General features: G+C 39.6%; 1 protein-coding gene and 1 long non-coding RNA gene across 6 annotated transcripts; one reads left to right on the top strand and one right to left on the bottom strand.

Moving 5' to 3' along the window:
- Positions 1-35,023: 35,023 nt before the first annotated feature.
- On the bottom strand, positions 35,024-92,513 carry ACTR3 (actin related protein 3). Of its 3 annotated transcripts, none has more exons than XR_004350728.1 (12): positions 92,080-92,303; positions 71,032-71,087; positions 67,459-67,583; positions 62,406-62,516; positions 58,939-59,034; positions 57,396-57,503; positions 54,262-54,405; positions 51,834-52,007; positions 41,991-42,087; positions 41,663-41,788; positions 38,141-38,224; positions 35,024-36,254 (listed from the first exon to the last, which is right to left on the bottom strand). XR_004350728.1 is itself a non-coding variant. In XM_032637513.1 (12 exons), exons 1-12 carry the CDS (start codon positions 92,121-92,123, stop codon positions 36,159-36,161), a joined length of 1,257 nt encoding a protein of 418 aa, XP_032493404.1. In that variant the 5' UTR covers positions 92,124-92,513; the 3' UTR covers positions 35,024-36,158. The 3 variants fall into 3 exon arrangements, 2 of the variants coding, with proteins under 2 accessions (XP_032493404.1, XP_032493403.1); XM_032637513.1 differs by having other exon boundaries at positions 41,995-42,087; positions 92,080-92,513; XM_032637512.1 differs by lacking the exon at positions 92,080-92,303 and adding an exon at positions 91,609-91,866 and having other exon boundaries at positions 41,995-42,087.
- Positions 92,470-138,943, top strand: LOC116756679. Of its 3 annotated transcripts, XR_004350730.1 has the most exons (5): positions 92,497-92,604; positions 113,044-113,115; positions 121,791-122,070; positions 138,025-138,081; positions 138,884-138,943. It is a non-coding gene; the product is annotated as an uncharacterized LOC116756679 (long non-coding RNA). The 3 variants fall into 3 exon arrangements; XR_004350729.1 differs by lacking the exon at positions 113,044-113,115 and having other exon boundaries at positions 92,470-92,604; XR_004350731.1 differs by lacking the exons at positions 92,497-92,604; positions 113,044-113,115 and adding an exon at positions 119,094-119,249.
- Positions 138,944-144,179: the final 5,236 nt, after the last annotated feature.

Below are 144,179 nucleotides of genomic sequence, written 5' to 3'. Positions count from 1 at the left end.
ATATTTTCAAATCATATATCTGATAAGGGACTTGTATCTAGAATATATAAAGAACTTTTACTTATAAAGAATTCAACAGTAAAAAGACAAAAACTCAGTTTACAAATAGGCAAAGGCTCTGAATAAGCGTTTTCCCAAGGCAGATATACAAACGGCCCGTAAGAACTTGCAAAGATACGTGGCATCACTAGTCATCAGAGAAATGCAAATCAAAACCCCAATAAGATACCTATTCACACCCATAGGATGACTATAATCAAATGTCATATAACAACAAGTGTTGGTTAGGAAGTGGAGAAAATGGGACCTTCATACAAAGCTGGTGGGAATTTAAAATGGTGCGGCCACTTTGGTAAACAATCTGGCAATTCCTCAAATAATCAAATATAGAGTTACAGTATAAGCCACCAACTCTACTCCTAGGTATATACCCACGAGAAGTTAAAACGTACGTCCACATGAAAACTTATACATGAATGTTTATAGCAACATTATAATAGGCAAAGTTAGAAACAACCCAAACATCCATCAAACGACGAACGGATTAACAAAACGTGGTTTAGCCACACAATGGAATATTATTCAGCCATAAAAGGGAATGAAGTGCTGATGAATTCCACAACATGAACAAACCTCAAAAACATTACGCTAGGGCTTCCCTGGTGGCGCAGTGGTTGAGAGTCCGCCTGCCAATGCAGGGGACACGGGTTCGTGCCCCAGTCAGGGAAGATCCCACATGCCGCAGAGCGGCTGGGCCCGTGCGCCATGGCCGCTGAGCCTGCGCGTCCGGAGCCTGTGCTCCGCAACGGGAGAGGCCACAACAGTGAGAGGCCCGCGTACCAAAAAAAAAAAAAAAAAAAAAAAAAAAAAAAACATTACGCTAAGGGAAAGAAGGGAGTCACAAAAGACCACAAATGCCATTATTTCATTCATATGAAATGTCCAGGATAGGGAAGTCTACAGAGTCAGAAAGCAGATAGGTGGTTGCTTATGGTTGGGAGCTTGGCAATGGGGGGATAGAAGGGTGATAGCCAAAGAGTCTGGGGTTACTTTTTGAGGAGATGAAAATGCTTAAAACTTACTATGGTGATGGTTGTACATATCTGTGAATACACTAAAAAAGGTTGAATCGTACATTTTAAATGACAGTATTGCATATGAATTATATTTAATAAAGCTGCTTAAAAATATTTGAGCCACTGGCTGTTGGGGTCTATTTGTTACAACAGTTCAGCCTATCCTAACTAACACAACCCATAATCTCACAATCCATTCATATGCTTATTTTGATATATATCCTCTATATTTTGTTTTGCATAAATATAATTTTTTAAAAAACAACATTCTTTAATGTGCATTTTCACTTAATTATAACTATTGTTCTGTGTCAATAAATACGCTTTTTTTCATTTTATTTACTAGTGAGCATTTCATTTCATTTTCTGTTTTCTTATAGTTTTAAACCTTGAGTTGACCAACAGTTGAGCTTTGTTTTTCTTTCAATTTTAATTTTACCATAGCATATCATTTTTTAACTTTTTTTCTTTTTGTTGTTGTCATGTTTTACAATCAGAAAGATTTCCTTAACTTTAATACCAAGGCTCTCTAGCATATTTTTAAATTAATTTTTACTGGAGTATAGTTGATTTACAATGTCGTGCTAGTTTCTGCTTACAGCTAAGTCAATCAGTTATACATATACATATGTCCACTCTTTTTTAGATTCTTTTCCCACATAGGCCATTACAGAGTATTGAGAAGAGTTCCCTGTGCTATACAGCAGGTTCTTACTAGTTATCTACTTTATATATTGTAGTATGTTTATGTAAATTTCCAACCTTCTATCTTTTCTCTCTAAATGTTCCTTTTTATAGTACCCTATTCTTTTCCATGAACATAAAATCTTCTCTTATGCCTCTGAAGATATTAATTACAGGGTTCTTTTTTAGTGTTGGTCTGACCTCCACATTGTCTGCTTTCTCTGGTTTCTTTTCTCCTTCCCTCCTGCCCCACAGTTTGTTCACTTTCTTCTCTGTCTTTCATCGTAGAGGGTTATTTTAAATATATGTTTTTCACTGGCTTTTTGTTCTTGTTTAAAAGTGAGGCACTCATGACTGGAAACTATTTGTGTGTGGGTGCAGTTTGCTAACTGGTGAGCACACTGTACAGTCAGAGAGTGGGGACCAGACTCCTTTGTTGTGGCTCCTCAAATGTCAGTGTCAGGAGTTCTTTTATCTCACCCTAGTCGGTGTCTCCAGGCAGAAGTCTAGTGCAGGCTAGACACCTCCTAGCCTGCACTCTTAGGTATGGCTGCCCGCATTCTGGTTGCTGGGAAAGGCAAGGGGGCTAGAGGTAACCCCGCTCAGTATGTAGAGTGTCCCTTGACCCCCTTTTTATCTCCTTGCCTTACTTCTATCCTTAGCTGTGTGGTCATCTGCAAGCCCAGAGCTGCTCCATTTCAGTCTCTTCCCAGGGCACCTTTGTCTGTTCAACCCACTCCAATCAGTTCTCCATCCTGATCCCTGCCATGAAGCTTCTCTTGTCCAGGTCCTCGATGGCCTCCATCTTGCTAAATTCAAAGGATGTTTTTCTGTCCTCATCTTACTCATCCTCTCAGAAGAATTCAACACAGTTTAGTATTCACTCTCCCTAGGAATCCCTTGTTTATTCCATGACAAGAGATCTCTCTACTCCCTTCGTTTCGACAGAATTCCCTTCTCTGATTCACTTCCTACAATCTTTTACACATGTAAAACAGACATGCCACTCTCCTGCCTAAGCACAGTGAAGCATCTCATCATGCTTTGAAAGCATCCAGTTTCCTTAACATGACCCCAAAGTCTCCATGTCATCTCTCTCCACCTGCCCCTTCAGCTCATCTCTGACCACCCTCTGTCCACTGACTCTGCCCCAGCCAACCTGGCCCTCTTTCTGTGACTGAAACACACCCAAATTGGTCCCCTGAGGGAGTTTTGCACTTCTGTTCTTCTTCATTAAAACACCTTGCTGTCAGATCTTCCCAAAGCCGGCCCCTTCTCCTTATCCAACCTTCAACCCAAACATCACCTGTTCACCCAACCCAATGACGTGTTCCCACCACCATGACCTCTGCTACACTTACTGCATCAGTCAGTTCTATTGTCACCATGACATTTAAAACTGTGTGATATGCAATGAGGAGAGGGATGGCTGGAGGGACAAATTAGGAGCATGGGATTAACAGATACAATCTACTATACAAAAAAGGGTTTACTGTAGAGCACAGGGAATTAATTATACCCCATAGCTTATAATAACTTTTAATGGAATATAATCTGCAAAAAAGTTGAATCATTATGCTATACACCTGAAACTAACACAATACTGTAAACCAACTATACTTCAATAAAATAAAATTATGTGATGTTATCTTGATTACTTCTTATACACTTTCTGTCTGAATCCCCTACAAGAATGGAAGCTCCACGTGGACACAAGTGTTGCCTGTTTTGCCCGCGAGTGCCATCAAGCGGCGCCCGGCACATGGTGGATCCTTGATAAGTGTTCACTGCGTGAACACATGAAGTGGTTACACGTGTGGTGAGCTCTCTGTGGGAAATCACTGTAATACGGCACAAGAAGGATCCATTTTCAGCTCAGTCTGCCACCTACATGGAACACTTCCCAACAGAACAGATTTAAAATGCTCCTTGACCACCATGGTCCCCAAAACTACTTATCACCACACAGAGCACAGAACTACCCAGAAAGGCAGAGGACACACCTCACAGAGCCACTTCTCATCAGTAGAAAAGCAGGCACCTAGCAAGCAGTAAAAATCTTCCACAGAAATTAGTTAAGAAAAATTCAATGCCTTGAGACAGAACTTTGGACAAATACACAAGTAAATTACTAAGAATTTAGCACAAATCACTGCAGTATGTGGATAAGCAGAGAAGTATCCAAAATAGTCTAAAAGAGACTGCTCTCTTGTTCCCACTGCTTATGGGCTCTAGCTACTTCCTTGGTGTGAAAGAACTAAAAGTTGGCATCAGAATTTGCTGTAAATCTTTTAGATTACATTTATATAAATGTGCATGGTAAACTGTATATGGGTCTCCCAAAAAAATGGTGAGGAATTAGTCACGCTCAACCAATTCTGACTTAAAGAATATTTCTTGATATTTCATACATGTAGCATACAAACGTGTGGACACTCCTGTACTTTCTTTAAAGTGTGAACACTTTTTGACCCTAAAATTCTACTTTAAGGGAGTTAACCAAAGGAACTAATTAAGAATGTGAATTAATTTGGGGCTATAAGGACAGTCATTACAATATCATTTATAATAGCAACCTAAATGTCCAACAGTACGAGATAGGTTAGAGCCATCTAAAAAATTATTCCGTGCAGAAATATTTATTGGCCTCGAATGAGTTCACTAGGTTGTAAAAAGCAGGTCACAAAATAATATGATCCCATTGTATTTATACGATACATATATATACACATATATATACATCTACTTATACATGGAGAGAGAAAGGAAGAATATAAATACCAAAATGAAATTTTAAAAGCAGTTTCTCGGGCTTCCCTGGTGGCGCAGTGGTTGGGACGGCTGTGCCTGCGTGTCCGGGGCCTGTGCTCCACGGCGGGAGAGGCCACAGCAGTGAGACGCCCGCGTACCGCAAAAAAAAAAAAAAAAAAAGCAGTTTCTCTAGATAATAATAATATGGAAGATTTTTTAATATTTGTTTCGTTTTTTTATCCTAATCTAAATTTTCTGTTTTTCATATAACGAATAGCTGCTACCATTGCAATATGAAAGAAAAGAACCATAGAATTTTAATCAAAACTTTGTCAGTGATCAGAATGGGCACAATCAAGTAGTGGTTCTTAATCAGTTTATCCCACCTGAAAGAGCCACCCATAATGCACACATGGACGACAACACAAGCCTTTAAGCCTAAAATCAACTGATAGAGCCCAGGAGACACCTCCGATTTGGATCTCTCTAGACACAGCTGGAGGACCATTTCTTCCTTCCTAAATCTGTCTAATCCTTTAACCTCCATGAAGCTACTACCCCAAGCTTCTCCCTTTAGCTCTCTCATCAGCGTTTTTATTCTTCTTCTTTGGCTCCTTGTCTTAGCCTGGGCTGTCATAATAAAACTCCAGACTGGGTGGCTTACACAGCAGAAGTTTATTTCTCACAGTTCTGGAGGTGGGATGTCCAAGAAAGATGCAGGCGGATTCAGCGCCTGGTGAAAGTGCTCTTCCTGGCTTGCAGACGGTGCCTTCTCTGCATGTCTTCCATGGCCTTTTCTTGGTGCGTGCGCTCGGGGGCCGGGGGGAGAGCTCTGTCTCTTCGTACAAGGCCACTTAACGCCATCATGAGGAGCCCACCCTCGTGGCCTCATCTAACAACAATTGATTCCCAAAGGCCCCATCTTTAAATACCAGCACAGTGAGAGTTAGGCTTTCAACACACGAATTTGGGGGGCGGGGGGGACACAAACATTCAGTCCATAACACTCCTCTTCTCATTAAATACGAATGTTTTCCAGGCTCTGTCCTGATGCCCTACACATTCGCCATCATTCACATGCCTCGGTGGTTTCCACCCCGTCTTTTTTTTAAATCTCAAATATGACCCAAACTCCGACCCCAGACCCAAATCTTCCCTGAGTCCCACAAACGGCTCAAACTCAAATGCCCTGAAGTTTCTACCCTTCTCCAATCTCACTTTAGGATAAAGAAAAACAAAACACATAGGAAAAGGGGGAAATTGCTCAATCCAGGATCTTAAGACCCAGAATTCAGCCCTTAGCATGAGGGTGTGACTGGCCTCGTGTGGAACGAGCAGTGGTCCCAGGTGCTGATGTGGCAGGGCCATGAAACCCCCGGCCCTTGGCCTCTCTGAGCTGGCAGACATCTCACTAAGTGGACTGCCAAAACAGGCAAACTACGGGACACCTCTAGAAACAAGGGGAGCCGTGAGAGACCTTCCTTCGTCCTCATGTCACAAATGGCATATCACCTGCCTTCTTGAGGTTTCACGAGCAAATCAAAGTAAAAGCAACCTTGGAACAAGTTAACATCGTCCTTCTCACCAGACGTGGCCTAATTCACATTAGCCCTGGAGATTTCTAGAACATACGCCAAATTTCCTTTTTCCACTCCTCTTAGCAGCCCATGCTCTAGCCATTTCTCTCCCAGGTTAGGGCTCAGCTTCTAGGTTTCTCCATCACTCAAATCGGAACGGTCTTTGCAACATGCAGATCTAGTGCATTTCACCCACTGAAAATCCTGGGATGGCTTCCCCTTATCCCCTGGCATAGGATCCTCTAGGACCTGGCTCCTGCCTGCTGCCCACACCTCCACGCTTCAGTCTCGATCACTCTCGCTGCACTTGCTGTTTCTGAGCAAGCCATGTTCTGTCACCTCCACTCCCTTGCACACGCGTTTACTCACACCTTGCTTCCTGTTCCCAACCTCCCAGCTCCTCTCCTACCTGAGAACTTCCCTGGGAACCCTCCCCTGCGCAACCCGCCAAGATTTCCGGGCTCCTTTCTACTTGCTCCCCGTTGTACCTCGGAGAGCCTCAGGGTAGCCAGACCCTGCCGTATTTTGTACTAAATGCTGACCTCTCTCGCCACTGTATTGCGAGCACCCAGAAAATAGTCATGGGGTCTTTTCGCCTTTCTTCTCACATGTGATTTTGGGCTTAGACATAAATGATCAAGAAATATCTTTGAATGAGCTGATGAATAAAAGAATGAGCAAACCAAAGAATGACTAAATGGCACCAATGACCACTAAGATTAAAATACCCTTCAGAAGTGCTGAGGAATCCTTGTGGCCTTGGATATGGAACATTGGAACTGAGGGAATAAAAAGACTACAGGAGTTATTTGTGTTACATGGGCGTCAGGAGAGTCAGGGTAATCTGATGTTGGAAAGATGTGAGATGTTGGCCTGAAGAGCTTTGCAAGATTCTCTACAATTTGATTTGGTGATTTTTCCACAGCCGTGAGAAGGAGACACTGCAGCTCAGACCCACTGTTTTTTTATAAAATAAACTTCAAAAGATAACCCAGGGAAAACAAATCCCACTGAAAGCAACATTCTGTTAATCAGAGACTCTGAGATGTGACCTGCCCAGGCAAGCTCTTCTGCCGATTTATATTTCCTCTTTAATCTATCCCTGGATGCTACAGTTTTCAACTCGCAGAGATTTAAGAGGCACTTTGATTAACGGACTTGATTACTGTCCGCTCATGTTCAACCAAGGTGTTCTCCTCTGTGTTTCACATTTCACGCCCCCAGAGCACCATTCCCCACCCCCAGAGCACCATTCCCCACCCCCAGAGCACCATTCCCCACCCCCATAGCACCACTCCCCACCCCCATAGCACCATTCCCCACCCCCACAGCACCACTCCCCACCCCCATAGCACCACTCCCCACCCCCATAGCACCATTCCCCTTTTATTACAGAAACTGAAGAATGTGATGGCCTGCCAGACAGCACAGTAATTTATGAAAAATATATTTTTAAAAGGAGAGTGTATTAAAGCTTGAAAAGAACTCTGAGCCTGTTGCTATTTTAATTTTAAATAGTCTATGCAAATAATTAAATGTCAGGTCATACTGACGCCATCAGATTTAGGAGAGTATATGGTATACAACCCCAGAGTCCTAGGAAATATTAAATCAGATTTACCAGGGCACTGCTTCATATCTTGTTTTTCACATGAAACAACAGTATGGATTGGGTTAAAAAGGAGCCAACTTCCAAAAACCTCTACCTGCTATAAATGTTTCCATATTTACCACCATTCTTTAAAAAGAGATTAAAAGAAACAGAGATGAATTCCAAATATATTTAAGCACTAACTCTCTCTTTGGTCTTTTATTTTTCTCAAATCTCTCCTTCCTCACACTAGCCAATTTCAGATACTGACTTCCAGGAGGGGATGGATGAGAAAAGCCAGTACTCAGTGATAAGGTAATGAATGCTGCTTACCCTACTTTAGGACAGTTTAATTTGGATATTTACCTGAACTTTGCTCATGGCTTTACACACCTGGGTCTCAATCAGTCACAGCAATGTGCACTGTGTACTGTGTACTATGTAGTGTGTCTCTGGTGCAGCTATTCTAGATCAGCAGGAAAGTTGGAAATCCCTTCAAAATGTCATTGAAGGGCTTCCCTGGTGGCACAGTGGTTAAGAATCTGCCTGCCAATGCAGGGGACATGGCTTCGAGCACTGGTCCGGGAAGATCCCACATGCCACGGAGCAACAAAGCCCGTGCACCACAACTACTGAGCCTGCACTCTAGAGCCCACGAGCCACAACTACTGAACCCGGATGCCACAACTACTGAAGCCTGCCTGCCTAGAGCCCATGCTCCACGACAAGAGAAGCCACTGCAATGAGAAACCCGTGCACCGCAACGAAGAGTAGCCCCCGGCAACTCGCGGCAACTAGAGAAAGCCCGCGTGCAGCAACGAAGACCCAACACAGCCATGAATAAATTAAAAAAAAAAAAAACTCTCTAAAATAAATGACATTGAAAAAACACAACGGTCAGTGAATATTTATTGTGTGAGGAATTGTGCTACGTCATAGATTCTCCATGATGAATATGACACTATTATACTTTTGAGAAAAGGGGATAACAGCAGAAAATGTGCCTTCTCCTTTTAAATTCTTAATTAGTGATTAAGATAAATTCCTATTTCCAGAGTACCTAATAACTGGTCATCAGGAGATGGACTAGAATCAAGCTGAATGTCAGAAGGAAACCAGTTTGTTTGTTTTTTTTTAAATTTATTTATTTATTTATTTTTGGCTGTGCTGAGTCTTCATTTCTACGCGAGGGCTTTCTCTAGTTGCAGCAAGCGACGGCCCGGGCCTCTCACTATCGCGGCCTCTCTTGTTGCGGAGCACAGGCTCCAGACATGCAGGCACAGTAGTTGTGGCTCACGGGCCTAGTTGCTCCGTGCACATGGGATCTTCCCAGACCCGGGCTCAAACCTGTGTCCCGTGCATTGGCAGGCAGATTCTCAACCACTGTGCCACCAGGGAAGCCCAGGAAACCAGTTTTGCATCCAGAATTGGTTGGCTATTAACAATCAATCCTGTGATGACAAAAGCTTACCACTGACATCCACCGCCCGTGGCAGACATCACTAATCAATTACGGCACTTGGCCATCCCTTCCACAGATATTTACTGGGTGTTTCCTACATGTCAGCACTCTAACTGGCACAGCAGACACTGCAGTGAACAAGGTAAACATAGTCCCTGCCCTACTGGAGCTTATATTCTACTGGGAGAAGAAGGCAATACACAAGAAAGGGTATTTCAGATAATGAGAGGTGAGAGGAAGACAATTAAGCAAGGAAAGGAGATGGAGTGGCTGAGAAGAGGAAGGAGGAAAGGTACTTTAGCTAGGGTGGTCAAGTCCTCTTGGTAGAGGTCACATTTGGGGAGAAACTTGACCAGTGACAGAGGGCCAGCCTGACTGACTCCTCAACACAGGTCTCCTGGCAGCCATTACCAGTCAACTGCCAATTGGCTGTGCTAGGGATGAACCCTATACAAGGCACGCTGTGGAATGTAGAAAAGTCCAAGGTAAAAACCATTCAGTGGAGCTGGGGGAACACATTTAATTACATCCAACAGCACAAGATTCTGAAATACAGAGTGGAAGGAAGACTTGGAAAACTTGGATTCTCGTCTTCCTTTCAACCTTTTCGATTCTCAGTTTCTTCATGAGTAAAATAAGAGGGCTGAACCCGATGGTCTATAAAATTCCTTTTAGACCCTATGGTCAATAATTATAACTAAAAAGCAAAGTAGGGTTTTAGACAATTAGAGAGATTAGCTAGATTAAGGAGAAAAGTCTTTTGTAAATGGGATCATTTGAACAGTCAGAGGGAAAAAAAAAAAATGTAGCCACAGCTTCTTGGAGTCTTCTTGGTAATCTCAGAAAGAGCCACAATCAGCCCCTGGTTTTGCAAACAGCTTCAACTGCCACAAGGCAAAGCAGTGTCCACCTTAATCTCTAGATGAAAACTAATTGGTGTGGTCTTCTCAGCCATACACATATTCAAAATCACCATCATCCCAGTCATCTGGTCATCTCGAACACAAAGGGCTACACAAAGGCAAATCACCTTGTTGTGGAATACAGAGGAAAGAGTTACTAGAGATTCATCTAGAAGGATCCACCTTTTACTGCTGCCTGCCCACAGGAGAGCCAGAGCTTTCAGAAGTGACACACAAGAGAATTACACGTTTGCATGGTAATGATGGGTCTGGATCAAGACTCGTATATTTGTTTCTAAAATTCCTGATCTTCCTTCACAATAGCATTAAAAATAGACCTCAAGTGCATGACAATGTCTCCCTTTTTACAGGCAGGAGTTCAAGTTTGGGTCATCAGCCATGACACAAATATTTGTATGTTACAGTGATACTGTGTTTTTAGATGATAAATGATTGAAATTCACTTTGCGGGTACAAAGCGCTTCATAAATACTTAATCTCCAGAGACACTTCAACTTAGAGTGCCTGACTCCACTTGGACTTCCTGTCCAAGTCACACAGGATCCCTCTCTATTTGTACACAGTTTGTGTCCCCAGCTGCTGATGGATGCTGACTTGGATATGGCCACCCTGGCAGACCGAGACATCCAGAACAAGCCAGGGATGGTCTTTTGAGCGACTTACGATCCACAAACAGCCCCACCAATTCACTGTTCCTCTACTTTTCCATGCTCTGGAGCAAAGATGAAACTGTCTCTGTGACCCATCCTGGACCACAGGGATGGATGGTTTCATGGGAGGATGTTCTCTCCAGAGAAGAGCTCACGCTACCACTCCAGCACTTTGGACCCATGAACTGTTCATGGAGCTAAACAGCCAGGAGCTAAACAGAATGACCACAGGCTCATGTTCCCTGGGAACATACAAGAAAGGGCAGTGCAGATACCGTCTCCTCCATTGTCCCCCCTAAAGCAACAGTTCTGAAGACACTCACTCAACCCAGCTTTGGTCTACACTCCAGAGACCCTTTAGGGCCAGATTGGAGTGTTCCCAGCCAGAGATTCATGGTTAGTAATAAAGCACAGTAGTGATATTATCTTCTTACTGGTCCTGAATCTTCTCATTTGTAAAATGAAGGTTTGCATCTGTCTTTTAAGGCTTTCACATTGTGGAAAATAATTGGTGGATAAGCCTAAGTTCAAATCCCATCTCCGGCACTTACTGCTTGTGTGACCTGGTTTTGATTTACTTGTCTGTGTAATAAAATAATATTTGCTTCATAAGCTAATGGTAAGAAACAAATTAATTAAGCATATGAGTGCACTTGTTAAACCACAGTGAGCTGTTTCACACGATATATACAGTGAGGGTCCTCTTCCATCACCATCCAGCACAGTTCCCTCCCCACGGAGATGCTCACTCAACACTGGACGGATTACTTGTTGGATTTAAGCTGACAACAAACTTGTACCTGCGGTGTAGCCCAAACTCTGCTCGAAACAAGAGTTTATCTGGAGCATCTCTGTTGAAGATGGAGACCCCAGGCTAACCACACCTCCTCACTGGTGAAATCTGGTTATAGCATCCAGGTATGCAGTATGAAGGATCTGGGTGAAGAGAAAAGGAAATCAGGCACCTAGGAGTGAGTGTTAAGTGTACATTATCTGTTTCACTATCTTAGTGGCTTTAAGACAATTGCCATATTATATCTTGTGATTTTATGGGTCAGGAATTCAGGCCAAGTTTAGCTGGGGGATGTTTCAGTTCCACGTGGCATCAACTGAGATCAGGCTGTGATACTTAGACGGTGTGATATTTAGGCTGAACTGGAGGATCCAAAACAGCTTCACTCATAGTTAGGGGGCCTTGGTGTGAATGGCTGAAAGGCTGGGCTCAGCTGGACTGTCAACTGGAGCAGCTACACGTAACTATGCCAACATGGTGGCCTCAAGGTAGTCAGACTTCTTACAAAGTAAGCTGGGGCTTTGAGGTAGTGTTCCATGAGACCAAGGTGGGAACTTCAAGGCTTCTTTTAACCAAGCCCTGGAAGTTATACAGTGTCACTTAGGCCACATTCTATTGGTCTAGTGGTTCTGTTGGACCACTAAGGTTGCTCCACATTCAAGGGGATGAATAGCAAAGAATCTGCAGCCATCTTTAATCTACTCAATACCTGAACCTCAGTTCTGCTTTCTAGAATGAGCTGTGGGTACCACCCTTTCCATCCTCTCATCCTTCCCAATGTCCTGCCAACGTTTTCCTCATGTAATAAGGAAGCCAAGACTGAGATATCACCAGGGCAACAGAAGAACCTCAACAGGTAACCCCCAAGTGGAGTTGCCAGATAAAATACAGGATGTACAGTTAAATTTGAATTTCAAATAATTAAAATAATAACTTTTAGTATGTATTTTTGGAGACATACTAACCAAAAAAAGATTGGTCATTTGAAATTCAAATTTACCTGGGTATTTTTCTTTGTTAATTCAGGTAACCCTACCCCCAAGTGACCTACATGGGCCATGTAGAATTAGGAAGAAAAAAACTTAATTTAAGCCATAGAGACTTGGGGATTTTTTGTTACAGCCAAACGGCCTAAATTGACTTAATTTCTCATTTTTGATGACAAAATATTTTGATTAGGCTAAGTGCAGTTCTAATATTTGAAAGGAAGTCGGCAGTTCCTCTGCATAACAAAAGAGAAAATTGAAAGCTCTGGGATGTCATTTGAGAAGCAGAGATGGAGAGAAAACTGATAAAACACAGCCTCAGCCATCAAGAAATCTCCTGTCTACTTGAAAAATAAAATAAGAGAAAATGATGGTAGAGAGTAGTCCTGAGGGCACAGGAGTCACTGTGGGTTTGGAGGAGGCATGGAAGGACTTCGTGGGAAAGGTAGGCTTGCCTGACCTGGGGATGGCCTGAGAAGTAGGATTTAGACACCGAGGAGGTGGGAGCAGGAATGTCCTGTGGGAAACAGCACGGCCACTTTTGTCTGTGTTGTTTCTTTCCAGCTTCTTCAGCACCTGTGGGCCTAGGCTTCCGGGCAGAGATGGAGATAAAGCACCAGGTGGCCAATGGGCCCAGTTCACAGGACTGCTCGGATGCTGACAGATCGATTGCATGCCACCACAGAGGTGTCTGTGACTACCCTGGGCCTCTGGACCCAGAGATGAAGTAAAACCACCTTGCTGGGGAGTTGATGTTTCAACACACAAATCCAAACATTTTCGCTAACTTTTGTCTGAAACGTCAGTGTCATAGGAAATCTCCTTGATAGTAGGGGCCTGGCTCTCTTCATCTTCATGTGGCCCTAGCCTACATAGCCCCACCCTTAGTGCATGGTGGGTAAAATAAGTATAAGAACGCAATCAACAGGACACGGCCCTAAATATATTGTGAGAGCCCTTTAGCTGCTACAGCTACTCCTTTTGGCCACCAGGTGGAGGCATGGTGTCTTGAACTACAAACTGGTTGGGTTTCAGAACCGGGGTGGATGTGATTCTCAAAAAATAGTTGGTGCCAGGATGCCAGCCTCTGCCAACAGTTTCCTGGGCCCACAGCAAAGGGAGACAGAGAGAGGTAATCATTTTTTTCCCTATAAAACTATTTATCCAATTTAAAGGAATACGCTTTGTTCTGAGATTGTCTTTCCCAGTACATGTTTTATCATTAAAACCTTTCTTTTATGAAATGATGGCAACTATATGTGGCAGAGGGCTATGTTTTATTGTTAACATTCCTATTTAATCCAATAAATAATGGCAACTTTCTGGTGTTCACAAATGATTTTAGAAAATTACTTTTTGGGTTTCTGAAATCAAAAGTCAGAGATCCATTCGTGTAGAATCAGACAGGGCCCAGGACAAAAAAGGAGGTAGAAATAAAGCTCACCTTTGGGTCCCCAGCCTTCTTTCCCACCACCCATTGCTGCTTCCTTCCTGCCCAGCAGGCCCTGGTCAGTGGGTCAGCTCAGGGCCCTCCTCTCTCTCCCTGCCCAACCTCCACCTCCTAGTTGAAACCCATTCTCAGGAAAGAATCTGCCATCAGCAGCTCAGTGAACATTTAAATCACTCCTTTTCTCGCCCAGAAAAACTGGCCTTCTGATCTGATTCCGGAACGCAGATGAGTGCAGCCAGTTCAAGGATTTCAGGCATCAGCAGAGGAAGCTGTGAGATGAAACCCTGTCAGTGAGGTGCTGAAAAAGGGGCTTGACGATCCCAATCTTCTTTATCAGGGAGGCCAGAAGGGCTACCCCCAGAGCAAGGGGACCAGGTTCTCAGAAGGTTCCAAATGCTCATTCTTCCTTCACCTTTCTGGAAAGTCACAGGTCAAACCCGTAAGTGCCTACGATATTCTGTTCCTGATAACAGAGAGCCTTCCATCCACAGGATCAGCGCAGCCAGGGCAAGAGGTGACTTCCCAAATCATAAAAGACTGCTTCGGTCTCACGCCAAGAGGTACTGGCCACAGTGCACGTGGAATACGGTACTGCACTACTTTTAGCAATGATTGCATCCAACAAATCCACAGGTCTGCACTGAGACCTGCCATGGGCACCATAGGCACACAAAGGAATATGAAACGCAGGGAGGCTGCCTGCAAAGATGCTCCAAAACGATTGCCAGAATTGAAAAGAGATGACAGCTGGTTTGGGAGACTTGGAAAAGCTTCATGATCTGGGCCTGGAATAAAGGGTAGGGTTTTGACAGGAAACAAGAAAGGAAGGACCTATTCAACAAAGATACAGCCTGATCCGAGGGCTCGAGCAGAAAGTACGGGGTTGTGTGTAGGGCACAGGGCCCGGTTCAGTTTGGTCAAAATATCAGGCAAGTAGCAGGAAAACAGGGGAATGATAAGGAAAGGCAGGAAGGCTCGGCAGGCAGGCAGAGGTGGGCCTGAACCCCAGGGCCACAACAGACCCCTTGGCAGTCTCAGTTGATGCTCTAAGCTCAGCTCCTTGACTATCAAATGTGGATAATGGGCCTTACTTTTCAGAGATTTAAATAAGAGAATGGGTGTGCAATCGGTATTACATTCTAGTTTACAAATCCAAGCAGTAAAAAAAATATATAAAAGTTTTAAAGTAAGTTTTACTTTTTTCTTATTCAATTTCTGTTCCAAGCCTCATTCTCCGTGATGTGGGAAACATCATGTCCTATAGTTCAGGACTCTGGCTGCAAACGTTCTGGGCCAAGTCGGGCCCACCCAGGCCTCAGTGCTGGCATGTACAGGGGCCTCTCTCACTCCACCTGCCCCTCACGTGTGACCCACGCTGACTGCTCGTCCACCATCCTCACTCCTGGCAGGATGAGTTTGCTGGGGCTGCCGAAACAGAGAACCCCAACCTGGGTGGCTTTACATAACGGAAATTTATCCTCTCCCAGTTCTGGAAGCTGGAAATCTGAAATCGAGGTGTCCGCAGAGCCATGCTCCTTCCAAAGGCTCTAGGAAGGAATCCTTCCCTGCTTCTTCCTCGCTTCTGGTGGTCGCTGGCAATTCTTGGTGTTCCCTGGCTTGTGGCTGCATCCCTCCATGTCTGCCTCCATCTTTGTGTGGCTGTCTTCTCTCTGCGTGTGCAGCTCTTGTCCAAATGTTCCTCTACTTCTAAGGACAGTAAACTATTGGATTAGGGCCCACCCTAATCCAGTATGACCTCGTCCTAACTTGAGGATATCAGCAAGACCCCACTGCCAAATCAGGTCACATTCTGAGGTTCCAGGTGGATGTGAATTTGGAAGAGACACTATGTAATTCAGTGCACTCTCTGAGAGGTGCCCTCCAGCCCACGGATTTCCCCTGCTGGTTCTATGCCTCTCGAAGGCACCTGGGTCTTTCTGGCCCTCTGCTATGGGGCGAGGGGACAGCCCTCTCTGCTCTGAGACCCTCCCACCCCCCAGGGGCTCAGGTCCTCACCCCGAGGTCCCATAAGCCCAGCCCTTCCCTGGGAACATGGCTGAAGGTGGATGAGAGCAACGCGGCCTCCCTGGGCTCAGACCCACCAGCACCCCATCTCTTTTCACCCCCAACAGTGCCTTCTCTCTCCCCAACCTGAGATCATTGTGTCTATTTACTACCTATGCTCCCAAGTCTATCGGGGAAGGCCTACACTTTTTTTTTTTTTTTTTAACAGTTAAGGATGCTTTCATATTTTGTAGTGACATCAATTTTTCAATAGAAAATATTTGGCCAAGTGTGACATAGACAACATACATTTGAGCTTGGGTGAGTTTCTAGAGGTGATTTAAATGGTATGTGATAAAGTTATTTTTACCCTAGCTCCTCGGTTCTTTTTTTTTTTTTTTTTTTTAGGCCTAAACTTCTGAAACTCAAAAGCCAAGAAAAGAACTCTTTTCTGCAGAGCTTTGCACTTCCTGACATGCATCTCACTGGCTAAACGGGGCAAAGGGGGTCTGCTAAGAAAACACCAGCAGTAAAGTGACTCATAATTTGAAAATACTATCCCACTGCCCCACTCAGCCGCCCAGCTCACTGAACGTGTGTGAACGTCTAGTGTTGTCCCCGGGGTGTACATTTCTGTCACCCAGGATGACCGGCCATCTGGATTTGCTTTGCTCTCAGTGCTAAAAGCAGGAAAGTACCAGGCAAACCAGAACACGATCGTCACCCTGCAGTAAACGTCATGACCTTCCCCAGTCCAGGGATGCTAAACAACCCTGCAGGTGGGGATTACAGCTCAGGTCTTAGAATCCAAAGTGTTGACCAAGAAGTCTCTCTAACAAAGGCTTTTTTTTTTTTTTTAAACTAAAAACCAGGGCTACTGGTTATAATGTCAGAGAAACGCCAGCAGCGAGGTGTTTAGCAACTGGTGGGATACCACAGAGGCATCACCGAGGGAGGATTCGGATAGCCAGGTCTTTTTGGGGGAGCTCACCCCGCAGCCCTCCCCTCACACGTGGCCTTCTCTATGACTCTGGTCCACACTCGGCAAGGCGCTGCCCCACCACAAAAAGGACACTCGACTTCTCTTCCATATTCTCGGAAATAAAAATATTGTAGGCTAGCCTACCCCACTCCCCCGGGGATTCATTCTTTCCGGCTTTCTGCGTTTTGACTGCAGCCTGGCAGGCGTCTGATTTCTGCAGCTCGTCTGCGGGGCGGAAAAGCAACGTGAAGTTCCACAGCCTGAAACCGAATTTCTGGTAGGAAGGTACCATCTGGTGGATATTGCGGAAACTGCTCACGTCCCGTGCTTGAAAAGGAGCACCTGAGAGCAGCTCGCCGGACAGAATGCACATGGAAATAGTACTCCGAGACTGAGCGAGAGCTCAACATCCAGATACAGGCTCTTTCCCTTAAATATTGGACTCCACATACAGCTATTCTCAGAACCAGTCAGAAGCATCTAACAGAGTCTGTTTCCTGGCCTCCTTTGTCCTGTTTACAAGGACAGCCGTCCCCTTACCTGCGGTTTGGCTCTCTGCGGTTTCGGTTACCCACGGTCAACCACGGTCTGAAAATATTAATTAGCGAATTCCAGAAAAAAACAGAGCGCGCCATTCTGAGCAGCACGATGAAATCTCGCGCGGTTTGAAATCCCGCCCGGATGTGAATCAGCGCTTTGTTGGGCGCAGCCGCCTATTGGTCACTTAGGAGCCGACCGGTGTCTGATCAACAGCTGGGATGCCTCCGGCCTTGTGTTCGTCACCCTTATTTTACTGAATAATGACCCCAATGCACAAGAGCGCTGGTGCTGGCAATTCGGATGCCAACCAAAGAAAGTGCTCCCTTTAAGTGAAAAGGGAAAAGCTCTGGATGTAATGAGAAGAGAGAAAAAAAAAAATCATATGCTGGGGTTGCTAAGATCTACAGTAAGAACAAATCTATCCGTGACATTGTGAAGAAGGAAAAAGGAGTCCCTGCTAATTTTGCTGGCGCACCTCAAACTGCAGAAGTTACTTACGACCACAGCACGTGGTAAGTGCTTAGTTAAGACAGAAAAGGCATTCAATTTGTACAATAAGGTACCTTGAGAGAGACCCATTCACGTGACTTCTATTACAGTATATTGTTATTTTATTTATTTATTTATTTGGCTGCATTGGGTCTTCGTTGCTGCACACGGGCTTTCTCTAGTTGCAGCAACCAGGGGCTACTCTTCCGTTGCGGTGCGCGGGCTTCTCATTGCAGTGGCTTCACTTCTTGCGGAGCACGGGCTCTAGGCGCGCGGGCTTCAGTAGTTGCGGCACACAGGCTCAGTAGTTGTGGCTCGCGGGCTGTAGAGCGCAGGTTCAGTAGTTGTGGCTCATGGGCTTAGTTGCTCCACGGCGTGTGGGATCTTCCCGGACCAGGGCTTGAACCCGTGTCCCCTGCACTGGCAGGCAGATTCTTAACCACTGCGCCACCAGCGAAGTCCTATTTCAGTATATTGTTATGATTGTTCTATTTTATTATTAGTTATTGTTCATCTTTTACTGTGTCTAATTTATAAACTAAACTTTATCACAGGTATGTATGTATAGGAAAAACATAGTACATGTAGGATTTGGTACTATTCATGGTTTCAGGCATCCACTGGGGGTCTCAGAACATATCCCCTGTGGATAAGGGGGGGATGACTGTAAATCAAATAGCTATTCAGTGTCTATTCTGTTCCTCTAAAGTATAATTCTGCTTCTCTTTATCATGGACATTCATCTCTGAGAATTGTATCTTGAGAAATCTAGTCATCCCTCATTCTAAAGCCTGTTGGCTTGTCGAGTCCAACTCTCCATGGACAGATTCACACATGTGGTTAATCCTTCTGTGGAGGGGTCCTCTCCCCAGCTTACCACGGTCCCTTCCTCTGAGACTCTGTGCCCCTAATGAAGATGGGGGTCCCAGCATGCTTGTCCACCAGTCCCCAGCCGCAGTTGGTTGAGCTGGGATGGCCATCTCACTCAAGCTGGGCAGCCAGATTCTTGCCTTCCTGGCATTTGGGATTTGGAATCGGTATTCAGAAACCATGAACTGTTGCAGCTAGATCTGCAGTGAGGTGGACTCTGGTACTGAGGGGCGACTGCTGCTACCACGTACATAGGAAAGCAACCAAGGCTGGCCGGCCAGGAGCAGACCCCAGACTGGAGAACAGCCAGCTGCAGAGACCCTCCTGTCTGTGCTCTGGAGCATTCCGTGTCCCGGGTTGCACGCTGGCCCTCGGACTTCATGAGCCTTGCTGTGTCTACCAGGGAATTCCCCTTTTTCTACTGGAGCAGATTCTGTGGTTACTTATAATTAAGACACACAAACACACACACACACACACATACACAAACACACACACACATACACAAACAGACACACACACATACACAGACACACACATGCACGCACACACACAGACACACACAGACACACAGACATACACAGACACAGACACATACACAGACACACACAGACACATACACAAACACACACATACACACACACGCACGCACAGACACACACACAGACACATACACACGCGTGTGTACACACACACAAATACACACACACACTCTCTTTCTCTCTCTGTCTCTCTGAAGATCTGTCAGTAGATCCTGAAGCCCGAGCTGCCAGACCTCTGAGGTTACAAACCTGGGGGAGTCGGAGGAGTTCACAGAAATAAAAAATCACTTCTAATGGAAAAAATTCTGAGGGACTCCACGCTCTATTTAACACCTGTGATCCACAACGAGATAAACCATCCTGCTCGGGCCTGTCTGAAGGTTCTAGCAAGGGAGGTGGCTACACCTCTGCCCGCCCGAGGAACAGGTTTTCTCCGATCATCGTCCAGGGTGCAGACAGTTTCGGGGAGGAAGTGCCTGGTGACGGAGGAAGGAGACACCCACTCCCCAACACAGCAGTCACGCTGCAGTGGGTGGCAGACGGGTCAGCCAGAGGCTTCCCTGATGGCCCTTGGGTTCCCCGGGAAGCGACCCTGCAGTTTGGTGGGCAGGCGGCGGAAGTAGAAAGAGGCAGGATGAAGAACTGAGCTGCGATGCGGCCAAAGACCAGCCTCCGCCGTCCCCACGGGGAGCTCTGCAGTGCAGACGGCCTGTTGGGGTTGCCCACATTGGGCAAAGACGTCCCAGCCTTTATACCCACATATCCATCGGTCACTGGGTGTGGGTCACCTAGCAAAGGCAAGCCCTGGGGCAGGGAGGCCCTCTACTGCTGTAGGCTGTCTGCTACAGGCCTCCCAGCAAGGGGGCAGCAAGTCCTTCCCTGAGGGCATCCCCAATCCCTGACAACTAGCTGGGCTCCTAACGTGGTGTTTATTCCCTTGTTAAGGTCTCATTCCTGCTAGGAGACAGCATCTTTCTCGTTCTATTCTTTCTTACCCTCACGTAATGATAAACTGACACAGGCGCTTACCCAAAGTACATTAAACCATCCCCAAAAGACCAGGACCTGTATGTAAGAAATATGGGGGAAACCACCAACATTTGTTCCATTTTTACTTTTGCCCCTTTGCCCCTTCTCTTTACTATTTCTCCCCTTTTTTGGTTTTCTTCCTTCTCTCCAATCCCTCCTTCTACAGGTCAGAGTTTTGTTTTCTAAGAGGATAGACAACAGGCTGATTTGTACTAGGGGGTGAGTGATGGCTAACTGATCGTTCCCGTCCAATGCAATCTTCTCTATTCCTGCTGTGGTCCAGATGTTCATTTCACCTGTACCTAGACAATCTTTTACTTGGTCTCCCTTCTCCATTTCTTCCCTAGTCCACCTCGACCACTGAAGCCACACGAATCAACTTTAAATATCACTTTTGTCACGTCACTCCCTTGCTCAGTGCCTCTTCAGCACCCTACGTGCTCAGTCCAAGGGGCACTGGACCAGAATTCAGAGGCCTGAGGGGCTGCGTAGCTCAGAAATGAAGCACACACGCTCTGGAGCCCAACTGCCTATAGGGTGAATCTCAGTTCCAACACTTTCTGGCTCCATGGCTTTGGGCAGGCTACTTGGACTCTTCTGCCTCTGTTTTTCCATCTGTGAAATGGAGGTGAAAGCAACATAACCAGCTGTGAGTATTCGATTAGATAATACACCGAAAGCATTTGGAATAGTGGCTGGTACACAGTAAGTGCTCTGTAATGTCAGCTATTAGTAGCACTGTTAGTACTATTATTACCACTCTCATTCATAATACAGTATTATTAGTACTATTATTTATGGTATTATTCTACTAGTAGTAGTACTATTAGTCACTGAGTACCAAATAACTGAGTGACCTTGACCTTGAACAAACCACTTTATCCTACTGAAGAGGGGCTTCGGTTTCCCCACCCTTAAATTGAGGGGATTGCCAAGTGTCCCTTCCAGCCCCAGAATTTTGTTTCTCTCCTCCTCTTCATGTCATTCAAGACCTACCCTGTCCACAAGCCTTCGTTCCTCCTTCTGCCCAGCCTAGAATTGTCCCTGCGCCCCTCCCTGTGCTCTCAGACTTACTAGATAGAGGACGGAGTTTGGCCTCTGTGATCTCTGTGTTTGCCTGTAGCATCTGGAGCAGTTCCTTCTTCATAGGTGTTCAGGAAGTGTTCATTGGCCAGACTGATGCCGAGCGCCCAATGTCTTTGGCCACTTTCCAGCTATGTGTCTTCCCTGCCTCTCCCCCTCTGGAATCACTCCCCCAGCAGAGGCACTGGAAACGCTCTGACTTTTTTCAGTTGCGAGTTTAATCTGCCACCATCCTTCACAAGGCAAGTTCCCAGGGGCCTGGAGCACATCTTGCTGGGGCTCCGCGTGCGGGCGCATTCACCCCCAGACAGAGGGAGTTCACATACAAAAAAACGACTGGGACCACGGTGGGAGGGAGGAGGGAGGTGGAAGCCGCTGGAGACACACTGTTACAGCCTCCGGTTTCTGAGCTCTCCCCACTCTGTGGGCACTGATAGAATTTTAGGAGCTGTCGTCTAAACATTCAGAAAAACTAGTGTCCTTGAGTACAGACATCTTCCAGAAAGATGGCCTCCTAGATACATAGTTTATTCTTCCGTAGGTTAACGCCTGCGGCACCCACCACAAGTAGTTTAAGGTTAGGCACCGGTAACAGAAGGAATTGACAAGAAGTTGTAAGATCCACATGTGTGGGTAAGGGAGGTGGGAAATGCCATTTTTTTCCAGAAGCACCAATGATAAAATCTGTACTATCAGATAAGGAAGCCACCACAATGTGAATGAGTGGAGCAGCCTTGGACCGCTAGCCTCTGCCGAGAAGGTCAAAAGTACACTTACAGGGCTTCCCTGGTGGCGCAGTGGTTGGGAGTCCGCCTGCCGATGCAGGGGACGCGGGTTCGTGCCCCGGTCCGGGAGGATCCCGCATGCCGCGGAGCGGCTGGGTCCGTGAGCCATGGCCGCTGAGCCCGCGCGTCCGGAGCCTGTGCTCCGCAACGGGAGAGGCCGCAGCAGTGAGAGGCCCGCGTAGCACAAAAAAAAAAAAAAATCATTAGGTCTGTCTCAGGACCCTCTCCTACACTACAGCACCTGGCAACCTGCTGCAATTCCCATTTCTCTTCTGAGGTTGATCCCTCAAAAGCCACCAGTGATCTTCCAGTTGGGAAATGTAATGACCTTTTCTTCAGCCTCCGTCTTGGTCAACTCTACAGCTTTTGGCATTCCTGCCAGCGATTTCCTTAATGTCCTCTGCCTCCTGATGCCCAAGACACTGCACTCTCCGCGACTCTCATGCTAATACCGTGACCACCACTCCTTCCTCCTCTGACTCCTCTTCCTCCTCGAGCCCCCTGCGTGGCATTCTCCAAAGCCCTGTCCTTGCCTTTGTCTCTCTCCTTTAACTTTCCTTTTTCAAGGTTTCAGCATTCACCTCTTTGTCCATAACTCTTGATCTTCATCTTCGGTTCTGAAGGTGCTACTGACCTAGAGGTCTCTGTTTCCACCTGCCTCATGGACATTTCCGTTGTTCCCCTCCGTACACCCCTCACAATCGACAGGTACCAAAGTGAACTCATCACTTTCCAGCCTAAACCTGCTCTATTCCTGTTTCTGCTGTCAGCACCAACATCCCTCCTCACCCCTGACCCAGGCCCAGCACGGTCTTTCCTCCACCTCTGCCTGGGTCTCAGGATTCACTGAACTCCATCGACAGCCGCTCTGAACCAGCTTTCTCATACCCACTCTCTTGACCCTGTTCGCACACTCCACGCTAACTCAGGCCTGCATTTTCTCTCTTCTGGAGAATTAAGTGGTGGGCTAACTTCCTGAGATTAATTTGTGTGTTTTCATGTTGTCATTTCCCTCCTCCATTCCATGAAGACAGCTGAACACTTGGTGCATCCTGGCCTCTCATAAAATCCTTTCTGGCTTTTATTGGAGAAAGCGCACTTAATGCCTTTGAGGGCAACAAGGGGACAAAGGAGATGCTTTTAAGGAAAGAGGAGGAGAGACAGGAAAAGACTTACGAAATGAAAGAAGTGGAATACTATGCAACAATATAAAGGTAGTACTAAGCACCAAAAATGAATATTGATATACACAACCGTGTGGAGGAGTCTCATATATACAATGTTGAGTGAAAGCCGAAGGATTCTATTTATAGTAAATTCTAGAACATGTGCACTAATTGATAGGGACAGCACTCAGTAGAGTGGCTGCCTTGGGGTAGGGGGGAGGATTGAGAGGAAGGGGGCAAAAGGGAGCTTTCTTGAGTGAGAGGAATGTTCTGGATCTTGGTTGGGCTGTGGTTATATGGCTATTCCATTTATCCAAACACATCCAATTCTACACGTGAAGTCTACAAATTCCACTGATTGCAAAGTTTAATAAGATGTCAGAGGGCGCAGTGGTTAAGAATCCGTCTGCCAATGCAGGGGACACGGGTTCGAGCCCTGGTCTGGGAAGATCCCACGTGCTGCGGAGCAAGTGAGCCCATGCGCCACAACTACTGAGCCCACGTACCACAACTACTGAAGCCCACGCACCTAAAACCCGTGCTCCACAACAAGAGAAGCCACCGCAATGAAGCCCACGCACCATAACAAAGAGTAGCCCCCGCTCGCCGCAACTAGAGAAAGCCCACGCGCAGCAATGAAGAGCCGGTGCAGCCAAAAATAAATAAATAAAATTTAAAAAGAGGTCAGAGGTTGGGAAAGGGTGATGGGAGGAGTTACCCGAATACTTCTGATGGTAGCACCCTGAAGAGGAAACACCACTCAGAGGAGAGGGCTGTGTGGTCTTCAGGGAACCTGGACCTTGGACTCCAAGGATCCTAGACTTAGGAAAGCTTCCCATACCCTACACCACAGGAGGCCACTCAACTTTACAGATGTCAGTGCAGCCATGATGGAGTGGAGCGTAGGGGTCCTTCCCAAGCCTCTCAGGAACCTCATTAAGTTTCAAGATTTGAGAGCGTCCTTGGGAAGGCAGGAGTGCCAAACAATGATAGAGACTGAATTTCCTATTATCCCTATCAGAAAACTCAACCTGAAAGAAAGAAAGAAATGGGTGTTTCGTGTACACTAGACTTGATGGACTGAAAGTCATACCTCCTACAAAGGGAAAGACCTCTGATTTTTCTCTCAATCAATTCTTCCCATCCACCCTGATAAATTAATCTTCCTAAATCACAGTTGGGGGTCATTTTCTGGCTGAAGTCTTCAATGACTCCATATTCCTTAGAGAAAACAAAAGTCTATATCCGTTGGCCTCCTGAAATTCAAGGGCCTCTTCAATCTGTCTGCCTTCCCAAACTCATTAGCCACAACTACTCCTCCGTCAGGAGAGAGTGAAAGGGATGCTATGTAAGAGGAGACTAAAACACCGGTCAGAGGAGCTAAGTTGTCCTGTTGCTATGACGTCACACTCTTCAAGACCATAGTTGCTCCACACACCATTTGGCCAATATTCAGAGAAAGTGAACACATGTTAATACTTACCTAACCCAAATATAATCACAAGTGTAAATCTCTCAAACACTGGGATCTGTTCCAGCCACATTTTTCATAATAGCCACACACAGTAAACGTTTATGCACATGTGAGTTTGGGGAATGCGTGAGACAAGCCCAGGCTTAGGGATGAATCCCTGCTCTGCTCTGAGGGGAGCTGTGTATCCCACAATCCAACACGTGCACACACACCCATTCCAAGCAGCCGATTTATCTCAGTAAGATACACTCTTCCGCTTGCTCTCACTCAGCCAGACACTGAAATCCACTCAGTTTAGCATGGGCATATGTTGTAATTCTGACCGTGGAGACGTAAGGAGAACTCTTCTGGGAGGCGTGTAGGAAATTGCCCGTTTTCTTAAAAAAGATCATCCAGGAAGAGAAGTCTCTTCTGCTGCTGGACGTGATTATGTCCGGACAGGAGACCTGAAAAAGCAACCATTCACTGTCAACCATGGGAAGAGACAGCCCAAACACAGAGCCTCCCGTGCTGAGACTGGCACGGCAGAAAGATAGAGAAAACAGGGTCCCTGATGAGGTCAGTGGATTATCAGATTAATCAGTCCTGCAGTGACCTACCTATAGACTGCTTCAATACAAGATTACATTCTTACTTATTTAGTTAATCCATTTGTGTTGGATTTTTCTGTTACATGTATCCAAATGGATTCTGCCTTGGTCAAGTCTTTCATCCGTACTCAGCTTCATTTTTCTCCTCTGTAAATGGACCTAGTGATGCCCAATTCATGGGATTAAGTGTGAAGTATCGAAAACACTGCCTAGCACAGAGTAGGTGTTCAATAGATAGTAGTTTTTTGTTTTGTATTTTTTTTTTTTAAATTTGGCCACACTGCACAGCTTGCTGGATCTTCGTTCCCCAACCAGGGATTGAACCTGTGCCCTCAGCAGTGAAAGCACAGAGTCCTAACCACTGGACTGCCAGGGAATTATAGTAGTTATATTACTGGTAGTAATATATATAACTGGTAGTTATATTTTTAACTAGTTATCGTTTTCCAGGTAGCAAAAAATATAAACACTCTTCTTTCAACTACTTAATATTTATTGAACAGAATTGAATCTTTCTGTGGAAAAATTATCAAAACCAAGGCTTGGGATCATGACTGGGAATGTTCATTATCTTTCACATACACGGTGCATTCAGGCCTTGCTGACGTGTGTCGATTCTTCCTGCCAAATCTCAGAAGATGAGCTCAAGACAGGTCAGAGTATCTCCGGCAACACATGTGGTCCTGAAAATGAAACCCACTCCTGGAGTGATACTGGGGACGGCAGGACTGGGGACTCAGTGTAGAGAGAGAGCCAGCCAGGAAGAACAGCATCCTGGAGATGTTTGGTTCAGCATCTCAGCATCATTTGGTTCAGCATTATGGGAAACTCCATCAGGAGCCGCAGAAGACAGTGGTCTGTAAAGCACTGGTTGTCAGCCTGGTGGGGACAAAGACGGGATAAAGACAGCTGGAGACGGGGAGTGGGTTACCACCTCAGTTTTCTTCTTGAGAACGTGGCTTCTCTCTCTCCTTCACAAAGAGAAAAGGACGTGTTCAGTTTGTCCCCAGACTCTCACCCAGGCTGGGGGACCGGCTCTAAGAGAATGTTTCCTGATGTCTGGAGATGTCTGCTTTGGCAACGTGGAAGGTGCATGGACGTCTTAGCGTCAAGTTGCTGGGGCAACCCTGGCCAGTCTGAGCTGAGGTAAAGGACAGGGGTTTTGAAATGACTTGAGACTGCAATTTTAATAACACAACCAGACCACAAAACAGCGGATCCTGAGGAACATAACAGCACACATTGCGACTGACTCTCCCCCAGCTTCCTTCACGCGCGTTCTGTGGAGAAAAATAAAACCGTTCCAGTGTTCATCACTGAAGTGATCGGGCTTAAACCATTTAGTACATCCAGAGGAATGTAAGGACAGGAACACAGGTAAGTCCCTTGTCACTAGCTCAGAATCGAATATACTGACATTCATTAGGGAGCAAACACTGGAACAGAGAGCTTTCAGGACCGCGTGTCAGGCAAACACGAACTAAGGGGCACAAGCATGAGGAAGGAGCATGGATTATGCAGCGTGTGGGCTTTTACCAAATCCTTCCTGGTTACTCAAAAGGCATTCTCTGTTACTTCCTATTTCTGCTGGTTTTATGAATCCCTGCATACCTAAGTTTCAAGGAAAAGCATTACTTTAGGCATAAGATGATCAGCGACACCGATCCCCCAGCAGCCCCTGAGAGCCAGAGACTTTTGCTTCTCCACCATCGTCTACAGAAAGGGCAAGGCCCGCCTGGAAGGCAGTTTGGTGAATTGAGACTGTTTTGCTGCTGCTGTGTTGAGATCTATTAACGTCATCAGTGGTTTTCCTGAGCTGTTTTTAATTAATGGTTTATTTCAACCAAAGTGGTGGATGAACAAAAGTAAATACGCAAAGGTTTGAAAACAAATCAGGTTGGAGTGAGGAATTGTGCATTTACTTCTGCACATTTTCAGCTACCAATGACATGCTGTATTTCCTTAGAGTGCAATCTGACAGTTTATCACCTCTGAGTTCCTGTCAATCTATTTTATCTCTAGTGATACTACTAACTGGGGGCTTATTTGCACTTACTGCACATTATGACAAATACATCTATCCACTGACATTTAGGTGACTGCAGACAGATGGAGCTATAAAAAGCTTCAACTGCACCGCGCCTCATTGCCTGGGTAACTTGCACTTTATGAAGCAGAGGGAGAATTGTGAGGAAGAGGATACCACAGTCTGTTAGGTTTCAAACTTGGAGAAAGTCTCAAAGAGATAGCTAAGATGTGAAGCTTCTTTGTGGAAAGTGTTTATCGAACATCTACTGTATGCACAATGCTGGTCAAGACACTGAGAAAAAAAAAATCAGATGGAATTTTAAGCACAGACGCCAGCCTCCAGGAAGAGATATTACTTTGTGGAAGAAAAATTATCTACACACAACACCATTAAAAGTGAAAAAACAGGATACATGGATATATGCAACATATGTATTATGTAAATACATTACACATAGATTTAATGCTACATTGAGAATTGTCAAAGTGGACATCTGTCCTAGCCCAATCAGCCTAAGGCTTCCAGAAGCAAACCAACAGTCTGACAAAGTCAATAGTCTGACAATATCCATTGCTATGAAAGTACCTGCACATGTACTGCACGTGGAGGAAATGCGGAAATTACCAATTTGGGCGGAAGGGTGAAATTTAAATAAATCAACATTGTGATAGGCTCAGAGCAAGGCAGGGCGCTGTGTAAAGGCCTGAACATCAGGTTTGAACAACAAATTGGACCTAGGGTTCTGTATCCTTGGAAACAAAAGTTGATATGTTCAGTGCTGTGTTGCCAAACCCTTGTTTGAAGCTCTGTCCCTCACTTGCAAGCCAAGGCAACTTTTGTATCAAAGTGAATTACATAAAAGGGGGATATTTCATCTTACTGATATAATTTCAAATAGCAAAATTTCTGATAGTCTATGATATTTAGAAAACAAAGTTTCTCAGTGAGTAAAAAAGCAGCAGTCACTTGAAGAGAGTTGTTATGACACATCATGGCTGCAGCATGTCCATGGGACAAATACTGTTTCCCGTTAACTCTGCAGCTGGCTTTATCTGTGCCTCATGAAGGGCAATGCATATTTATATTTTGTCAGTCTGAGCTAATTTTTGCTTTCTCGGCCCCCACTACAACCTTAAACACACACTGTGCTGCATTTCATTAGTAATGTTCAGGGCTGTCTCCAAGTTAAGCTGTAACTGCGAAGTGCCCTGTATCCCCACCAAGGTCCTAGCACAGTGCCTCCTACGTGATGGAGGCTCAAAAATCTTCTTTGAACTGAATTTGATTATCAAGAAATAGCGGGGCTTCCCTGGTGGCGCAATGGTTGAGAGTCCGCCTGCCGATGCAGGGGACGCGGGTTCGTGCCCCGGTCTGGGAAGATCCCACGTGCCGCGGAGCGGCTGGGCCCGTGAGCCATGGCCGCTGAGCCTGCGCGTCTGGAGCCTGTGCTCCGCAACGGGAGAGGCCACAACAGTGAGAGGCCCGCATACCGTAAAAAAAAAAAAAAAAAAAAAAAAAATTTGAGATTTTCTGTGGGAAATAACCAATTTAAATTATAGAACAGAAGAGGGTATATATATCCTGAATAAATATACTCTGGAATATAAAACCGAAAACACAATCCTCTCCGAAGCCAAAGCTCAAGGATCTCAGGATCAGGACACCTATGGTTAATTCTGTGCTAAAATACAAAGAGACAACTGGCCAAACCAATCCACCCTGTCACCTAAGGTTCAGTTTGATATGTAAAACACACCACTCAAGGAGCTCTTGATCACATGTTGCAAAATGGACGTAGTTCTGAACTTTTTTCTGGGTAAGAAACCTTCATTTACCCTTTATATATTAACCTTAGACACATGTGGAACTTAAGTTGATGGGTGTTGCAAACCTGCATGAATTAAAGACAATTATCAAATCATGTCTTTGTAACTTGAGATGAAACTGACCTTAGATTTCTTTGTTGATTTTGCAATTAACTTGGCACCTTTCCAATGATCTACATCACTAAAGAGAAAATGTACAAGGCCTACCCTTAAAGTCTCAGAAAAGAACACCATTTCTGTTTTGCTATAATGCTCCTGCATCTTGAACAGTATTTAGCATAGGGAATGTTAACAAACCGATACTGCAGAATAAATCACACTGTGCATTACTGAAACACCCTATGGAACATTTCGTTTTTACTTAAGTCAAAGGTATATTGCGGAGGATGGCATCCTTTAGATGGGAAAGTGAAATGTGTTGTTCCTATAACCCAGATCCAAATTGTTCTTGATAGCAGCAAATCTAATTGAAATATATTCATTTATGAATGGAGAAGAGAGAGACACCTAGTGGATGGATTGAAAGACTAAACTCAAAAGCCACCCCACTCCTTCCATCTCTTGTTAAATTCTGAAAAAGTCATTTGTCTTCTTTGTGAAATAGGTCAAAAGCAAGTTAGTTACTTCAATTTCAAGAATACTAAAATGCTAACGATTGAACAGTCTTCTACTTGGGGTTTAAGAAGCCGTATTTTTCTCCTTGTGGGGGTGGGGGGATGGGGGGGGAAGAGTACTTAAAATCATTTAATGCATCCTTCCAGTGCCCTAAGGAATAATGTCCAGAGTTACAACTTCCATTTTATAAAGGTGAAGAAAGAGAAATAGGAAAAGACAGTACTGCTCAGATCATATAAACGTACTTCTTTTGAGATGTATCAGTGGCAGGTGAATTCAGACATAAAACTCAAATGTAATCCAAACGTGAGCTCATTAGCAGATCCTTGATCTTGAAGTTATTAAAATATACATACATATTAAGGGTTGAACCACTTTTTCAATGGCCTATCTTGCAAGGGATGTAGTTAAAGACAGCTATAAATGGATGTGTAAATAGAATTTTAATTTATGCCACATATGTGACCTATTTTTAAAACAGACATCAGGGCTTCCCTGGTGGCGCAGTGGTTGAGAGTCCGCCTGCCGGTGCAGGGGACGCGGGTTCGTGCTCCGGTCCGGGAGGATCCCGCATGCTGCGGAGTGGCTGGGCCCGTGAGCCGTGGCCGCTGAGCCTGCGTGTCCGGATAGCCTGTGCTCCGCAACGGTAGAGGCCACAGCAGTGAGAGGCCCGCATACCGCAAAAAGGAAACAAAAACAAAACACTGTAATAAAACAGACATCACCCTGCCTGCATCATAAGTATTCTTTTTAATTACTGAATCAAAACAGTGGCAGGATCAAAAATACCATTTCCACAAGTCCTTTTTGATCCAGATCATTCTTCAAGAAATATTTGAGGACTTCCCACATGCCAAGAATTGTATTTCATAACAATATCACAAACTTCACTTTTACTTGTAGCCTAAAAACGCTTTCCCAGTTTTTAAAACCAGTTGAGGTACTTTCTAATTCGCAAAAATCCAGTTACATCACTGACAAATTTAAATTTGAGCATCAGTGAGAGCGGAAATATGGTACATAAATTTAGCAAGAATTTAGAGGCACATGGCCAAAATGTGTAAGAGCTCAAATATGCCACTTGGCCTAGATCAGGAGAGTTTAAGGTTCCAATGGTTGTTCTGTATATGAAGTGTCCTTTACTTTCTTTTTAAACATCATTGCCTCATAACGTCCAATTCAGCCTCGAATAGACTTGCTGAGTGTTAGGCTCTTGCTATTCATTCAGCCCTTCAGCCTGGTAACTATGGGCATCATGCATAACTTGGTAGACACATATTTAGGTCATTTGATACCTCCCTCTCGTCAGCAGCATCTAGCACAATAATGCTGGTATAAGCTCTCCCAACAGGATGGGTCTGAGAGGCGAAGCAAGCCGCCAAATAAATTCTGAAAAACAAAAATTAATAAACCATATGCTGTTCAGTATAAACAAAACATAAAAACAATCATCACCAACGAGTCCTATTCAGCCACTAAGTACTTAAGCGGCCTCACATAGTGTGTTCCCTCATCTGTAAAATGTGAGTTGAACTAGACCAAACTCTGAAAATTCCACAGTGTTACTGATTGTCAGTTGTGTGCATGTGTGATCTCAACCTTAAAGGCATCAATTTCAAGTGTCTCAATGTCTGAGGGTGGCAAACATCTTCCCATCTTATGCCGCACTCTTCAAACCTGTCCACATTCATAACATGCTGACCCTCCCCAGCTACTAACTGTCATAAGCTCAGGACATACTGTTTTACTCATCTTCATGCAGTGCTTGAACCATAGTACGTAGTCAAGAAACGCCTCTGGGATTAGAAGCCCCAGACTTGATGCACTATATAGGTAGTATAAATGAGTTGCAGTGTTTGAATAAAACTGAAACTATTTTGACTTAGCATCTTAGTTTTAATGTAATATATAAAGGTCACCAAAAGTGAAGAAACACTGGAAAACAGTAAAGAATAATTACTTGCTAAATCAAAATGACAGAAAAATACCTTTCTTCTTCCTAATTTTTAATTTCCTTATTTTCTTCCTTATTTTCTTCTTGGGGTTTTTTTTCCCCCCAAGATGCCATTTTTTTCTAAATCACTCATTCTATTTTTCTTTTTTTTTCTGTTCCTGTGACCACTGGAGCAATGTTAATGCAATTCTGAATTCCAGTAGGTGTTATTTCAACTCCAGGTCCCAAATGCATCAATTAAACTGGGTTATAGCATGGAGAATACCAAAGACAACCACAGATTTTAACTTGTTTTTGTTAAGATTTTATCAGGACCAAGCAGGTTATAACTAAAGTTCCGGTATGCTGAAAAACAAGTTATGTGGAAGAGGGATGAACATGTTACAGTATTAAGGAGTTATTAACAATGAGTAACAGAAATCCGTTTCCACTGAAGTCTAAAAACTTTCCATACTCACAAGCAGAATCTAGACATTCTTGCTTAAGGTCAATTTAGGTGTGGTATAGACCTAATTACAAAAATAAATTACTTATTTTCAGAACTTGCTGTGAAAGTTCTTTATAATTTCTTGCTAACAACTCTGTCCTTGGTCAACTATACAGACTAAGTGGTATTACATGGAAATATGTTCTAAAGCACAGGATTCCAATATGAATGGGAGAATGTTTCACCCCTAGAGTTTGCACATATTTTGGTTTGTGAGTATGTTAGCTAATATATTTAGTGCCCATTTAACCTAAGCTGGGATTCTGGGTGCTAACAGTTAAAAGATGAGACTGCATAGGGCTATCCAAGGTACTCAAGTCTATTGATGATGAATTACAAAACAACAGGGAGTACAGGGTCACAGGAGTCAGAGCTGGGCTGGCAAGAAAATCAGAAATACACTGGACTTTATTACTGACAGATCAGTCCAGCATTTAAAGAAACAACAGCACTCTCTACAATGATACAAATAAGCTTTTTACATGACAAATAATGTCCTCAATATTGTTACAAGTACTCTGGTACCGCCTTTAGGGTTATCTGAAAGAATAAAGTTTCTATTTATATAGATATGTTCTCTAGGACTTCTCTAGAAATTAAGTAAAGAATAAAGAACATAATAGCCTATTATCCCTATAGTTCATTTTATTATTTCTGAAGATATTTCTAGAAACTGCAGGAACAATTTATTTCCATCTCTTAAAGTAGCTTTGAAAACAAACCAAAGAATTGTATTGAAGGACCCGAATGAAGAGGGCGATAACTTGCAGTCTACACCATTTACTAATGTTTAAGGGTGAAGCCGCACTCACTAAAGAGTAGGCATCAAGTTAGATAGCCACCATCTATTTTACTTCTGTCCATTAATATTTCCCAATTGATCAAAGCCCTGCCTATTAGAAAGGAGACCTTCGATGACATCTTTACTACCACACATGAATTAATTGAAAAGGCTAGGTTATATTCTCACAACTCATAAAAACTGCACTGTTAAATCCAGATAACACTACTACATTTATATTATAAATTGAATTAAGGTCCAGAAAGTTCAAACAATATGTCCATGATTATACAAATATATTTTTCATGTTTTAACAATAACAACAAAAAAAGTTGGAGGAATTGTATTATCAATTTGTAGAACCAGAATAAAAATTTCCACCTCCGGCCTCAGTCTAGTGTTCTTCCAATGTAGCACGCTCATGCAGTCTGACATCAAATCAGTGTTACAGATTTTAATTCACTTGGCCAACCTCTACACGTATATAACCAAAGGTGCTATATATAGAAGAAATGATATATAATGACAGGAGAGATGTAAAGAAATAAATAGCACTGTTTCTATCATATTATACATCAGGAAACATACAGGAAAAGTTTAGAGTCTTGTTTCCCCAAATAAGTTTAAGCTTAAAGCAAAATTTCTGATCTTCACATTTTCATATCAAATAGTTAAGAACATCTTTATTAAAGTATGCATGAGACTGTAATCTGCAGCTTTGTAAACATGTCTTTCAAGCTTGCTTATTTACTATTCAACCATCCTAGATGGAAAAGACATTTATGACAATACTAATAATACTTCGTTGGGCCAGGAGGATGAATTCTTCAATGCTTATCAATTTAGTTCTGTATCAAAGGATCTTTGAGGGCTTCCCTGGTGGCGCAGTGGTTGAGAGTCCGACTGCCGATGCAGGGGACACGGGTTCGTGCCCCGGTCTGGGAAGATCCCACACGCTGCGGAGCGGCTAGGCCCGTGAGCCATGGCCGCTGAGCCTGCGCGTCCAGAGCCTGTGCTCCGCAACGGGAGAGGCCACAACAGTGAGAGGCCCGCGTACCGCAAAAAAAAAAAAAAAAAAAAAATCTTTGGAAAAGCAAAGTGCAAAACAGCATATATAGTAAGCTCCTATTTGTGTTAAATAAGGGAGCTATAGTCATTTCTATATGCACAGAAAATTACAAGGACACGTAAGACATTCTAACAGTGTAATGATGAGAAAATGAGACAGGCTAGTGTAGGAAAGAAATCTACTTTCACTATGTACTCTTTGGTACTGTTTGAACAGTTTTTTTTTACAACATTCATGAAATACTTTTTCAAGTAAAAGAAGACCTGTGACCCTGATACTATCACCACTACAAGACACACAGTATGTTCTTGACTCCCCCACTCAAAGGGTTAAGAGTCACATAAATGATTAATATAATTTTAAATGTCCAGATTCACTCTAAATAAAAACTAATGTTTACTCCCCAATTCTATCTTTATATTAAAAACAAACAACAAAAACAATTAAATTGTTCAACTTTTGGACAGAGGTATATATATATATATATATATATATATATATATATATATATTAACCCTGTGTGTTATTTTCACGGATAATGAAGTTCAAGTGTTCACTGGTATTACTGCTTAAGTTCTAAAAGCCTATAAAACATCTCCCATTTTAGTCTTCTATAAATAACATAAAATTTCAAGTTCATAAGAAATTTTCTACCATATACATTATAGAGATTTCAATGAATCCTATCTCAACAGAAATAAAAAAGTATGTAAATATATAAACACAAAGTAGAATGACACTGCTTCTAAAAAATAAACAGAAAAGGTAATTCAGTTTTAATTTATTTTCATCACTTGTTCTTCATGATCCAGATATTTTAAAATGCAATGAAAATTAACTTTCCATGATATGTCAGGGACTGGCACTAAAAAAACTTTCAGACTGCAAATGAGTTATACAAATGAAAATATCAAATGGAGATCCAGTTATCAAAATGAAAGCACTCAACATATTAAAAGTTCACAATTATTTGTTTAGAGCACATAAAAAAGTCAGCTTGCTAACCAACTGTTGTGATGTTTTCAAGAACTACTGAAGAGGTTTGAAGAAAATAGATTTATTAGTTAACTTATAAAGAGATTAAAGAGCTTGAAACAAGTATTAAAAAGAAATTTGTGCCTTTATTAGAATGGTGTTAGGCTTTAAATATACCAATTTGGGTAATCAAATTATTCATTTTTTAATAAGAAATGACACTGCAGAACTGCAATACTGGTCCAACAGTCTTGTCTTTACTTTTCCTTTAAAGCGAGAAACAGAATGCGAGTAATCAGAAAGCACTAGCAGGCATCAGTTAATCCAAGATACTAGCTTCTTAGTTCCAAAAGCACTTGCAAAGAAAACCACTGGGGGGCATAGGGTACGGAAGCACTTCCTAATAACTGGAATCCCATGAGTGTGTGTGTATGCCAAGTCTCACAGGCTATTTTTTGTATTTATCCTTTACTTGGTCATTTTTTTTCCCTCAAATACTAGTTTTTCTTTGACTTTTTTTCCTCAAAGTATAAAAAGTATGAAATATAAACAAGCTCTTGCATTGCACACTTCAGAGTGTACAATTCAAGCATTATAGAGCTATCTACATACCGATAAATCCCATCAAATCTTGGATAATTCAATAATATACAAAATAGCAGGGCACAGAAAGAACTAAAACCCACTTCTTTTTGTTACACGTTAAGATTCAAATATTCAATCTAAAGAAAAACACTTAATCATTTTGGCTCTCCTCTACATTCGCATGTTGATATACTTATTAAAATATTCCTGTATAATTATGTTTGGTCTTATTATTTCAAGTCAGGTTTACAACCTCAAAACCAGCCATCCAGACAAAACAGGTAATCAGAAAGATTATTTCTTCCCCACCTCCCTAACCCCAATAACTATGAAGCCAATTTTACGACATGACTCCAAACACTGGATTGTGACGACAAATGCTAGGTCCAATTTCTTCATAATCCTTTTTGGTGTGGCATACTTGGTAGAACTCAGGCTGCAAATAAAAGCATATATTTTTGTAAAGGTCAAAAATTTACCACTTTTCCACATGCTTTAAAATAGATTTGTTAAATCTAAAATGTTTATTATTAGTCCATTCATGGTACTTGAACAAAGCTTAGAAATTCTAGCAACCATGACTCAAAATCAGCTTTAAGTCTATAACCAAAACTGAAAAGGAGCATTTAACTCGAGTCCCTCCATCCCCCTCCTCAACACCTGTTTCTCCTGGGATTTTGAAATTCTGAGGAATGGAAGGTTGAATCACAAATGCTCAGACCATTCTGTTGAGGCTTTCCCCACACTGTACACTGAATCAAGAAAAGCAGCAGCATTAATCTAAATTACAGATAAACTACTCCTAGTCATGCTACAAAAACTTCTAGATTAACCTGTTTTCCTCACTCATGGTCTGGTATGGACAGACTGTTCCATGCTCTGTTATCTCATTTCTCAAAGGGCAAAGTTTTTTTTTTCTTTTTTATATCTTTATTGGAGTATAACTGATTTACAATGCTGTGTTAGTTGCTGCTGTATAACAAAGTGAATCAGCTATACATATACATATATCCCCATATCCCCTTCCTCTTGAGCCTCCCTCCCACCCTCCCTATCCCATCACTCTAGGTGGTCACAAAGCATTGAACTGCTCCCTGTGCTATGCAGCAGCTTCGCACTAGCTATCTATTTTAATTTGGTAGTGCGTATGTCAATGCTACTCTCTCACTTCATCCCACCTTCCCCTTCCCCCTCTGTGTCCTCAAGTCTCTTCTCTACTTTTGCATCTTTATTCCTGCTTTGCCACTAGGTTCATCAGTACCATTTTTTTTAGATTCCATATATGTGCGTTAGCATCTGGTATTTGTTTTTCTCTTTTCTGACTTATTTCGCTCTGTGTGACAGACTCTAGGTCCATCCACCTCATTACAAATAACTCAGTTTTGTTCCTTTTTATGGCTGAGTAATATTCCATGGTATATATGGTGCCACATCTTCTTTATCCATTCATCTTTCAGTGGACATTTAGGTTGCTTCCATGACCTGGCCATTGTAAATAGTGCTGCAATGAACACTGTGGTACATGTGTCCTTTTGAATTATGGTTTTCTCAGGGTATATGCCCAGTAGTGGGATTGCTGGGTCACATGGTAGTTCTATTTTTAGTTTTTTAAGGAACCTCCATACTGTTCTCCATAGTGGCTGTATCAATTTACATTCCCACCAACAGTGCAGGAGGGTTCTCAAAGGGCAAAATTACACACTCAACTAGCTTATACGGCACAACTGAAGACAATTCAAATTAAGGAAGAAAATAACTTTTACCTCTTATTTTTAAATGGTTTTCAATCCAAGGTTGTATAGTTTTCAATAATTCAGATAAAAGTTCTTACATTTTATTTAATACTCTGTGCACTACAGGATAAAGCACCATTATTTAGTAGGCTAACAATGTTAAAATATCTTTTAAAGGGGTTTTAAGATGTTTTGGTTTGGGGAGAGGGATCTTAGTAATTCCCTTTATTCAGTTTAGAACATCGTACTTCCTGTGTGATGAAACGTAACTCTTAATGCTTTTAAATATTTGCACAGAAAAAACAATGACCTTCTGATATCTGTATTACCACAGGGTTAAAAAATTTTTCCCTACAGATAAATTTTAAAACTTTAAAGGTTCACTCTAAAAAAACAAACAAAAAGAAAATAAATCCAAATGAATTCCACTTTTTAAAATACTGTGTACATTTCTATTTAATAACTTCCCTGAAAAATATTATATAAAAATTTAAGAAATTCCTCTTGTTCTTTTAAATTGTATAAGTACTGATAAATTCTTCTATCTTAAAAAAAAATCAAATTTTAAAGTAAGCTTCATCTCACTTACTGTGGAAGCCAGCATGGATCCTCCAAACCAAACTGCATATCGCTGCATGTGGTGTGTAATGACTTGTACATCAATAGGTTTTGGCTATAAGAGACATAGTAAGATCAGTTCAATGGTAAATTCATACAACAACTTCTGTATCATTTAACCTTAGATGTACATACTCAAGAATAAGTAAATAAAACTTTAAAAGATGTGGGGGGAGGGGTACACATGGCAAAACAGAATACAACAAAAACAAATTAAGCTAATTTTATTATTTTTTTAGAAACATAACCACACTGAAGTGAGGGAAAGGAACTAACCCAGGTAACCTGTGAACACAGTATTATGGCTATGTCCTCAGGCTTAAGATAAAAACTAAGCAAACACTGAACTCCAGTTAGTGGGTCTATTTCTCACAGTGGTATGGATTAATAATTCTGAAACTATTATATATGTATTCCAGGTTGAGCACAAACAAATGTATTATAGAAAACAGAAGCCAGGTTTCTCACTGTCTGGGAAGAACATTACAAATATGGGAAGGTAGAAGGCTAGAATGAACCTTATGGTGTTCTGGAACTTGCATTATCAGTATGAATCCATAGTTTTTAATTTATATAAATAGAGCCAACTAGATATAGATGGATACTCACACGTATCCTAGCTCTGACTGCCAAAAAGGCCTAGAAGCAGTGACCCCTCAGTAGCAATGAATATACCTAGTGTCCAATTCTTGGTTGTTTTTTTTTTTTTAATTGAAGTATAGTTGATTTACAATATTGTGTTAGTTTCAGGTGTACAGCAAAGTGATTCATATATATTTTTTTCAGATTATTTTACATCAGAGGTTATTATAAGATATTGAATATAGTTCCCCATGCTATACAGTAAATCTTTTTGCTTATCTATTTTATGTATAGCATAAAACTTTGTTTCTTAATAGCATTCTCCACTAAAAGGAACAAGGGTGTATTGAAACAAAATGGCTGATTACAAGACTGGAGAAGAGAAAGTACAAGATGAACCTGCAATATGTTGCTGTTCCAGAAAATAAGGAAGTGCCTGAAGAATACTGGGGCCACAACAAAAGGAATAAAAACCACCTTTGAATGATTCCTACTGGCCAAATCTGAGAAAATTTGGGCATCAAAATTAATAATAGTATAATGATATGTTGATATTATATCACAATGATATTAATGATATAGCATATAGAATAACTGAGAAATCAGGAGTTCACAGATATAACTTAATGAATGAATGAATGAGGTAGAAGGAAATACTCTTCCTTACAGTAAAGTGAGACTATAAAACATAGAAGAAATGACAGAATTTGCAAAATACCATTTGGCTGCTACCACAGTAATAACTATTTTAGCAAAGAAAAATGGATATTAAAACCAGTGGGTGAGAGTTGGATGAAAATCAGGATAGTTACATAGTCTGAAAGTATCTCCCCCTAAGATTCTTATTAAATATAAAGGAAAAAATAACTTTATAATAGAGGAACCGGACAGACACTTAACCAGGTGATCGAAGTTAGCATATGGGACAAATCATATCATGTGTCTAGTGATACAATGCACTAAAAAGGATACAACATCCCTTCTGTGGTATTACTGCCAAAAATGCAAAATCTGAACCTAATCATAACAAAACATCAGACAACCCCAAACTGAGAAAGATTCTGCAAAATAAGTTGCTTGTACTCTTCAAAAATATTAAGGTTATAAAAGATAAAAAACATGAGTACTTTTTCCAGATTAAAGGGAAATGATACCTAATTCAAACATGTGATCCTGGATTGAATCTTAGACCAGGAAAAAATAAAATAAATGTATTTTTTCCCTTTTTCTATAAAGAACAATAATAGGAGAAATTTGAATCAGGTCTATAACTAGATAAAATATTGTGTATCAAGGTTAATTCTGTTGATAACTGTAATGGTCTATTTTTAGGAAATACACAATAGAATATTTAGGGGTAATAGGCCATCATATCTGCAACTCATTCTCAAATAGTTCAGAAAAAGGTATATGTGTGTATTTGCATATAGACATATATTTATAAAAACAGAATAATAAAACTAGTATAAAATGCTAAAATTTGGGGAATCTAGGAGAGCAATGTATAGGAATCTTCTAGATTTTGCCAAGTTTTTTAAAGCATGAAATTATGTCAAAATAAAAAATTTTAAAGCTTACATGTCATAAAAAGATCTGGTTTTTTTTGTTTAAAAAAAAAAGCTGTTTGGCTGCCATTTAAAATTGGATTGACAAGAAATAAAGCCAGATTTAAATACAAATACATAAAGATGTTATGAAGATCTATAAAAATGACTACTGAGTAAAATAAAAGGGAAGGAGGCAGAGTACTCTAGTATACAGGTTTTTCCTGCCTCTCCCATTGCAGAGCACAGGCTCCGGATGTGCAGGCTCAGCGGCCATGGCTCACGGGCCCAGCCGCTCCATGGCATGTGGGATCCTCCTGGACCGGGGCATGAACCCATGTCCCCTGCATCGGCAGGCGGACTCTCAACCACTGCGCCACCAGGGAAGCCCTCTCATTTCTTATTTAGAAATATACAAGCTTAAAAATATTTTAAACATTTTTACTTTACTGAAATATTGTTTTCAAAAACAGCATTTCTTTTGTCATTTCATGTATCCGTAATGAGTCATTTTTACAAACTAAACAAGTACTTTTTACTGTACTCTAAGGGATAAGTTTAAGATAATCAAAATTTAGGGGCTGAAAACAGCTGTCATGCAGTTTCTCAACAAGCAGCAATACAAGAGTGTTGTAGTTTACGTTTAAGTAATTTTGAGTGACTGCGGTAGTCTCAGATGAAGCCCTCATTCTTGGTAGTTTTCCAAGTTGAATAAAATGTGTTTTACTTAGCAACATGTCCTCTGAATCAATGTTTTGCTTCAATATCCCACATTTAACGAAAATGAAACAAAATTTACTGAAATTCTGTCTTATAAATACATAAAGCAGTCATCTGAGAATTTAAGGCTAATTCTGACCTTTTGCCAGCAAGCCCAAAATTACAGGACACGTAACAGAAAGGTTGTTTTGCTGAACCACCAATTTGATTTCACACTAATGAGGCTGTATGGGAGAGGCTAGAGTCTGTGCAAGCAGGCTTGACCACATAACCGCCTCTCTCTCTCAACTCTGCTTTGCTGTCCCGCTGTAAAAGGTATTTAAAATTTTGTGGACCCATAAAGAATATTATTGCTGGAATATGCAAGGAATCTACTATATATAAATTATCTGTTTGAGACAGATATCAAAAAAATCTCTCTCGTGGCTATAACCAAGAAGATTTTCCAGAAATGTAGGTAATATCCTAGAGGAATGGAATGACCGAGAATATCATGAATATGAATCTATAAAATTAACCACTTTCCATTAGAATACCTCAGGTTCCTCTTATCTTTCTTAATAAAAGAAAGTTGGCAGACATTTTGCATTCCCAATATAATAATCAAGGCACCCTCAACCCTCCCACCAATAACTGAGAAAACCAACCTTCAATCTACCACCACTCAATTCCTCACTTAATTTCAGCCTGGCATCTACGGTTCTTTTCAAATCTCTTTGCAAGCGACGTCCGAAGTCCCTGAACATGGTTGAACCTCCAGAGAGGACAATATTCTGTATTAGTGGACAAAATAAATAAATAAATACAACTTTTATGTAAGAGAAAGAAGAAAAAATTTTAAAGATACAAGAAACGGTACTAAAATCCTATTATACCCCTTTGAAGAGAGGTGTTTTTAAATTTACATTCACCAAGAGAGAAAACAAAGAAGTTTTTAAAAAGTATGACCTAGAATAACAATTTTGCTGTAAATACTGACCTTGTAGAGAGGACGTCTGACATCAATAGGACAATTCTGAATTACTTCATCTACAACTTCTGAGATAGGCTGAGTAAAGTCTGGATTAGCAAACTGAAAAGTAAATTGGACATATGACAGAGATTAGACCACTACTGACTTAAATATCACAATAAAAAATTAAGAAAGCTTTCAGTTCAAAAATAAAAGGACTTCTAAAAACCATAAATTCTGGTCTCTGATTCAAATTAAAGACACTGAAGTCAGAGATTTCAGAAGAAATCAAATTAAAATAATGATCATATATACCATTTCATAACCACCAGAATAGCAAACATGTAAAGCCAAACATACTATGAGCTGGCAAAAATCTGTGCAACACTTTACAATGCTGATGAGAATACACGTTGATATAAACACTCTGGAGAACAATTTGGCAACGTCTAATAAAATTTAAAATGTACCACTACTAACTCCACTTCTTATAACAAACCCCAAAGAAACTCCCACACATGGGCTATTACATAAAGGCATAAAATTATAGCAGCTTTGCTTTTAAGAGTAAAAACAACCCAGAAGTCCACCAGCAGGGTATGAAATAAATAAAATGCTGTGCCGTCAATCCTCATTATTCATGGATTTGGTTATCTGCAAATTTGCCTACTCGCTAAAGTTATTTGCAACCCTGAAATCTGTATCTGCGGTGCTTTCACATGGACATGCGCATGTGCAGAGCTGCGAAAACTGGAGCTGACATTCACATTCACAGCTCAGGTGGAACCAGGCAACGCTCTGCCTTCTTGTTTCAGCTTTTATACTACAAATAAGTCTCCTTTTCATGATCTCTTAGTGCCACAGTTTTCCCATTTTTGTCGGTGATTTTGCTGTTTAAAAATGACCCCCAAGGATAGTGTGAAGTACTGTCTGCTGCTCCTAAAGCACAAGAAGGCTGTGATGTGCCTTATGGAGAAAATACAGTGTTAGATAAGTTTCATTTAGGCACGAATTATATAGTGCTGTTGACCCTGAGCTCAATGTTAATAAATCAATAATATCTATTTTAAAATGTGTCTTTAAACAGAAACACACATAAAACAAGGTTACGTGTTTCAGTGACAAAAATGTTGTAGCCTGAGCCTCACAGGACCCTAACTCTGCATTTCCCTTAGGAGCAGTGGCTCAGCATTCACTAATTCAGTGTTTACAGCAACTTTATATAACATCTACTGTGAATAACAAGAATGAACTGTATTATTCACAGGATGATATACTCATAGTCAAAATAAACAATTTCCAAATAGTGACACGCATTTTTTAAAACTTGAATGATTCCATATATGCAAATTTTTTAAAATATATTTTCTTATGGATGCATGTACATTTAAAAACATAGACTGGAAACACACTAAATTCATGACTGTGATTACCTCAGGAGGAAGAAAGGATGAAAAGGAAGTAGAGAAAGGAAAGGGTCTGAGGAAGGTATTCTTTCTGTAGTTAATTTCACTTAAAAAATATATGAAAAATGTTAAAATATTAGTTATGTGTTTATTTGGGGTGGTTAAGTACATGTGCGTTATACATTTTTCAGAATATTTTTTTTAACAGACTGATTAGATGGGTAGGCTTGAGATGGAAAGTTGTTTGACAATTTAAACTATTACAGAAATGGAATGAGGTTAAAGATAATAAATAATTTTAAATTTAATTTTTATATATAACAAAGAGGTCTGATACAAGGAGAAACAATATTAGGGAAAGCTTCCTTTTTACCCATCATTTATTTTTATATGCATGCCTATAGCCCTCCTACATCAGGCTGTATATTTCCTGAGAGGAACCACAAAAAAGAAAAACATGAAGAAGTTTTCAAATGCTGGATCTCAGAATTTAACTTGTATTCCGAAACAAAGATCTCATTTTACCAAAAATTTTCAAAAATATGTGTAAGTTGCCATGTCGTTAAAATTGGAAAGGAAATGCTAGAAGGGATTTTTCCTAGATTAAAATAAAAGGTCAGAATCTAGCTCTAATTTGTCAAAAATAAATAGGCGTACTTTATTAAAATGAACACAATTTAAAATATTGTCTAGAAAATGAGCTGCCAACAACCTCTCTTGGCCTCTCAGTTTTAGAATTAGGTTGTCTTAATGGGAGAGACAACATTCCTTTGTTCATTAAACTGATTCCATAACTTGACTGATAAAATTATCAGGCATGTGTCAGGTTTTTACAAATTTTTAAATTAGTTTTAAGTTATTTAGAAGGTAGGCAAGCAATGGAGAGATTTAATGTTACCTGAGTAATGAAGCATAATGACAGAAAATATTTTTACATAAAGTAAAATACCACTAACAACTGACCTCTACTACCACAGTAAGAGAAAAGAAACTGGAGTCAAAATCTGATTTTCTGAAACATGCTGATGAGTGTTTATAACCCCTAACAGGGTTATACAGTGGGTATAAAAATGTGGCTCATACTGAGTCTCAAGAACCCAACCTACAGATTAGGGAATGTTTTATCTGTCAGAGGTGGTCTGTATTGTATTCTGTGGAAAAATGGGAAAATATAGCTCAACTTGGCTGCCTTCCTATGCCATTTATAGGCAAGCTCAGGTTACAGGCAGGGACTGGCTTAGCTGATGGTTAACTGGAATGAGCAGAACTGGAATCCTGAAAATGTTATCTTATCAACTTATTGATATAAAACTTTCAAATTCTCTTCGTGGTTCGTTGTTAGCCATTTCTTCAGTATTTACCTAAAACAATAATGTATACACACACATGCACATGAGATTAACCTTCCTGTAATTATTTTTCTACCTTTAAGACAGTTTGTCTGCTATACCACGAGCAAGCAAAAGGCAGGGATAGGGTCATTCATTCCTGTGCTATGTACCTGTATGTCCTCCTCACAGTAATTTTTAATCAGGAATATACAAAAGAAAATATTTATAAACCTTTAAGTATTCACATACCCTGGGATCTACCCACAGAATTCCTGATTTAGGAAGAAATGGAGTCTGAATTGAAAATATCCTTTGAAAAAGCTCACGGACTACTGTGCTACAGAACCCCAGGTGAGAACAAGTAGAATAATATACAGTAGAGAAGCAAGCAATGAATATTTCTTAAATAAATTTAGGAAAAAAGAATAAATTAACAATAAAGTGTTGGAGATTTATTCGATACTTTAATACTAATAGGCTCAACTTAGGGTCCCTATTAATATCTTTAGGACTTTTCTTTCACTTGCAGCAAAAGGATTAGTCCTGCTTAACTGCTCCTTGATCAGGTCTTAGTATTACTGCAAGTAGCTATCAAGGAAGAAATATCTTTTTTCTCTTCTGAAAAATTTATAGGGAATGTAGCCAACTAAAGCACAGCAGCCCAAAGAGGTTTGTCAAAAAAATTTTAATTTCCTTTTTAAAAAAAAATGAAGTGCTAAACCCATTCCTTCTAAAAACAGTTCTTTCTACTATTTATGATAAATTTAGCAGTTCAATAATAAATATCCCCTTATTCTTTCACACATTTTATCTTCAGTGTTCAATCAAGCTCAAATGCCCACACTTTCATCTAACCAAAACCAAACCAAACCAAAAACTGAGCAAATCCTTCAAATGACAGAAATATCTAAAATTACAGAAGAATCTTAAAATTAACTTGGGAAGTGACACAGTTCATACGATACAAAAAACAGGTCTGTTCTTGGAAAACGTGGTGAACTGAACACACACATATCTAATCTTGCTCTCTATTAAAAGCACCAATACAGAGAATTTTTTAAGGCATAATCCCCAAAGTATGGAGAGAACAGAACAGGAAGAAACAGCAACAATATTTGGTAAAACAGAATCTGAAAAGCAGATGGGTAAGACCATGCACTCCCCCTAAAACACTTAATAAGTCATCAGTAGGAAAAGCCACGAATCAAGCTGTATCACAAATCCCCCAAAGAACTAGCTGTACCTGCCAGCGCTGAAATTAAGTTAGAAGGAGGGCAGGGAGGAAGGCTGGCAGAAAGCCTCTCTGAGGAGCAGTTTAAGCCCCAGATCCCCTCCAAAGAAGTCTATCAAATGCCTCCTCATCATCCAAGGAGAAAACTGGTTAGCCTACACTCTCAACGGAATAAAGCAGAGTGCCAGGACTCTTTACACACAACTGAAATGAATGAAAGCAGCAGGATTTTAAGTGAAGGTATTCATGCAGCCTACTGCTAACACATAAATACCAACCCTCTTCCTCAGTTTGGCTGCCAACCTTTACTCTCTAGGCAGGAGTCTTCTCTGGGAACTGGATTACCCGAAATGATCTGAAGAAACACACATAGGGCTATCCTCCAAAGAAAAAGCCATAGTCAACAAGTCCTACTCACAAAGCTTAGATTTCCAACAGGCTGAGCATCCCCCTCCTAAATGAGTGATCCCCTAGAGTCTCTAGCATGTAAAATATAGGTACCAAAACAAAGAGAAAGGCAACTTGGAAGAAAGCAGAAAGAAGAAAACTTAAAAAAAAACAACAAAAAACCAACCTCTGACTAGTATCCTCAGAGAGCCAAAAGATATGCAACCATGAAACAAGTACATGGTAGCATAAAAAAGGAGTATCAAAAGCAGAGGTAGGGGAAGTTCTTGAAAATTAAGTATGTTACCAGAAATAAAAAATTCAATAGAGGGTTCAGAAGGCAAAGTTGGAGAAATCATCTAGAGATCAGAACAAAAGCGCAAAGAGAAGAGAAAAATATCACAGCAGAATGCTAAGGAACAAAGCAAAGATCTACAAGTATCTATCTGGAGAGGAAAAGAAACGGTCCTATACAAGGTTTAGAAATCAGAGCAGTTTTTCACTTCAAGTTATAATGGAAAGCAACCAAGCAGTAGCTTCAAAATGCTGAAGGAAAATAATTTCCAATCTAGAATTCTACACCCAAACTACCAAACAAGTGTGAAGATAAAATGAATACATTTTCAGACATGCAACGTCTTAAAGTTTTCACTTCCCATGTACCCTTTTTATCAGGGACTCTACTGGCAGATGATCTCCACCAAAGTAAAGAAGTAGACAGTAAGAAAGGGAAAGACACAGGACAGAGGAAAGAGGGATCTAACTCTAACACAAGAGAGAGGCAAAGGGAATCCCCAGAATGATGGTGAACTCTCTATCAGGTGCAGAAGGAAACAAGTTCAGATTGGGACATATCAGATGCTCTGGAAAATTAAACTGATGAAAAAACCTTATGCATCTGAGTATGCTGAAAAGACAGATTCAAAGTGAATTAATGACAATTATTTTAAAACTAAGTGGACAACTTATTAATGACTCTGTGGGAAAACAAAATACTAGACAGGAAAATATTTCATGGTAAACTACGTGGCTCACATCTAAATAAAATTTGTGTTCACCAACATATAGGCACTGGATTTTTACCTAACTGAAGTTACAATCTAACTATTGGGACAAAAGATTATGAAAAGGTACTGTTTGTGGTGGAGACAAAGGGAGAAAAGAAAAGGCAATCCTCCTCTTCCATAGCTAGAAGTTGACAGAAAAATATCTAAAACTGAAAAAACTTGAAATTGCAATATAACCAAAGCTATTTGCAGCTATGGATGCAATCACCAAAAGAATCAACTAATAAGAGTATACCTCTAGAAAAAAAATGGGGAAATATATACAGGGCACTCCTACTTTTTGCTAGAATTTAAACAACTAGGACTTTTAAACAATGTGCATATACATAACTAATTTTTTTTTAACTTTAAAAAAGAGAAAAGAAAACAGATTTCTCATAGAAGAAATTTCAAAGAGAAAAAAGCTATGGAGACGAAAAGATGTTTCAAAGTTTTAAAAAACAATGAAGAAAACTTCATATATCAAACAATAAAGATTACTTAAATTAATAAAAAAAATTATATATGAAACCTTAAACAGCAAGATATATTTTCACCCAGACAACTATCCCTTTTCTAAGCAATATGACAACCAAAACATTTTATTTACATATCTAATGTTTCAAGGTTTTTAAGACAGTCAAGATGTTAGCTAAAGATATCTGTAAAGAGTATTTCACTCAAACGCTTCTTCTTTTGAAACCCAGGGTATCTCCTATCTTCCATGCTATTATCTATCTTGTGGATCCCATTCATCTAAGACTCTGGTTCAGAATCTTCCATAATACTCTAATTCCTGTCCTCAACTTAGGGTTTTAACATCTCTCTCCAACATTTCAACTTCAAAACAACTGATGTTCCTTAACTCAAGTGATCTTAAATCCACTTCTACTTCAGCCACTCACATATACATGGCCCCACTGGAAAATCTGCCCTGATTTCCAGCTACATGTGGTTCTCTCTCCATCCTCTGGAATCCCCAATACAATGACAGAGGGAAAGTACAAGGAAACTTAAATGCTCAAGGATGAAAAAAGGAGATAAGGAAAGAATAAAATAATCCAACCCTGTTTGGAAGACAGAAAAGGGACTTTACATCCTAAGTGTTTCCAGAGCACCCTGTAGCACCTTCAAAATTGCCAGAAATTGAAGGTATAAGAAACTACATAAGGAAAGAAATTATTATAGAGAACCAACAAGGGCCTACTATATAGCACAGGGAACTACTCAATATTTTGTAATAACCTATAAGGGAAAAGAATCTGAAAAAAAGAATATATATATACATATATATATATATACATATATATATATAAAAATAACTGAATCACCGTGCTGTACACTTGAAACTAACACGATATTGTAAATCAACTATACTTCAATTAAAATAAAATACTAGGTGGAAAATAAAGAAAGAAATTGTTAAAATTCTCTACGTGGAATAGTGACACCCTCAGGTTCCTTTCCAGACCTGGTATACCCAGGTAGTTAACTACAATGTCCATGAATAAATGAAAGAAAGAATATACGAACAAACAAAATGACACAAATGAAGAAATGAGGCAAAAATTTAGGAAAAACTAAATTTTAAGAGAAAAAAAATCACATTACATTACTACCTCAAAAACAAACAACATTCACGGGTATGATATTATAAATACTGTCATACTATTGATTTAACATAACAGCCAATAACATGATAGACAGGCTAAGAGAAAAGAGGCTCCAGAAACAAAATCAACTAAAAGGAGGTGAGTAGATAAACTACTTACATTGATGTATCAAGAAACAGCAGTATAAGCACTGTATTTTGAAATCTGGAAGTAATTACCAAGAGTAATGGCTACGTAAGAGCTAGTGGCTGCTCTGCACATCACTGTCAGTGTTATCTGACTTTTAAAACCATGCGCACATAGCCTTTTTAATTTAAAGAACTGCAAAGCAAATGTGCTGTCTAAAATCTGAAAACTCCTGTACACTTGTCTGACAACAGTGCCCTATCCTTCTGGCGCTCACTCTTTTGCTCCCCGTTTCCAACTATATGCCAATTCATCATGACCTCCAACCCTTGCCGGTATCCCTCACTATCTCTAAGTAATTCAGCCTTCCGGATTCCCTCTCTTCTCTGAGCTGCACCACTTTAACCTCTGGCCTTGGCAAAGCCCTTTGCTCCTCTCCCAAAACTGCCTGGTGGGGTGGGGCAGGGGGCGGGGACGACACCATTCTATGACTACAAGCTCTGAGTATCTAATTTCAGTGGTGCCCCACGACTAGAAATACAGTCACCTTCTCAATTCTCCTCAAGAGTGATTCCAAGTCACTGTTCTCTCCCAGCCCTCAACCTTCTGTCTGATCCCTTCTCCAACACAAGAGCTTGATTCCAGTTCATGAAAAATAATTAAAGCTATGAACTATGATGATAAACTTCTTCAGCTATCTGCCTGCTCCTCTAACCCTTTCCAGCTCCACATTTTCCTGCACCCACACTTAACCCCTTACCTGTCCCTGGAGTAACCCCTCTTAAAAATAAAACTAACCTCAGCCTTCTTACAACTGACTTCTTACCAGTTCCCTGTAGCCACTAAGCTTTTCCTTTATAGCCGCCTCTCACGATGCCCACAACTGACAATTCCCAGACCTTTACCTCTCACTGATGCGACACACTGCCTCTATCACACCATTCCATTGAAATTGCTCCTCTAGGATCACCACTAATCTGGATGCTAAAAACCCATGGGTATTTCTCAAATTTCCTCTATCACCTCACTGTACCAACTGGCACTATTTAACCTCCTCCCTCCCTGAAACATTCACTTCTCTCAATGTCAGCACCACAGTCCCTTGGCTTGTCTCCTTCCTTTCTGTATGTTTCAGTATCCTCTGCAGGCTCCTCTTACTCTGCCTGTCTATGAAGTGCCAGTGTGCACTAAGGCCCCATCCTTCCCACTCCACATTCTCTGCCTGGCCAGTCTCCTCCTTTGCACCATATATGGTGATGACTTGACATCTATCCTCACACCAGGACACACGCCCCAGCTGAAAACCCTTAGAACCCAAGTGTTCATTTTCAAACTTTTTTAAAGATGCATAGTAAACTCACCTCATTCTACCTTATCTATCTCATCCTTCCATTTTCCTAACTTCAGTGATGGCAAAACATTGAGTTGCTCAAATTACAAACCTGGGAATCATCACAGATTCTTCATATTCTTACTCCCCTCACATCCAAGCAATCGGTAAATCATGTCGATTCTATTCTTATTCTCACCTCCTTTCTCATTCTCATTGACCTACTGACTTTTTTTCATCTGGGAAACTGCAATAAACTCACCTGTTTCCAACACAATTCATTCTGTTCCTATCTATCCAACCCAGTGCAACCGGAGTGACCTTTCCCATACCATATATAAATCTGTGTCATTTCCATGCTGAACATTTCTGCACAAGCACAGAATCCAGTAAACTCCTTTGCATAGCATTTTAGTTTCTCATTAACACCTATCTGGATCCATCTCCTACCACTCTCTTCCTTTGTACTTTATTATCTAGCTCTCTTACACCCCAGACCTCTACCCAGCTTTTATATATATATATAGTTCTCTGCCAGAAATGTACTCCCCTAACATACCTGCCTGAGAAATACCCATTCATCCTTTCTCAGTTCAACTGTTATCTCCTCTAAGAAGTTTCCCTGATTCTCCCAAGCAGACTTAGATGCTTTCTTCCCATGCCCTCACCAGATACATGCATTCATTAAGCAACTACACCATTTTTTAGATATTCATCTCTCATTCTTTCAGCTTGATTAGAGCAAGATAAATAATTTTTCATCTTAAATACACAATGCTTAAACTGAGATCATGAAAACTGTATTCACTTACCACTTGCTGACTGAGTAAACAATATTAAACAAACTATTCTTACTGCTGAATAAGCAGAATAGGCATTTAATGTTACTAATTCTAATACAAAAAGTTCTTTTACTAACTTACTATAAGAATTTTTCATTATTACAAGCTCATATTTCATTAATTTAATATAGCCTGTATGTTGCTAACACTTCATAAAGAGAGAAGACTATTTTGCTAATAGTTAAATATTTTGTTATGATAGTCAATTGAGGGTTCTTGGTATAATGGTTATTTTATATGGGAGGAGGAGGAGAGAGTTCTAGAACACCTCCTAAAATATTTTATTTAAATGACCATGAATTTAAGGGCTCCCCACCCTCCATGACCCCAAGTAAGTCACAAATATTAGATAAAAGTTTCATTTTTCTAAATGTATGAAATATAGTAACTGTTTACCCAGTTTTAACACAAAGGCAATTTTTTTCTTGAAAAATATGACTCACTATAGTATTTTAGTATACAAAAGAAAGTTCCTGAGATTAACTCCTCTGATATAGTTGACTGATATTTTCTGCTGAATATTTCAAAACAATTCCATCTAAAAAAAAACTTACCTCTGGATGAAAAAATATTTCAGGTCCCAAGAATCTCTCATAACCAACATCAATGGAAAATTCTTTCTTTGAGATAGCATTGATTCCAGTATACTGTTTAATCCACTTTGATCCATCTGTATCATACTTGTTAAATTCTTTTACTAAATCTGGGCAGACATAACTATAGCGCTCCTAGAAAAAGAAATGAGTAATTTTTTCCTCTTGCTTTAGGAAAAGCAAAACAGAATGGCATATTTTCAGTAAACTAAAATCAAATGAAAAAACATCTTCAGAAAATAAAATTAGCAAATTTAGCTGAAGAAAATTTTATGTTAGGATGTTATCGTATGTGTAGTAAAAATAAACAGCTCATCTCCTATACATAACTGAAGGTTTCACAAATGAAGAGAATAAGACTTAAACTAAAGAGCCAGTTTCTAATATTTCAGTGCTATTTCATGAAAGTACTCATTAATGTCATCCAAATTTTTATGCTGTTTCAATAATTAAAGGAGTTCATATTTTAGAAAAAAGAAAACATAAAATACACAAAGAACTGGAGAATAAATAGTTGATATAACCACACAAATTAATATAGTAAGAGGTACAAGTTATTAGGTATAAAATAAGCTTCAAGGATATATTGTACGACATGGGGAATACAGTCAATATTTTAAATGAAATACAACCTTTAAAAATTGTGAATCACTGTACTGTACACCTATAACATATAATATTATACAGCAACTAAACTTCAGTTTAAAAAAATTTTTTTTTTTTTTTTTTTTACATATATAGATCTTTAATACCTATCTGGAACAAAAGATTATGGGCTAAGTGAGCATAAGAAAAAAAACTGAAAATATAAACTATTCTTTTTTACTATATCACCTGCAAGGCGGAATCACTGCATATTTGGATATACATCCTCAGTAAAAGTTTTCATCAAAAATGCAGTTCAAACATGTTATAACTTTCTATCTGCAATTTGTGGACTCCTGATTGCCAGTCTATTTCTTTTTTTTTTTTTTTGAAGGAAAACACACATTTCACATATTTGTATACATCAATGATTCTATCCAAGATAGGTACAAATATTATTACTGATAATCAACACACATAATGGGAAAGAATACTGGAAAACAGAAGATAATTTGAGTATGTCATATTAGGTCTTCTTTCTCCAAATCTTGGAAGTAGGAATTACATGGAAATGATGATCCTTAAAAGACATTAAGACTGAGCACTAGTATGCTCTAGAACAAATCCTTGGTGTTTTTGTTAATTTTTAAACTCCAGAGATTTCCCAAAGATGTTGAAACAGTAGTGTTCATATTAATTTTTTACATATTTAATTTTGATGCCACCTACCTGAGGTGACTTTTTGCAACCATTTACAAATTCCTTTACTACCTAGGAAGTAGTGAATTCATTTTCATTCCTATCCTTTGATAAGCAAGGAAAACACTATAATCATGCAAAGACCGTCAAATATATGGAGTTATTTTTACCTGGGAAGTTTTGCTTTGACATATTTAAAACATATGTGAGACCCAATGAAATTTTTTAGGTATGCTGACAAATGATAAATTTAAAAAGCTATGTTAAATATTTTGGTATTTTGCACGGAGCCCTGGTGTAGCATACAAATTATTAAAATACCTTACACAGCCTTCACAATTTTCTTCTATGGGCCATATCACTTGAGCCAACCATTGCCTCTATTCTACAGCCAAATGAATCAATGACATCAAAAATTTTGTTGTAACAGAAAACTGCTAGAATTAAAAATAAAGAAGTCAGCAAAAATTGAGATGTGAGGACTCTGAACTAATTACAGGCATACCCCGTTTTACTGTGCTTCACCAATAATGTGTTTTTTACAAACTGAAATTTTCTGGTATCTCTGCATTATCAGATGACGGTTAGCATCTTTTAGCAACAAGTATTTTTTAATTAAGGTATGTACATTTTTTTATAGACATGATGCTATTGCCACTTAATAGACTACAGTATAGTGTAAATATAACTTTTAAATGCACTGGGAAACCAAAAACTTTGTGTGACTCGCTTTACTGCGATATTCGCTTTATTGCAGAGGTCTGGAACAGAACCCACAGTACCTCTAAGGCATGCTACGTTTATTTTTACTAAAGAGAATAATCACAAAAATGTATGTTGAAGTCAGTTGGTATAAATGTTCTTGTATGTTAGTCCTCTCAAATGTGAAATGTGGTGAGAGCAAGCAAAGGGTTGATAATCTCCCAAAATTTCCTACAAGAAATACAGAGAAAAATACATGTAATTAATAAGAGTAGTGGTTTGTAACTGGTTAACGAAAGTTTTTTTTAAACTACTGTTCTTGACTTAAGAATTTTTCATGTTCATATTATAACGTGATTTTAATTTTTAAGTAAATTATATTCTTAACTTTTTTTTTTTTTACCTTTACTGCCTTAGCAGTTTCCAAGGATTGCTCTGGAGGAATTCCTACTTCTCGGTCTCTCAGCAATTGCTGAATAAAATATGTTATATCTCGTCCTGCGATTGGAATGTGCTTAATACAGCTGCCAATCACATACCCTTCAGCCTAGATGAAAAAGAAAGTGTCAAATTTACTTTCAACGTTTTCAAAAATCAGTATCACCTAAATTAATCATTAAAGACCAATTTCTCAGATTACTGTATTTGTATCCTTAAGTATTGCTTTAACCCAGGAGAATTCTTCTAGTCTTTATTCCTCAACTGTATTCCTCACAGTTAACTTAGCAGAGAATTTATAATACTGTACAGATATTATGAACAAGAATGAACAAAACTTATGAACAAAGCTTAGATTTATTCTCCTACTGATAAGAGTTTACAACCAAGACTGAAATGACTCAACAACAAAGAAATAGTGAGTTTCAGAAGTATTAAAGATTTTAGATAACAGACTTCAAATAGGGTATTAGTTTTAAATCTTCTACAATTTCAGCAAAAAAATTTAGATTGCATTGTAAGAAATTTTATCATTAACCCACAAGCTGGCTATCATTTTCCTAATGAAGTAGGTACCAACTTCACAAGCCTGAGGCAGTCCATGTACCATCATAATTCCAAATAATTTAATTCTGCAGAATGAATTCATAAACTTACTAATACAACTCAGAAGTACAAAAATAATGTAGCAAAATTAAATTTCATTAACAACATAACATTCTTGTTTATGAAATGGTAAAATATTATTTGTAGTTAGACTGTAATAAATTAGAGATGTTTAATATGAGCCCTAGAGCAAAAACCACCAAAAAATAAATGACAATAACAAAGAAATATATAGCATAGCTAATAAGTCAATAAAAAAAGATAAACTGAAATTATAAAAAACAGTCCATTAATTCAAAAGAAGGCAGGAAAATCACAGGAATACCCAATTCTTAATATTCTTATTAAAACTCTTTCTTTTCCAAGTTGGTAACTCCTTTTTGCAAATTACCTATTCTAATATTAATTATCAAGATAATAACATTACTGCTTAATTGTGTAGACGTTAAGAAAAGACTGTGGTCAGGAAGAACAAGTTCAGATCCCAGCCCCATGACCTATGATTTGGTGATCTTAAGCAACTCAGTTATTTGCATTTTATAAATGAGTAAACTGAAGTCCTCAAAGGATACTATAATCTACAGCATAGATCTTGAGGCTTAAATGAGAATTTTAAATGAACATTTTAAGAATCTTTATGTATCCCTAAACAACATACATATATGCATTATTTAATCCTCAAAACAGTTTTATGACATAGGTCACTATTATTGTCCCATTTTGGAAAAAAACGGGAAAAGAATATGTAGCACTAAGAAAGAAAAATATGCCAACTAAATTATAAAAAGCCATCAAAATGTTGGACACATCCTAATTTCCAAGATATTAAAATATCCCCCAATGGCAATAAAATAAAATGTAGAATATCCATACAATGAAGTATTATTTGGCAATAATAAGAAATGAAGTACTATACATGCTACAACATGGATAAATCTTGAAACACTGGGCTATGTGAAAGAGGACAGTCACAAAAGAGTGACTCTAGGACTTCCCTGGTGGTGCAGTCGTTAGGAATCCACCTGCCAATGCAGGGGACATGGGTTTGAGCCCTGGTCTGGGAAGATCCCACATGCTGCGGAGCAACTAAGCCAGGGTGCCACAACTACTGAGCCTGCGCTCTAGAGCCCGTGAGCCACAACTACTGAAGCCCACGCACCTAGAGCCGGTGCTCCACAACAAGAGAAGACACGTCAACGGGAAGCCCATGCACCGCAACAAAGAGTAGCCCCCGCTCGCCGCAACTAGAGAAAGCCCGAACACAGCAACGAGGACCCAACACAGACAAAAATAAAAACAAACAAACAAACAAAAATAAAAACCTGGTGACAGATGTTTTAAAAAGAAGAAAAAAAGAGTGACTTCATTTATATAAAATATCCAGAACAGGCAAATCTACAGAGACATAAAGTAGACTAGTGGTTGCCAGGGGCTAAAGTTCCGGGGGGACAGTGAATGCTAAAGGATATAGGGTTTCTTTTTAGAGTGATAAAAATGTTTTTAAATTGACTCTGTTAATGGATGCACTTTATGAATATACAATGAAACACTGAATAGTACACTCTAAATGAGCAAATTGTATGGTGTGTGAATTATATCACAAGGAAGTTTTTATTTTTTTAAAGAAGGGCAATTATTACTATTATGACATCAGAAGAATAAATTATGACATCTAATCCAAAAGTAGTCACTTGGAGGATGTAATCTTCAACAGAGGTTGCCTGATGCATTAAAAAGAGGAATAAGAATAATGAAAAAATAAAGTTCTAAATAATTTCATTCCTTACATGTTATTCAATATAACATAAAAATTACTTTATAAGATAAACCTTTCTACATATACGTACCCAATAATAATCAGAATGAATTCAAGTAGTCATTTTGATCTATTAGACACAATAAAAAACCTAATTTGTCATTAAAAATTGGAAGCAGAAAGGCTTTGGCAGAAAAATGCTATCTCTCACAAATAATCCAATCTGATGCATTTTTCTTAACATGCTTGATTAAATCCAAACCATGAAGCACAATCACAACTTGAGCTTTTTAATTCAAAAACGTAATTCCCCAGAAGTCATTAATGGTCATGTACTTTCGACTAACTGCTATTTAGTAGATAACCTATGACCAGTACAAAATCTGTTAATTAAGGATAAGAAAAACTATCAACTGGCTAACATACAGACACATCCAAACTGGAAAACTGAGTTCCACATTTAAGACAAGAAAGGCCTATTTCCATTCCAGATACTCTAATTCATCATTTCCTAATTATGAATTAGAAACTATTTCTAATAATTTTGTAATTATTTTTAACAACCTAGAGCAAAAAAAAATCTGGAATTTGTTTACAAAGTTCTAATAATAATTTGAGCAAAACACAGCTATAGCTGAACAATGGTCAATAAAGTTTTTAAAAGGTGGCAATAATTCATATAATTTACTTCCAGGTGTTATCTGATATCCTGTTCAGTAATTTTAAACTATCCTTACCACAGGGATGACATGAGTGACACCATCTCCACTGTCTATTACCGTACCGGTCAACGTCCGTTCTCCTACTTGTCTGGAGGTCCACGATGCAGCTAAGGCAAGAACAGCCTTGAACAAAAAGAAATATGATAGGCAAAAAAATAAAAACAAAGAGTTATTAGAAAAAAATTTTTTACTGGAGTACTTTATGCAATTTTAAATGTAGTATCTTTGGAAAGAGAATACACAAAATTAATTTATATTATACAATAAAATTGTTCACAACCTACATATTATTAAGACAACTTACAGGCTTACAGTAGTCTTTAGGGGCATGTTTACAAATATTTTAGTGGGGGCCGTTTTCCTCTTATACTCCCCCAAAATGTGGAAGACTAACATGAGATAGTACGGTACTAACATATGGAAGACTAACATGAGATAATACAGTACAGGGCTTAAAACTACGTTTATATGGCCTAGCCTGTAACATACCACAAAGTAAGGTAGAGAAGCACGCAACTACCAATCATCAGTTATTCAGTACATAGATGGCTATACTGAGTATCACTCATAAGATTAGCTCCAAATTTTCTAAGTGCAACATGCATTTAGGAATATGTAACAAGCTATTTAACCAGAAAAGGCCACTGCACACTTCCAAATACTATGATATAATGAGGAAAGCAAAGTTGATGAAATAATGTATTTCTATAAAAAATCTTGGCATAGGCAATAAAGTATAATTTTTTCTATTAAAAGTTTGCAAATTAAGAAATTAATGAAGCTAGTTCATTTTTTTTAAAATTACCTAAATTTCATACAAATCCAAGCCTCGAACAAGATAAATAACTAATTAATTAAAATCAGAACTAAGCTGGCTTTATTTTACCTACTTGCAATATAATAGCTGAAAGGGACCTAGAAAGGTAACTAGGCCATCCTCCTATTTTAACACAGGATCACACCATAATAACTGTGGGCTAACAAAACTACACAGTAATTTATATACTTTTTAAGCATTTGTGATATGCCAGGTATCACATTTGCTACCACGTTAAAAAACAAGTAAGAAGTAAGCTCTGATCCTAAGGGATGGGAGAGAAGCTGTTCCATACAGATATATACACAAATTAAATGCAATAAAATATTATGGGGATTTGTGATATACAGGATACAGAGGGGCACAAAGGAGGCAGTGGTCAAATATATGTAATGGTAAGTCATTCAAAACAGACTACAAAAAAAGGACACAGTGAATGTTACAAGGGTAAAAGTGTACAGAAAATTCTTGACAGAGTGAATTCTCAATAACTATCAGTTCCCTTACTTCTGTTCTATAAAAGGTCTTGATTTATCCAAAAACCATTAACTTACTTCCTTTAACATCTCCCTTTTACTAACTAAATAGCTCCATTCCTCTAATACAATTTCTAAATTATCAGTTCAGGAGAGAACTATGATACGCTTTGAGGTTAAGAAAAATATACATATATTTTAAGAGTGAATTAAACCAGATTAAAATTTAAGAGTCAACCTTATTTTGACTTATAAACTTGCTTACCTGTACAGCAATGTACAAGCCTGGAACATTGAAGGACTCAAACATTATTTCAGCAGTATATTCCCTGTTTTCTGGAGTATTCAGTGGAGGTTCAGTCTATTAAATTGAATAAGATTTTAAGTATGCAAGATAAAATTATTTTGATAAATTCATAGATAATTTTTATGTGAGAAATAATGTATTTTAAACATTGTATTTAAAAGTCATTAAACTCAGAGGTACAAAAAAAAAGACACACAGACCAAAAAAAACCAGTAGAGAACTCAAACAGATCTGTATGTTTATATAACTGCTAGAGTATAAAACAGAAATGTTTACACAGTTTAAGATGTTTCTTCAGTTTAAGTTATGTGACTGCATACATCATGTCACTTAGAAACCTGCGGGTTAAGTCTGGGCCAGAACACATCCCAATGAGGCAAGAAAGGACCTAAGGAACAGCCCTCAAAATCCTAGACTTCATGTTTCACTTATGCCTCAGGAATACCTAAATCATTTTATATTACCAAAGCCTGAAACTACATAAGACATCATTCTTATTAATCTGATTTGACTATCCAATCCTTTTTGTTATCTCAAATATTTTAACTTGAAGGGCAAAAGTTTAAACTTAAGAAATACAGAAGAATTATCTTTTTGACCTTGAGGTAAGGAATGATTGCTTAAATTTAATGAACATAAATTGCAAAAGGAAAGACAGATAAAACTTAAATTCATTACAAATAGAATCATTTTTTTTAACTTTAAAAGACACTATAAAATTTTTTTTAGAAAATTAACGAGGATTAGACTTTTTCCATATGTAAAACCTTTAACTTCTAAACTACTTGATGTGTTTAAACTTACTTAGGAGGGTTTTGGACTATGTTCAAGAGTTTGAAGATAATTCAGTAAGAGTTACATATAAAATTAAGCAAACTAAAAACCAAGGCAGTTAAATTATAAACTCCAAGAAAAGCAGAAATTCTATACAAAATAAAATAAAATATAATCAGAAGACCTCACAAGGAAAATATACAAATAGCTAATAAGCACATGAAAAAGTACTCAACAACATCAGTCATCAGAAAAATGCAAATTAAAACCAAAATGAGAAAGTTTACCCACCCAATCAGAATGGCTAAAATTAAAAAGACACACATCAAATGCTGGATCTGGATACGTAACCAGATCACTAACACATAGTTGGTGGGTATGCAAAAAGCTACAATCCCTTGGAAAAAGTTCTGTAAGTTTCTTATAAAATCAATCATGCATCTATCCTGTGACACAGCAATTCCATATCTAGGTATTTACACAAGAAAAATAAAAACATGTCCACAAAAAGACTTGTTTAAGAATGTTCACAGTACCCCAAAAATATTCACAGTAGTCAAAAACTTGGAACAGCTCAGGTGATTATCAACAGGAAAATGGACAGGGAGGCATACAATGGAATACAACCCAACAACAAAAAGCAACAAATTACTTGTATGTGCAACAACATGGATGAATCTTAAGATTATGATGAATGAAGTCTTACCAAAGAGCACAACTTGTACAATTCCATTTACATGAAACTCAAATATAAGCAAAACATGTATGTACTGGAAAAAATCTGAATAAGGGTTGCCTCCAGGGCATGGGGGCAGGGATTAACTAGAAAAGGGCATGAGATAACTTTCCAGGTTAACAGTAAAGCTCTGTTATCTTGATAAGGGTTTAGGTTACACAGATGTATAAATCTGTCAAACCCAGGGGATGGGCAAACTACATCATGCATCCTGAAGGCCAAATCTAGTCCACCACTTCTTTCTGTAAACAGAATTTTATTGGAACACAGCCATAGCCACTCATTTAAGTATTGCCTATGGCTGCTTCCTACTACAACAGCAGAGCTAATTAAGCAGCTGCAAAAGAGACCACATGGTCCACAAAGCCAAAAATATTTGCTAACTAGCTTTAAAGAAAGTCTGCCAATGCCCAGTCAAACCCATAAAATGGCAGGGTTAAGATGTGTGATTTTACAGAATGTAAGTTTTATATAAAAGAAAAAATGTAAACAATAATAAACTCTAGTTGATGATAATGTATGCTAAAGTACTTAGGGGTGAAATGACTCCATCTGCAACTCATTTTGAAGTGATTAAAAAAATAAGATGGAGTGATAGAAGGATAACCTAATAGACAGATGTCCTAAAACAATTATAGTAAAATTAATAGCTGAGTCTAGGTTGTGGGTATATTGGGCATTCACTGCAAGGTTCTTTTCAATTTTATGTTCATGGTCCAACCATAAACAGTATTCACAATCACAATAAAATATAAAATATTAAAAATATTAAAATATTAATTTAACCCAAAATTAAACTATGTCACAGAAAGAGGGAGAAGGTAAGGATTTTGTGTTAAGGAGGGGATCAAAGGAAAAGAACGAAATACTCATCTTACCTAGCAGGAAGTTAACAGACTGTCTAATATTTAAAAAAAAAATACGGGCTTCCCTGCTAGCACAGTGGTTAAGAATCTACCTGCCAATGCAGGGGAAATGGCTTCGAACCCTGGTCTGGGATGATCCCCCATGCTGCAGAGCAACTAAGCCCGTGCGCCACAACTACTGACCCTGAGCTCTAGAGACCGCAAGCCACAACTACTGAGCCCACGTGCCACAACTACTGAAGCCCGCGTACCTAGAGCCCATGCTCCGCAACAAGAGACGCCACGACAATGAGAAGCCCAACGAAGACCCAACGCAGCAAAACAAATTAACATAAATAAATAAACAAACAAAAATACAAGAAATACATGATATAACTATCAAGAAAAACTCTTTAAAAATTTAAAGTGTCTGGGGGGGGAATCAAGCGTTCAAGGGTAGGGAGAGGTGAGGAAGGAAAATTTTAATTTAAATCTGATATTATAGCACTTAATTTTTTAACATTATGAACATGCATTGCTTTGGTTAAAAAAAAAAAAAGAAGAAAGAAAAACGTTTAAAAATTAAATTATATTGTAGTTTGTTACAAAGAATTACAAATGAAATAATAATGAGACCAGTTATTTTTTTAAAAAAGAAAGTGCCATGTTTCCAACTTTTTCCCCTGAAACTTACTGTTAAAGATACTAAAGATGATACAGCTTTATAACAAAGTCTTTAGATACATGACAATTTAATAAACAAGAACGTATGTCCTATGAGTACAGATGCGATGAAAACATTCTCAGTAAATTTCTTCAAAAATTTCCTCACAGGGCTTCCCTGGTGGCGCAGTGGTTGAGAGTCCGCCTGCCGATGCAGGGGACACGGGTTCGTGCCCTGGTCTGGAAGGATCCCACGTGTCACGAAGCAGCTGAGCCAGTGAGCCATGGCCGTTGAGCCTGCGCGCCCGGAGCCTGTGCTCCGCAACGGGAGAGGCCACAGCAGTGAGAGGCCCACGTACCACACACAAAAAAAAAATTTCCTCACAGAATTTAAAATTTGTACTTACCAAAAGAAAATAATGGTCTTCAGGTTCCGCCCTTAAATATTTAAAGATCACTTGCTCCATAAACCTTTCCATCAAGTCCCAATCTTCAACTATACCATGGCGGATTGGCCACTATTAAAACAAAAAATAAAACAGGAATTAAATCTTTACTAATATCAGAAAAAATCAAAAATAAAACAGATCATTAGCGAGTATTAGATGAGGATAGCATTTCTTAGGTGTGCTAATGACACGCAGATCATTAGAAGATGCATACTTAACTATTTAGAGATAAAAGAAATTATTTCTACAACATATTTTCAGATGTTTCAATTAAAAAACACAATGCAAATATATTAAAATGTTAAAAACTGCTCAATCTAGATGGAAGGTCATTGTACGGTCTTTCTAGATTGCTAAAAGTTTTGTAATAATGGAAATGTAACCTATTAAAATTTAGCCTGTGAAAATTACAGGTTATGACAATTTGCTTAATCTTTATTAGCTCTTTCACAAGTATTTGTTGTGTGCCTAATATATAAAACACAGTTGGTAAGTATAGAGCAAGAATAACCATAAATCAAGCAAGCAAAATTTTATAAGACAAGTCATATGTATTTGTTATGGAACCATGGTTCCAAAACTGAGCCCCAGGGTACTACAGCAAATTCTCAAAGACACTGCAAATATTTTACATTTTCCAAGGAAATCTGGTGATACTCAGAATCAGTTTGGCACTGCATACCTACTATTTTAAAGTAGTTCAGTTTCAACATCAGATCACACTAGATTCCCTTCAAGTAATATCACTTCTTTGAAAAGCTGGGTTGCCAGCAGTTGCTATGATGAAAACTAAATACCTCCCCAAAAAACCATGTACAATAAGAAATGAGGATGGTGATGTGCAATCTGATTCCAGGTGTAAGAAACTGTGAAGTGCCCGACAGGCACATGCATCCTACTGGTAATTGTGATTATTTAACAATTAAAAATATGTTTTTTTTTTTTCAAGTGGCTACTAAGTTGCTACTTAACAAACAGAACTGTTAGTAATTTCTTTCTAAGTGATGCTGTAAAAAATTTTACTGAGACACTAAGGGCACTGAGAAAGTTTGTGAATCTCTGCAATAAAATAGTTTCACAGCACATGTAACTAAAGATTAGTATTCTGAATATATGAAGACTTACTTAAGCAAAGTAAAAACATAAGCATAAAACTTAAAAAAAATACAAAAGAAAAATAAACCAAAAAATACAGTTCCATGCACATAGTACAAATACACACCCAGTACTTAAGGCTGAATGCATTAGTGAAATAAATATCCTATAGTCATCTACTCAATCATTAAACCTTTTATCTATTAATTCCTAATATCCACATTTCACCATAGCCTTCTAGATACTTTCTAAGTCATTATACTTAAAAAATAACTTTTAGTCCCCACTTCGCTTTAGGGAAGGAAAAAATGTACATCATTCATTTTATAACATTACTGGAACTGACATATTTTAATGTTCTAAGTGTTATTTATTCATTTATTCCTCATTTATTGTTGTGCACCTACTATAACCATTGGCACAAATGCTAAGGATATGAACATCCTGCCATAAGGAGCTGTCCAGTGAAAGAAATAGATACAAACATAACCTTGTAAGTTTTTAAGGAAATAAAGTACCTAGGACAAGATGATCAACTTGGCTTCAGAGGGAAAATGGGAAGGCTCCTATTCCTCTATGACTGAGGAGGTCATATCTAAGCTGGGTCTTAAAGGAGCAACCTTGTTAATTTTGTTTTCAGGGGGTGGGGTAAATAGAGAATAGAAACAAATATATACAAACACCGCAATAATATACAAACACAACAGTTATTGATGAAAAACACGTGTGCCTTTAGGGAAAGGGGTGTAGACAGATAGATCAGTTCTACATGAAGGGGACCAGGTTCTCAAAAACTATTACTTGCCTTGTATTTGGGTTTTATTCTATAAGAAACAGATCATCAGTAGAAATTTTCAAGCAGGGTATAAACAAGAATAGCTTTGATTTTTAATAAGATTATTATAGCTGCATTGGGAAAGCTGAAATGAATCTTAAAAGAACCAAGGAAGAAAGACAAAGAGCCCCAGTTGTGGTGTAAATAACACTAGGCCAGATTCAAGATTTCTGTCACTACAAGGGATAACTCAAAGATATAATCACTAGGATTCTAGCTCTAGAGTCAGGATGGCAAGGATCTATTAATTAAGACACAAAAGTTGTGTTTTGTCTTATCTTGGAATAAGCAAGCGTAGAGCATATGTAATAAATTTTGTTTTGAGTATATTAAACTCAAGAGCCAGGTAGTAGGTAGGTGAAAGTAGGTACTTGGAAATGGGGTCAAGGAATTGGAAGTAGAGATGTAGGCTGTGGTTATTGATGAAGGTGTGGATGAGACCACCTAGAGAAAGTCTCTAATAAAGAAATAAAAGAGAATCAAGGACAGTACCTGGGAAATACTGACATTTGAGTAGTAGGCAAAGGATAAAGAACCAGTGACAGCAGGGGAAAAAAATAAACAAGTAATAAATAAAAAGAATAGTCCAGGGCTTCCCTGGTGGCGCAATGGTTGAGAGTCTGCCTGCCGCTGCAGGGGACATGGGTTCGTGCCCTGGTCCGGGAAGATCCCACATGCCGCGGAGCGGCTGGGCCCGTGAACCATGGCCGCTGAGCCTGCGTGTCCAGAGCCTGTGCTCCGCAACGCGAGAGGCCACAGCAGTGAGAGGCCCACGTACCGCAAAAAAAAAAAGAGAGACCCAGCAGAGCAATCTTGTGAAAGAAAGACAAATCAAGACGGATGAAAATTGTTACATATAATTGGATTTAACAAAGAGCTTATCAAATAATGAGACCAAATAAGAAGTTCGGTTTTAAAAGAGGAAAATAAAACAATAGCTAAAATGCTGAGGAAAGAAGGTAGGATTGAAAGAATTTTTGTCGTTTGGGTGTGTTTGTTGCATTTGGAAGACATGAAAATGTTTAAAAGAACAGAATCAATGCAGAGGAACTCTGGCCTCTCAGCTCACCGACTTCATCACATTCAAAGGTGTCTTTTCCATTTTGGCCACAGTTTAGATCATCACTATCATCTCTAAATCCCTGAAATGCAAGTACACCCCTCTCTGATCACAACTTCTTATCCTTCTAGCATACTCCAGCACCTCACTATATCTCTCGCGATCACAATTAGACTTGCAGTCCACTGGTTGTTGTAATTCTTCCCTCGCCAAAAACCATCCCCCTCACAACACACACAAACACACACACAGTTTAGATTTTAGGCCCCATCACTTTGACTATTCATACTCCCTTTTGTTATTCCATCTACCAAAACCCAACTCAGCACAGTCCTACCCTAAACTTGCCTATACCCAGAATGCTGATCACACAAATCACACAGAACTGGTCGATAAAACTAAGAATTCGTAATTGCTATTCCCAAATGGACCTAAATTTACCTGGCAAGCCTTTGTTTCCCTACTCTGTTATCCACAGTGATGATTTTAAATATTCTCCCTATCACTCAGATTTCACTTTCTCCCCGCTATTTCCTGGGCAGCAGAGATAACATCACCATGTATTTGACAAAGAAAGCAGAAGCCAACAGTCAGGAATCCAACTTTTCTTCACCAAATCTATAAAACTGATTCTATACTTACCTCTTTTTTCTTTTTCTATAATGTAAGAGATCCTCCATATATCAATTAGATCATCTGGATTCCATCCCTTTAACTCTGTCAAGAGCCCTGTATTATACTCCACTTTCCTGTTACTTTAATCTTTTTCTAATGACTCTTTCACACTAGCATTTAAGCATCTCTTCCACCTCACTGAATATTACTGTCATTTTTTCCTTGTCATTCATAATCCAATCTACTTTAATCCAGCCTCACAGCTCTTCTAAAACTATTCTTATTAAGGTTATAAATGACATCCTTGTAGCTAAAGACAGCAAATAACCTATGGGCTCTAGCTTACTTGGTCGCAGCATCCCACACTCTTATTTCTCCTTCCTGTTTACCCAGTCTCTCTAACTACACCTTCTCAGTCTCCTTTGTAGGCTTTCCTCCTCCATCCAAACCCAAATGATGCGTTCATCAGGCTCTGTCCTAGGCCCATCCCTATGGAATCTTACCCCTTCCAAAGGTAACTAATACCTTCTAAATGTTTATCCCCAGTTGTGTCTTGTTTCTAAGCTCCAAGAGCCAAATATTTGTATAACTACAAGCCACTTATAATTATTTCTTCAATGGCTTCCTTTCCACCAATTATAATAGACTTGAAGTCAGGAAAGCCATTTTTCTTATCTAATCTCAGCACTTTGTAAAGTTGTTTATACATGGTAGCTGTTTATTAATGAATAAATTACTAAAACGGAAGAAAAGAGGGACCAAGGAAGAAATGTGCAAATTAGGTAAAGTCAATTTGAATAGTGTTTCCCTTTTGGTGCAGGTTGGGTAGTGACTATGGGAGCAGACACAAGGAAAGTATCTGGGTTACTAGACTTGTTCTATGTCCTGAACTTTTATGATTACAGTCACAAAAAATTTTCAACTGTGTAACTAAGCCTTACCTATTTTACTGTATATAAATTATACCTCAATAATAAGGGAAAAGGAGGAAGAATGGTATGGAACAAACAAGAAAGGGAAAAAGATAAAAAGGAGGAAAGAGAGTGGCACTTCCAGATGACACAGGCTTCAAAAGGGCAGAAAGTGTGGGTCTGAATAAAGACGGGAGGGAAATATCTCTAGGTGTGGCAATGTGGAGGCAAGAGAAAGCCAATCACATTGATGATTCTGAGATGGAAAAAGTAAATACTGCTCACCTGAAGGGGCTAAAATCTTCCTCTTGGGGAAAAAACCCAGTAGTCAAAGCAAGGCTGGGAGGAGCCACAGAGAAGAAGAAATTTCTATTGTGAAGAGGTTGAGGGTATTAGTCTTGTAATTGACTGAAATTCCAAGTGGCACATTTATAGAACAAACTAATTTTTTGAAAGAGAATGTTATTTATAGTTATACAAATCATAAAAATATACCTTTGTTGCATATGTAGGTTTTTCTATTGCTTCATCACCAATGAAGAAGTCTAGGTCATCAACACCTTTCATCACCCTCCTTTGAGCTTGATCACCCACTTTTGCTGACTCCTTAATAGCAATACCTTTAAAATAGAAGTTATTTATACATGTCAAAAATTGTATTTTTTTCAAGTGAGACAAATTTTTCACTTGTATTTCTTCCGTAATAAAGTGTTACTAAATAGAACATGATCTAGTATATTTAAAGTGTCAAATTAAAGCAAAAAGGTCATTAAAAAAAAAAGACAAAATTCATCTAACACAATAAAAACTCAACTTCCACCCAGAGACAAGGCCTCAAGTGCAAAAAGCGCCCCCCCCCACAAAAAAAGTACTGCTGTGGGAATGTTTCAGTTATGTTTTTAAAAACTATGTGAGATCTATTTTGATTTGAGTAAAATTATAATTTCACCAAGTCAACCTATGCTTGATGGACAATCAGAAAGAAAAAACTGAAAAACAGTTATAAAAGTAGGAAAATTGCACGGGGAATTTATTTTTAAAGCTTTCTTCATATTTCTATCCTATTCGCATTATTATGAGCTAGTAATTTAGGTATAACACTGGCATAAAGACCTGATAAACTTAAATCACATATACAAAAGGAAATTTCAAATCATTTAGGTAAAACCCACAACAATCTCCTTATATAATTTCAGAAATCCAGCATACAGTTCTAGACCTAAAACTTGTATATTTCTTAATTAAGTTATAAATTTCTGAATCCTTCAAGTTAAACAGTTCTTCATTCAAAATATCTGCCTGGGGACTTCACTGGCGGTCCAGTGGTTAAGAGTCTGTGCTTCCACTGAAGGGGATCTGGGTTCCATCCCTGATCAGGGAACTAAGATCCTGCATGATGCACGGTACGGCCAAAAATTAAAAACAAAAAAAAAATCTGCATGCGCATAAGCTGATGTGGCACCCAACTGTTACACTTTCATTTAATAACAATTTATATCCTTAACAAGGTAGGTAGAAAATACTGAAGGAAATTCTAAATCCAATCTACTTCTAAATGTTAGAAAGCTTCTCTAGCAATTTATTTACAATGTACACAGACATCAGATGGCTCACTATAAACTTCCTAAAAAACAAAGATTATGAAAATAACTTTGAACCATATCCACAGGTTTTCCAGATCAAATATCCGTGCTCATCAGTGGCAGTGATTATATTGACTCATTATAAAACTACACCTGCAGCATTAAGACTGGCTGCGTGAAAAAAAAACCCAAAATCAAAAACCTTCTTTCATACACAAATGGATTTTTAACATGCCACAGCTTCTCATAAGACAATGAAAACTAAAACTGCAAATTTTGGCAGAAAGGTGAAATAGAGAAAGGATACAATGGTGATGAGAACCCAAGGTTCAAAAGTTCAAAATTATATGGGCTTCCAACAAAGACTGAACACAGCCACTTAAGAACATAAGCAAAACCAAACTTTACAAGGATGAGAGTTAACGTATCAGTAATCTCCTGAAATAAATGTTTAATCACAACATAATGTTTTATAAAAGATTATAAATTAAGAGATTAAAAAATCAGCATTTTATGGGTTGAACTGTGTACCCCCAGAAAGATATGTTTAGGTCCTAACTTCTAGCACCTCAGAATGTGACCTTATTTGGAAATAGGGTCTTTCAAGTTAAAGTGAGGTTAGCAGGATGGGCTATAATGCAATGACTGGTGTTTTTATAAAAATAGGAAATTTGGACATATCCACACACAGAAGAAAAACAATATGAAGACACACAGGGCAGCCATGTGACTGGAGTGATGCATATACAAGCCAAGGAACATCAAGGACTGTCAGCAAACACCAGAAGCTTTAAGAGGCAAGGAAGATTTCTCCCCTAAAGCTGTCAGCAAGATCTTGGTCCTGCTGACACCTTGATTCCAGACTTCTCCAGGACTGTAAGTTTCTGTTGTTTTAAGTCACATGGTTTTTGGTACTTTGTCTCGGCAGCCTTGGGAAACTAATACAACCAATACACAACGGTATAATACTAAACTCAAATATAACTAATGTCAAGTACTAGTCCACAAAAGTACTTCTATTTTAGTCAGCAATAGAGGCAATATTTGTTGTCAAAGTCTTAAACAACAAACTATCAATATGTTTATATATAAATGTGGGACAAAAGTAAAAAAACAAAACAAAACAAAAAAGCAAATCTGTCCCTCAGTGTAGACAACAAATATGCATGAATAAAACATAAAGAAAAAGACAACAGTACTGCAAATTAAGACCACTGTATTCCTATGAATGAGCAACAGTGTCCCCTAACATCTATTCCAGGCATTAAAGAATTAGACTTAGGTAACAGCCTAAATTCTTAGATGGTAAGAATTAGATTATTAGATAATAATCCCTAGAGAAGTATACCAAAAGTATATCAGAAGTGCAAAAGTCAAATAGGTTTGTTTCTAGAGAGTGAAAGTATGTACTAGCTCCCCCTTTAAAGACAATTTTGACACACGCTTCACACATTTTAAATTTTGTTCTTACTATATATAAACAACAAAACAATCAACCTGTTCAAGTCTGATGAGTACCCAATTGAGACTAAAGATCTGCAGCTTTGGGCAAGCCCAGTAATTTCTACCTCATTCTCAACTTCACAGATTTTGAATCCTAAGCTGCTTTCACTATTCTCTGCATGTTTATTTTTCCATTTCCTGCTTATTTTCATAAGTTAATAAGAATACACAAAAATATTCAAACAGTCTAATACTAGCAATACTAGAACTATCTAGGAGTTAGCACCACCAAGGAATGGCTCAAAAGGTTTATCATCTGATATGCTAAAGTCTTAACTTGGCACAGGTCAGGTGGTTCAGAAATGTTACTACATTATGTACAAAAGGTGAATTGTCTAAAAGTCAGAAGCCCAGAACAGGTTCATCTAGGAACACATACATAGCCCAGGCTAACAAATATGAGTGCTAAGAAACCAAGTGTGAGAGTATTTTTTAAAAACTTCTGAAAGACAAACTATTGAAAGTCAGCTAAAGTGAAGTTAACAGAAATAAGATAAAACAAAAACAATGTAAGTATGGTTATAAGATGTCAGAAAACAGCTGAAGTCTGCATCTCTAAAGATGAGATGCCATCCTTATTTTGAAACATGAGCTCTTGTCAGGGATGTCAACAAGCACGAGTCCTGCAAACAATCACATCCACAAACCAAAGGATAGCCTTTGTAGGCATGTGATGGGGAATGCATTACTTAATAGTAACACACACACATTATTAACAGCAATACCCTCAAAGCAGAAAACTGTTTAATTATCAACTCATTCATTTTTGTCTTTAAAAAGGTATTTGGCAGATCTGGTAAATGAAGAGCTAAACAGAGATCTGAAATGAATGGTCAGAGGTACAGAAATGAGGCCATGCTTAGAACTTGGCAAACCATGTTTTTAAAGGACTAAATCTTACAGAGTGTCAAAAATGATTATTTATTTTACTTTATTAAAAGATATTAAATCAGTTTATTTGTGACTTAAAAGAAATACTTACAGGAAGGGATGATAAACTGTGGTTCTGTATTTCCAGCATATCCTAGTTTTGTATACCTGAAAAACATAAAGAATTTCATAAGGATTTCACAAATATCTCAGCAATTATGAATTTAATTCTTAGATGTCCATTTGTTATAAAGTGAGATTCCACTCTGGGTAAATACTATACAAAATTCCATCGTTTCAGTTCATTTAAACATCTCTGCTTTCAAAATTATATCAAAATTATAAATACCCATAGCTTTTAACCAGGAACTGCACTTCTAGAAACTGATCCTACAGGGATATTCATACATGTACAAAATAACATATAACAGGGCCTTTTGCGACAATCTTGCTTATAATAGCAAAAGACTGGAAATAAACAGCCATCAAACTAGTTAAGTATGCTTCGTTTATACTATAGAATATTAGGCAGTTATTAAAAAAGAGATTGAAGAAGCTCCTTATGTACAGATATGGAACAATCTCCAAAACGTATTGTTCACTGAACAAAAGCAAGGTACAGAACAATGGTTCAACTATGTGATATTTGTATAAAAGTAAAGGGTAGGGGTAAAACATGTAAAACACAAGCTGCTCATCTCCTTACACGGCCCTGCAATAAACCTTTCTCTGCTCCAAACTCCGATGTTTCGGTTTGGCCTCATTGTTCAGTAGCACCTTCAGAAAAACTCTTCCTTCTACAGCTAGTAGACACTTTGATAACTTTTCCTTCCCTTAAGCTTTAAACATGGGATTAAACAGCTTGGATTTTTCTTAAATCTGCCATTTGGATAATTGGATTATTTAGTATAGGAGTCAGACATGGGACAAACGTTCACATTTGGAAGTTACTTACTCAAATTGACTACAGATCCATACAGTTGCTATCAAAATCCCAACAATGTTTTTTTGGGAGAAAGAGAAAATCCATCTTAAAATTCATATGGAATCTCAAGGGACTATGAATAGCCAAAACAATCTCAAACAAAGTTGGAGGTCTCATACTTCCTGATTTAAAAACTTAGTACAAAGTTACAGTAACAAAAGCTGTGTGGCACTGACATAGAGACACACAGACTAATGGAACAGAACAAAGCCCAGAAATAAATCCTCCCATATATGGTCAAATAATTTTTGACAAGGGTGCCATAACCATTCAAACAGGGAAAGGATAGTCTTTTTGAGAAAGGGTGCTGGGAAAACTGGATATCCATTATTTAATGAACATGGACTTTTATCTTATACCACATACAAAATTTAACTCAAAATGGATCAAGACCTACGTATAAGATCTAAAACTATAAACCTCTTCGAGGAAAATATAGGGGACAAAGCTTTATGACATTAAATTTGGCAAGGATTTCTTGGACATGACACAAGGAGGCAACAACAACCATAAAAAATAAATTGAACATCATCAAAATTAGTAACTTTTGGGTACCAAAGGACACTATCAATAGTGTGCAAAGGCAACCCACAAAATGGAAGAAAACAGTTACAAATCATATATCTGATAAGGAGTTAATATCCAGAATATATAAAGAACTCCTACAACTCAACAACAAAATAAACAACCCAGTTTTTAAAACAGGCAAAGGACTTGAATAGACGTTTCTCCAAAGGAGATATACAAAAGGCCAACAAGCACATGAAAAGATGCTCAACATTATTAATAATTAAGAAAATTCAAATCAAAACCAAAGTGAGATACCACTTCACATCCATTAGGATGGCTATTACCAAAACATCAAAAACAAACAAAAATATCAGTGAGGATACAGAGAAACTGGAACCCTTGCACACTGCTGATAGGAATGTAAAATGGTGCAGCTGCTACAAAAAACAATATGGCAATTCCTCAAAAAATTAATTACCACGAAATCCAGCAATGCCATTTCTGGGTATATACCAAAAAAAAAAAAGAAAGCAGAGGCTTCAACAGATTTTTGTACACCAATGTTCACAGCAACATTATGCATAATAGACAAAAAGGTGGAAGCAATGCAAGGGTCCACTGACAAATGAATGGATAAACAAATGTGGTATATACATACAATGGAATATTAGTTAGCCTTCAAAAGGAAGGAAATTCTGACACATGCTACTACATACAATATGAATGAACCTTGAGGACATCATCCTAAGTGAAATAAGCCAATCACAAAAGGTCAAATACTATATGATCCCACTTAAATGAGGTATCCAAAATAGTCAAATTCACAGAGACAGAAGCTGGATGGTGGCTGCCAGGGATGGAGGTGGGGTATGGTTGTTACTGTTTTATGGGTACAGAGTTTCAGTTTGGGAAGATGAAAAAGTTCTGAAGAAGAATGGTGGTGATAGTTGTGAATGTACTTAATGCCACTAAAATGTACACTTAAAAATGGTTAAAACTGTCAATTTTATGTTGTGTATATTTTACAACAATTTTCTTAAACAGCTACGTAAACTTGACAGCTACTGGGGAAAATAATTAAATTCTGTACATATCATACATGTTAAAACAAAATAAATCTAAATGGATGAAATATTAAAACAGGGTAGGGAAATAAACCAAAAACTTTAAAAGGTAATGCAGGATAACTTCTTTATAACCCTGGAACAGGGGAGTCTTAGTAACTATAATTCAAAATCCAGACATTAAAAAAAGACTGATACTCCAATTATGTGAAAATTTAAAAGTTCTTCACAAAAACATACCAAAAGTAGCCAAAAGAAAAATGACCAAAAGAGAAAAATTATCTGCACTCAGAGACAAAGAGTTAATCACCTTAATATATAAAGGATATCTAGGAGGTGATGTCAACAAGGGAGGGAAATAAGGAGAGAAGAAAGTGAAAGGTAAAAGACAATAACCATTCAAAGAAAAAGAAATATAAATGGCTATAAACGAAAAGATGCTCAACTCTGTGGGGTAAAAAAAGAAAAACAAAGGGAAGTTAAAAGTACACTGAGGAGGGCTTCCCTGGTGGCACAGTGGTTGAGAGTCCGCCTGCCGATGCAGGGGACACGGGTGTGTGCCCCGGTCTGGGAAGATCCCACATGCCGCGGAGCAGCTAGGCCCATGAGCCATGGCTGCTGAGCCTGCGCATCCGGAGCCTTGTGCTCCACAACGGGAGAGACCACAACAGTGAGAGGCCTGCATACCGCAAAAAAAAAAAAAAAAGTACACTGAGGTATACTTCATACATTCCTAGTTGGAATGATAGAAAATAATCAAAATCATTTGTAAATAAAACAGCCACTTTGGAAAACACTTAAACATTCACTTACCATATGACCCAGCAATTCTAATTCTAGGTATATACCAAAGAAAATATGTCCCCACAAAGAAGTGTAAACATTTGTTCATAAGAGCATTATTCATGATGGCCGAAAACTGGAAGCACAGTATACTCATCAAGAAAACAGATAAGCAAAGCTTGATATATTCATACAAACCAAAATTATTCCATCTATGAAGAATCATGAAAACGTAACCCATTCTCTAAGGAAAAGATACTCAACAGAAGACGAAATGACACAGTGTTGGAATTATCAGATAAAGGCTTGAAAGCAGCTGTGACTATCACAATGAAATAGTAATGACTAATAGTAAATATCACAGAAACTCTAAAACTATTAAAAAGAACAAATGAAAATTACAGAACTGAAAAATGCAAGGCCAGGTATAAAAAATTCTCTGGATGAGCTAAACAGCAGAACAGAGGAAATAATCAGTGAACTTGAAGGCAGATCAGTAAAACTCATTCAGTCTGACAAGAGAGGGGAAAAAAATTAAAAAGAGAGACACAAAGTGAAAAGAATAGACCCTCAGAGACTTGGGGAACAATATCTGAAAGGTGACATAGGTTCCAGAAGGAAGGGAGAGAGAGAGAGAGATGCAGAATAAATCCAAAGAAAACTATACCTAGGCACATCATAATCAAACTACTGAAAATCAAAGATAAAGAAAAATCTTGAAAGCAGCCGGAGAAAAATGGCTCATTAACAGGAAACAAAAATTCAAATTACTAGCACCTTCTTATGAGAAACTATGGAGGCCAAAAGACAGTGGAATAACATTTTTTAAGTCTGAAGGAGGTGCAAATATAGTCAGCCCAGAAATCTTTTAAGAGCAAAAATATCCTTCAAAAATGAAAGTGCAATAAAGACATTTTTCAAATAAAAGAAAACTCATTCTCCAGGATAGATCACATCTTGGGTCACAAATCAAGCCTCAGAAAATTTAAGAAAACTGAAATCCTATCAAGCATCTTTTCTGGCCACAATGCTATGAGACTAGAAATCAATTACAGGAAAAAAAACTGTAAAAAACACAAACACATGGAGGCTAAACAGTGCACTACTAAATAACCAAGAGATCACTGAAAAAATCAAAGAAGAAATAAAAAACATAGAAACAAATAACAATGAAAACACGACAACCCAAAACCTATGGGACGCAGCAAAAGCAGTTCTAAGAGGGAAGTTTATAGCAATTCAATCTCACTTCAAGAAACAAGAAAAATCTCAAATAAACAATCTAATCATACACTTAAAACAACTAGAGAAAGAAGAATAAAGAAAACCCAAAGTCAGTAGAAGAAAAGAAATCATAAAGATCAGAGCAGAAATAAATGAAATAGAAATGAAGAAAGCAAAGATCAATAAAACTAAAAGCTGGTTCTTTGCGAATATAAACAAAATTGATAAACCCTCAACCAGACTCATCAAGAAAAAAGGGACAGGACGCAAATCAATAAAATTAGAAATGAAAAAGGAGAAATCACAACTGACATTGCAGAACTACAAAGGATTATATACATGGAATCTAAAAATAAATAAATGGTACTGATGAACCTAGTTGCAGGGCAGGAATAAAGAGGTAGACATAGAGAATAGACTCGATGACATGGGGCGGGAGGGTGAAGTGAGAGTAGCATCGACATATATACACTACCAAATGTAAAACAGTTGGCTGGCGGGAAAGCAGCAGCACAGCACAGAGAGATCAGCTTGGTGCTTTGCGATGACCTAGAGGGGTGAGACAGGAAGGATGGGGGGGAGACTCAAGAGGGAGGAGATATGGGGACATGTGTGTGCATATGGCTGATTCGCTTTGTTGTGCAACAGAATCTAACACGGTATTGTGAAGCAATTATACTCCAATAAAGATCTATTTAAAAAAATGAAAAAAGAAAAGAAAACTCACTGCCATCAAACCTGAGCTAAATAAAGTTCTTCAGGCTGAGGGGAAATGATACCAGAGGGAAACTGTGGTATTAATGAAGAACATCAGAAATGGGAAACAGCTAGGTAAATGAGACTTTTTTCTGCTTAATTTTTTAACACACTGTTGACTATTTAAAGCAAAAATCAAATTATCTTGTGGGGTTATAACATATGCAGATATAATACCTATGATAACTATAGCATACAAGGACAGTAGGGTAGAGGGAGTGTCAAGAGAGTTAACAGATCTACAGAGAGGCATGGTTTCTACTCTGCATAAAGTTTTAAATTATTAACTCTAAGTAAAAAAATAAATAAGACGGTATACCAAAATTCAACTGTACCAATTTTTACGTTAAATGTAACACACTACAGTCTCCAATTAAAAGGGAGGAAGGAAGGGAGACAGAAGAAAGAGAAAGGAAGAAAGAAAAAGGAAGAAAGCCCCAACTATATATTGTCTGCATGATATGCACTTTAGAGATGGAGAATGAAGAAAGATGGATGGAAGGCAAATAGCAAACATAACTCTGAAGTGGCTGTATTGATATTAGATGAAACTTCTTGAAGAAAAAGAGTTAACACCAGAGATAAAGAGAAATTTTATAATAATAAAAGGATAAATTCATCAAGAAGACATAACAATCTTAAATGTACATGTGCCTATTAACAGTTTAACGTCAAGCATGGTTTAATAGTACAAAAATCAAGGCTCTACTTTTTAGAACACCTCAATGAATTTCACTGGTTGGAAGACTACCCTATTTCCCTTCCCAGACTCATCTAAGTACCCACAATACAATTTCATAATCCTCAACCCCTGCAATATACTCTGTCTGAAGTAGAAAGAATCACTTTTATAAAGCCTTGATAATTATATTTAGGAACAAAAAACATAAATCCTAGCTCTTACAAAATATAAATGCTCCATCCTTCTTTTCATTGTTGCTCTTGTTTTATTTTATCCTAATCCTTTTTTTCCTCAAAGGCCCTTTTCAAATCTTCCATTTTCATCGGTCCTTTGGGAACACATCTGATTTTCACAGTATGATTCCCAGGCAAAATTAGTACAGTCCTAATACCTTCCAACTTGCAGTTCCTTAAAAAATTGTGCGTGTGTATGTGTTTTCCTGCCTATGTACACGTGTGTCTATTTTTAATATTAATTACACTATACTTTATTACTTTGAAATATCTCGAGAATACTTTCACATCTAGTCCTAAACAGGGAAAATATATTTTGTGAATACCTTGATACTTTCATATCAAATATTTTTATGTCAATTGTAAACAAAAATTTACATATATATGTAGAGAAAAAATAAAACTACATAGGAATAATTCTATTATATAATGCTAGAATATACATACACTTTGTCTTCTGGAAGTCTACACAAGAAATAGTAAATTCTGATTATCTACAGATAGCAGGATGGGAGAATTTTGTTTTTCAAATTAGTACTTGTCTTAAATGGTCTAACCATGCACTAAATTATTTTTTAAAAGAATTTTTGAATAGGTAACATTAGCCCATGATAAAAATTTTAACAAATAAAACAAGAAGCAGTACTAAAGTAAGTTTCCCTACCACATAAAAAGTACTAAAGTAAGTTTCCCTACCAGGCCTATCTCCTAGCCACCCCACTGCTAACCCAAGAGGCAATCACTTATGTATTCCAGAGATAATTCATGCATAGAGAGGCATGTATGTTACTTTAATTTAAAACATGTCATTGGGTTATCCGGGTAGTGAAATCATTAATCTACTTCACTTCTTTATGCTTTCCTATACTTAAATAAGAAAGTGTCATTTTCTAAGTGGTGTTTAAAAAGAGACCATAAAATGAAAAAGACAAAGCTACCCTAAGTTTATGAAATTCATAAGGGCAATATAATACTTTGAAAAACTAAGCCAAATTTTTTCTTTGTGGCCCAGGGAAGCAAGTTAAATATACAGAAAATCTCCCTGGACTGTGGTAGCAATGAGAAAAGATCTACAATGCTGGTTTTGGTCAGCAAAGTTGGAAATTGCTTTGAGAAAGGAATACAGTAAAGGAGAGAATTCAAAAGCACTTTTGAAGTTATCAAAGTGACTAGAAGAACAGCAGTGGAAATGTAATAATGTTAGGAGAGAGGGAAAGCTCGGATTGATAGAAATGAACAGCAAAAAAAAAAAAATGAATTTTATACAAGAAATGGTTACTTTATTGTGGTCCTAACTGCCTCTGGGCAGGGGGGAAAGTGGATTTGAGGAGAGCCATTTATAATGTTGTTTCAGTCTTAAAAAACAAAAAGAAATGAATCATTACCAGGTAATGATTCTGATAAACAGGGGTATATGTTATATTATTCGGTATACCTTTCTAAAAGGAAGAAATTTATTTATGGAAAGAATATTTTTAAGTAGTAAAAGCAGTAGCATCCCTCATGTTGGATATTATTTTTAATTCTGCAAATTCATGTTTATTTATTGAAAGCATGTAGTTGATTTGACAGAGTACTTTTTTATTTAATACAATGGTTCACTTTTCTTTTTGCTTTGAAAAACCTTATCAAGCAAAAAACTACTTGAAGATCCCAATACATTACAGACATTGAACCAATAAATGAGAACAGAATCTTTAAAAAAAAAAAATTACATTTCAAAAATGAACTGGAATAAAAAGCTAGGACAAAAATCATTCCAGAAAAGAACAAATATGTACCAAAGCTATTACGCTAAATATGGTGTGTGACTCTGCAGACTACCTAAGGGAGAAACAGCAGTAGAGTTTTAACTTTCAATGTTTCAACAATTTTAAACCATACAACAAAATGAATATAAGACCCTAGAACTTTAGGGTGGATAGAACCTTAATAATAGTACAACCCATTTTCCAAAATTTCTTGGTATTGAGAACCACTAATTTAAAGTTGAAAGAATTTTATCTCAATATGAATGACCAGCTTCCACCCTAACATACTATAAAAACAAAGTAAAGTACACATAGAGATTTTTACATAACAAGCATATAATTTTCAAATTTTAAGTGAAAATGGAGGTCTACAAATGAATCCGAATGCCAACTTTCATGATATCTCAAGTCTCAGCTTAGCTATATAGTTTTCTTCCTACTTGTAGTGTGAGGAACTTTTAGCACAAGAATGTAATGGCTAATTCACAGGGAATTAGCTATAAAGATAACTGGCAATTTTTTAAAAAGCATTTCCATTTCCAGTTCCCTCCAATGTTCTTCTCATTACATGAAAGTCACTATTTAACACAAAAAGACTGACAAGACTGTTGAGTGGAAGAATCTGGATTCCTAAATGTCAACAGAAATATTCTCCCAGTTCTTCCAGATCTAAAACTTAAAATCTAATAATTTCTTTTCACTCTTAGGGAGGAAAGAACATGGACCACAGAATCAGAAAATCATGAGTGAAATGTCTGTTCCACCATTTACTGTCTTGTGATTATAGACTTTATTCCTAAGGAATAAAACCAAATTTGCAAGGCAGTCACGACAATTAAGATAACAGTGGATGGCACTCACTAAGTATTCAGTAAACATTTCCTTCCCCAGATCATTTTCCTTTATCCAGAGTCCTTTTTTTCCTTCTATCCACTCCCATAATTATTCTTTCAAAGACTCTTGGCGATGTTTTCCCAACCTCTTTGCTACTAACCAGTCCAAGAGTCCACCACGAAACATGTAGACTACAGCAGTCAATACTTGTCCCACGACAGAAGCCAGTCACAAATGGCCACAAGTTGTATAACTCCATTTATATGAAATAGCCAAATAGGCAAATCCACAAGGATAGAAAGTAAATTAGTGGTTGCCAAGGGTTGAGGGTGACGAGAATGGAAAGTTTCTGCAAATGGGTATGAAGTTTCTTTTTGGTGTGATAAAAATGTTCTAAAATTGACTGTGGAGATGGTTGCACAACTTGGTGATATACTATAAATCACTCAGTTATACACTTTAAAAGGGTAAATTTTACGGTATGTGAATTATATTTCAATAGAGCTGTTAAAAACAAAATAAAATAAAACACTAGACTCAGACTAATACTGCATAAATTTAACTTTTATCAGTCTTCTGCTTAATGATCTACACAATCAACTGCCCATCAAATCATTCCAAACAATTGTGTCCCATTTAAACTCCTTCTGAAATAAGGCAGGATAATTAATAAATAAAATACTTGCTGTCCCAAAGCTCCCAATAGGAATACCTCAATTCCCGGTAGGGCAATCTCCTAACTGATCCCTCCCTCAAATATTTTGAGACTCCTTCCTGACTTCCCTTCATCAATAAACTATTTGCTGGGCATTATTAAATACTATGCATGAGGCCATAACTTGGAGACTGAACAAAAGACATCCTGCCATCATAAAGCTTTCAACTTAGCTTACACATCTTACCCTGACAAAGTCTTCCTACCCTTCCATCTATCATATCCTATTTATACTTTTCCAAGGATTTGATAAAATTCATAAACCAACCTCCACCTACTACAGCCCTTATTAATCTCCCCAAACAACTAAATACTAAAATGCCATCCTTACTAATGAGAACCTACTCTTTTAGCACAGGGAACTCTACTCAATGCTCTGTGGTGACCTAAATGGGATGGAAATCCAAAAAAGAGAGGATATATGTATAGCCGATTCATCTTGCTGTACAGTAGAAACTAACACAACATTGTAAAGCAACTATACACCAATAAAAATTCATTTTAAAAAAATGTTGGCAATGCCTACATAACCAGAAAAAAAAAAATACTATTTCAGTCCTGGTTTGTGCAGCAGGTCACACTGCTGGTATTTATAATCACCTTCTTTCAACACCCTTGTCCTCACCCAACACTCAGCTCTTCATGGTTCTTTGCCTGAGGAGATGACTCAACATTCATTCTTGAATGCTTTGACCATTAGATGTTCTGCCTCAATTAGGTTATTATAATTATCCATTGACTTTTCTCCCCAGCTTTACTGACAAATAAAATTGTAAGATATTTTAATAAAATAAATGCCATCCTTAATTATTTCACATACATTAGTTTCATCTCTGTAACTTAACTGTAAGCTTCAAGTATAAAACCATGCCATCGCTTTCTGTACATACCAGTGTTCAGCATAGAACTGAAAACACTGTAATAGTGAAATAAGTAATTAATTACTTTCAACACCCTTAATAACTAGAGCCACCATTATTTACTGTATGCCAATTATTTTGCTATGCACTTTACATTATCTCTAATATTTATCATTACCCTGGATGTTCTCTCTTTTTACATATTGGGAAACTGCAACTCAGAGAAGAAACCACTTCAGAGAAATAGCAAAGCTAGATTTGAACTTAAGTATCTATCAGCCTCCAGTCAATGCTGGTTTGTACTGTCTCCCTAAAGCATGAGCGATTACATACACAATAAAACCAGAGAAAGAACTAACAGTATAGTTTATCATGCTACCTATGTGATCTCTGGCAAGTAATTTACACTCTGTGTCACAGTTTCATCTGTAAAAGAGAATAACAGTAACTATCTCATAGGGCTAGGTATAAAATGAATTAATATATGTAATGCAATCAAACGAACAGTGTATGGCACATAGTATGCACTACATGACTGTCTGCTATTATTTTTTTATCATCATAAATCACCATAACGAAGTCATCAAATATACTTCCTATTCTCATAAACCTGGTTTATAACAGATTGTGGCTTCATACTACCTACAACATGAACGAAGTTAGTATAGAATTCAAGGCCTTCCAGGCTTCCATAATCCAGCTCCAACATCTTTCTACTTTAATTCAACCCAAGAAGCACTTACTGAGCACCTTCCATATATCAGATTCTTTCACTATTTCCCTGTATCATACCAAACATTTCACTACTTCTCTGTACTATCTCAAACATTACTACTTCCTTGTACTATATCAAACCTAACACACCCAAATTCTACCTTTACACTTCCCACCTCATTATTTCCTCCCACTGTTCTCTCACCTGGTACACTAGTCTTATTTCTGCCTACCAATATTTTACTTATCCTTAAAGGCCTACTTCAATTATTATCTCTATCAGGAAATTTTTTTTTCATGCTCCCTAGAAAATGTAAATTTTCCTTCACCTGTGATTCCAAAAAATTTCATTTTATACCTACCAGAGCATTTGCTATACTGTCATAACCATTTGTGTACATGTGAGCTTCCTAAAGGCAAGCAGCATTTCCTATTCATCTTTATGTTCCCCACAACAAAGGTCCTGCAAAAGTATTCATTTGCGTAGATGACGCTTACTATTCACTGAAGACCAATTTCTCCAACTATAAACAAATGAAATGCATAAGCTATTTCCTCCCTTCCAAGTTTTATATATATGTGTGTGTGTGTATATATACTTATACACACACACACACACATATACATATATATATACACATCCCATTATCTCTTGGGGAAAAAAGTGTAGCTCAAATTCTTTAAATTATATTCCTGGTTTACAATTTCAAAAAAAAATGTAAAAAATAGCCTGTCATTATCAAATAGGTCCTGTTTTCCAAAATACTCCATAATGCCAAATTGCTAGAATATTATACCTCTGTTCTAATGAAAAATCCCATACTACTCACACCACCATCCATTATTCTTAAAAAAAAAAGAAAAGAAAAACTGCTCTTTCAACACGTTTAGGCTGAATTTTTTGGAAAAAGTTTTAATTCAAATTGCTAGTCAGTAATGGATCATGCAGTTATCAAAATGAAATAATAAGGAATTTAAGGCAACATAAAGAAAAATGAGCAACTGACTTCTCCATACTCATCTTTTCCCCTACAGTGAACACTATTTTTTCTGCCAGAATTGAATCACCATTCCTATCCTGAGGGACCCACAGGAGGCAAAACCTCACATCACTTAATAGAAGGAGGGAACTGACGCTGACCCATCCCACTCCTGTCAGCTTCTGTATTTCCACATGATCTATGTCTAGCCATCTGAGCCTCAGTCAGAACTTTCAATCTTGACTGAATAACCAAAAGATGAAGAAAATGGTTTAGACTTCGTATTGCTAGTGTCTAGTTGCAGCAATTCTGCCGCATGACTGGCAGCAGACTCTTGATACCTGACCTTCCTTTTTCTCTGCTTTTCTGGACCTGGTTCTTCAGCCTTCTCATCAATTTTGTGATCTACATCATATCCCTTCAATAATCCCTTTTTTTTGCTTATGTTAGCTAAAGTTATTTTGTTGTTTGCAGCTAATTTCTCACATATAACCACAAGTTACATCTCTCATTTCTACTTCTCAAGAGTTTGCTCTCAATTTTAAATAGTTTCATTTTATTAAAAAAATCAAAGTTTCGTTTCTAAAATAACTTCCCTGACAGTAAGGCAACTTAAATAAGCAAGGAACATCCCTTTGAAAGGCATTATGGAAGCAATAAAATTCTCAACTAGTCTTTTATACAAATAACAAATTCATCAAGAAAAGGTAGGGAAAAAAGCCCCCCCAAAGTCTCTTTTGCTGTTACCTCTACCTTTTTGACCATTATGAAACAAAGTTTTAAAAGAAATACCTTCAAACAGGACACATACAAGCTCTTACTGTGCTTTTTCAATAAAATGCATCCTACTTCATCATATACTCCAGAAATAACAATTCTGTTCATTCTCGTTTAGAAAAAAAAAAACTACTTTCTAATAACCATGTGTTTCCTTTAATCTATATATTCATTATTTGCAGAGTCAAATGTCAAATGTGTACTAAGTCCTCTGAGTCTAACATAAAAATTATTTTTTTATAGTCCTATATTCTTAAGTTATTTTATTCTTAGGTTCAACTGTTTCATCTCTACATTTTATGCAATCATTAGTGAGGAAATGACTTTTTTAATGCATCGATTATTTATGTTCAAATTGTAGCTTAATGAATATGTACACCTTCATTTTAAAGTTATATGTAATTAAAACATCATTTCCTTAATTGAGCTGTCCTGAATTAACCAGCAATTGTCAGTTTTACCATGGTAGAACACAATATGTCTTATAATATTCAAAGGACTAAATAAATAATTCTATGTCATTTAACTTACATGTGTTTCAGGTTAATAAAATCAAAGAACTGGTCACAAAGACCTCCCTATATAGTTCATATTTGTTAAAAATTAACAGTTCTAAAAGTAGAAATTATTTTTCTAAATATGTAAAAATTTGAACACTCTTCAAAAACTGGATTTAACAATTTAACCACCCTTATTGAATAATATTCCAAGTTGGAGTAGTCTAGTAGTGGGCCCTGGAGTCAGACTGCCTCAGGGTTCAATTTCTATATCTACTACTTAACTATTTACATAAGCAAGTTACTTAAGCTCACCATACCTCACTTTCCTCATCTTTAAAATGGTAATTATACAACAGTACATACCCACTTCGCAGGGCTTCTGAAACTGTTAAACTCTTAAAAGGCCTTGAAATGGCTGATTTGTAAACATTCCATGTAATAAGTCTTTAAATAACTGAAATCCAAAACCTAAAATAAATGTATCTAAGATTTAAATGCCTAAAACAATTAAAAAAGCACATTTCTGTGAAAAGATCATCAATTTTATGAAAACGGTCTCAAACATTGTTGGGGAACACAAAATCACAGGTTTTCATCTGTGCCTTATACTGCACATTTTTATTACAACAGAAACACTAAAGAATTCTGATGCATGTGTTGCACCACATCTCAAACAAGACTACTTTAACTACAAAAAACATACATGTTACTTCAACTATTAAGAAGAAATTTCTATTACTATAACTCATAAACATGAACTCCTAAGAAAACATAAAAGAATTCAAGAATGCTGTCAACTGACACCTAAAACACACTCCTGAAAGACATTTCTCAACCCTGGACCTCTGTTTAATTTGTAAATAGAGTGGATTAAATTATTTCTCAAATTCTTTTTCAGCTCCATTAACTCTGTGTGAGTAATTAGGCGCTTCTCTAAAGTGTGTCACAAATACACATTAAACGCTATTTTTAATAGCCTCAAAGTAACTGAATTTTTAAAATGCTTATAAGCAGAAAAGCACACTGTATTTTAATTATACTAAACTCTAAAACTTTAAGCAAACACTTGGGTTTTATCATAGACCAATACTAAAAACATAGTTTATATTTTTACAGTTTCCAACCCAACCCTAAACTGTAAGGTATTTTGCATCCTAGTTCCCCCTTTTAAGACTTCCACCCTCCTTGTAGCAACCCCTCATTCACACTAAACCCTGTAACTGAAAAAGTGTTAAAGACATCCTTCACAAGAGTATGGCATTTTCACAAAGGGCAAGAAGCCTTCATTCTCCTTGAAGAACAGCACCAGAACAGATGAAGAAAATGGTCTCTGAGGCACGGGTTAGGGGTAGGGAGGAAGAGGAGGAGAAGGAGGGAAAGAACGTACGTGACACACAAATTCAAGGCTGGTCCCTTCCTGGTTGCAAGGAGGATGCAAGAATGACTTGTGTTTAAATGAACAGTTTGGAAAGGTTTTGAAAAAAATTTTGAAAGAAAATTATTCAAATTCCACAAAGTAGTCCTTTGGAAAAATTAAGATACTATTTGTCTTTCTGCTCTGGTATTAATCAGTTATGCAGGTACCTTTTATACATTTTATGATATAAAGGCCCACATAAAGATATAAAACAAGCAACACAAAAAACAGTATTCATCAGTATCCTATTTTGAAGAACCAAATTTAAAATATTTATCCAATAACATCACCTTATCTTGCACCATTACTTAATAATTCATGAATTTATAAGTGCTTGGTAAGCTGTAAAGCCTGTTAATGTAGTGCTATTATTTTGCTCTTACCTCTTTATGCTAGTGGCTATCACAGATCCACAGTGTCATAAAAGAGGCTGCAAGTTCCAAAAGAATTGCAGGTGAGCATTGAAACGCTTTTATTACAGGTGAATTTCATTTCAGAAAACATACTGCCTAAAGGTACATTTGAACCCTCCCAGGCTTCTGCTCCTAGTCGGAGCGTTTAGCTGTCTCCACGTGCTGGAGGGGGAGCATTCTGCACAAGGAGGAACACTGGGAGGAAAATTCAGCTCTACCTTGAGCTAAACTCTCCCAAGGACTTACCTCCTAAAAAGTGGGATGAAATCACTCACCACTTCAAGCCACAGTGCTCACTCATTCTTCTCTTTGTGATGCTCAAGAAGCCAGATCACATAACCAAGATTTTTTAAGGAAGATTAATGTTCTTTTTGTTCTCTCTTTAAATTGTCATTTTATTAGCTTCAATTTAAAAATGGTAATAATTATTGTCAAATCCCCACCTTCACTTCTGAAGCTCCTGTATTTTTAACTTCTCCTTAGAATATTTCCAATTATGGATCAATCCAAATTCCAATCTTACTCAGATTCTTAAAACCAACTCCTTATTGTCCCACTCAAACTCAGAATCGGAAATCTTCATTGATTGCTATTTACGATATACTAGAAACAACTGCCAAGTCCTAGCTATACCTCTATCTCTCAAATCAGCAAAAACATTTTGACTGAGCAAAGAACCGGTAGACAAAGCCCACAGGAAATAAGAAAATAAGCATAAGACAATGTGTTCCTTTCCTTAAGGACTTTTCAATTCAATAAAAAAGGGAGCTAACTGATAACAGTAATAATTACATTGTACTGAGCTCTTACTATGTACCAAGCACTGTGCTGAACCATCTTCGTGCATTATCTCAAAAAAACAAAAAACAAAAACCCCGTAAGATAGATACTATGATCTCCAAATTACAAAATTAAGACCTGTAGAGTCTGCAGTGTACAAGGTCACACAGCTAGTAAATGGTAGAGCTTGAACTCAAAAACAGCTCTGACTACAAAGCCCTTGCTAACCTTAAATAAACCGTACAAAACAATATAACTGCCAGAAGAAAGGTACAAACAAAAGAAGCAATCTTTCCCAAATTTATCTCTTCTGCTTCATTCCCACTGCCAACACCCTATTTCAGAATTTCTGCATAACAGGTGCTGAGAGGACTGCTTAAAAATCATCTAAGAAGGACCTCCCTGGTGGCGCAGTGGTTAAGAATCTGCCTGGCACAGCTTCCCTGGTGGCGCAGTGGTTGGGAGTATGCCTGCCAACGCGGGGGACGCGGGTTCGAGCCCTGGTCCTGGGGGTGGTTGGGGGGGGGGGAGTGGGGGGGGAGCCCACATGCTGCAGGGCAGCTGGGCCAGTGTGCCACAGCTTTTGAGCCTGCACTCTGGAGCCCGCGAGCCACAACTGCTGAGCCTGCGTGCCACGGTTGCTGAGGCCAGCACGCCTGGAGCCGGTGCTCCACAAGGGGAGAGGCCGCCACAATGAGAGGCCCTTGCACCGCGGCGAGGAGTGGCCCCCGGCTCACCGCAGCTAGGGAGGGCCCACGCGCAGCAACGAAGACCCAAAGCAGCCAAAAATAATAAGTAAATAAAATAAATTTAAGAAAAAGGAATCCGCCTGCCAATGCAGAGGACACGGGTTCGTGCTCTGGTCCGGGAGGATCCCACATGCCACGGATCAACTAAGCCTGTGCACCGCAACTACTGAGCCTGAGCCCTAGAGCCCGCGAGCCACAACTACTGAAGCCCGCGCTCCTAGAGCCTGTGCTCCGCAACAAGAGAAGCCACCGCAATGAGAAGCCCACGCACCACAACGAAGAGCACCTCCCCGCTCGCCACAACTAGAGAAAGCCCACGCGCAGCAACAAAGACCCAACACAGCCAAAAATAAACAAAATTTTTTAAAAAAAGAATAAAGAGTTACCCTCACTAATACAAAGAAAGCAACGTGCATAGGTCTGAAAAGAAGTGCCCATGGTGTAACAAAAAGAACACAGGGCTTAAATACAAAAAAAAAAACAAAAAAAAAAACCTTAAATACAAATAGCAACTCTCACAACCCACCTACATGACATTAAGAGTAATTTGAATTCTCTGATCCTATTTTCTCACTGGTAATATGAGGTAAAAATAGCTGTCACAAGATTAAATAAGTTAAATAAAAAGCCTGACCAGCAGGTCCTCCTCTAGTGGATCTTTCCCTTCTGTGCTTAAAAGTAAAATTTCTGAACTTTTTTACAATAAGGCTGAAAAGTTCATTAGATTCCATATACACCCAATCCAAAGTCAATATTCCAACACAAAATTGGCAGGCAGGAAGAGATTGGCAGGAAAGGAAAGGAGAAAGATATTTTAGGCAAGACTAAGAAGCTAACTTCTCAACAGGAGCAAGTGTGCTATACTTACTGCAAACAGCATGCAAAAAAAACAAGACCCATGACGGAATAAGAGTTTTAATGAATGTTTTTTGGTAACAAATAGATACTGTGAATGTTTCTGCCCTTGCAGACAACTGGAGAAATAGTATTTTACATATTATGTACAAAATTCACGTAAGAAACATGAACTTCCCACTTATATTTTCTCCCACCCACTCAGCTCTTCCCCACTGCTCTCAAACAAGATCATCCTACCTGTACGAACAGCTAGAATGTGACGACAGGATGAATAATATAAGCTCCTCATCTGCTGACTCCAACAAAATATTTATCCTTACATTTTAAGATTGCTAAGAAGTTTAACTCAGAAATTCCTTAACTCATTCCAGATCTGAACATACCCAAGAGCTCTACAATAAGCCTATAATAACTCTGCTATTATAATCAATGAAAATAATTTACCAGTACAGTATTTATTAGAGAAAAAAAGAGGAAAGACGTAAAAGGGAAGAGAAATTTCACAATGCAAAGCTTTGTAAACATGCTACAACATAATAAAGTAAATAAGGAGTTCCTTTATATGGCTTGAATGTTGAAGAATTCTGAGGGAAAACATGCAAAAGATAATTTAGGATAATCTTAACTTTACAAGTATTACAACGTTTCAAAAACTGCTTTAAAAAAAAATTTTCCTCACCGCTGGTAGCCCATTTGAGTCTGTACCTTAGTTCTTAAGCAACCAGCTCTATCAATAAGAATCTCTGTCCCAAAATTTTATTCTACATTACTATTCCAATACAGATCACCCACCAAAAAAGTATGTAGACATGTTATCAATATGAAAGAAGTATTTTTTTCTAAATTCTTTTCAGAGGAGTTCTCTCTTTTATGATCTGGGCCGGTGATTCTTTATCTTACGTTGAAATAAAAGACTTTTGCTGGAGGAGCTCTAATTTTAAATTTAGGGATTAAGCTTCATGTATCCAAACTCTTACAGCTTTTCTTACCTAAGACCACCAAATTTCATAGATGGCCACTTTTTCCAGTCACCGTTTGCCTAACTTACATTATGAAATGGAATGACCAACTTGATTCCAGTTATAATTTTTCACTTACATTAAGTGGCTAACTGTGATTGATGAATGCATTCTCTAAAGCACAAAGGAACACACAAATTGTAGGTGCACAATTTGCATCTCGGATCATACAGTATTCTGGAACATGAAACTCTCTATTAAGGCCTTATTTAGAGATGCTTATCACAAGCCCAATTTCAATGAGCTATCCTTTAAGTGCTAATAAAGTTGAAGGTGTAACTTTCCAGGATTGCATAATGGGCAACAGGAAAGACCAAAATGCCTTCTGAAAACCAAAATAAATGGATATCTAAAGGTGGAATTTCAGAGACTGACAGATGGTAAAAGGAAGTGAGAAGTATCCTAATCAGTTCCATTTACATCATGAGTGTCCAGCTAACAACCTCTGCCGGTGAGATAAAACTAATGTAATAATGTAAGAGTAACCGCTATATTAAAACAAAAATATCCTAAGCATAGACTGAACCCCTGTCCCCCACACCTCCTGCTCACTCAGTCTGTGTTTTAAATTCAAGGCTGCCCTATCAGAAAGAGGTCACTTAAGGATAGTTAACCTCAATGAAATACCCAGCACACTAATTCAAAAATAACCAAAACTACTGCCAAAGGGAAAAAATAAAGTGAGAAGGAGTTAACACCCTACTTAAGATGTTACCATGTTCTTTATTAGGGCAACAATTATCTACACTAATTTTACTGACAAGGCAATGATTACTAAAGCATAGTATATTAATTATGTAGCAATATTTTTCACTTTAACAAAACATACTTGAAAATCTTTGTTAGTCAGGCTGCCAAATCTAATTTTAAAACTCACCCTACACATAAAACTACTCACCAGCTGGACTAAGAAGGGAGGGGGAAAAAAAAATACTGGTTCAGGGAAATGAAATTGGATTAAGGAAAAAAAACTTTAATTAGCTGTCCATCAAAAAACTACATGGAAGTTTCAAGGCTAAACGAGGCTCGTGTTTCCTATATTACTATTATATTAACATATTAATAAATCGGTTGTTTCCCTATGCACGGCTGGGATTTTGGAAACTGCCACATTTGCATAAAGGTATGAGCATGAAGATTACAGAGAAATGTTAACAGAGAGCAAATAGCGAGGAGCAGACCATCCTTTAAGTAACAATAGTTTGCTGAATAGTAAAAACGGGGGGAAAAGGCTGGCAGTCCACTTCTCACAACAACCCCCCAAACAAAAAATGTGGAGTATTTGGGAAATGAGAGAAGTAATAATATATCAGCAAGGTATACACACGGACAAAAGAAAACACTTCCGATACTGCAACGTAAAGCAGTCACTCTACATTAAAATACTGGCAGTATTTTCTACGTAAGTATAAAACGTGCTGCAACTCTCTAAAATGCCTATTAACACAAAAGGAACGACCACTTTCACGCCATCCTGTATTTGAGTAACCTACACTACAGATCTATGATAAACAGCTCCTTGCAAAGCAAGCACATCCCTTGACAACTCTATCACCTTCCTCGCGCCTTAAGATACCGTCACAGAATGAACGTATACAACTTAAATTAAGCCTCCTGGGTGCTTCCCTTCCTCCCTCTCCGTGGAACACAAATACATTTTTTTAGGTTCCCATAAACTGACACCCAGCACCAGTAACTCAGCCTATGTGAAAACTGTTTAATTTTGAAAATTCTAATAAGATGTGTTCAGGTTGGAAACGAAAAACTGCCTTATAAGGATATAAAAGACTGAAAGCAGGAAGCGGCTTTGACAAAACTAAGGAAGTTGCAGCGCGCTTGCTCACTGGGGGACTTTTTCGAGGCAAGAGAAGTAACACATGACATCTTTCTCTCAAATTAAACTGTGACTTGGTTGACCGGTAAGAACGTCGTGGGAGATGAAAAAGACCGGGGGTCGAAAAGCAAGAGGAGGCAGGTGGTCAAATGAAAGCCCCGCTCTAGGTTCCCATTTTCCGAGTCCGACTCTTCCCTTTCCCCACCCACACCCCGGGCAGAGTGTTGTCACAGCAATCTTGCAAAACCTACCAGGAGCGCTTCTCTTTCCTCGCTCCTCTGCCAGGCCAGTCCCCGCGCTCGATGCCCCGCGGTGCCCAAACCCACGGGCAGGAGGCGGCACGCGGGGAAAGGAGGGCTGAGCGCGCCAGGCTCCGCGACCACCCCAACGCGACCGCGGGCTCCGGGAAGGCGACCATCCCCGCAGCTCCGCGGGCGGCGGTGCCCACCGCGGTGGGGGAAGGGCTGGGAGGGGTCGGGCGGAGGAGGCCGCTCCCCGGGGGCTTCTCGGCCCCTCGCACCCGCCCGGCTCCCAGAGGGTGAAGCGCGAGGTACGAGGGAGGCCGTAGCTCCGGGCCCCACCCCTCGCCAGCCGGCGGAGCCGGGGTGGACACAGCCGGCAGCGGCAACTCGCGGCACCGTTCATCTCCCGGCCCCCTGCCGGCCCCGCCATTTTCCTCCCTCCGCCTCAGTTTCCCCACCCCCGCCCATCAGTCCCCTTACCCCGTGCCACAGTCCACCACACAGGCCGGCAACCGTCCCGCCATCTTCCTCCTCGCCTGCTGCTGCCGCTGCCGCCGTCTGCTCCGTGCCGGTTGGGGCCAGGGATGGGCGGCGAGAGGTAGAGGCTATCTGACCATCCACGGCCAGGCCGCCCTCTCCGTCCGCGGGGTAGCCGGGAAGCCAAAGCAGTAGCGAGAGAGCAGCAGGTTCGGTCAGCGGCTACCACTTCCGCAACCCGGGCGGGCAGGCAGTCCCCGCCCTGCCCCGCCGCGGCCTCCTCCCCCGCTCTCTCCCCTCCTTCTCGCTCCTGCCCCCACCCTACAACTTCTTCCCCTCGCGCCGCCTTTCCCCGGGAAGCCAAGATGGCTGCCGGTGCCGACGCCCCGGCCAGGCCAGGCCCAGGCCGCGAGCGCTCCCCGTTCTGGCTCCGGGCGGGCGGGGCGAGAGAGCATGCGCAGTGAGGTGCGCCTCCGGCCGCCGCTCCGGTCCCGACGGTGAGGAAGTCCACTTCGGGTGTTCGTCCAGGTAGGGGCGGGGAAGTCGGCCCGAGCCGCCAAGTCTCCTTCTGAAGCTGGAAAGGGGCTGATAGTTTCAGTTACTTCTGTGCTTGGTTGAGGGAGGGGTGGGACCGCCTATCGCAGCCGCGAATATCTTTTCCGGTGCCCCGGGGAAAACGGCCTAATGGAAAACGTTGTCGGCGGCACACATCCTTTTTTTCTAACTTGAGGGGCTGGTTTTCCGCGTGGAAAAGAGCGATATCAGACCGAGGGTGAGCAGTCGGTGGAGGGTTGAACAAAGGCTTGCACCGTGGCTCTTCTGCCTTTGTGCGTCCTTTTTTTTTTTTCAGTTACGCTTGTGCGTTGTTACAGCCTCGCGTGTTGCAAGCGTTACAACACGGTTTAGATTGCAGGCCCTCCGGAGGGCAGGCCTGTGCCCACGAGGAAGGCACACCTCCCGAGAATATGGTCTACGTAACATACTCTACACAAATACACCTTTTTGTTTGTTTGTTTGTTTTGCGGTACGCGGGCCTCTCACTATTGTGGCCTCTCCCGTTGCGGAGCACAGGCTCCGGACGCGCAGGCTCAGCGACCATGGCTCATGGGCCTAGCCGCTCCGCGGCATGTGGGATCCTCCCGGACCGGGGCACGAACCCATGTCCCCTGCATCGGCAGGCGGACTCTCAACCACTGCGCCACCAGGGAAGCCCCACAAATACACCTTTGACGGCTTTGGACAATGACAAAGATTTCCCTCTGGAGTAGTTTAAGATTCTACTGTTCTAGTTTTGCAGGATGAAACCAAAGATTAAGGACCAAAAATTTTAATTAGAAAAAAAAAAAGCTAAAAACTGGAAAGCCTGGAACAGTGGTTTTCAGACTTTTCAAAGTGTGCATGAGAATTACGTGGAAGGCTTGTTAAAGCACAGAATGCTGGGTCATGAATTCTCCTGATGATTTGGTGTGGAGGGGACCCTGGTAATGTGCATTTCTACCGAGTTCCCAGGTGATGGTCTGGGACCCGCCTGCCCCCCAACCTGGGAAAACTATAAAGTGAATAGATTTTTTCTCCACCAGGCTTACCTTCTGATAAACCATGTGGATGTGCTTATATGTGACTGAAATAGAAATATTTTTCCTCAGAAAGGATGTCTAATTACTCCAGAAGATTTAGACCAGCCTGGGGGATGGGGTATAGGTTTTTCATTCATTTGGCAGATGAGGATTGCTCACCCACTCGATTATGACAGGGACTCTGCTGACCCTAAATATTCCATAGGCATAAAATAGATAAGGTCTCTGTGCTGTAGAGTTTACGGTTTAGTGGGGAAACACACAAATTGTGTTAAGAGCAATAGAAGTCAGAAAGCAGGGGGCTCTGAGAAATGGGGGGGGAGTGGGAGAATGGGAGGGAGGTAGCGGGTAGGGGAGGCTTCTCTGACAAAGTAGCATTTAAAAGCTGAGGGCTGGAGGATAGTAGGAAATAGAGGAGAGGGTGAGGAAGAAGGGGAGCCCTCCAGGAAGTGGGAACAGCAGGAGTCAAGGCCCTGAGGTGAGAAAGAGCTTGGCTTCTTCCACAAATTGAAAGAAGACGCAAGTGATCAAAGTGAAGTGAGCCAGGGAAGACAGAATGGGAGATGAAACCTGAGAGAGAAGAATCAAATGATGCAAGGATTTGCATCCTTAAGTGTCTTAAAATTTAGCCTGAAAGCTATTTGGAAGCCATCAAAGAGACTTAAGCAAGGAAATGTTCTGGCTGCTTTGCAGGGAATAGATCCCACAGAGTAAAGAGTGAAGTGAATGGTCGTATATCATACATGATGCTGGCATTCAGGGATAGAAACGTGTGAGGAGTAGCATCCAGATGGGATTGGATACGTGCAAAGGAGACTTACTAAGGGGCATCATCATCATTACCATCAACTGGTGCTCAGCACATCCCCAGCTACTCACAGAAAATAAATAATCCTCAGGGGAGGCTTTCCTCAGAGATTGTCTTACAAGAAGGCAGACAGAAGTGATTCTTCGTTCAGATGCGTTGTTTTGTTTTTCCCTACATGTAGAAGATGCTATATGGGGATTCATTGCTGCCTTTTCCACCATCAGGTATTTAAGGTCATTTGGGAGACCAGATGCCTAAAGATTGGCTCTGACAGAGGAGGGAGATGTGGCTTGGTTGCAGTAGAGCAAATGGTTGTTTCCAGCATCACAGATGGTCAGTCAGGACTAAAGGGATCTTACCTAAGGGGTCCCGAGGACAGAGGTTAGGAACTTGAACTCAGGGAAGTTCTCACGCTCAGGGAAACCCATAGTGGTAGATCCTCACAATGGCTGTCCAAATGCTGGCCTTGGGTGGGTTGTCATGGAAGTAGTTACATCAGTGTTCAGAGACTAGAATGCTCCCACAGCCCAGGCAGGCAACATTATAAGTGAAGAGGGCTATGAGGAGGGTATGGCAACGCGGAGAGCCCACAGAAGACAGTAGAAAACTGTGGCTATGCGGGAATGTAGGCCTGGTGTTGCCAAAGCCTCCCTTTATTCAAGAAAAGTCAGAAATGTGTATTTGTATCTGTTGGTAACTAATTCTTTGAAGGCTGTATCTGACCTGTAGTCTGTCAGTTTTCAACGTTTGATTTGAGAGGCTGTTTAATGTTTACTTGTGTATTACATTCAAATATGAAGTTCATGTCAGTGCTAGGTGCTGTATCTCATTTCATAGGCGTGAGGAACCCTGCCACAGTTTCTTTCACGTAGTCAGGACTGTCCTTCTTCTATAAGGCTGTGACTGTTAGAAGCGTTCGGAAGCTTGCAGCACTTATGAGAAGTGTCATTTGTGGAGGTTCCTCATAACGTCTGCCCCAGCGCTTTGCTTGCTCAACACCCCTTCTACTTCCTGCTTCCTACGTGCCACGTTGTCAGTGTCTGTACTCTGGAGGCACATCTGGCCAAAGCATTTCTGACCACCGTGTTTGCATATGCACCCCCTGCTTCCTGCCCATCCTTCTCCAAATACAGAGAAATAGACTATGTCTGAACTAGAAGCCCTCTTGGAGATGATCTTGTAAGATGTGGAAAGGAAAGCAGTGGTGGATGGGTGGGGTTTGTTTCACTGCCCTAAATCCATTACTCCCTGGTAGCACCCTAATTTCCCTTTTAGTTCAGGTCAACCAGGTGCTTTCTTCTTGTTAGTTTCCAAGCCCAGTTCCCAGCCTTTCAAGCATTTGTGTGTCTTACAGTATCCTTCCAATAAATCCCCTTCTGCCTAAGTTAGCAGCAATCAGTTCCCATTACCTGCATCAAATTTAAGAACCCTAAGTGATACAGAAGCCCAGAAAGCTTAAGTGATTTTCCCATTATCTTAGGCAAACTAGGGAACAGAGTCCAGACCAAAACCCAGTTCTGACCCCTTTTCAGGGCTCTTTAGTTATAATGCCACAAGCATTGTTTAATTTTGACTGATACACTGGTTACCAGTTACCATGAGATTTCCTAGGTCATTTCTGTGTCTTAAGGCCAGTTTAGCACGTCTCTGAATCTTAAAATGTCCAAGAAATTCACGTCACTCAATCTCCATTATTTTAAAGTGGGAAACATTATTATTTTTTTAAACATTATTATGTTTTTAAACATTATTATCTCAGCTTAGGTACTTGCTGCACGGGTGACTATTTGCAAGTTGGCAGACCAGTCAAATCTACAGAGAGCATTGATTAAAGCAGATAGATAAATGGTCAAGATGGATAAATGGTCAAGATGTCCATGCAGCCTAGTGGTCAGTGGGGATGACGGCTGTGAACTGTGGATTCTCCTTTCTCAAGTTGTGTAATCTTAGATAACTTCGTATGTTGAGAGAACACTGAACTTGGAATCAAGAAACTTGAGTATGAGCTTTGTAAATTAATTTGTTTCTTCATCTATAAAAATGGCAGGAATACCTAACCCACAGGGTTGTTGTAAAGCTTAAATTTTTAAAAAAGCATATTACAAATTATAAAATGATTTTATGAACAGATCAAGAGGAATATGGTTAAATTATAAAGTAATGACTCTTTTACTTATTACTTACACAGACCTAAACATCCAAAAGTTGGTCCTCCTTTTCACAGAACTTCTCTTGGGGACTGTGTGCTTACTCTTTTAACACTGTCATCATGCAAAATATTTTTGGAAAGTTTCCTTTGAACTTGCCTTCAGAGCCTGTTGCACATTCCTTTAAATATCTTCATTGGTAACAAATCTTGGCCCTTTGTGGGTAGGTTTAATTTTTAGAATTGGCTCAAAATTATTTTTTCAGAGCCAAGTCTAATGCATAAAATGGCCAGTCAACTAGGACTATGGTGGGTCGCTTTTTAAATTAATTGATTTGTTTATTTGTTTTTATTTTTGGCTGCATCGGGTCTTCATTGCTGCACACTGGCTTTCTCTAGTTGCGGCGAGAGAGGGCTACTCTTTGTTGCGGTGTGCGGGCTTCTTATTGCGGTGGCTTCTCTTGTTGTGGAGCACGGGCTCCAGGTCCATGGGCTTCAGTAGTTGTGGCTCGCAGGCTCTAGAGCGCAGGCTCAGTAGTTGTGGTGCACGGGCTCAGTTGCTCCGCGGCATGTGGGAACTTCCCAGACCAGGGACTGAACCCGTGTCCCCTGCATTGGCAGGTGGATTCTTCTTTTTTCATTTTTTTAACATCTTTGTTGGAGTATAATTGCTTTACAATGATGTGTTAGTTTCTGCTTTATAACAAAGTGTATCAGTTATACATATACATATGTTCCCATATCTCTTCCCTCTTCCGTCTCCCTCCCTCCCACCCTTGCTATCCCAGCCATCCAGGTGATCACAAAACACCAAGCTGATCTCCCTGTGCTATACGGCTGCTTCCCACTAGCTATCTGTTTTACGTTTGGTAGTGTATATATGTCCATGCCACTCTCTCACTTTGTCACAGCTTATCTTTCCCCTCCCCATATCCTCAAATCCATTCTCTAGTAGGTCTGTGTCTTTATTCCCGTCTTACCCCTAGGTTCTTCATGACCATTTTTTTTTCTTATATTCCATATATATGTGTTAGCATACGGTATTTGTCTTTCTCTTTCTGACTTACTTCACTCTGTATGACAGACTCTAGGTCCATCCACCACACTACAAATAACTCAATTTCGTTTCTTTTTCTGGCTGAGTAATATTCCATTGTATATATGTGCCACATCTTCTTTATCCATTCATCCGATGATGGACACTTAGGTTGTTTCCATCTCCAGGCTATTATTGTAAATAGAGCTGCAATGAACATTTTGGTACATGACTCTTTTTGAATTATGGTTTTCTCAGGGTATATGCCCAGTAGTGGGATTGCTGGGTCATATGGTAGTTATATTTGTAGTTTTTTAAGGAACCTCCATACTGTTCTCCATAGTAGCTGTACCAATTCACATTCCCACCAGCAGTGCAACAGTGCTCCCTTTTCTCCATACCCTCTCCAGCATTTATTGTTTCTAGATTTTTTGATGATGGCCATTCTGACCAGTGTGAGATGATATCTCATTGTAGTTTTGATTTGCATTTCTCTAATGATTAATGATGTTGAGCATTCTTTCATGTGTTTGTTGGAAATCTGTATATCTTCTTTGGAGAAATGTCTGTTTAGGTCTTCTGCCCATTTTTGGATCGGGTTGTTTGTTTTTTTGTTATTGAGCTGCATGAGCTGCTTATAAATTTTGGAGATTAATCCTTTGTCAGTTGCTTCATTTGCAAATATTTTCTCCCATTCTGAGGGTTGTCTTTTGGTCTTGTTTATGGTTTCCTTTGCTGTGCAAAAGCTTTGAAGTTTCATTAGGTCCCATTTGTTTATTTTTGTTTTTATTTCCATTTCTCTAGGAGGTGGGTCAAAAAGGATCTTGCTGTGATTTATGTCATAGAGTGTCCTGCCTATGTTTTCATCTAAGAGTTTGATCGTTTCTGGCCTTACATTTAGGTCTTTAATCCATTTTGAGCTTATTTTTGTGTATGGTGTTAGGGAGTGTTCTAATCTCATACTTTTACATGTATCTGTCCAGTTTTCTCAGCACCACTTATTGAAGAGGCTATCCTTTCTCCACTGTACATTCCTGCCTCCTTTAACAAAGATAAGGTGACCATATGTGCGTGGGTTTATCTCTGGGCTTTCCATCCTGTTCCATTGATCTATCTTTCTGTTTTTGTGCCAGTATCATACTGTCTGGATTACTGTAGCTTTGTAGTATATTCTGAAGTCAGGGAGCCTGATTCCTCCAGTTCTCAAGATTGCTTTGGCTATTTGGGGTCTTTTGTGTTTCCATACAAATTGTGAAATTTTTTGTTCTAGTTCTGTGAAAAATGCCTGTGATAGTTTGATAGGGATTGCATTGAATCTGTAGATTGCTTTGGGTAGTAGAGTCATTTTCACAATATTGATTCTTCCAATCCAAGAACATGGTACATCTCTCCATCTATTTTTATCATCTTTAATTTCTTTCATCAGTGTCTTATAATTTTCTGCATACAGGTCTTTTGTCTCCTTAGGTAGGTTTATTCCTAGATATTTTATTCTTTTTGTTGCAGTGGTAAATGGGAGTGTTTTCTTGATTTCACTTTCAGGTTTTTCATCATTAGTGTATAGGAATGCCAGAGATTTCTGTGCATTAATTTTGTATCCTGCTACTTTACCAAATTCATTGATTAGCTCTAGTAGTTTTCTTGTAGCATCTTTAGGATTCTCTATGTATAGTATCATGTCATCTGCAAACGGTGACTGCTTTACTTCTTTTCCAATTTGGATTCCTTTTATTTCCTTTCCTTCTCTGATTGCTGTGGCTAAAACTTCCAAAACTATGTTGAATAAGAGTGGTGAGAGTTGGCAACCTTGTCTTATTCCTGATCTTAGTGGAAATGCTTTCAGTTTTTCACCATTGAGCACGATGTTGGCTGTGGGTTTGTCATATATGGCCTTTATTATGTTGAGGAAAGTTCCCTCTATGCCTACTTTCTGCAGGGTTTTTATCATAAATGGGTGTTGAATTTTGTCGAAAGCTTTCTCTGCATCTATCGAGATGATCATATGGTTTTTCTCCTTCAATTTCTTAATATGGTGTATCACATTGATTGATTTGCATATATTGAAGAATCCTTGCATTCCTGGGGTAAACCCCACTTGATCATGGTGTCTGATCCTTTTAATGTGCTGTTGGATTCTGTTTGCTACTATTTTGTTGAGGATTTTTGCATCTATGTTCATCAGTGATATTGGCCTGTAGTTTTCTTTCTTTGTGACATCCTTGTCTCGTTTTGGTATCAGGGTGACGGTGTCCTCGTAGAATGAGTTTCGGCGTGTTCCTTCCTCTGCTATACTTTGGAAGGGTTTGAGAAGGATAGGTGTTAGCTCTTCTCTAAATGTTTGATAGACTTCACCTGTGAAGCCATCTGGTCCTGGGCTTTTGTTTGTTGGAAGATTTTTAATCACAGTTTCAATTTCAGTGCTTGTGATTGGTCTGTTCATATTTTCTATTTCTTCCTGATTCAGTCTTGGCAGGTTGTGTATTTCTAAGAATTTGTCCATTTCTTCCAGGCTGTGCATTTTATTGGCATAGAGTTGCTTGTAGTCATCTCTCATGATCCTTTGTATTTCTGCAGTATCAGTTGCTATTTCTCCTTTTTCATTTCTAATTCTATTGATTTGAGTCTTCTCCCTTTTTTTCTTGATGAGTCTGGCTAATGGTTTATCAATTTTGTTTATCTTCTCAAAGAACCAGCTTTTGGTTTTATTGATCTTTGCTATCGTTTCCTTCATTTCTTTTTCATTTATCTCTGATCTGATTTTTATGATTTCTTTCCTTCTGCTATCTTTGGGTTTTTTTTGTTCTTCTTTCTCTAATTGCTTTAGGTGCAAGGTTAGGTTGTTTATTTGAGATGTTTCCTGTTTCTTTTTTTTTTTTTTTTGCGCTATGCGGGCCTCTCACTGCTGTGGCCTCTCCCGTTGCGGAGCACAGGCTCCGGACGCGCAGGCTCAGCAGCCATGGCTCACGGGCCAGCCACTCCGCGGCATGTGGGATCTTCCCGGACTGGGGCACGAACCCGCGTCCCCTGCATCGGCAGGCGGACTCTCAACCACTGCGCCACCAGGGAAGCCCGTTTTCCTGTTTCTTAAGGTAGGATTGTATTGCTATAAACTTCCCTCTTAGAACTGCTTTTGCTGCATCCCATAGGTTTTGGGTCATCGTGTCTCCATTATCATTTGTTTCTAGGTGTTTTTTTATTTCCTCTTTGATTTCTTCGTTATTAAGTAGTGTACTGTTTAGCCTCCATGTGTTTGTATTTTTTACAGATCTTTCCTTGTAATTGATATCTAGTCTCATAGTGTTGTGGTCGGAAAAGATACTTGATACGATTTCAATTTTCTTAAATTTACCAAGGCTTGATTTGTGACCCAAGATATGATCTATCCTGGAGAATGTTCCATGAGCACTTGAGAAAAATGTGTATTTTATTGTTTTTGGATGGAATGTCCTATAAATATCAATTAAGTCCATCTTGTTTAATGTATCATTTCAAGCTTATGTTTCCTTATTTACTTTCATTTTGGATGATCTGTCCATTGGTGGAAGTGGAGTGTTAAAGTCCCCTACTATGAATATGTTACTGTCGATCTCCCCTTTTATGGATGTTAGTATTTGCCTGATGTACTGAGGTGCTCCTATGTTGGATGCATAAATATTTACAATTGTTATATCTTCTTCTTGGATCGATCCCTTGATCATTATGTAGTGTCCTTCTTTGTCTCTTCTAATAGTCTTTATTTTAAAGTGTATTTTGTCTGATATGAGAATTGCTACTCCAGCTTTCTTTTGGTTTCCATTTGCATGGAATATCTTTTTCCATCCCCTTACTTTCAGTCTGTGTGGGTCTCTTGTAGACAGCATATATATGGGTCTTATTTTTGTATCCATTCAGCCAATCTGTGTCTTTTGGTGGGAGCATTTAGTCCATTTACATTTAAGGTAATTATCCATATGTATGTTTCCTATTCCCATTTTCTTAATTGTTTTGGGTTCGTTATTGTAGGTCTTTTCCTTCTCTTGTGTTTCTTGCCTAGAGAAGTTCCTTTAGCATTTGTTCTTAAGCTGGTTTAGTGGTGTTGAACTCTCTCAGCTTTTGCTTGTCTGTAAAAGTTTTAATTTCTCCATCAAATCTGAATGAGATCCTTGCTGGGTAGAGTAATCTTGGTTGCAGGTTTTTCTCTTTCGTCACTTTAAATATGTCCTGCCAGTCCCTTCTGGCTTGCAGAGTTTCTGCTGAAAGATCAGCTGTTAACTTTATGGGGTTTCCCTTGTGTGTTATTTGCTGTTTTTCCCTTGCTGCTTTTAATATGTTTTCTTTGTATTTAATTTTTGACAGTTTGATTAATATGTGTCTTGGCATGTTTCTCCTTGGATTTATCCTGTATGGGAGTCTCTGTGCTTCCCGGACTTGATTAACTATTTCCTTTCCCATGTTAGGAAAGTTTTCAACTATAATCTCTTCAAATATTTTCTCAGACCCTTTCTTTTTCTCTTCTTCTTCTGGAACGCCTATAATTTGAGTGTTGGTGCATTTAATCTTGTCCCAGAGGTATCTGACACTGTCCTTAGTTCTTTTCATTCTTTTTTCTTTATTTTGCTCTGCAGTAGTTATTTCCACTATTTTATCTTCCAGGTCACTTATCCGTTCTTCTGCCTCAGTTATTCTGCTATTGATCCCATCTAGGGTATTTTTCATTTCATTTATTGTGTTGTTCAGTGTTGCTTGTTTCATCTTTAGTTCTTCTAGGTCCTTGTTAAATGTTTCTTGCATTTTGTCTATTCTATTTCTAAGATGTTGGATCATCTTTACTATCATTATTCTGAATTCTTTTTCAGGCAGACTGCCTATTTCCTCTTCATTTGTTACGTCTGGTGGGTTTTTATCTTGCTCCTTCATCTGCTATGTGGTTTTCTGTCTTCTCATTTTGCTTATCGTACTGTGTTTAAGGTCTCCTTTTTGCAGGCTGCTGGTTCGTAGTTGTTTTTGGTGTCTGTCCCCAGTGGCTAAAGTTGGTTCGGTGGGTTGTGTAGGCTTCCTGGTGAAGGGGACTAGTGCCTGTGTTCTGGTGGATGAGGCTGGATCTTGTCTTTCTGGTGGGCAGGTCCACGTCTGGTGGTGTGTTTTGGGGTGTCTGTGGACTTATTATGATTTTAGGCAGCCTCTCTGCTAATGGATGGGGCTGTGTTCCTTTCTTGCTAGTTGTTTGGCATAGGGTGTCCAGCACTGTAGCTTGCTTGTTGTTGAGTGAAGCTGCGTATCGGTGTTGAGATGGCGATCTCTGGGAGATTTTTGCCGTTTGATATTATGTGGAGCTGGGAGGTCTCTTGTGGACCAGTGTCCTGAAGTTGGCTCTCCCACCTCAAGGGAACAGCACTGACTCCTGGCTGGAGCACCAAGAGCCTTTCATCCACACGGCTCAGAATAAAAGGGAGGAAAAGTAAAAAGAAAGAGAGAGAGAGAAGGAGGGAGGGAAAGAGGGAGGGAGGGAGGGAGAGAGGGAGGAGGGAGGGAGAGAGGGAGGGAGGGAGGAGAGAGAGAGACAGAGACAGAGAGAGGGAGAGAGAGAAAGAGAAAGAAAGAACGAAAGAAAAGAAGGACGAAAGAAAGGAAAGAAGAAAGAAAGGGGATAAAATAAAGTAAAATAAAGTTATTAAATAAAAAATAATTATTAAGAAAAAAATTTTTAAAGAAGAAAAAAAGATGGACGGATAGAACCCTAGGACAAATGGTGAAAACAAAGCTATACAGACAAAATCTCGCACAGAAGTATACACATACACACTCACAAAAAAGGGGGAAAAAATCATAAATCTTGCTCTCAAAGTCCACCTCCTCAATTTGGGATGATTCGTTGTCTATTCAGGTATTCCACAGATGCAGGGTACATCAAGTTGATTGTGGAGCTTTAATCCGCTGCTTCTGAGGCTGCTGGGAGAGATTTCCATTTCTCTTCTTTGTTCTCACAGCTCCCGGGGTTCAGCTTTGGCTTTGGCCCCGCCTCTGCGTGTAGGTCGCCGGAGGGCGTCTGTTCTTCACTCAGACAGGACGGGGTTGAAGGAGCAGCTGTCTTGGGGGCTCCGGCTCACTCAGGCCCGGGGGAGGGATGGGTGCAGAAGCGGGGCGGGCCTGCGGCGGCAGAGGCCGGCAGGACGTTGCACCAGCCTGAGGCGTGCCGTGCGTTCTCCCGGGGAAGTTGTCCCTGGATCCTGGGACCCTGGCACTGGCAGGCTGCACAGGCTCCCCAGAAGGGGGATGTGGAGAGTGACCTGTGCTTGCACACAGGCTTCTCGGTGGTGGCAGCAGCAGCCTTAGCGTTTCATGCCCGTCTCTGGGGTCCACGCTGTTAGCCGGGGCTCGCGCCTGTCTCTGGAGCTCCTTTAAGCACCGCTCTTAATGCCCTCTCCTCGTGCACCAGGAAACAAAAGAGGGAAGAAAAAGTCTCTTGTGTCTTCGGCAGCTCCAGACCTTTTCTCGGACTCCCTCCCCGCTAGCCGTGGTGCACTAACCCCCTGCAGGCTGTGTTCACGCTGCCAACCCCAGTCCTCTCCTGGCACTCCGACCAAAGCCCAAGCCTCAGCTCCCAGCCCCGCCCGCCCTGGCGGGTGAGCAGACAAGCCTCTTGGGCTGGTGAGTGCCAGTCGGCACCAATCCTCTGTGCGGGAATCTCTCCGCTTTGCCCTCCGCATCCCTGTTGCTGTGCCTTCCTCTGCGGCTCCGAATCTCCCCACCTCCGCCACCCGCAGTCTCCGCCCACAAAGGGGCTCCTAGTGTGTGGAAACCTTTCCTCCTTCACAGCTCCCTCCCACTAGTGCAGCTCCCGTCCCTATTCTTTTGTCTTTGTTTATTCTTTTCCCCTACCCAGGTACTTGGTGGGGGGGAGTTTCTTGCCTTTTGGGAGGTCTGAGGTCTGCCAGCGTTCAGTAGGTGCTCTGTAGGAGTTGTTCCACGTGTAGATGTATTTCTGGTGTATCTGTGGGGAGGAAGGTGATCTGCGCGTCTTACTCTTCCGCCATCTTTCCCCTCCTCGGCAGGTGGATTTTTAACCACTGCGCCACCAGGGAAGCCCAGGGCTATGGTTTTTGATCAAAAGTTTTGTGTGACTATAAAGTATTAAAACTGGGTTTTGAGATGACTTCCTGACCATGTTTCTAAAAAGTAGTTCTAGAAGGATTTTATTGAATGGTCACATCCCTGGGATAAAAATATTGTACTCATGGGGACTTCCCTGGTGGTCCAGTGGTTAAGACTCTGCGCTTCCACTGCAGGGGGCATGGGTTGGATCCCTGGTCAGGGAACTAGGACCCCACGTGCCTTGCTGCGTGGCCAGAACAAAACAAAAACAAAAAAAATTAGACTCATTATATGTTTAATTTCAATTGAATGTATATTTCATATAATGATGATATTTGTACCGTGTTTGAAATGAGGTGAGGGTCTGTGGGATGTCACCCTAGTCCCCCCACCACCACCTGCAAATGATGAATAGTTTATTTAAAATATAACTCTCAATGTGAAAGAAAATAAAAGTTAGACTCCCGACACACATACCGTATTACATATAAAAACAAAGTCCAGATTGACTACAAGTCCTCAGTGTAGAATAAAATGCAAACTCCTCGTTGGCCTGCCAAGCCTGCCAGTACCTGCCTCCCTCTCCAGCATGTCTCCTCAACCTGAGGCACTAGCCACATCAGCCTTTCTGCCCTTCACACATCCCAAGGCCATTCCCACCTGCCTCTTCTCCCTGGACTTCTCCCCAGGGCAGTAGTTATTCCTGAATCAGTTTGAATCCCATCTCCTCAGAGAAGCTTTTCCTGACCACTCATTCTGAAATAGCCTGCCTCACTCTACTGTGTCACCATGTTTTAATTCTCTGGTGAAATGCCTCGCTTTTTTATTGGTTCATTGTATTATTGTCTGTCTTTCCTAACTGGAAGGCATCCCCACTAGAATCTGAAGAAGACCTGGCACATAATAAGTGGTCAACAAATAGTTGACTGAATGAGTCGAATAATAAAAACAAAACTATAAGTATAACAAACAAATGCCGGAGAGGGTGTGGAGAAAGGGGAACCCTCATACACTGTTGGTGGGAATGTAAGTTGATACAGCCACTATGGAGAACACTATGGAGGTTCCTTAAGCTAAAAATAGAACTACCATACGACCCAGCAATCCCACTACTGGGCATATACCCTGAGAAAACCATAATTCAAAAAGAGTCATGTACCAAAATGTTCATTGCAGCTCTATTTACAATAGCCTGGAGATGGAAACAACCTAAGTGTCCATCATCGGATGAATGGATAAAGAAGATGTGGCACATATATACAATGGAATATTACTCAGCCATAAAAAGAAACGAAATTGAGTTATTTGTAGTGAGGTGGATGGACCTAGAGTCTGTCATACAGAGTGAAGTAAGTCAGAAAGAGAAAAACAAATACCGTATGCTAACACGTATATGTGGACTCTAAAACAAAAAATGGTCATGAAGAACCTAGGGGCAAGATGGGAATAAGATGCAGACCTACCACAGAATGGACTTGACGACACGGGGAGGGGGAAGGGTAAGCTGGAACAAAGTAAGAGAGTGGTAGTGTATATATCGACATATAAACACTACCACATGTAAAATAGATAGCTAGTGGGAAGCAGCCGGAGATCAGCTCAGTGCTTCTTGACCAGATAGAAGGGTGGGATAGGGAGGGTGGGAGGGAGGGAGATACAAGAGGGAAGAGATATGGGGATATATGTATATGTGTAACTGATTCACTTTGTTATAAAGCAGGAACTAACACACCATTGTAAAGCAATTAAACTCCAATAAAAATGTTAAAAAAAAAAAAGACCAACACAGCCAAAATAAATAAATAAATTTATTTTTTTTAAAAAACTATAAGTATATTAGAAAATTAGAAAAAAATTCAGGAAAATATTTGTAGTAGCTCAAGGTGGGAGAGACTTAGGTAAAAGTAGAAACCCATCGCCATTCATGGAAAGATTTGGTTACATAAACAAATTTCCGATGGCTAGAGATTTTTTTAGAACTTAGAGGTTAGAAGAAAATGGTTACATCACATATGACAGAGATTAACATCTCTCATAGTTAAAATGATAAGAAAAAGGCAAATAGTCCAACAGAAACATTGGCAAAGGGTGTTAACACAAACTCCCTACAGAAGAAATTTAAGTGAGCAATTAACATAGGAAGAGAGGCTTTTCATTCCTGGTAGTAAGGGAACCACAAATTAAACAATGACAGATATCATTTTTCACCCATGATTCATAACATTTAAAAGGAGAAAAAAAATATCCAACGCTGAGAAGTGTATAGGAAAATGGATATGCAACTGAACACTCTTCCTGAGAATGAATTGTCACAGCCACCTACAAAGTTAACCATCAGCATCTATTAAAACTTAAAATTTGTTGACATTAGTCCTAGGAATCCCATTTGGTGAATCGTAAAAAAATAAAGTACTGATGTTGGAGGGAGAGAAGATTATGATCGTAAAGAATTATTTTAAAATGTGAAGATTTAGAAACATAGCCTTCAGTTCAAGTACCTCTGCGACCAGGTTAACTCTGAGGTTTCTTTTAACTCAGAAGAAGAGCCTGGATATTGAGGACCTTCACAGTCTCTTCCGTGTGTCTGTCTTAACCTGCAGGAATGTGGGGCAGAGACTGATATTTGTATCTTCTCCTTAATAACAGTACCTGGATTTTACTCTGGTGCCTGTGTGCCGAACCAAAAGACAACATTTCTCCACCTCATGTGAAGCTAGGTTTGGCTGTATGACAAAGTTATGGCCAGTGAGATCTAAGTGGAAGTATCTGAGTGGGAATTCTGGGAAATATCTTTAAAGAAGGGCTGACTTAGGAGAGGCTGACCATTTTGTTTTTGCCCTCCACATTTTTTACTGCCTGAAACACAGATCAAGCGACTAGAGCTCCTTAGCCATTAGGGATGATTAACTGACCTCGAGACTAGAATCCACGTCCCAAGGAAGGTGGAGGAGAAAAATAGGGGGAGCTCAGGTCCCTTGTGACTCCGAAGTACCATGTGAGCTGAGGACCACACACTTCCAGACTTATTTTACATGTGGGAAAAAGAAACCCTTAGGGTTTAAGCCATTGTAATTTGGCATTTTCGGTTATATGCAGCTGAAGTTAATTCTAATTGATAATACCATGACATAATGTTAAATGCAAAATGTTGCTAAGTAATATCAGGAGGATATAAACGCAAATGCTTATAGATGTTAGACCAGTAATATCAAAAGGTGGATTAGTGGAGGTATGAATAATAGGGAATGGAAAGGACCATGTTAAATTGGAAGGCCTGTGCAACATCAATAATAATATTACTGTGTAGGTATGTGAGTCCAGGTCATTCATGTTAAATTTCCTTAACGTTTTGCCAACAAAATGTTTTCCCCGACTGTGGGCCGTCGATTTGTGTGACCTTTGATTTGTAGTGTGATCTAATATTTGGAAAACTATGGAAAAAAAAAAGGAGTAGTAAGGGAAGTGGAAAGGATGGAAGGGTGGGCCCTATATACATATATGTTTCTATGTGGTATAAACATAGAAACTACATGGAAGGTTGCACACGAAGCAATGGAGACCTAAGAGAGATGAGACTGAAGGAAGGAGATTAATTTTTTCATTAGAACTTTTGTTATAACTGTATTTTCTGTGTCATTACAATGAATATACATTAATTTTGTAATTAAAAAAAAAATCTAATAAGGTAGGAGGAAAATTGCTGAGAAGTTACCCAGACTGGAAATCCAATGCAAATGTCACAACATAGTCATAGAAAACTTTTAGGATGATTCAGTCTGAGCAAATTCAGTGTGTCTTAGGAGCAGGTCATTAAGTATTAACACCTAAAATTAGAAAATACAAATTTGAGAGAGAAAACACAAACACATTGTAGGTAGCAGTGACTTTTGTTAGGTGTCCATGAACAGGAAGTCATGTAAACATATGCGTCAGTTGGAGAAAAAAAGTGTTCCAGGAAATGGAACCATGATTATTTTTTAAGTAAAAGATAAAAAGAAATGCATTCTGAGTTCTTTGAAGTTACAGTGTGACCCAGTGTGTAATTACATTTAGTTTAACATATCATGTTGGTTTTTATTAAAACTGGTTTTGGTTTTAAAGCAGCCCAGATTTTTTTTTTGCGGTACGCTGGCCTCTCACTGTTGTGGCCTCTCCCGTTGCGGAGCACAGGCTCCGGACGCGCAGGCTCAGCGGCCATGGCTCACGGGCCCAGCCGCTCCGAGGCATGTGGGATCTTCCCGGACCGGGGCACGAACCCGTCTGCCTTGCATCGACAGGCGGACTCTCAACCACTGAGCCACCAGGGAAGCCCCAGATTTTTAAATAGTCATTACTTTTTCCTACTTCTGTCTCAGGCATTGCCGTCTCTTTAAACCACATATCTGACGAATGTTTAGCCTTCTCCTCTCCATCTAAAACTGTGCATTTGGTTCCAATTTGATGAGAATAAACTGAATTATGGATACATTTTTTTTTTCTGACACGTCTATTTTCATCCTTTGGTAAATTTGACAACCTGTGACAGTTCTCACATTTCTGGAACTCATCTCCCAATTACAGAAGAAGCTAATAATGATAATGTGATAAATAATATTGAGTAGGCCAACCCAATAAATTATCTGGCTGTTTGGGGTTTATCCAAAATGAAGTTTATCAAACTTTGTCCTCCTGCTTTTCCACTCTACCCCCTACCCCCAGCCCCTGACACTTACTATGTGCCATAACAGCATTTAAGGTTGGGGGAATTATGATCCTTAAATAGCAGTCAGTTGCTCTAAGGTGTCACTGTTTTTTCCACAGAATAATAATTCTGCAGAAGGGACTTAGTATTAACTCCCCAGTTTAGCAAATGAGGAAACTGGGGTACAGAGAATTAACTGACTTATTAATTAAGTGACTTATGTCACAACAAACTAGTAAATTACTTCTACTTAAGTATATCTCTAGAGATTCACAGAAGAGAAGAGCTTTATTGAAAATTCACACAATTCTTGTGTAATACAACAAATTCAGTGATGCTATAAAATTAGACATAATGTCTTATGGTCAAGACACTTATGGTAGTAAATGAGAGAAAGCAAACTCAGATCAGCTTAAGAATAAAAAGGAATTTTTTTCTTTAGAGTGAGTGGAGCTCAAATAAGTATAAATCCCAAGGGGTAAACTGTCTACAGTCCTTTACAGCTGGATGCAAAGGCTCAAAATATCATCAGAAATTGCCTCTCTTTCTCTTTTGGCTTTGCTTCTCACTGTGTTGGCTTCATTCTTGGGCAGCTTTACTCACTCCACAGCAAAAATGGCTGATGTTCTAATACTTTATCAATCCCAGTGCAGAGAGTACATCTTCCCCTGTGATCCCGACAAAGGAACTGGCACGAACTCTCATTGGCTGCCTTGGATTAGGTGTCTTCCCTGAGCACTTCACTGTGACTCCAGTTGGGCAAGCCTGGGTCACATGCCTCCCTCCCCCGAGCAGTCCCACCGAAAAGAACCACATGGACAGAAAGTGGAGGAGTCACAAAGGGAAAAATAAGTGTATAGTATCCAAAGAGAGGTAATGAATCTAAGCAAAAACAAACCAAGTCCATTAAAAATTCCATTTACATTAAATTATAAACTGATACAACTATGTTGATTTCTTGCTTAGTGGTTGGGGGTTTATGATACGTTCATTGAAACAAAAATACTACCAACACTAAAAGCAGAATAAATAGAAATACACTGAAAAATATTTTTCACTTTGCAAAAAAAAAGATGCATTGAATGTGTGTGGGTATCTTGCCAGCCCATAAATGAACACAAAGGCAAATGAAAAATAAAAACATTGGCCATCTGCCAAACAATACATTAATCTAAATGTTTAATGATTCCCTCAATCCTGCACTGGGAAAGCAATTATGTTTTTGCAGTAGCATTTATTTTGGTTTCCATTTCATCTCAAATGCTGAAGAACTTCTGCTAGCTTCACTTAATAGTATTCTGTTGGAAGATATATAATTATTTAGTTCATAAAGAATGATGGTCTATACACAGCCAGTTTCTACCATAGTGTGACTAGAACTCTGTTCATTCATTTATCCATCCATTCATTTATTTATGTTATGTGCCAGTTATGAATCAGGAGCAAGGCTGGACACTAAGATTAAAGAGATTAGTAATTTGCAGCCCCAACCCTTGAAGAAGTCCAAGTACAGGAAGGGAAACAGACAAGTGAAAATTAAAGTACACTGTGAGGGCTTCCCTGGTGGTGCAGTGGTTAAGAATCCACCTGCCAATGCAGGGGACACGGGTTCGATCCCTGGTCCAGGAAGATCCCACATGCCGCAGAGCAACTAAGCCCGTGCGGCACGACTACTGAGCCTGCGCTCTAGAGCCCACGAGCCACAACTACTGAGCCCACATGCCACAACTACTGAAGCCCACACACCTAGAGCCCATGCTCTGCAACAAGAGAAGCCACCGCAATGAGAAGCAAGTGCACACTGCAACGAAGAGTAGCCCCCGCTCGCCACAACTAGAGAAAGAACGCACAGCAACGAAGACCCAACGCAGCCAAAAATAAATAAATGTGTATTTAAAAAAAATAAAGTACACCATGAGCAGTGATTTGCACAGGGCTTTTAAAAGCAGAGGAGGACCCTTAGCTCACTCAGCTGAGAGATCAGGGAAAACTTTAAAGAAGAAGGCTTAGGGAATGCTTTCCAGGGTAGAAAAGGAGTGAAAAGCAATTCTGGAGAGAACAGCATGTGCAGTGACAGAGGCTTAGGAGAACCCTGAGAGTTTCAGAAGTGGATTACAACTGTGACCGTCGTATGGGGTGTGTACCGGGGAAGAGTCAATGTGAATGACTTTGTGTGCTAGGTTTGGACTTCATCTTGCAGTTCCAAAACCCTGGTCCCCGACTAGAATCAGGCTGACAGTAAAGAGCCATCTGAAAAACATGTTAAAAATACAGATTGCCCAGGCTGCATTTCCGGAAATTTTGGTTCAAGAGGAATCTGTTGGAAATAAAAGTTCCCTAACATGATAATGGGGCACATCCAAGTCTGAGAGATACTACTGTGTGTGGACAGTGGGGATCTATCAGAAGGTACTGGGAAAGAGAATAGCATGTTTTAGAAAGATAGCTCTTTGCCAGTAGAAAGTTGCAGTAGAGCAGATCAAAACAGGAGATGGAGAGACCCGATGGGAGACGGTTGTGAAAGAGCGAATTAAGAAATGGCAGGTACCTACCTGCACAACATATTGGGCAGCACTAGACAGTCTGTTTGATGTGGGACGTGAAGTGGGGGGCAGGGGGAGGGGGCATTAAGTTTGTAAAGGGTCCCCTTGGGAGCGAGAGGTAGGCGGGAGGCATGGCTGTGTGTACAGCAATGTGATGTTAGCTCAAGGTGGAGGCCAGGCTGGAGCTTGCCATGGGCAGGAGGCCAAGGCTTGGGACTGGGCTATCCAAGATCCAGAGTCTCAGCTTTGCAAACCTTGAAGTTGAAAACCTGTGGATGACTCCTTGCCTAAGGACACCTCCCTGCTTTGTGCCACCTGTGGTCCCCGGCAAGAGTCACCTCTCATAGCTTCTATAGCAGCCTCTTAGACTTTCTCTCTAGCTTATAAACTTTCTGAAGCTAGGAATTATGTGTATCTACATGTTCTCAGAGCCTAGCCTTGTGCCTGCACACATTTGATGCCTCCATTTCTGGGTGAATGAATTTTATTAATTATCTAGATTACAGCTACAACAGACTCGTTATATAGACTTTGGGCCTCACGTGTGTGTGTGTGTGTGTGTGTGATCATATAAACTAGTATTTCTAAAATTATACATGCTTGCTTTATTGTTTTCCAAAATGCACATTTTTTGATGAATAAGAGTATGCAAAATACACTGCTTTCTTCCAAATATTAATTATTGCAAGGTGCCTGTGTAATCAGTGAACCAGGCATCTCCTATGGATATTAATTTAGATTCTACCAAAAAGAGCTTGAGCTTGGTTAATAAAAAAAAAATTTTTTAACTTTCAATCTAATTAATTAAAGACAAGGAACAATTTTCATTTCCGTTATCCAAATAAGCATTTGTGGATCCAGAGAGATTATTTTCAAGTAGAATAGTATGATCACTTTAAAGTATCTATTTATCTTTTTCTCATATGGTGCCATAAATAAGAAAAGCTTTACTCAAGCCCATGAAAGATAAATAATACACGGACAGAAAATGCAAGACTTAACTTGTTGGTTACATTACTCTTTATGTTTACGCTTTCATTCTGTTCATTGATTGGATGATTCCTTTTTTGTTTATCCCCCATTATCTTGGCCTTCCTCACTGCAGATAAGTGCCTTCGGAGTGCCTAACAGGAACATCCTACTTATAGAGTTTGAAATCAACAGAAAACTCAAATAGGTACAACTTTTCTTTATAATTTGCTCTCATGAGAAAGCAATGGCAAGTAGTCAAGCTAATATCAATGATTTCAAAGTGCAGTTTTCAAGCAGATGTAGGAATTAACTTCAGATAACCAGAAAATATAAAATGGCAAAGGTATTGACAAAAAGAAAAGTCCGTTTGGAATTCTAGTGTGTACCTTTCAGACTGGTTATTTGGAATGGATTCCTACATACAGATAATGAACTGCAACTCTCTAAGCCTGTTTGACCCCTTGTTACTACCCTGTGTGTGCTGATGTTCTATCCCCGTAATATGGCCTAATTATCATGAAAATCTATGACTGTGTTTCCTCTGATCTCCAGGAGACTGTTTTATACGTCTCTACTGATAGTTTATGATGTATTGTGCTATAGTCCCCTCTGTTGACTCAACTCCTGTTTATGACCCTGTATTCTGTATGCAATATCAGTCGTACCTCACTAACTTTGCCCAGTCTCTGGTTTGGACTTCTCTGACCTGCTTTGACCATTTGCTACCCAAAGCCCAACATAACATACTGCACTAGGGGCTTAATGTGCTGCTCATTTGCCTACTTGCTCTCAAATCCATTTATTCCTTGCCATTCTCTTATTCTGTCTGTTTGGAAGGAAGCTGATTCCTGCCAACTGCATTTCCTAGACTCACTTGACCATGCCAAAAAGGAATTGGGACAATGAAAGATAAAAAGATAAATTAGGAACACTTGCAGAAGAAGAAGGGAAGCCAAGGTTATTTTCCTCCTTTTCTTATTCAGGGGGCTTCTCCCACAGTGACTGCCTCTCTGTGATTCTCATTCTAGGTCCATCTGGGGACGGTGGCTCTAGGCCTCTGTTAATCCAGCCAGTCTGTTGGTCTCTCCAACCGTAGGGATGGAGGGTAGAGGCTTCCTGCTGTTGCTTCTCACTGAGGTTCTCTTCCTTCCCCAGTTCGGCTTTCTGGCCCGTCCAACACCTTTGTAACCAGTTCCTCGTATTAAGTTCCCTCAACCAAACTACCTCACTTGGGCTCTGGTTTCTACCTGGTCTCCAGAGACAATACCTGGGGAATTGTTAGGCTAAGAACCAAATGATCGTCATCATCACAGAAGAACTCAGGTAGGTATTTTGAGGCTCACATCCCAAAATACACAGCAGAGATATAAAATAGCTAATGAACATGCTGTTAGAAATATATAAATGGAAACAAGGTCATTTAATTTTTTTAAAAGGAACATTCATTTCGTTCTTATCTTCATTAATAATCTCCCATCAATAAAGAAACCATGGGGAATGGAACAGAGTGAACGAAGGACCATGCCCACGCTGAGTCCAAAATACCAAGCAGATTTGCCTGCACGAAAGAAAGCAAGATGTAATCAGCACCCAGTATAAGTAACAAAATACATTTAGCACTGTTAATGGCAAATGGCAATGGAAACTTCTGCTGCTCTCTCCCCAGAAACTCTCTCTCATTAATTTAATCTTTCCATGACACAAAAGCAGTCACACTTGTCCTGTGGAAGAAAGAGTCCAGGACAGTTGTCAGTGGCCCAAATGGCTTGGAGTGACCCATCCTTCAAGGTAGGTTTCAAAATCAGAGTTTTGTGCTTTGGGAAAGGTGGAAGCTGTGGTTTCATGAACTTGGGTAGGATTCAGTTCATTGTGTCTCGCTTCTAAGTAAATTCTTTTCTGGTTTTGTTGAAATGGAACAGAACTAGAAGCTACAAGGGGGTGGGGGGAGGGCTAGTTTTATTCTTCAAACAGTGATGGGCTGTATGTTAGCTTCCTGGCACCGCCGTAACAAAGGACCACAAACTAGGGGGCTTAAACAACAGAAAGGTATTGTCTCACGGTTCTGGTGACCAGAAGTCTGAGATAAGGTTTTGGCAGGGTTGCTTCCTTCTGAGGGCTCTGAGGGAAGGATCCATTCCAGCCCTCTCTCCTAGTTTCTGGTGACTTGCTGGAAATCTTCAGTGTTCTTGGGCTGGCAGAAGCATCATCCGATCTCTGTTTTTGTTTTTACAGTCAAATCTCTACCATTTGGTGGCATTTAAGGTCACACATATGTAAAGAAAGTTAAACATTTCTTGTACATTTACTTTTGTGGCCTGAAATGTATACCTGCTACTCGATGGAAACAGGAGATCTGGGTTCAGATCAGGAGTCTCTCTGCAAGCTGTGTGTGCCACTGGACAGTTACTCAGTGTTTCTGAACCTTGGGTTACTCATCATTAAAATGGGGATGTTAACATTAGGTTGAACATATGAAACTGACATTTTTGTAAGTCAAAAATCATTGAGTATTGACAATTTCATATGATTCAACTTAATACCTACTTCACAGACATAAGGAAAAAATTAAATAGAATAATATTCTAGCACTGTCCCTGGTGTTCAGTAAATGCCTAATAAGCACATGATTTATTAAAAGATATGTAAATAAAACCCTGTGGCTTAATGGTCATAGTATAATCTGAGCTTGTAATATCTACCCCTTGCCATACAGAACATGAAATCCCTATCAGGAGTTCTCTTTTCTCCCTACATCCCTCCTTCCTTCTTTCTTTTCTCCTCCTTCTTTCTTCTTAAAGTTTAATTCTTATTCTCTTTCTTCGTCTTCAATTTTATTGCTTCATGTTTTAAATAGCTAGTATGTTTTCATGGTTCAAAAACCAAAAGGCATAAAAAGAAAACATCTATAACATCCCTGTCCTCCACCTGTCCAGAACACTATTTTTTATACATCTTCCTGATGTTAAGCACATTTAAATATGTGTTCTTCTGTGTGAGTTCTAAAAATAGCTTTAAAATATCTGTATTTCTATGAATACAAATATATATACGTATATATATATATATATATACATATATATTATATATGTATATATATACACATATATATATCTGTAGTCCAAGACTATTAGTTTGTGAACAAGAAACTGAGGCCCGCAGAAATCCAGGATGCCCAGGGTCACTCTCGCAATCAGTAGCAAGGCTCGGACACTAATTACACTTAGCCAGCACTCTACGAGGCCTCACGTTACAAATATCAACTTTAAATGTAAATAACCTATTTTGTTAGGCAAATAGGACCTTATTTATTTATTTGGTTTATGGGCAATGGAAGCCAGGTCAGAGTACCTCATTATTCATGGCTTTGTACTTGTGAATTCTCCTACCTGCTAAAAATTTACCTACAACCCCCAAATCAATATCCATGGCATTTTCATCGTCATTCCCAGAGATGAGCAGAGGGCCCAAAAATTTGAGTTGCTGATTATACACATTCCCAGGTGAGGTCAAAGAAGGTGCCGCTTGGCCTTCTTGTTTCAGGTCTCATACTATAAACAAGTGTCCTCTTTGTGGTCTATCTGATGCTATGTTTTTCACATTTTTGTGCTTTTTGTGGAGATTTTGGTATTTAACATGGCCCCCAAGGAGAGTGCTGCAGTGCTGTCTCCCACTCCTAAGCATAAGACGGCTATGATGTGCCTTACGGAGAAAATACAGTGTTAGATAAGCTTCTTTCAGGCACGAATTATAGTGTTGTTGGCCGTGAGTTCAATGTTAATCAACAATATACATTGAATAATGTGTCTTTAAACAGAAACACACATGAAACAAGATATGGGTTCAGTTGACAAAAATGTTGTGACCAGAGGCTCACAGGAACCTCACCCTGTATTCCCCATAGGAACAGTGATTCACTATTTGCTAATTCAGTGTTCACAGCAACTTTATAGAATTTAACTACTGCGAATAATGAGAATCGACTGTACTTTAGAGTACAACATATAAAGTCAAGTTTTCCTATCTTACTTTTACTTCCTAGTGTCAGTTTGGTTTAAGTGCTTTTTAAATATGATAGCTGTGCTATCATAGCCCACATTCTTGAGTTAAAAAAAAATTAAAGCTTTTATTGGCTGCAAAAATGGCTCCTAAGTGCAATGTTGGAAGGGATGGATTTAAAGCCATTGTTGGTTTGAGCGGTTCAAATATCTTGCTAATTTCATAGCCTTTGAACCACTTATGAAATAGCAGTAGCTACCAAGTTTGCAGTTCCTTTAGGAGTGTTTATATTTCTTATTAGCATTAAAGAAGAAATTTACAATAATCTTCACTTGGCAATTATGAGTGCATGTCATTGTATCAACAACATGGCATTCAACCTTATTTTGCCATTAATAGAAAATGCAGTTTTTATGTGAATTATAATAAAAACCAAGTATTGCTTAGCAAGTTTTTACTCGTTATCCCAAGCACTGCTATGATTTATGTTCCAGTATATAACATATACGTTATATGTTGTGTTATAGAGGAATGAGTGTAATTCCTTGTGATTTGTTAAAATGTAGATATTTCCAGGAGGGACAACATACTAAACTTTATCGATTTCTTTTTGTTGCTTTATATCATTTTGGACCATTGTACTTTATAGACAAAGACAATTTTGGCCAGTCATGCCTCAGTATAAATGAGATTACCAGATGGTTTCCTGACTACAGATTCTTCCAGAAGGCTTTGGTGGAGAGAAATGGGTCGGTGGGAGTGGAAAAAAGAGTTCAGCAAGAGATAGTGAGCTAATCTGTGTAAGTGGCCTGTTATGGGTTGAATTATGTCCTTTTCAAAAAGATATGTTGGCATCCTAACCCCCCAGTACCTCAGAATGTGACTGTATTTGGAGATAAGGTCTTTACAAAGGTAATTAAACTAAAATGAGACCATCAGGATGGGCACTAATCCAATATGACTGGTGTTCTTATTAAAAGGGGAAATCTGGGGACTTCCCTGGTGGCCCAGTGGCTAAAACTCTGCACTCCCAATGCAGGGGGCCCAGGTTCAATCCCTAGTCAGGGAACTAGATCCCACATGCCACAACTAAAGACCCCGCATGCCGCAGCTCAAGATCCCACGTGCCACAGCTAAAAGATCCCACATGTCACAACTAAAGATCCTGCAACTAAAGATCCCGCACGTGGCAATGAACATCCCGCAGGCCACAACGAAGATGCTGCAGCTAAGACTTGGTGCAGCTAAATAACTAAATATTTTTAAAAAAATAAAAATAGAGGGCTTCCCTGGTGGTGCAGTGGTTGAGAGTCCGCCTGCCGATGCAGGGGACACGGGTTCGTGCCCTGGTCCGGGAAGATCCCACATGCCGCGGAGCCTGCGCATCCGGAGCCTGTGCTCCACAACGGGAGAGGCCACAACAGTGAGAGGTACAGCAAAAAAATAAATAAAAATAAAATAAATAAATAAAATAATAAAAGGGGAAATCTGGATACAGAGACCAGGCACGCGCGCGCGCGCACACACACACACACACACACACACACACACACAGAGAAGGAAGATTTTCTTTTCTCGCCACTTCCCTAGAATTGTGCCTGGGAGGTGCCTCAGGCCCAGCTGTCCCAGTTCTCCCCAGTCATTCCTTCCTTGCTGGCAGGGGATGGGAACTCTGGAATCTCACTGCTTTTACCTCAGCTTGTGGGGCTCATGTCCCTCTCTGCTCTCTGGCAGGTTGTATACCTCACAGACCACTTTCTCTGAAACCCCTAAGTCTACTCACCACTAGCTTCCTCACTGGCTCCCCTGGATCCAGACCCTTGCTAGTCTCAAGAAACAGAAAATTCTGACTCTGACACACTGTACACAAAGTCTCGAATCCTTTCAAGGCATTGGCTTTGATATTTCAAAAGCTTAATCTTTTGCTTTCAACAGACTCTTAAACTCTTCCCTACTTATGATTTTGAAGTCTATTTTGAAATGCAAAAATATCAGGAATCAGCTCTCTGTTTCCTTTCATTCTTTTCTTAAGGCAATAAAGGCAAAATAATTAGTAGCCTGAAGGTTGAGGGTGCAGGGAGGGGTAGGGATAACAGGAAAGAACAGATAGGAAAGAGGGGAACATCAGTTAATGTTCAAAATACTGTCCTCCCACATATATTTGTTGTTCTTTTCTTACCACAGCTTCTCAGGTAGTTCTCAAACTTGAGGATGAAGCAATTATACTCCAATAAAGATGTTAAAAAACAAAAACAAAAAACTCGAGCATGTCCAAGAACTATCCAGTAGAGTTGCACAGACCCCATTCTCTTCAAAGAAGACTACTTTGGACCAATGGAAGCAGTTAAGCCGTTATATTACTTTTCACCTGTGGGCACATCCAGATTGAAATAGGAACTTGCAATCTTATAAATAGAAGGAAATTTTTTAGGTAAATAAGACTGAAATTTATTTTTCAACCAAGAGTTGAAGAGCAACCTGGCACTGGCTGAACAGCAAAGCCTCTTGAGACTGCAGCTCTGTGGCCCTATGGCTTTGCCTGTGAAGCAGTACTTTTAGCCACAGCTGGGGTGCTGGGCCCTTATTGAGGCAAGACTCACATAAGACAGAAATCCTTCAAAATGACCTGACAGATCAGAGAGGAGTCAGGCAGACTGTTCTGCTGTGCTGCATCTAAATTGCAAAGGAGAAGAGAGACAGGGGAAATGGTGTAATTAGAGGCATTTTAAGCTCCCTCGTAGGAGGAACAGCAAAATATTCTATATTTGAAATCGTAGTGGGAACTTGAAGTTCTAAGGTAGTGGGGAGAGGGATAGGGAACAAGGAGAAAGGAAGAATTAAAGGAAGAAGGCGCCATGTGCTCTCAGACTCGGAGAGAAAGTGTTTGATCAGACACTTCGAAGAATCTGAAGGTGAAGGCACAGTTCTAGGAGAAAGGAGTAGTAAAATCCCATTTCTCCAAAGTACAATGAGAGATGTAAGGCTAGAGAAGAAAGAACAAGAGATTGAGGGGCAGGGGTCGAGGGCGGGGTTGACAGGGCAGAAAGGACTAAAATGAAAGGTTGACTATTTACAAGGCATCAAATAAAAATTGATTTTTTTTAGTAAAATTATTTCACTGTACAGAGTCTCTAGGCATGCCATTAATGTTTAATTTATTGTAGATTATACTGTTTTATCACACTATGTATTTTTTTTCTAAAAATGCTTTACAAAGTGCTAACCAATCTTCTTGGCCACAGTTCAGAGTACAATTGTGGAGCCTTATATAGACTTAGAGAGTTTCCCCTTCTGAAGGCTAATATTGATCTCTACCTGATCCTGCCAAGCTGGGGAAATAAGCATGAGTTGTTTCTTCAATGAAGAGCAACTCAAAACTGCTCTGGTTCTTAGAGGAGAGGCAAAAACACCAATGTTGCAAGTTTCTCCTGTAAAAGTTTTCTTGGACAAGTAATCCCTCACAGTTGTATAGCACTTTATGCTTTTAAAGCACTTTCAGATGCATTGTCTCATTTGAATTGAATTTTAGTGAATTGTATCATAAAGGGCATTTTCTATATCATGTGTTTTTACATACTGCTTTTTCCACCATCAAAACCAATAAAAGGGCTTCCCTGTGGCGCAGTGTTTGGGAGTCTGCCTGCCGATGTGGGGGACACGGGTTTGTGCCCCGGTCCAGGAGGATCCCACATGCCGCGGAGCGGCTGGGCCCGTGAGCCATGGCCGCTGAGCCTGTGCGTCCGGAGCCTGTGCTCTGCAACAGGGGAGGCCACAGCAGTGAGAGGCCCGCGTACCGCAAAAAAAAAAAAAAAAACAAAAAACAGTGAAACATTAGACATAGTTAATTAGATTCTTATACCCTAAATACTCAGCCTTTCACTGTTTTCATTTAGTTTTTGTTTTTGTTTTTCTCTTTCCTTCTAACTAGAGAGCATTTTATGCTGTGGTCAGTTCTCTCGACGGTCCAAATTTCTAGTCTTTCACTTAGCAAAGTAACACAAGGCCTCTAAGACCTAGAAACTAAAGTCCAGGTTGGGATGGATCTCTGGGGCTTTGTGTCATAGCCAGCTGCCCAGGTCATTCACTGGTAGTGTGAGAGTCACTGTGTCCTGTTAATGCTGTTGAAGGACATCAGAGGCTATCAACCAAAGTTTTAGAGCCAGCCTAGACCAGACTTTGAACTCTGGATTTACCACTTAATAGCTGTGTGGCATCCTCTTTAAAGTGGTGATATCCACTTCTTGTCATTTGTAAAGTTTCTAAGTACAGTAGAGTTCCTGCCATACAGTAGGCATTGAATGAATGTTCATTCTACTCCTTACTTCAGAGAAGGAAGACTGTTGAAAAGTGGAGTCACCCACAGTTTACGTGACAAAGACTGGTGTTTGATCTTCTTGACAGAAGTAGAGATGGGAAGGCCACCCTCAATCCCCAGGGTAATTTTGTACATTGCTAAACTCTGACCAGTCCACCAAGCCTGCTGAAACCAGGGCATCTGCTGACACCCCAGTGGATGCCATAGTCCCCATCAGGCAGGTCATGAGGTATCTACACACCATAATCCCAAAATGACCCCAATGCATACCGTATTCCCAAAGAAGACTAGGCCAGCCAACCCCATAATTACACAACAGCAGATGCAGGTATCACCAGCCAACCAGCATCTCTCAAGACATTTTGCTTTCCTAATATGGGGCAGAAACAGTTTGAGTGTTTTTGCTTTAAAAGATCTACTTCCTTTCTCTTTTCCTAAACCTCATCCCTGAGGAGCTCCTAAACCTGTTCCTCTGTCTGGGTCAAGTTCCCTGCTTTACCGCTCAGCACGCAGTCTTAGGTCTCCAACAGTTTTTTTTGTTTTGTTTTGTTTTGTTTTTCCTTTAACAGCATATACGAAGAACTAGTGTCTTAGCCTCTGGGGAAAAGTCTTGGTCTTTATCCCCCTTTGGAAGAAAGCAAACAGAAGCTCTCCACGAACTTAACTTGATAGTTGCTGATTCTTTGCCTCAAGGAGAGAACCAAGCTGGGAGAACTGGACTGGAAGGTCAGAAGAATTTGCTTCCACAAGACAAATGATCTCTCTGTGACAGACAGTGGCTCAGGTTCAACAAGCACGCATAGAGTACATACACTGGCCAAACACTGCACTGGATGCCAGGATATAAAGGTGAGTAGAAAACGGTCCTTATCCTAGCCTTCAAAGCCTACTTGAAGAATAAATGAAACCTATGATACAACCTGTCATGATTGTGACTGATGCTAAAAAAGGCTCAAAATGAAAAGTGCTCTGAGTCATAGAGGGGAAGTCATCAGCTCTAATGGGAGGAAAGGGAGCTAAGAGAAGGCTTCACACAAGGGGTAATACTGATGCTAATTAGAATCTCCATGTTGGTTCTAGCCAGCAGTTATTTTGTGAAAATGAAATAAATTATGGAGTTTATTGACATTTCTGGTCCGTACTTTTTTTTCTTAACAATCTTTTCAATTTATTCATAAATTTCTGTTTCACAAATGTGTACGTGCATATACGCATACGTGCGTTCTTGTCTGTGTGTATATATGTATGTACATGAATATATTATAAGTACTGTGCTTTCTTTTGTGACTCTTGGTCCTGCCTCTCTTGTGAATTTCAAGCATTAAAATATGCTTGAAGCTACGCTTCTTCTACATAGATGATTTCTTCCAAATAAGCTGAAACTGGGTTCAGTATGCATTATATACATACCTCTTGTGACATTAATCCCCCAAATACCTTCCTTTTTTCCTTTTGAAGGCTTCCATCTTTATTTTCTGCTCCATATTTTCTTCACCATGCTTGTCATATAGCTTGCCAACATCCTGCAGCCTGTAACCCAGCAACGTGCCCCAGGATCCCTTACAAGAAATACCTGGAGAGGCCCAGTATTGTGTGGTCTTGTTATGCAGCCCTGGTTGTTACTTTCAAAGCTCCATGCAGGTCTGCAACTTCCCAACAGCTTTGTACTTTGGAGCTTGTTGCCATCTTGATTGTGAGGAGACGCTCTATTCCCTGCACTCCTCTCTTGATTGCCCTTAAGAGTATTTTCTGTTAATAGAATATTTGCTGGAGTTTTCCGTTTCAACCTGTCTACAGCTGCCTGTCCTTGAGCTGTCGCTGAGTCACACTGATCCGAGGAGAAGGGATTGTTCCCGCTCACGTTTTCATAGGAAGAGAGCGTGAAGTAACCTGGTAAAGATTCCTTAACTGAACCCAAAACTCTACTTACTGTGCAGTTCCTGTAAGCGTCCTCCCTAGCTGCCGCTACTTCATCATTTTATGTCCATTCTTGGGGAGTAGGGCAACCTTGGTTGAAGCTCACCTCACATTCCTCTGTTATGTAGGCCACAAAAGCACTTTACAAACTATAATGCATTATACAAACATGGAGTCTTACTGTAATTATGCTAGAAACAGCCACCCGTTAAAGAGTAGTCTGTCTGTATAGAGCACACCCATCTCTCCATCCTTTATCACCGTTTATGTGAACTGCTTTAGGACTAAGTTGCCTTACTGTTCCTTGCAGTCAAGAGGCTTACCCGTGTGACAGCACGAGAGTCCAAAAGAGACTTCAACTTTTTAGGAATATCCCTGTATTTTAAAATACATATATAATGAACATTGATTAATTCTGTGTACCTGTATATTTTTTAGTATCATCTATGGTTTTTTCTGCATTTGTAAATTTAAAAAATTAAAAATCCTCCCTGAGCAGAACTGTATATCTGCTAAAACATACATAATTAATGTACAAGAACAGGAACCCAATTCTGCTGAATCGACTGGCTCCTAAAGGTAACTTCTAAATCTTCCACATTTACCTTTTTTCTTTAAAAAAATGTTCATTTTCTAGTTTTTCTTAGCATCCCCTCCCCTATTTATGCTGAGAATACCCACTGTGCTTGTCAGAGCATATTTATAATAGTAGGCAACTGGAAACAATAGGAAGCAGATGCAGACACTGAGAATTTAAGTCTAATGACTGATGGTGTGTTGATGAAAACATGTTAATTTTTTTTTTAATTAATTAATTTATTTATTTAGTTTTGGCTGTGTTGGGTCTTTGTTTCTGTGCGAGGGCTTCCTCTAGCTGCGGCGAGCGGGGGCCACTCTTCATCGCAGTGTGCGGGCCTCTCACTTTTGCGGCCTCTCTTGTTGCAGAGCACAGGCTCCAGGTGCGCAGGCTCAGCGGCCATGGCTCACGGGCCTAGTTGCTCCACGGCATGTGGGATCTTCCCAGACCAGGGCTCGAACCCGTGTCCCCTGCATTGGCAGGCAGATTCTCAACCGCTGTGCCACCAGGGAAGCCCCCATGCTAAATTTTTAAAGTGGCATTTTGAATTGTATATTATACAATGATTAAAATGAGTTAAGCATTGTATATATACTGTGCATGTATGGGGGGATAAAATTGGGAAGGAATATGAAGAAACAAAAATTACCATACAGTAGCGAAATTATGGGTGACTTTAAAAAATTGCTTGTAAAAATTTAAGGTCTATTAGCTATAAAGAAAAATGAATGTCCTTCCATTTATGTCTTCATGCCATTGAGCTTTGTACTTTCTTTTGTGACTCTTGCTTCTGCTTTTCTGGCATGTGTTCAAGTGTTTAAGTGTTATTTACGCTCCTCCTGTTATAGTACATTCTAGCTATAAATGGTGATTTTTTTCCACAGAGGCTGAAAATGGGTCAGTGTGCAGATCCCCGTTCCTTCCTCCTTAATTTTCATTTCTGTGAAGTGTGAGCTGTACTGTTAAGCACCTTAAGAATCAGCCTTGCCTCACATTCCCTGTTACTCTCCTTCCTACAGCCCTGGGAGTGTAGTGAGGAGACCCTGCTAGGAAACGTCCTCTTGAACTTTAGCGCTTCATTTCTTTGCATGGATGGCCCAGTCCTGGTGCAAAATTAAAAATCACCTTCCTGATTCTCGCTTTGGTGTATCCCGTCATTCCTCTTAAGCCACCAAGCTATTATTTTTTACCCTTTTATGTTATACTGTATGCCTTGTGAGTCATGCTCCTGGAACATTTTGCTTGCTTTGCAGTACGAGTGACCCCAAAATCTGAGAATTTCAAAATTCTAGTGTTTCCCAATTCCCAGCAGTTTTTTGTTTTTTGTTTTTAATTTATTTTATTTATTTATTTTTGGCTGTGTTGGGTCTTCGTTGCTGTGCGGGCTTTCTCTAGTTGCGGCGAGCGGGGGCTACTCTTCATTGTGGTGCACAGGCGTCTCACTGCGGTGGCTTCTCTTGTTGCAGAGCACGGGCTCTAGGTGCGTGGGCTTCAATAGTTGTGGCGCATGGGCTCAGTAGTTGTGGCTCACGGGCTGTAGAGCGCAGGCTCAGTAGTTGTGCTGCATGGGCTTAGTTGCTCCGCGGCATGTGGGATCTTCCCGGACCAGGGGTCGAACCTGTGTCCCCTGCACTGGAAGGTGGATTCTTAACCACTGCGCCACCAGGGAAGCCCCTCCAGCAGTTTTTTTTGCTTTAAAAATGTCAGCACTGATATATAATACATGGATATATAATATATATGAATATATGTAAATATGTTTATATTATATGTATAGGGATGCCAACGTATGCATCAAAAATATAAAATGATGTATTAGAATGGTAAACACTGAATTAAGGAGAGATGTTTTGTTGTAATGATAAACACTGACAAAGAGAAGTAGAGTCAGTCCTTAGTATACAGGCCCTTAATGGATTGGCAATGCTTTTTTTTTTAAGGGGAGCAAATATGTTATAATGTTAAGATTTGATAAAACCAAGTGGTGGATGTATATGTGTTCCTATACTAGTCTCTATTATTGTCTGTGTGCACAAACTATTTCACAATTTTTTTTATGTTGTTTGAACTTCTTTTTTTTTTTGGCCGCTCGGCTTGTGGGATCTTAGTTCCCCAACCAGGGGATTGAACCTGGGCGCGTGGCAGTGAAGTCACCAAGTCTTAACCACTGGACCACCAGGGAAGTTACTGCTGAACTCCTTATTCCGTTGTGCTGGTACCTTTGCATTGAAATCTTACAGAAGACAGCAGTGAGAGCATTTTGGAAGTGGAACGGGAGGGGACCCTATACAAAGTGGGGAGTTGAGAGATACAGGTCATAGTTAATGGAACAAGAAACAAAAGGGCATATAGTAAGAAAATTACAAAGAGGAACTAAAGTGCATTACCTAAAATTACAATAGAGGACTTAAAAATAGTGAGACATTCATACTGAGAGGGGGGAGGGTCTAAGTGAACTAAGTACTCATGTATCAGAATGGGAAGGAAGTCCACAGAAAGTCTGTCTGATAAACAAAGAAGTGGCAATATGACTATTATTTGAGGGATAGAGAAGTAACCACCCAAAAGAATTAAAGAACTGTAACTGTTGAAAAGTTAAACTTGGTTGCTTCCCAAGTGTGGGTCTAGTAGGGTTTGGGTGGAAGGCAAAGGGTGGGGTAGGGCTGGGATGTCGCAGCAGGGCATTCTTACCTTTTGCAATAAGCTCTTCAGCACCATTGATTTTTTTTTTACTTTATAAATGTGCACACATACTGCTTTGATTTAAAAAAAAAAGTTTTAAAGATTAACACAATAGGGACTTCCCTGGTGGTCCAGTAGCTAAGACTCCACGCACCCAATGCAAGGGGCCTGGGTTTGATCCCTGGTCAGGGAACTACATCCCACATGCCGCAAACTAAGAGCTTGCATGCCGCAACTAAAAAGATCCCACATGCTGCAATGAAGATTCGCGTGCCACGACTACGACCCAACACAGCCAAATAAATAAATATTAGGGGGGGATAAAAGATTAACACAATAGTAAGACCATCAGACCCAAGAAAATATCCCCCTCTTCAATAACCTGATCAAGTTACTATGTTAGCTATGTTGTCTGCTTGCAAATAAATTGTTTTCCTCCTCAATTTTCAGTTGTTATCCTAGAATTATCCTTTGTTTTTCTTTCTCTGTTTCTTTTAATTTTTACCCTCTGCAAACATTTTAGAAATAATTTCTCTATACAGAAATTTGAAAGCTACTTATCCATTTATGGAAAGTTTGTTTCTGATGGACTATTCAATGAAACAAGGAGGAAAATTCAACTGACTTAAAACATGCCTTTGGTAAGGATATAGAAATAGAAGGTAGAGCCAGGGGGCTGGAGGGATAGGGAATAAAGTAGCTGCTAATGGGGATTTTTGGGGGTGATGAAAGCATTTAGACTTAGAGAGTGGTGATAGTTGCACATCTTTGGGAATTTATTAAAATGACTGAACTGGGGATGTCCCTGGTGGCGCAGTGGTTAAAAATCCGCCTGCCACTTGCAGGGGACATGGGTTCGAGCCCTGGTCCAGGAAGATCCCACATGCTGTGGAGCAACTAAAGCCTGTGCACCACAACTACTGAAACCTATGCACCTAGAGCCCACGAGACACAACTACTGAAGCCTGCGCGCCTAGAGCCCGTGCTCCGCAACAAGAGAAGCCACTGCAATGAGAAGGCCCGTGCAACCGCAAAGAGGAGTAGCCCCCACTCACCACAACCTAGAGGAAAGCCCACGCGCAACAACGAAGACCCAACGCAGCCAAAAATAAATAAATAAATTTAAAATGACTGAATCGTACACTTTAAAGTAGTGAATTTTATGTACGTGAAATGTATCTCAGTTTTTTTTTTGTTTGTTTTTTGTTTTTTTTGCGGTACATGGGCCTCTCACTGTTGTGGCCTCTCCCGTTGCAGAGCACAGACTCCAGACGCGCAGGCTCAGCGGCCATGGCTCACAGGCCCAGCCGCTCTGTGGCATGTGGGATCTTCCCGGACCGGGGCATGAACCCGTGTCCCCTGCATCGGCAGGCGGACTCTCAACCACTGCGCCACCAGGGAAGCCCTATCTCAGTTTTTTTAAAAGTTAATGAAAAATACTACAAGGGAATAAATTAAAATGATAATCATATTATACTTGGGGAGTATTTTTTTCTATCACATACTTCCCTAAAGTTTTGGTAATGTGATACTACTTGCATAATTTCAGAAATATTTTAAAGTAACATCATTTTCCTCAGTGTGTGGTACTATCTTCATGTGTCTAATTTTTCCTCCTAATGTCATAACATTTTTAATTTTCTCCTGTACTCAAAAGTGCATAATTATTCACGTCTTGATCAGTTTTATTTATAGTTTTGGGTTTGGTGTTACTCTCATTCTTGTTTGGCTTTTTCTTTTCATCATTTTGATGCTGCCAGATTGGTACTTGTGGTTTGTTCTTTCTTCAGTTTTCTTCACTCACTAGAACACTTTACTGCTTTCCTTGAGAGCTTTCCCTGAAACACCTATAAATGCCTTAACCAAATTGTGACTTCATGAAAAAGGAGCTGGATTTTTCTGCCTTGAATCATTCCTCAGTCTAATCAAAGCTGGCAGGAAATCTGGAGGAAGGGGGAAAGAAGCACAGGGAGAGTACGAGGAGGAAAAACTGATATTTATTGAGCTCGTTTATGTTGCAGGCTCTGCCCATGCATTTTCTCAATACTCCCTCTAGCCTGAGAGTATTACCCTCTTCATTTCAATGTAGTGTCCAGGGCTCAGATAGGTTAAGCAACTTGCTCCAGGTCACACAGCTGGTAAATAGTAACGGCAAGTATCAGACCCAGTTCTGTCTAACTTCAAAGCCAGTGGTCTCTCCTCTACACCTTCATTTTTAGTTAGCTCAATTCTATTGAGACACATTGCCAAGATGGCCTCCAAAAGTTTATATCAACTTATAACTATAATTAGTGGATTTTCATGTTTATTGGTCATTTATATATTTGCCATTAGTAGATTCTTTTATGTGTATTAGCTACTTATATAATTTCTTCTCTGAATTTCCTGCTTATTCCTTTTTCCTGTTCTCCTACTGTGTTATATGTTGTTTATGATTCTTATTGACTTGCAGCACCCTCTCTATATCATGGCTAATGTTTTTTTTTTTCTGTTATGATTATGATTTCTTAGACTGCCATTCATTTCCTTTGTTTATTGTACTTTTACATGTAAAACGATTATACTTGTTCACATTTTAATCTCTGTTCTATATGGTTGCAGGGTTACTGTTACTCTAAGAAATTATTTTACCAGCCTGAGGTTATAAAAACATTTCTGTGAATTTTGTTCTTAGTAGTTTTCACATTTTCTTTTTTATTAAAAAATATTCAGGGCTTCCCTGGTGGCGCAGTGGTTGAGAGTCCGCCTGCCGATGCAGGGGACGCGGGTTCGTGCCCCGGTCTGGGAGGATCCCACATGCCGCGGAGCGGCTGGGCCCGTGAGCCATGGCCGCTGAGCCTGCGCGTCCGGAGCCTGTCCTCCGCAACGGGAGAGGCCACAACAGTGAGAGGCCCGCGTAACGCATAAAAAAAAAAAAAAAAAAAAAAAAAAAAAAATATTCAGGTCTTTGATCTACCTGAAATTGAGCTTAGTATGTAGTATGAGAGGGAATTAACATTATTCTTTCTTTTAACAATAACCAGTTTATCTTTCTCTTAAACAATAACCAGTTGTCCCAAACCAACTCATTTTACTTTATATACTGATTTTGTATGCAACCTTTGTGGAATACTAAATATACACACACACACACATATATATATATATACTAAATTGAGATACACGCATATGCAAGAATCCGTCTCTACGGATGGCCAACAGGCACGTGAAAAGATGCTCAGCATCACTGATTATTAGAAAAATGCAAATTCACAATGAGGGCTTCCCTGGTGGTGCAGTGGTTGAGAGTCCACCTGCTGATGCGGGGGACACAGGTTCGTGCCCCGGTCCAGGAAGATCTCACGTGCTGTAGAGCGGCTGGGCCCGTGAGCCATGGCTGCTGAGCCTGCGCGTCCGGAGCCTGTGCTCCGCAACGGGAGAGGCCACAACAGTGAGAGAGGCCTGCGTACAGCAAAAAAAAAAACCCCAAAAAACCCAAAAAAACTACAATGAGGTATCACCTCACACCAGTTAGAATGGCCATTATCAAAAATGTCTAACATAATAAAACCTGAAGAGGGTATGGAAAAAATGGAACCCTCCTACACTGTTGTGGGAATGTAAACTGGTGCAGCCACTATGGAGAACAGTATGGAGGTTCCTTTAAAAAACTAAAAATAGATCTACCATACGACCCAGCAATCCCACTCCTGAGCAGATATCCAGAAAGACAAAAACTCTAATTCAAAAGTTATATGCACCCCAATGTTCATAGTAGCACTATTACAATAGCCAAGACATGGAAACAACCTAAATGTCCATCAACAGATGAATGGATAAAGAAGATGTGGTACATATATACAATGGAATATTACTGAGCCATAAGAAGGAATGAAATAATGCCATTTTCAGCAACATGGATAGACCTAGGGATTATCATACTAAGTGAAGTAAGTCAGACAGAGCAAGACAAATATCATATGATATCACTTATATATGGAATCTAAAGATATGATACAGGGACTTACCTGGTGGTCCAGTGGTTAAGAATCTGCCTTCCCATGCAGGGGAAGCTGGTTTCGATCCCTGGTCAGAGAAACTAAGATCCCACATGCTGCAGGGTAACTAAACCCACGTGCCACAACTACTGAGCCAGCGTGCCACAACTAGAGAGCCCACGTGCCTCAACTACTGAGCCCGCATGCTCTGGAGCCCATACACCACAACTTCTGAGCCACACGCCACAACTAGAGAGAAGCCCACACGCCACAAGAAAAGCCCATACACTGCAACAAAAGATCCTGCATGCCACAACAAAGATCCCATGTGCCGCAACTAAGGCCCAACGCAGCCAATAAATATTAAAAAATAAAAATATGATACAAATGAACTTGTTTACAGAACAGAAATAGACTCAGGACATAGAAACAAACTTATGGTTACCAAAGGGGAAAGGGGTGGGGAAGGAGGGATAAATGAGTTTGGGATTAATAGATACACACTAATATATTTAAAATAGATTAAAAATAAGGACCTACTCTATAGCACAAGGAACTCTACTCAATATCTTGTAATAACCTATCACAGAAAATAATCTGAAATAAATATATAGATATGAATCACTTTGCTGTATACCTGAAACTAATACAACATTGTAAATCAATTAAAAAAAAGAATCTAAATTTTCTAGTCTGTTCCATTAATTTTTTTGCTTATTCTTAAACGAGTACTACACTGTTAATTTTGATATTTGATAGGACAAATCTCATCTTCTTGCAATATCTATTAAATAAACAAATCTCACAAATAAGTAAATAAATTTTCTACCCAATGATGCTAAAGGACTTGCTCAAATTCATGTATAATTTAGAGATAGAATCCAGAGAATAATCTCACTATCTTGAGTTTGGGTCATGTATTCATTTTCTTTAACAGACTTTTATTGAGTGCCTACTATATGCCAGAAGCTGTTGTAGCTTCTGAGAATCCAGCAGTGAAGGAAACAAAAAAAATTATGCCCTCGTGGGGGTAATACATATTATTTTTATAGATAATATATATATATATAGGTAATATTATAGGTAATACAAATAGGTATGTTCTCTATATACCTCTGCTAAATTTCCTAATTTTTGAGAAATCTTAGTTATTCCTTCAGCATAATTGGAAGAGCTGGAATTGTGCACTTTATATGTCACAGCTTCTTTTCCTTGCATAAATTCTACAGTTTCATTTCTCTCTCGTTTTTTTATTTATTTATTTTTTTTTGCGGTATGTGGGCCTCTCACTGTTGTGGCCTCTACCGTTGCGGAGCACAGCCTCCGGATGCGCAGGCTCAGCGGCCATGGCTCACGGGCCCAGCCGCTCCGCAGCATGTGGGATCTTCCTGGACCGGGGCGCGAACCCGTGTCCCCTGCGTCGGCAAGTGGACTCTCAACCATGCGCCACCAGGGAAGCCCCATTTCTCTTTTTTTAATACAAAGTAGTTTCTCTTCTATATCCAAGTTTGGTTTCTAAAAACCTCTTTGTAGAGAATTCATTGTTGAGGAGCTTAAAACTTTGTGAGGAAAGTTAAGGTCACAGTTAAACTAGAAAAATACGTATTTTCCTTAAACAGTGCTGTAATTAAAATAAAATAATACATCTAGCACACATAATGCATCTGAAATTAGTAATTTTCCTTCACCATGCCTTGCTCAGGGGGAATTTTTCAGAACTTCTCTTCAATGAAGTTTCCAAAGTTTCAGAAGATGCATGATTATATTATTTAAGAGCACATAATATTCATGATGAGTCTTTTTTCCTCCATAAGTTCTGATCATTACATTTCAAATTTTATGACTTGGAATAATTGAATCCCAATATCTAGTATCAACATGACCCCAAAGAAAGTGACTTGACAGGAGTTAAATGTAATTATATGTTTGGGCTCTGAAGTTGTACAAATCTGGATTCAGAACCAGCTTTGCCACAGAATCACTGTGTGACCTTGGGCAGGTGAGGTCGCCTCTCTAAATTAGGATCTCCACCTATAAATTGGTAAGAATAATAATAGTGCTTCATAGATTGTTGAGAACATTAAATAAGCAAGAACATGTAAAGTTAACAGCTTAGTGCTTGTTACGTGATATATGTTAAATAAATGTTAGCCAGTACTATTGTTACTGAGTGTTTGCCAATATCCTTTCACTACAAAGAACCAATGGTTCATTTGGGTGGTGGAAGTAGGGGTACTGTGAGGATATTTGTGGAAGTAAAGACTTTAAGAATCTTCCTGGAATTCAGGAAAAATGATGGAGTCAGTCCTCGTGGACACTGGCAGTCATTCAGCAACTAGAGGCATCCAGTGAAGAGTTGCCAATCTGAGTCATCTTTTTGCCTTGGCAAGTTCAGGGATCCCATAATTGCAGTGACTCAGCATCCCTCCATCTGCCCTGCCACTATTCCTATTTCTACCCACCAGTTTCTCAACTCTCCTATGAATACCTTGTGATTTTAGTTTGTCTTTTCTGATAACTTAAAGCTTCAACTTATTCACAACTTGTCAGTTCAATGTCAAATTTCTAGGAGATAGTGGTGTCTGCTTGACCGAAAGTATCCCTATTTGGACAGAGGTTCTATGCCAAACCTCCTCATAGGCCATAACCCATAAAATTGGTTGCTTTGGGATTACATGCTCCTTCCTGATTCCAGTCAGCTGAGGTAGGAGAACTGAGAGCTAAGGGATTAGGGAAGGGTGGGAGAGGTCACATGGTGTGGAACATGACTCTTCTCTCGGTAGAAGCCACAGGTTTTTTGGTTTCTCCAAACGGGGCCATGTGATGACTGGCTTGCCATAACCTATACCTTGGATAAATTATGTCTAATCTATTCAACATAGCAAAAAAAGAAATGTATCACTTCTTCCCTCCATTCATAGTTATTTTCTTATTTTGGTTGGTTTCAAACTTGGCACAAAATGGGGAAATTATTGGCTCAGAGGCTACAGGAAAAGTGAAAGTGTAGATGGCCAAACCCAGTCTTTCTTCCCATATTACTTGCTTCTTGTTTTAAAATTATACCCTATTTCTTTGCTCTCTGATCCCCATAAACTGTGACTCTAACCTTGAGTGACCTAATGCTCTCTCAGTGACCTGTTTCCAGTTTACAAAACACTTGGCCCATATATATGTTTTATTTTTAGCTCCCCTAGCCTTCCTCTGAACTCCTTTTACTTCCTTAAAGTCTTAATGTTTTAATTCCTTTACTCTCAGGACTCACGTTACTTCCTTTTCCTAAAATAGTTAGTACCTGCCATGGTGCTTCTCATTTACTTTGTGCTTTACCTCTATATTTTCCCTGGAAGTCTTTCCTCTCTCTTTTTCCTTGCCTCTTTGTCATTGAGCTCAAGAAGCTGCTAGAGTAAGTAATCTTGGTACTGTTTCCTCAACAAAGGTTTGTTTTGGCAATCGTCCCACTTTTTCTTTTCTTTTTTATTGCCACACTGCATGGTAGGTGGGATCTTAGTTCCCCAACCAGTAATCACACCAGCACCCCCTGCATTGGAAGCGTGGAGCCTTAACCACTGGACCACCAGGGAAGTCCCCATTCTTATTCATTTTTTAAAAATAAATTTATTTTTTCATTTATTTATTTTTGGCTGCGTTGGGTCTTTGTTGCTGCGTGCGGGCTTTCTCTAGTTTGCAGCGAGCAGGGCTACTGTTCGTTGCAGTGCTCGGGCTTCTCATTGCAGTGGCTTCTCTTGTTGCAGAGCACAGGCTCTAGGCACGCAGGCTTCAGTAGCTGTGGCACACAGGCTCAGTAGTTGTGGCTTGCGCGCTCTAGAGCTCAGGCTCAGTAGTTGTGGCGCATGGGCTTAGTTGCTCTGCGGCATGTGGGATCTTCTCGGACCAGGGATCGAACCAGTGTCCCCTGCATGGGCAAGCAGATTCTTAACCACTGTGCCACCAGGGAAGTCCCATTATTCATTTATTTTTATCTTCACCATTTTCTGAAATTGAAATTGATGAAAGTGAAATTCATCCTCTTGTTTTTATTCTATTGCCCCCTTTATCTCATTCTTCTCTTACAGAATCAGTTAATTCTTCTGCATTCAAATGGCAAATAATACCAGATACTGCCTGTGTTAATTTGCTAGGGCTACTATGACAAAGTACCATGACTGAGTGGCTTAAACAACAGAAATTAATCTCACAATTCTGGAGGTTGGGAAGTTTGAGATCAGGATATTAGCAGGACAGGTTTCTTCTGAGACCTCTCTTTGGCTTGTAGATGGCCATCTTCTCTCTGTTTCCTCACATGGTCTTCCCTCTCTGTGTGTTTGTCCTAATTTGCTCTTCTTATGGAGACACCAGTTGTATTAGATTAGGGCTCATAAGTAGTGGGAGAGCGACAGGAATCTGTGATTCCCAGGCACTTTCAGGCTTGGAATTCACTAGCCCTGAGGATCTTGATCAACTTGAATGTTTACTAGCTGTCCCTAAAGCTGCTTAACAACAGACTTGGGGCTTTGAGGTATCAGGCCGTAAGAAATTTCATCTAGTCCTCTTGATAAGAACACATTTATTTTTACAGGTAGGCCACTGAATGAACCAATGTGCTGCCACTTTTATCTTTTTCCTGCATTGAGCTGTGATGTGATAAAGTTATTCTGTTTTCATTAAAAACAGTTTAAAAGACTATTGCTTTTAAAACAGTTTGAAAACAGTTGAGTGGTAGTGGGAGAGAGAGGGTCAGTCTTTGAAGACATACAGGCCAGGATTCGAACCCCAGTATTACCGCTTATCTCACGGCAACCTTGGGTGAGTTGCTTAAGTCTCTCAGAGTCTTGCTTTCTTTATCAGTATATGGTGGAAAGGACACCAGGCTAGGAGGTGACTGCAGATTCTTTGAGGTCATTGTTGTATTCCTAGTCCTTGGCATTTAGTTGCTCACAGAACATTTGCTGAATGAGCTAATAATTTATATGTAAACTATCTAGCATAGCACCTGCTTAATGAGAGGGAGTTAGTGTTACTATTACTGCAAGCTTTTTCTCCTTTCTTTTTTTTTTTTCATCATGCTCAAATACCACATGTGCTTGCACTTCAAATTTCAGAAAAGGATCATTTGAGGAGGTGTAGGGATTTGGGCAGGATTCAGTTGAGAGATAGCCAAAAGGGACTTTATTTTGACCTGTAACTTTTATAATTTTACAAGGAAAGTATATTCATGTATTATTTGTTCTATTAGAGAAAAAAATAGAAAAATTTAAAAAGTAAATAAAAAACTTCCTTTACATCACCCATGAATGGTCTACCAGCCAACTTAGGAGTTTTTCTTGGATTTTTCATTTATAATTCTGCACACACACACACACACACACACACCAAACACAGCTTTCCATCTAATATATTTTCCTTTCCATTAAACAAGCTGCCTTGAACTGCCTTTTCTGATGAGAAATATGTAGATCTCTTCTTAGTCAGCAGCTGCCTCACCCTCTGTCATCTAAACCCCTTATTTTATCATGTTCAGAACAATTCCACTTAATTTACTTAAGGTTTTTATCTTATCTCGTGAAGGACTCTGGTTACCACATCTCTTTTTCTCCATGGTGAACACACAGAGTGTGGTGCTGTGTGCAGCCTGGGCAGAGAGTGGCCTCTTAACCCTTGAATCCTAAGTGACAGCCATCTGTCCAACATCCTCAGCCTGGCTGGCAGGACCCTCCAGCTTGGGCCTCACTTGCCCTAGTGTTCTTTTCCAGCCACGTGTAGGTAGACTTCTCAGCATCTCTAGTGTATGGTAAACCCCTTGGGTGTGGAACCGAAGCCTTCAAACTGTTTATGTCCCTTCAGCCCAATGGCGCCTTTCTCGTGAAGGAAATGTTCCTGTTGGATGACAAACTGGAATTTTGATCTTATATTTAAAAAAAAAATTGGTTGTCACTACTTTTTATCTGTAATAAATAGAAGTTGTGGCCAAGAAGCAACTACCCATTTTTGTAACAAGTAATTTCCAATTGTCTACTATTTTTCAAGGTTTCAGCTTCCCTTAGTCATGTACTTATCCTGAGCTCTACACTGAATGTCCTGTGTTCTTCCCCATCTATTAATTGGCTAAAGACATGTTTAACTTCTGCTCCTGCAGAATATGCTGATTTTCAGAATTTATTTTCAGTGACAACCACGTCACTGGATGAGAATATTTTACTGGAGAAATTTCAGCATCTCATTTTCTCACCCAGAGTGTTGGTTGGTTTGTTTGTTGTTGGTATTGCTTAGTAAAGACCACTGGCTTTTGGAAGCCCTGGGTTTGAATCCTGGATCTGCCGTTTAGTAGTATGTGGCTCTGGACTACTTATTTCACTTTTCTAAGGCTTATTTTATTTTTTTATAGTACTAAAAGAAAAAACTGGCCATATGTAATGACTGTGAGGATTAAATGAGAGAATGATGTTAAGGACTTAGCTCAGTGGCCAGTCCACAGATAATGCTTAATCAACAGTATCTATGATTATGATCAAGGTGGATATTATAAACTTCATTCATTCATTTATCCATCCATTCATCCAGTTATTATATCAAAGCCACTTCCCTAGGTACTATGGGGAAACAAAAATGATTGAGACATTCATTCTTCCTGCTTTTACTAAATGTATGTGTGTGTGTGTGCACTTTTACTATCTCTATATATTTAACTATGCAAACCATGGTGATATAAGTTATAAGCACTGTCAGTATCCATGGGTTTTTTTTATGTTAATCACTTAACCAACAAGCCTTTATTAAATATCCTTAATACTTGATACTCTGAGGAACTCAGAAGTACTATACACTCAGTAGTCCTTACAAGAGGTTTCTATGGAGATGTAGCTACATATATAACAAAGAAGGACTGTATATAATTGAGAAATTGCAGACTACAGAACAGTAGTTCTCAGCCTGCTCTCAGCCGGCCGCATCCCAGCAACTGTGATTCACAGGGACACACCCTCAGTTAATCATGGTTGAGCCAGCACCTGCTCTGCCCCCCATTACTCAGCAGATTGCAAGAGTAAGTGTAGTGTAAAAACAGGGATAGCTCTGAGCTCAGTATTTTTGTTTTGTTTTAAGTTGATTATTAGCGAATTTCAGTGCTTTCACTATCAGATTAAAAATGATTTGGCTGAGATTGAGAAACAGTCAGAAAAGGGTCATAAAGTAAAATGCCTGCAGGGAGTGAGGTGAGCTGAATCTGAAAACCTACAGGAAGCCAACAGGGAAAAAAAACCTCAGTGAGCAGGGATCCACTTGCCTTTTAAATGGGTCTGTGCCCACATCGCCCGAGGGAATCAAAGGACCCGTATTGCCAGCAACTCTGGTTTCTCAAACAACCCAGACATCTGGGATTTTATGTGAGACCTCTGGATTTTAATGTTGATTCAAACAATTTAAAAACGGTATGAGGCACATCAAACACGTCTGCTTTATCTCAAACCTACAGACCAAACTTTTAAGTTTTATACCTAGTCAATAAAAATATGTTGGACATGCAATTCAGAATATAATTTATAAATTATATACATGTACTCAAAATGTATGAATTGAATGTTAATAATGCTTTCTTTCTTTTAGGAAAAAAGTATATCTAAACGGATGTTCTCACATTTTCCTTCTTTACCCTAGAGCACCACCTTCGTGTGCTGTCTGGACCCTGGGTGCTGGAGGAGTTAAAGGTCATGGGTAAGTGAAAAGACCTTCTCTCTTGTTCTCTCACCGCTGACACCCAAGATCCCAGTTCCCTTCCTCAAAGCAGCCACTATAAATAGTTGGGGGGGTTTTCTCCTGTATTTTTCATTGTATATTAATTTATTCAAAGGAGATGTATTAATAGCTACTATGGACCAGGCCCTGTTTTCAGTACTTGGGGTCTTCCCTCACGGGACTGTACCTGCTGTTAGGGGAGAGAGCTAATAAACAACTAAACATTCAATACAGAATGAAATGTCAGGTGGTGATCAGTGCTATGAAGACAAGTAAGTCAGGTTGAGGTGAGAGACAAGGACAGGTAGGTGATGAAGGGGGAGGGAGAGTACAGAGACAGGAACCAGGAAAGGTCCCTCTGAGGAGCTGACATCTGAGCAGAGATTTGGGTGACAGGCCAGGCTCAGTATCTGTGAAAAGCACTCTAGGCAGAGGGACCATGAGTTGTAGTAAGAATGAGCTAGAACAGGACGAGCATGAGGTCAGAACCGGATCACAGGAAGTTGTGGGGACCTGGTGAGGAGTTTGGTTTCATTTGACCTGATGAGGAAAGCTTGAAAGGTTTTGAACGGGGCAGGGAGGGTGAGGGGGATGATGTCATTTAATTTCTCTTTTAACCGGATGCCTTGGGCTACTGTGTGGTGACTAGACCGAAGCAACGAGAAGGCTGCTGACCTAGTGTAGGCAAGAGATGATGGCTTTCCTAGGATTAGAGCAACAGAGGGGTGAGATACGGATGGAATCAGGATTTTTTTTTTTTTTTTTGCCCCTCTGCCCACAGGATTTCAGTTCCCCGACGAGGGATTGAACCCGCACCCGCTGCAGCGTGGAGTCCTAACCGCTGGACCACCAGGGAATTCCCAGAATGGGGATTTATTTGAAGGTAAACTCAACAGAACTTTCTGATGAATTTTTCTGTGCAGATACAAGCCTATATTTATATTTGCCACTCCTTCCATTTTTAAAATGTAAATAATAGCTTAGTATACAAACTATTCTGCATTTTGCTTTTTGTCACTTGATGTTAGACACTATTACGTATCAGTCTGGATTAAATACACCGATCACTTTCTTCTCTGCCTTTTTTCTTTCGGTTGTGACTTGTACTTAAGTTAACATGCACATAATTTGAAAGACAAATATTTCTCTGTGGCCTTTTGTGAAACACAGCAGGTCCCCGTCCCCTCACATACCATTTACTCCTTCCCAGAGGCACCAGTTTCACCTCTTTCACCTGATTACTTTGGTATTTGCCTCCATTTTGCGAGAAAACATTTTTGTACTGCTACTTCTTGACTTTCCAGTTTTAGATAAGATATCTTGCTTTTCCATTCAGGAAGAGGAATGGAAGAGTAGGACTCAGCTCTCTTTTATCCTTCCTGCCCCACTACCTGTCCTCACTTTTTGTACTCTTTTTTCTCATAATTCGGTCAAATTGTAATTTTCATTAGTTCAATATTCAGTGTTAACTGGCTGATTTACGACTAATTAAACACGAACGACCACTAAATCTGTTGTAAATTATGGTTAGTTTTATTTGCTAACATTGTTATCCTCAGAGTTAATAATGGCCTATTTTTTTTCCTTTGCTTAGTTATCTTTATATTTGTCATGAATTCAACACCAAAATCTTTAACAGTTGTCTAAATCTTCTCTCAACGTGTTCAGACACATCAGTTACATTTTACAAATTTCATTTTCTTAAAGAATTTTCTCCTAGAAACTTCTGCTAAGCTCTGTGGTAGATTGCTAACAGAAATGTCCAACAATTCCCTTTCTTGTAGCCATGTTGCTTTGCTCTGCAACTTTAAGTACACTCTCCACTTTAATTCTGAACTTGACCACATGATTTGCTTTGGCCAATGAAATGTTAACAAGCACGGCACAGTAGTTGGAAAAGTCCTTGTGCTTTGGGCTCTTCGAGTCCTGCTGCCATGTGAAGAGTAAGGTTTACCTGCTGGATAAGGAGAGAAATACAGCCCAGTCACCACAGTGGCTCCAACCGCCACCACCACTTGTCAGACATGTGAGTGTGGCCATCTGGAAACAATCAACCCCAGCTAACCTGCCAACAGACCACAGATGCGTGAATGACCCTAGCTAGGATCAGCCAGAAGAAATGCCAGGAATGTGTGAGCTTAATGGTTTGTTTTAAGCCACTGCGTTTTGGATTGATTCGTTATGCAGCACTAGGTAGCTGATACAAGCTGCAACATGGGTCGGTTTGCTGTGGGGTATAAATACTATCCTGGGACTCTCTTGACCACGGTCCTTGGACTGTCTTTTGCTTTTTTCCTATATTGGATCTCCTGTTTACCGTAACCCACATCTTCCTCTTGCTTGGTTTCATCCAGTGACTTCCCAAGAAAGGGTATATGATAAGTAAATTGTTTAAGATCTTGCATGTCTAAAAATGTATTTTTAAAGAAATTTTCATATGTAAATGATAGTTTGGTTGGGTGTAGACTCTTAAGTTGTTAACTATTTTCCTTCAGAATTTTGAAAGCCTTTCTCCATTGCTTTGCTCCTGTTCAGTGCTCCTGTTCAGAAATTAAAATTCTATGTCAGATGTTGATAAGACCACCACTCAATATCTGAGGTAAAAGAACAAAGCTGAACTTAGTGCTTGCTGTAGTAAAGGAGAGCTGTGCTGCTCAGACACAGTCTCTCCAAGCAAGGCGACTGTCAAGCTTGTCTGGGGCTTCGGGGAAGCACAGAGTTCAGGGACTGGTGGACTCTCACAGGCTTCAGTGGGTTGCCATCTGCAGAATCACAGTTCCTTGGGTGTTTTTATTGGAGTGAGTCCATCCCTAATGGGCCAGTGGTCAGAAGTGAGCAACTCATGCTGATTGGTTGGTTTGCAAAGGCATGTTCATCTGTGGGTGTTGCTTTTGATTGAGTTAAGCGAGTTTAAAACCATTTAAATGGCCATTTGTTAACATGACCATAGAACAATCACCTTTACCACGTTTGGGGGAACATTTTTGTTCTCACTAATTACTGATCCTATGTATATGATCTGGATTTTCTTTTTTTCCTCTTTACAATCTTGCAGGATCTTCTCCTTGCCCTAAATGTTGGAAATTTCACAATGTTGTACCATTGTGAATCTGTTTTCACTTGGTAAATCTTTTGGTCTGGAAATTCAGACTACTAAGTATCTCCTCCTTTCCATCTTCTCTATCTTTTCCTCTTTTTTAATGCTGATTTTCCATGATCAGTTTCCTAATTTTTTTATCTCCTATTTTCCGTCTTCTTTTCTTTTTGCTGATAAAATTCCTCCACTTTATATTTTAACCTTTCTATAAAGATTTTTATTTCTGCTATTGTATTTAATTTTCAAGACCTTCTTTATGTTTTTGGAACATTCCATTTATTTACTTGTTTGTTCATTTATTTGGGGGTAGGATTCTGTTCTTATTTCATAGTTACAGTTACTTCTCTCTGTGATGTTTTTGACATTTATTTGATCTTTATTTCTTCAACATTACTTTTTTCTCTTTATTTTATTTTCTATCTTCCAGGTTAGCTTTCCGCAGATACCTCATACATTGTCTTCATATTTGACAACACTTAAGAGTGTGATACTAAAATACTGACTGGAAGCTCTGAGGATGTGAGAGATGGGCTGGTCTGATGTGAATTTTCCTGTATGAGCATCAGACTGGGCCGTTTAATGGGGAGATTTCTGATGTCAGTATTTTTCATGTCATGTCTTTCTTCATGGACTAGTCGTATATCCCAGAGAAGACTCTTTCAGTCTCCTGCCAGGAGGGTGAAGGTCTATCTTTCAGTGTCCTGGACTCAGAACTGAGAAAGATGGATTTGGCATGTTATGTCTCCAAAGCAAATACACATACATTCATTTATTCCCCTGTTGTTAGTACGGCTCCCTCGCCTTCAACTGCACTGGTATTCTTCCATGCAGACCATCTATTTTACTTCATTATGAAAATAGACCATCATTCTTTGCCAGTGAAGGAAAGGTCAGTTTCTGGGATGCTGCTTGGATCTGGGGATCCAATTCTCTCTAAAACAGACTTCCCAACAATGCTCCTTATTAAATCTATACCCCTTTTATTTTCACTTCCACAAAGACCTGCTGCCATTAGTTTCTAAGTCTTTGGTTTTCTGTAAATCAGATTAATTCCTAGTTTTCTCTACTGCTTGATTGAATTCAACTTGCTCAGCCCTGCTTATTCTATCACTATGTATTCATCTGCTTTCCAGCTTCCAAAACGATCCCTTCTGCAGCTCTCTCCATGTTTTGGGTTTAAGCCTGAAAACATCCCTTCACTGGTTGTGTTAGTGGGGTCTCAGGAAGGTGAGAAGGTAGAAGTACATGTTAAATCTCCTATCTTCACACAGAACCTGCTTTTTATTTTCTGTTTATGTAAAGTGTGTTAATGGCTTCATAATTGAATCTAGCTTATAATTTATGTGAGATCAATCTAAAACTGGTTTACGAAAGATGGCTTTAATTACAATAAGCATAAAGCAATGCTTTCCTCCTTAACACTACAGACAAGAAAAAATAATTCGGCACTAACCCAGTGAAGGGGGACCCATAATTATAGATCAAGATTAATATGCCTGGGAATATTCTTTACATTCATTTGTATGCCCTTGCTAAAATGCAGATTGTATAACAAGCTTAATAAGAAAATTCCTAAGCCTGTGCAGACTTGTGGGAGAGGTGTGGTCATGCATAATCTCACACGAAAATCTGCCAAGGCAGTGCATCCTACAGAATTCATAATTTCCATTTTCATTCCACACAGTAGCTCAGAGCCGGAAACATACGTGTTCATGAACCTTTGCCGTGTTAATCACTTTTTCCTGTTGCACCACAAGTTTAATACAGGCTTCTCGGCAACCTGTCACTAGAGTAATCTGTTTACGAATCCTATGATAAATCACACACAAGGCAAGTTAAGATTGCTCTGTTAATTGCAGTCATTTTTTCCAGAGTTCTGCTCTTCTGCAGCCTTTTGGGGATGACTGGCTTCCTTCCCTCAAACCAAGCCAGACAACAACACACTGAAACACTGGAAAACAAAAATAAACAGAATGTACATGTAGGCAGTTGTTCAGTTATTCCGTCTCCCCCTGAAGTAACTCCTTATTCTCTCCTGAAACCATTATCCACTCTCTCTTCCTAAAGACAGTCTTCTCTTGATCCTGCCACCTCTCGTAGGTTGCCTTGGACCTTCCAGTGGTCTTTTCGCACTTCCATCCTCTTTCATCCCTAAGCAGTGTTTACTGGATCATTCACACCCTATTTATTGAAAGATAAATTCCAAAACAACTCAAACATAATGAGCCTCAGTAGGAAATCTTGATTTCCCACCTCAAACCCAAACCCTCACCTCTTTAACCATATGCTAGTTGGTAATAATAAAAGCTTATACAGAAGAGTTATTTAGCTATGGTGCTAAGTACTCTACATATATTAACTCTTTTCACTGTCACAATAACCCTATGAAATACAATCGATTATTATACCCATTTTTATAAAGAAGAAAACTGAGGCAAGAGAATTTGTGTAATTTGCTCAAGTTAAAATCCCTGGTCAGTGGCCGTCCATATATGTGAACCGTACCCCATTCATCCAGTTACCCAAGCCAGAAACCTAGGAATCAGCATTAATTTCTCTCTTTCCTTTTTTCTCTACATTCTTACCATCTTAGGCCAAGCTACTGTCGTTTCTCACCTGAACCAGTGTACCAGCCTTCCAACTATTTCCATTCATGTTCCTTATAGACTATTTTTTCATATAGCCGGCACCTGAATTTGATAAATCCATAAACATAATGAGGGATTTTTAACAAACTTCTTTCAAAAACTGACTTCATGTCATCAACATAGTATGGATAAAGATGTATCTTTATTGTGTGGACAACACAACTAACGAACAAAGTCTGATGGACATTTGTGGGATACTGCCCACGCACAAGATAAGAGAATACACATTCTTTTCAACAACCCTTGGAACATTTACAAAACCTGACTATGTCCTAGGCCATAAGATGAGTTTCAGTAAATACCAAGTAAGGATTATCAAATAGACTACAATC

The sequence above is a fragment of the Phocoena sinus genome, chromosome 7 (assembly GCF_008692025.1).
Source record: "Phocoena sinus isolate mPhoSin1 chromosome 7, mPhoSin1.pri, whole genome shotgun sequence".
NCBI classification, from domain to species: Eukaryota; Metazoa; Chordata; class Mammalia; order Artiodactyla; family Phocoenidae; genus Phocoena; species Phocoena sinus.
Note: the sequence above shows the minus strand (reverse complement) of the source record. Positions and strands in the feature narration are given on the sequence as shown.

Coding starts and splice junctions, on each gene's coding strand:
- ACTR3 (XM_032637512.1), bottom strand. CDS start 91,775: ATGGTCGCCTTCCCGGAGCCCGCGGTCGCGTTGGGGTGGTCGCGGAGC. Junction 42,088..51,833: donor AAATATTTTTTCATCCAGAG/GTAAGTTTTTTT, acceptor TTTACTTTTCAG/TTTGCTAATCCAGACTTTAC. Junction 38,225..41,662: donor TGAGTGGTGGTAGATTGAAG/GTTGGTTTTCTC, acceptor TGTCTCTTATAG/CCAAAACCTATTGATGTACA.